The sequence below is a fragment of the Haliotis cracherodii genome, unplaced genomic scaffold, assembly GCF_022045235.1.
Source record: "Haliotis cracherodii isolate W230 unplaced genomic scaffold, xgHalCrac1.p SCAF_16, whole genome shotgun sequence".
NCBI lineage: Eukaryota > Metazoa > Mollusca > Gastropoda > Lepetellida > Haliotidae > Haliotis > Haliotis cracherodii.
In genome coordinates, this window is record NW_027266271.1 from 24,172,726 (window position 1) to 24,316,904 (window position 144,179).

At 39.5% G+C, this 144,179-nt stretch overlaps 8 protein-coding genes and 2 pseudogenes across 10 annotated transcripts in view; 5 read left to right on the forward strand and 5 right to left on the reverse strand.

Annotated features, from left to right (window-relative positions):
* Positions 1-15,463: 15,463 nt before the first annotated feature.
* LOC139463969 (uncharacterized) lies at positions 15,464-19,277 on the forward strand. The gene is made up of 5 exons (XM_071245440.1): positions 15,464-15,578; positions 16,624-16,819; positions 17,159-17,301; positions 18,162-18,249; positions 19,033-19,277. Exons 1-5 carry the CDS (start codon positions 15,464-15,466, stop codon positions 19,259-19,261), a joined length of 771 nt encoding a protein of 256 aa, XP_071101541.1. The 3' UTR covers positions 19,262-19,277.
* A 601-nt stretch (positions 19,278-19,878) lies between these two features.
* On the reverse strand, positions 19,879-28,501 carry LOC139463968 (uncharacterized). The gene is made up of 9 exons (XM_071245438.1): positions 28,371-28,501; positions 27,547-27,748; positions 26,521-26,654; positions 24,669-24,798; positions 24,083-24,201; positions 23,282-23,456; positions 21,916-22,055; positions 21,403-21,502; positions 19,879-20,263 (listed from the first exon to the last, which is right to left on the reverse strand). Exons 1-9 carry the CDS (start codon positions 28,417-28,419, stop codon positions 20,113-20,115), a joined length of 1,200 nt encoding a protein of 399 aa, XP_071101539.1. The 5' UTR covers positions 28,420-28,501; the 3' UTR covers positions 19,879-20,112.
* Positions 28,502-31,006: 2,505 nt separating this feature from the next.
* On the forward strand, positions 31,007-34,869 carry LOC139463970 (uncharacterized; annotated as a pseudogene).
* A 635-nt stretch (positions 34,870-35,504) lies between these two features.
* Positions 35,505-44,910, reverse strand: LOC139463973 (uncharacterized). Its single transcript, XM_071245443.1, has 9 exons — positions 44,832-44,910; positions 43,980-44,181; positions 42,954-43,087; positions 41,382-41,511; positions 39,419-39,546; positions 38,632-38,806; positions 37,448-37,587; positions 36,931-37,030; positions 35,505-35,682 (listed from the first exon to the last, which is right to left on the reverse strand). The coding sequence occupies exons 1-9, from the start codon at positions 44,878-44,880 to the stop codon at positions 35,544-35,546; spliced, it is 1,197 nt and encodes a 398-aa protein (XP_071101544.1). The 5' UTR covers positions 44,881-44,910; the 3' UTR covers positions 35,505-35,543.
* Positions 44,911-46,260: 1,350 nt separating this feature from the next.
* On the forward strand, positions 46,261-50,287 carry LOC139463634 (uncharacterized; annotated as a pseudogene).
* Positions 50,288-54,507: 4,220 nt separating this feature from the next.
* LOC139463972 (uncharacterized) lies at positions 54,508-65,923 on the reverse strand. The gene is made up of 9 exons (XM_071245442.1): positions 65,842-65,923; positions 61,983-62,202; positions 61,601-61,746; positions 60,561-60,690; positions 58,932-59,050; positions 58,309-58,498; positions 55,541-55,680; positions 55,205-55,298; positions 54,508-54,763 (listed from the first exon to the last, which is right to left on the reverse strand). Exons 1-9 carry the CDS (start codon positions 65,888-65,890, stop codon positions 54,613-54,615), a joined length of 1,239 nt encoding a protein of 412 aa, XP_071101543.1. The 5' UTR covers positions 65,891-65,923; the 3' UTR covers positions 54,508-54,612.
* On the forward strand, positions 65,019-110,654 carry LOC139463974 (uncharacterized). Of its 3 annotated transcripts, none has more exons than XM_071245444.1 (5): positions 65,019-65,212; positions 102,244-102,385; positions 104,715-104,861; positions 105,642-105,668; positions 109,883-110,654. In XM_071245444.1, the coding sequence occupies exons 1-5, from the start codon at positions 65,107-65,109 to the stop codon at positions 109,932-109,934; spliced, it is 474 nt and encodes a 157-aa protein (XP_071101545.1). In that variant the 5' UTR covers positions 65,019-65,106; the 3' UTR covers positions 109,935-110,654. The 3 variants fall into 3 exon arrangements, with proteins under 3 accessions (XP_071101545.1, XP_071101546.1, XP_071101547.1); XM_071245446.1 differs by lacking the exon at positions 65,019-65,212 and adding an exon at positions 92,013-92,279; XM_071245445.1 differs by lacking the exon at positions 105,642-105,668.
* Positions 68,927-92,201, reverse strand: LOC139463971 (uncharacterized). The gene is made up of 16 exons (XM_071245441.1): positions 92,164-92,201; positions 91,568-91,660; positions 88,692-89,349; positions 87,576-87,767; positions 86,803-86,905; positions 85,971-86,116; positions 85,527-85,679; positions 82,724-82,815; positions 82,390-82,554; positions 81,670-81,729; positions 81,177-81,247; positions 80,768-80,898; positions 76,817-77,171; positions 72,090-72,335; positions 70,014-70,200; positions 68,927-69,749 (listed from the first exon to the last, which is right to left on the reverse strand). The coding sequence occupies exons 2-16, from the start codon at positions 91,614-91,616 to the stop codon at positions 69,424-69,426; spliced, it is 2,934 nt and encodes a 977-aa protein (XP_071101542.1). The 5' UTR covers positions 91,617-91,660; positions 92,164-92,201; the 3' UTR covers positions 68,927-69,423.
* A 10,707-nt stretch (positions 110,655-121,361) lies between the features above and the next one.
* LOC139463501 (nuclear envelope integral membrane protein 1-like) lies at positions 121,362-137,897 on the reverse strand. The gene is made up of 8 exons (XM_071244772.1): positions 137,776-137,897; positions 133,827-133,957; positions 133,270-133,477; positions 131,180-131,252; positions 129,973-130,066; positions 128,757-129,103; positions 124,297-124,458; positions 121,362-121,844 (listed from the first exon to the last, which is right to left on the reverse strand). Exons 1-8 carry the CDS (start codon positions 137,855-137,857, stop codon positions 121,703-121,705), a joined length of 1,239 nt encoding a protein of 412 aa, XP_071100873.1. The 5' UTR covers positions 137,858-137,897; the 3' UTR covers positions 121,362-121,702.
* A 222-nt stretch (positions 137,898-138,119) lies between these two features.
* Positions 138,120-144,179, forward strand: part of LOC139463503 (GTP-binding protein Rheb-like) — a 15,686-nt gene continuing 9,626 nt past the window's right edge. The window contains exons 1-3 of the mRNA XM_071244773.1: positions 138,120-138,287; positions 140,685-140,756; positions 142,096-142,163. Of these exons, the coding sequence (XP_071100874.1) occupies positions 138,239-138,287; positions 140,685-140,756; positions 142,096-142,163 (189 nt within the window). The 5' untranslated portion in view covers positions 138,120-138,238. The remainder of the gene's footprint in view (positions 138,288-140,684; positions 140,757-142,095; positions 142,164-144,179) is intronic.

Here is a 144,179-nt window from a genome sequence, read left to right on the forward strand (position 1 = left end):
TTCACAATACATCTCAGTGCCTTAAGTCACAGTGCATGACAGTTAAATCAAGCTTTAGCGATGCTCTAACTAAAAGCGTCATAACACTTTCCATGATCAGAAGATATTTCTGCCAAAAGCAGAGACGATTGTACGAATCTGACTATATAATGGGTATATGTTTATAAATTACCATCAAATAGTGATCATACCAGGTGTTCTAGAAAACGTGAGAGTACCCTGCCCAAACTGTGAAAAACACATGCAATGGCAAGTCAATTGTTCACCTATTTAAACATGGAAACATAAGGTACAAGTCAAAATAGGGAATTGTCATCATTTTGTCATTGATGCGTGAAATATGGAAATGTCCTCAACATGTCTACCATAAAACGTTTTGAAACTTTTTCTGGGGTCTTGGATGCTGTAACCTTGATCAATCAATTTCTGCACAAGAGTTATATGACTTCGTAGAAAGAGCATGCTCGATTCCGCTGGAGGTGATGAATATTTACTATAATAATATTAACTATAACGATGATGTTCGACATTTACAGATCAGTGACAGTTATTAACTGCAACGATGATGTAGGACATTTACAGATAAATTATATAATTACAGTTATTAACCATAACGATGATGTAAGGCATTTACAGATCAGTTATAGGTATTAACTACAACGATGATGTAAGACATTTACAGATCAGTGACAGTTATTAACTACAGCGATGATGTAAGACATTTACAGATCAGTGACAGTTATTAACTGCAACGATGATGTAGGACATTTACAGATAAATTATATAATTACAGTTATTAACCATAACGATGATGTAAGGCATTTACAGATCAGTTATAGGTATTAACTACAACGATGATGTAAGACATTTACAGATCAGTGACAGTTATTAACTACAGCGATGATGTAAGACATTTACAGATCAGTTACAGTTATTAACTACAACGATGATGTAAGACATTTACAGATAAATTATATAATTACAGTTATTAACTATAACGATTATCTAAGACATTTACAGATCAGTGACAGTTATTAACTATAACGATTATGTTAGACATTTACAGATCAGTGACAGTTATTAACTACAACGATGATGTAAGACATTTAAAGATCAGTTACAGTTATTAACCATAACGATAATGAAAGACATTTACAGATCAGTGACAGTTATTAACAATAACGATGATGTAAGACATTTACAGATCAGTTACAGTTTTTAACAAAAACGATAATGAAAGACATTTAAAGATCAGTTACAGTTATTAACCATAACGATAATGAAAGACATTTACAGATCAGTGACAGTTATTAATTATAACGATGATGTAAGACATTTACAGATCAGTGACAGTTATTAACTATAACGATGACGTAGGACATTTACAGATCAGTGACAGTTATTAACTATAACGATGATGTGAGACATTTACAGATCAGTTACAGTTATTTACTATAACGATGATGTAAGACAAAGATCAGTTCACAACTGGCACTTATAAAATGTATAGACAGGACATGGGTATCTGCTTAGAGCACAGTCACGCTTCCTCGTACTATTACGTGTTACGTGATTAACTGGTCAAGACTTGATTGGTTACAGGTCCGCAGTCGTATGGCAGGAACACTGCTGTGCGGCGTTAGACAACAAACACACCTTTTTATGCAAACGGTGTGTGTGGCGGGTAGAGCAGGGCATGTTTACCTATCCACGAACACCTGGTGTCATCACTGATTTTCAGTGGCCCATTCATATCATTTCCATCCCTAATTTCCTTTTTATTTTTTTGATGTTTAACACCCCACTCAACAATATTCTGGCTATATAACGGCCTTTGCATTTTCGCCCTATGGAATCGAGATATTCATTTGTAAGTTTCAGGTTGAAAACACTGTGTGTGTATCTATTTATAATCCATGGACAGATAAATTATTGAGACATATCAAACAAAGATAGAAATGTGACTACTGAATGCCGTGTATTTGTATTTTAGGGATCACAGGCCAAGACAGCGTTGTTGTGGAGCTGCTGTCACAGGTAACATGTTCCAACACATCAGTCGAGACGGTGAACCAGGCGTGTCTGGACGTGTACAATATTCCAATACAAATACCGTCCCCTCCCACCCTTGCTGAAGCCACACCCGAAGATGCACTGCTGATCATCGATAACTTCATAGTAGATGAGAGTGACACTTTGTGCAGGTATGAAAGGATGTGCAATTTATGAAATTAATAAACAACAGGGATATATGCATATATCACGTTTTAGGCAATTATATAAAAATAAATATCTATATTTATAAAGTACAAATTGTGCAGTTTTATATAGAAATCATATTTCACATTGTCTATACTTTTATCATGACATGGTCTAAGGCTATTTTAATTTCAAAGCCTGGTTCATTACTATTTGGGCTACGCCCTAGAGCTTAATGGATTAGTAGATTGGTGCTTGAGAAAGGTGCGAAATTAGATCTTGTTTCAAACAGTAATCAGGAAAATTACACGAAAGCTGTGGCCTGCCTCTACTATGTCAACAAGAAATGCAACAGTGTGTCTGCTCAAGACAACGGTATCTATCCAGCAGAAAGCGACTTTCAGCAACAGATGACACAATCCTGTGACGCCATCGCAAGTGAGTATGCATCAGCAGCATATCGGTCTCATTGTATTTGAACATACGCTAGATCCCCGTGCCACGCATATATGTACGTCTTGATTTCTTTAGGCAATCATCCACATATTCCCTTGAATATGTACTTTTCATGTACCAATTCAAGTGACAATGTTTCATTGTGTATCTGTCTCAAATAATCAGTACGACATAATAATCTATCTACACCGGTAACCTTGGACTTGCTCCAATCCTTCTTTAGGTGGTCTTTCTTCATTACACGCTACTCAAAGATGTTAAAGAACACTATCATATTCCTATTCCCCTCAGCTGTTCTCTCAGCATATATGTATGTACAGAAAATGTCCTCCAAAAATGAGGCCATCAAGGTTCTCATCTCAATAGGACCTCTTCATCCTTCTTCGTCCTGCCCTGAGTCTGCTGCGAAATCCTCTTAATTGATCATATTAGTGTCGTATCTCAAATTATTGTGCATCCTCTGTTTCTTATTGTATAGACGCCTTCCTCTCAACTGGTCATCGTTGTTTTTTACGTTCCCCCAGCCAGCCTGTATTGGCCTTCCTCTCAACTGAGTCTATATACGTCCTTCTTTCAAATGGCCCTCTTAGTATATGTCCGTTCTCCTCTCAACTGGTCCTCTTGGCATATCTATATCTTCCTCCTAGCTGGTCCCCTCGTCCTCTTAGGCAATTTACGTCCCCTTCTCAACTCGTCCTCTTAGTCTATCTCAAATTATCCTCTTATTGTATCTATATGTTCATCTAAGCTGGTTCTCCTAGTCTATATCCGTTCTTCTATCGTGTACATTGGCTACGTCCTCCTCTCAGCTGGTCTTCTTAGTCTATCTACGTTTTCATCTCAACTCGTCCTCTCAATCTGTTTCGTCGTCCTCTCAACTTATCCTCTTTGTCTGTCTACGCTCTACTCTCTATTGGTCCTCTTTGCCTGTCGACACTCTACTCTCAACCGATCCTCTTTGCCTGTCTACACTCTCCTCACAATTGGTCCTCTTGGCCTGTCTACGCTCTACTCACAATTGGTCCTCTGTCTGTCTACACTCTCCCCACAAGTGGTCCTCTGTCTGTCTACACTCTCCGTTCAACTGGTCCTCTGTCTGTCTACACTCTCCCCTTAACCGGCCCCATCTGTCTGTCTACACTTTCCTCACAACCGGTCCCCTGTCTGTCTACACTCTCCTTACAACTGATCCTCTTTACCTGTCAACACTGTCTTTTCAACTGGTCTTCGCAGTCGATCGTTGTCCAAGTTTTCTTCTGCTAGCTGACACCGATGTTTCAGGTATCATCGGTGGGGACAATCACGCTGTGGAGGTCACAGCTACCTGTACACTAAACACAGTGGGAACGACAATCGCTCAGTTAAGCCAGCAGTGTATGAACCTCAACAGTGTACAGGAGCAGCTCTCTGACGCCGAGAGTCTTTATGATGCCGGTTCGGCTGATATCGTCATGGACTATGTTAACTTACTGATACAAAAGGACAGTAAAACAATGTGCAGGTTTGTAGAAAATGTTCAACCATCTTCTTGAGCAGATCACCAGCGGATGAGCCTTTGTATGTTATTTAACCTGGTCAACCGACATTTGACTCGTTAGGTTACGGGGTTGTGTAGGAAGGTCGAATTACAAGATGTCAAACTGGTTATTTCACCAGTATCTAGTCACCCCAAAACAACGCGTTTGTATTAATACATGCCCTCGTTATCTTGAATATAACGCCGCCATGGTCGTGTGGATAGAGTGTCCCCCCGGGGAGAGGAGGTGGAGGGTTCGATCCCCGGTCGCGTCGTACCAATAGACGTTAAACGATGGTATTTGTTGTAACCCTGTCAGGCGCTCGGCATTATGGGGTTAAAACAAGGACTCGGCTCGAGATCAGTATACTGTGTCTGAGTGGAGTATCCATGTTAAACCTGCCGCATTGTATCTCACTAGGGTAGCGATATAAAACTGGCATTAGTCCGGACTAGTACAAGCAGCCACACACACACGTGCATGCACGTCGCTATTTATCTATGCAACAGTCTTGAAAGCCCCATTTCACCTCACATTAACTTGAGACGGTTGCACTATATGTTCAATTTGATAACAACATTATTCTCTTCACCTTGAATATATCACGTACACAACTCTATTTTACTAATTTTAAATAATACAGTCAACTACGCTTTCCATGTACCATATTTTCAATAACTGATTCAATTATCGGTGATAGTAGCCAATAAAATAATAAGAACAACACTTTAATCCCTAGTTCATGTTCTGTTACAAATAAATATCACTTACTGGATTCTGTCGTTTCCGAATTTGTGTTAAAGCCGAAAAAGTAACAAAAACTTAGTTTAACTCCCTACATACCATCCTCAATACACATGAGCAATAAATTACAAGTGTTCTTTCCGAATATCACAAATACATCTTATGTTGTTTTTCACTTAAAGGCTGAAATTGTGTCCACCAGAGGCACTTAAAGTGCTATAATTTAGTAACTAAGATGTAAACATACCATACTGTCATAGGAAAGCTATCTCACTGAGTAATGTGAGTGAGTGAGTATACTTTTTATCGCTCCTCTGGGGATTCCTGGTTAGAACTGGTCCCCAACAGACTATGTTGGTCGAAAGAAGTGACTTAATGCATCACTGGTCAAGTTCTGTCACTTGATCTACCCTGACGGCCTGGCATCCAATCAGAGCCTTTCAATTCAGCCGTATCCAACGAGAAGAAGAGGTAACTGTCTTCCAAAACAAGTTGTAGTTCGAATGATAAACAGTAAATAAGAAAACGGGATAACAAATTCTTTTTTGCATTAAGGGATGTTACGATGAAGATTCTTACACCGTTATCAAACTGGAGTACACATACATAATGGTGTAAGTATCTACATGGACATTGTCTGGCACGATACCGCAGTGTCTACATCATGTTTATTTCTCAGTTCTACAGATGCTACTCTCAAGGCTACTACCTGCCTGTATGCCGTCATCTACAAGTGCCGTTTTGGTGGCTCCTTTATAAAGACTGTGCCAACGCAGAACGAGACACGTATGGGACTGGCAGCCACACGCTCCATTGTTGAAAGTAAGTATATGTTCATAGCTTTACTTCTTTATTTATTGTTTTAGTCGTAGTAAGCAATAATCACGACAGTCTGTCATAGACAAACCAGTGGCTGACATCATGAACAGATCCGTGGAGATTCCGGGGTAGAATAGGTCTTCAGCAACCCATACTTACCGTCAAAGGCGACTATGCTTGTCGGAAAAGGCGACAAACGGGATCGGGTGTCATCGATCCTAATTGTGTGGCCCGATGCTCATGATGTCAATCACTGGATTGTCTGGTCCAGACTCGATTATTTTACAGACCGCCGTCATATAGCTGGAATATTGCTGAATGCGGCGTTAAACAACAAACAAACAAACAACAAACATCATGAGCATGATGAGGAGCATTACCGAAGAATTTACATCATATATCCATGTCCATGTTTCCATATGAAAACGTACACTTCTGGTTATATTTGTATTGATACTGCAGATATCATTCAGTTAAAATTCATGTGAGCTGCATTAGAATTAGTGTCTGAATTAGCTTTGTAGCCGTAGTGAGTGAGTATGGCATTACGCCGCTTTTAGCAATAATCCAGCAATATCACTCCAGGGAACCCCAGAAATGGGCCTCACACATTGTACCCATGTCGGGAATCGAACCCGTGTCTTCAGCGTAACGAGCGCACGCTCTAACCCATAGGCTACCCGACCGCCCCTTGTAGCCGTAGGTACGGTAGAGCAGGACTTGTTTACGCTTTTCACAAACACCTGGTGTCATGGCTGTTTTTCAGTGATCCATTGATGTAAATTTTATCACTGCTTTGCTCTTTTCGATCTACGGAATGTTTCGGCAGATATTTCGAGACTGATATTTTCATTCATGTGAGAGCCATTATGATAGGTATTTGATCAGTCCATCCCATACATAGTGTAAAGACTTGACATTGCCACGTTACTGACGAGTCAGAGACTTGCTATTATCTATCCACATTGTATTGGTTTATTGATATCACTTGTTTGGTTTTTGACATCCTATTGACGTAACAATTGCTGATACGACAAAAACATAGATTTGGTCTTGTAGTGAAGCTGTTTTTTGTGTTATATACTCAGTAAAAGGTATCGATCGATCAACATTCCTGCATAAAACAAGCATAATACTACCACTGAATAAAGAAATGTCACATACATACTTAGAGAGACAATGACCGGGCGCTGGTATGTGCAATGTCATCTCTAAAATGTAACTGGAATCAACCAAAAACATTGATTTTTGCCTTATTTCATAGACTTTGCTTGTGTTTTGGCGTACGTACGGGTGGTGACCGATTAATTCTGAGCCTGCCTGTGATGGGCTGTGTTGATGGAGTTGACTCCAGTATTATAACTACATCATTATAACTCACATGTGCCAAGCTCCCTCGCGTATAGTATAGAGCCCTGTAGAAGGATACATACGTTCCTACTGTTTTAAGTCTTTCCAGTGAAAGGGTTATCTAAATAATTTAGCATGAATATCGCTATATATAACAAAATGTAGCATAAGTTTATACATATTATTTAATATTTTTTCAGGATTAGACAAATATTAAAAATATTTAATACGTTCATCCTATCCTATTTAACCTGTGTCAAATCATACGATGCCCGTCCGAACTTGCTAGCGACATTTGAAATCATTGACTTTATGTTTGTGTCAAAACAAAAGTTTCGTCAATTTCAAATGGTCGTAAATTGAAATGAGTTTTCAAGAAAATGAAGACATGACTAATTGACAAACAACTGTCTATTCCTGAAAGGTAATAGATCGTTTAAACAGTTATAGAATGGCGCCACATATATATGTCGATCACGCAGTTTAATATTACCTTAGTTGAACAAAGGATGTCTCTCGATGCTTTTTCACAACGCTAATTACAAGCGCATTGTTGTACCTATGTGTTCGGCGTACAACTCGTGCACCCTTCATCGGAAGTTTCTTTTAATGCTATTATCGTGTTCCCCCGATCGTAGTTACTCGTTTTAAATGCAGAGTTTACAGTCCTTTTCTAGAAACGGGAATACAAACATCCAAATCTGGCTGAAACAAAAGAAATCACAAAACCCATTTTTAACTATTTGCAATGATCAGCAAAAATGTAATGCATTCTGTTCCAATATTTCCTCGCTATAAGTCAATATTTGCAACAGAAAACATGATATATAAATTCAACACACACTCGCTTAACATTTTATGTGTTAAAGTCTCACTATAACACCTGTATTTATTATTACGATGTATGTATCACTGTACACTTCTTAAAATGTATGAATGTGGGTAGATAAGTATTTTAACACCTTTTATACGTTGAATAGGCATGAGCGCAAAACGGTTCAGTTCCGTGTATGAATGTGTGTATAAATGTGGAGAAATAATTGAGTCAAACGGCTTCTTACTGTGTAATATTGGGGACTGTAAAAGACTACTTAATAATACAACTTCCCTGTCGTATTCCCCTGTGTAAATGTAACTAATCAGGGTAGTGCCGCCATGGTCTCGGACGTTTGGATTGTAGCACTACATCCATGACATACATCAAACATCAGTTGATCCAACATACCATGGTATATGGATGTCGGCCCCGTGAAGATCCGGGTTTGAACAGGTCTTCAGCAACCCATGCCACTCGTAAGAGGCGACTAACATTTGGTGGTCAGGCTTGCTGACTTGGTTTGATGCATCGTATCCCAATTGCATGGTCGATGCTTATGATATCAATAGCTGTATTATCTGGTCCAGACTCGATTATTTACAGACTGACGTCATATAGTTTGAATTTTTCTGAGTGCGGCGTTAAACAACAAACAAACAAACATGTATGTCGAAAGTGTGTGCTTCGTCGACACTGCTTGGGTCTTCTTCTAGGACATTCAACAGCACTCGGTCAAACGGTTTATGACTGAATGGTCCCCAAGCGAAGACGACCCCGGTAAACTATCTCATAGTTCAGAATTTCAAATGCAACTTAAAGACTTTTGAGCACAGTTTGTACCTTCACCCGATCAAACCAAATAACTCAGATTCATTTGGTTGTGTGTCCTTGACATTGACCGATACTTTGGCGTAATTAATCTTGGGGAACCAGCCATTACATATACTTAGTTCACAATACTTAACGCATCGTTTCGAGATTGATGGCTTTATCATCTACAACGCCGAGTTTCTTCATAGCTGAGGTGTGAGGTGTAATGGGGTTTAACGTTGTCGACGTTCAGGATCATTGCACGTATATAGCGACGTAAACGCAGATGGAGTATACTGATTCCGAACCCACCAATACTCATTTTATGCTAGGCAGGGTGACGGCATGTACAATATGTTAACTTGTCTACTTGTACTGTGCGACCAAGGATCGAACCACTAACCAACCGTTCTCCGGTAAGACCCTCTATGCACTAGACCACACAAGCCTCTTGATTGCTTGAGGATCCGCTGGTTTTGTGTTCGAATTCTAGATTCATGCTGCCTTAATTGGACAACACAATATCCGTGCGCGACTTCAAAGTGGAAAACTACGAACGTTAAGCAAACCTCACTGATTGAACTGCAATACTGGGTCACTGAAAATCAGTGATGACACCAGGGAATCGCGAAAAGTGTATTCATATAAAAAAGTAACATTCCTGGCATACGACGACGGCATGTTAACCCAAATCACTCACCCATGTATCGGGTTCATAACGTCTAATATTCGGAATGATACGAAACAGAATCCTTTACAGTCGTTATTCCAAAACAAAACTAATTACGAGATCACCCTGCTGTGTTTTGTAATTGAAGGTAGTCTAACTGTAGATTAGATACCCCTTTTTGTCAATTTGGAGCGGAGCGCTTTAGAAACCTGCTGACACAACCTCATTGCCAACGGAACCACCCTGTAGATGATGAATGCGGCCTCTCATGAACTGAAGGCGACTGAGAAATGAGACACTGCTCTTTTTTTTAACTTAAATTCTACGGCTTTTATAAACGTTTGTCATTTGTAAGCTATGGGTATTAGTTGAGGTGGTACCATCTCATTTCAGTCAAGGTTAAGATCAAAGACGTCGCCAAAATTCTGATAATGTTCAGATAGCGATTGTAAGCAGTTCTAATAAGTTATTGGCAGTCATTGTTATATGCATCGATATGTGGGTTATCAATTGATCGATGTATTCATATGCAATGTTTTTGTGTTAAAGGTTTGTTAATTTTGAGGTATCTGATGGAATGAGATATCTGATTTGAATCTTATTTTATTATCTAGAATCACGCATGTTTCAGTGTTATGGTAGAATAACCATAAACATATCACCTGTTCATTCTCCTTACAGGTATTGTGACGGTTACTCCAGAAATAGAGGCTCTCACGACAAACCTGCTGTGTTCGAACCAAACTGCCGTGCTTGCAGCTCAACAACAATGCTTGAGTTTGCACAATCTTCCGCTCAGTATTCAGAACCCTCTGAGTCTGACCACTGGGGACCACAATGCTGTCATAGCGGCCAACACTCTTCTAATAAGCAACACTGTATTAGTGTGCCAGTGAGTATGCTGTGTCTGTCTGATTGTTTGTTTGTTCTTTAACGTCGTACTCAGTCATATTACAGCTATATGATGGTGGTCTGTAAATAATCGAGTCCGAAGCAGACATTCCAGTGATTGATGCCATGTGTTCGATCTGCCCAATTGGGATACGATGACATGCATCAACCAAGTTAGTGGGCCTGACCACCCGATCCCGTTAGTCGTCTGTCACGACAATTCTGGGGCACTGAAGATCAAGTGTAACCCGGATCTTCCCAGGGGCAGTATACTGTGCAGTGGCAGTAAGCTCTAAAGTAACTCAGATGGTCATGTGGACCAGGTAACATGTTTAAGTGATTAGACAAATGGAATGTGTACATGAACCGTAAACCCTCGCTTGAAATAACATTTGTTTGTTTGTTTATATATTTGTAACGCCTCACTCGGCAATACTCAAGCTATATATTATGGTGGCCTGTAAATAATCGATTCTGGACAATCCAGTGATTGATATATATTCAATCAATCAATCTTTATTCGAGCACTTGAAAGGCCACAGAGCCAAAGGCCCATAGTACATATGGCAGACGTGTTAGGCACAATGTGAACTATTATATATATATGGCCAAGTTTTGTCGGAATTGTCGGAATTTAACAATAGATTGATCTTTGATCATTAAAGTAGAATACAGGAAAATATTTTTTCTGGCAGTGGAGTACAATGGACATACAAGTACAAAACCCTTTACCTTGACTATTTCACATTTGAAGGTTTTGTATATCTTTCACTCTCGATGCAAAATCATGGGATAACATCGAAATATTACCAAGGAATGAGGAAAATTTACATAAAACAGATAGAGTTCAGTGTACATATGCATTTTCAAAATTCTTTTATATAAGAATTTGTTCGATAATGTCAAGGAAAATGACCATGATTGCAAATAAATGTCTATAACACTCTGTAGAAAAGAACTGATATATTCACTTTCAGATTGTACAATCAGAAATTTCCCAAACCACTATTGAATAACAATATTTGCACATCGGTTACCCAGTTATTCTTTCCATTCGTATTCTATAACATCATCATGTTGTAACATTTCACAGAGTACCTCGATGAATTCATTTTAAGGAGTTTCAGTCAGTACTTAATAACGTTTAGCTGTGAATATATAAATAGAGGAAATCTACCACATTCTCCATAAACCATTGCTCTAGATGTGTTGGTTTTTACACCAAGAAACCTTTCACATTTCACATTAAATTGTTTTAATTCCCATATTTCAGCACCATAAAGTAAAATTGGATTAAATTTAATATAAAAATTATATATAAAGAATGACTATGATATTGCGAATAACGACCCACGCCTTCGGGTGCAATGACACTCTCTTAACCAAGTCACCGATTCTAACCACTCGATCCATTTGGTCGCCTCTTACGGCCAGCATAGGTTGCTGGAAACGTACACCCTTCAAAAAAAGAAACGCACAGGTAGTATGTATTTCATTGAACCTGACTACACAAATGATCCGGTATATAAATTGGATATATGTTGGAAAATTTTGGTTGCCTGATATTCGACAAACGATACGTCAAAACGCAGCCATTGTCGATTTGCAATGTATTAAACGGCATTGTTTTCACACTTGTTCAAAAGTGTCATGGAGGAAAATAGTAAAGCAAAACGGAGGTGCAAGTTATGGCATTCGGGTGTCAACAGGACAACGCTCCACTGCAAACATCAACGGCTAGCCCTGGCCGTCGACATATCCATATCTCAACCCAATCGAACACCTCTAGGATGAACTCGATCGACGTGTGCGTCAACGTCAGAACACGCAGAAGACACTCCCACAAATGGCCAACACCTTACTAGCAGACTGGTGCAGAATTGTGCAGGACATAATACGTACAATTATCAAGTCAGTGCCGAGTAAATGCACAGCCGCGATTGCTGCCCGGGGCGGTCACACTGAGTTTAGCGTCACCTTGCGGCATTATGTGACATGACAATGAACAGTTTTCAATTCCTTTGTACAACGACAACATGTGACTATCGAGCTCAAACATTTCATATTTGTATCTATGATATTAAATTAGATATATCGATTTCATTAGGTACAATGAATTTACTAAAAATCTGTGCGTTTCTTTTTTCTATGGAGAACGTATTCTATTCCAAAATCGCAGGGCCCTGAAATATCAAAGATGTTGCACTTTTCATATTGTATTATTTTGTGTGAGTCAGGGCCAACGTGGACAAATAGATCTTAGTACAGCATTGTGGTACCATGTTAAAATATAGGAATGACAATAATGAAAGAAACCGTTCCAGAATCAAAAATATCGAAAAGAAACTGTCCAATGCAGCTGAGATAACACCGGCCTAGAGCTAATTTTTATAAGTTAATGTCATGACATTTTTCTCGTCCTTTTTTCCCACAAGAAATACTGAGGCTTACTCCAAAGTTGTTCGCTGCCTCCAGTACATCATATACAGCTGCGATGATAACAGGAGTATACCCATTGCGGCCTACAGTACATCGGATAACTCGCAGCAGCTGAATGCAACGTGTTCGTTTCTATCAAGTGAGATTTTAGTGTGGCGTGAAGACGATCAAATGATTCTTAATCCCTTTTAACCTGACGAATTAAAGTAAGAATTAAGAGAATATTTGGACATTCGCCTGATCAAAGTGTTATCATGACAAATTCATTGACACCTGGAGACATGAAACAGAGCGACACGCCCTTAAAGAGGCAATACATTAAGAATATCAATATCGGGTGTGACCACCATTTGCGTTGATACAGACGAGGAGGTGCATTGAATACACCAGATGAGTGAAAACAGCATGGGAGACTTTGTTCCAAATTTCAGTCAATAATTCTGACCAACTGAGCTAGCGTTATCGGCTGGTTCTGGTCCTGTCGTAGGTGTCTCACTATCTCATCCAAAACACGTTTATGGTCGAGAGGTCTGGAGAAACATCCGGCCATGGAAGTACAACAATTTATGTGCCAGGTTCTCCTTACCGCATGTAGTCCCATGCACGACCATCCAAGTTTTCCTGGAAACTTATCTGTGGAATAGTTTACTGTCACAGTCTTTTGAACCTCAGCTGTTCCAAGTTAGGCGTGCCGGACGGTGACAGGGAAGCAAAATTGGGCGTATCGATGGACGTCGGGGTCGGATGTTGAGCTCCCTCAACCGGTTGCGTACGGTTCTGCCATAAATTGATCTCAACCGAGATGTGGCAGTTTGGTATCAATTCCATAATGCACCAACAAAATATGGTTGTCTTGTTGACGTGACGTCACACGTAGATGAATGACACCTTGGCGAGTGTTGACCGCCTATAGATAACGCCACCAAAGAGATGATATTGTGTTGCGATGAACATTAAGATGTCTGGCAACTTCGTTTTGCGCCATTCCTGTATGGCCCAGCAGTTTAAGGCGCCGCGATTCGCTGTGCAGAGTTGCGCCGCGATATAACTGTAATACTGTTAAAAGCGGCGTCAAACCCAACTCACTCACTCACTCATACGTTGAGTTTCAGCAAGCCATGGTATTGCATAAAGGTTATCAATTTTAAAGAGAAGTATCTTGATGAGGATCTGATAGTTAAACAAACTTTACATGATATTCACGTTAAAAATACACGTGTAGCAGTATCATGCAAACAAACACACAAACATCCAAATTGTGCGCCGTACATTAATATGCACTTGCAAACTGTGTATCACGACCTTCAAGTCGAGGAGATATCTTAATGAATATGTATTGAAAGATTTTGAATAAATTAATTCTTTTGAACTTTATATGAAGCACAGTTACTTTTTCTGTTAGTATAGTATACCACTGAGAGACACAAATAATAAATGCAAAAAAAATGGAATATGATTATTTATGACTGATTATGTCTACGTTGTATCAGTAATCCCTGTCTCCCGTCTTAGATTTTTGCTTTCGTTGCAGGTAGTCCTGTCGCCTGTGTATACTCTATATTTACTCAACTTAATGAGTGTTCACGACAAGCCGTGCAAGAATTTGGTGGAAGTGAAACAGATACGTGTTTGTAAGTTGACAGTTGACAGTTGACTGTCAGGTGTTGCATTAACTATACATTATTAAGCACATAATGCTTCGAACATTGCATGTAATGGACCATATGACCACACTCCTTAGGCGTGTATTCCCGTTCAGACTGACCTGAACTGATCTAATCCCTAACACAGTCACTCCCATATAGTTGAAACACTCAAATCATTTACAGCTAACAAATAAACAAGTGTGCGTGTGCGTGCGTGTGTGTGTAAGTTTGTGCATGTGTGCGTGTGCGCGCGCGTGTGTGTGTGTCTGTGTGTGTGAACATCATCAATTGTTTTCGGGGATTCATTCATATTTTTATAACCGCTATTTTGTTTTTTTAAGCCCAATTCAATCTGTTTTGACGGATAATCAAGACTGATTACTTTCTGATTGTAACGTTTGATATTTCGCTACGTTACTAGCAATACTAGCAATAAAAAGGCCCGCAGTACCTTACCTTACGCCTTACTAAATTCGGAAAGGTGGTCATCTATGACTTGTCTTATTGCTTCATCGCAACCCGGAGTTGTAGATCTTTGGTCATGCTTTCACTCCTTTGTTAGCTTGGTCCGGGCTCAGTATTACTTGCAGGCCCTCGCGACATAGCTGTGACACTGACTGCGGAGTTAACTAAATTCACTTACTCAATCGCTGTATTTCACAAAAACGTTATCTTTATATTTTCAAGTATACTTCAAGTGTAAGTATAGAGTAGGCTCTGATAGGTTTCGATGCATATGTAATGTATCTATCAAAGGTAAACAATAAAAGGTTCACTCCCTACTCCCCTGTTGGTCTTCCAATACTGCAAGGGGCATAAGTAGCCCAGTGGTTTAAGGAGCGGCTCAATGTGCCACGCTGCGTCTCTCATCCGTGACAGCCAGATCCGCGGATCAAGGGTTCGAATCCCAGAATCTCCTGATCAAGAGCTGTGTTCTGTATCCGATTGTCTCAAAACTATATCCGCGATCATGGGTTTTACCAAAGTGCTAAACGTCTAAGATCTGCATCACTTTGTGCTTTCCTCACACATTAATGTAATATGCCATAAAATACTGTCCAAAGCTGCGTTGAAAAGTAACTCACTCAATTCACTTATTCCTAGGATGCAGGCTAAGACTGATGTTTGTTCATATCCACTGCTGCGGTTATGTGGCGATGCTGCAGTACGCATCTACGAAGATCAAACGAGGAATGATACCGGCTGCAAAAATGAACCAGGTATGTTGTTCTTTGTTAATATATATACATTGTTAATCTCATGGTATAAGGTAAGACATAGGTAAGACATAATGAGTTACATCTGTTTCACTGAGAATGTCATGAAAAGCGTTTGAATTTGCCCTCAAAATATTTATTTAATATGCTTATCAGTAAGCTACGGCTCAGAATAGTTACCTTAAAATGCGTGGACGTAACATGTGTGCGCGTCATACGTAACTCCAGAGCAAGACATCATTCGTTGAAAGCATATAATCAAACGGGGCTGTGGAACCAGCATTTCTCTTTGCGAAAGGAAGGTGAGGTTACAATTGTCATATTGTTTCTACTGATTGCACATTGTATCATTAGTATTTTACTTATGTGTTCCTTACATAATGTACCTGTTGGTTCCGAACTTAGGTCCTGTATTAAAATACGGAATATAAAGCAAATGTTGGAACCAAAACCAAATTCTTAATTCTTAACCTTGCAGCACTGACAAGGTTGCGGTAGAACTGTCAGAACTGACAGATGGTAATCCTTGCGTGTGGGCTCTGTTTCCTTATCACTTATCGTGAAGTAAGAATTACCGGCAGCTTGATGTGTCGTAGTCTGAAACAACACCCCACAATTCACAAGATAGGCATATGTAATTAAGTACATACACACGAAAACAAAGATAAGTAAGGACTGTCGTTATCATCGAAATATCTCATCGCTCCTGGAAGTTGTGCAAAGGTGTTGGACCACTTTGATTAGAGAGTTCAAGAAATGTTACACAGCCAGCGCGTACGATTTCAATATTTTGTGGTAAAGTCAAGATAATGTCCAGACATGCATGTTCTTTTCTTTGTGTGCGTCACAAATAATCTGCATCATTTATGAGTGTTTTCAAACAATTATGAGCTGTTTCACAAATTAAATCAAAAGAAATCTGAAGTTTAGACACTTAGGCATCCCCTTCTCGGGATAGATGAAGCAAAATCGCGGCCTTTTGTCGGTATTTGTGAATGTTACACTTGTAAGCATTTGAATAATTATTCCTTGCGATCTATGACCACAGATACAACAGTCGAACTCTCAAATGGACATACGCACCGCGTTGACTGTTCAACGACTAAAGGGATACAGGACGGAGCTCTTGACTGCTTATTGTACCATGGTATTTACCTTGAAGTGCCTCAGTTGTCATCACCGGAAGAAACGACGGATTACATACTGAAACGTCTCACAGTGTCCCAATATAGAGACATGTGCAGGTAAAAGTCACATTGTCATGTTGAAAATACAAAATAATAATACTCAAAGAACACAGTGGGTTCGTTATGAACGACATTTTCTTAATCCGATTTTTATATATCTTTTATATAATAGGGTTTGAAAGCATTTAATGAAACTGGTATTGCATGCTTGCACTACGGGGTGCCTTTAATGGTTTCTGGTTTCTTTCTTATGATAATTTTATAGTTTCTACCGACCGATTAGTGAAATGTGTGCGTGTGTGTGCTTGAGTGTGTGGGTGCGTGCGTGCGTGTGAGTGCGTGTGGGGGCATTCTGTTCACGTTTGCTCCTGTAACATTGTTTATTCGCCTTCTCAGCAACATTTCGGCCTTCCATAACGCTGTCAGATGTACCCTTGCTGTCCTGACCCGGTGCAGTCCGTCCAAGCGACACCTGTTTGCTGACCCCCATTCTGCCACTCTCGGAATGACCTCCTTCTGCGAACACAAGGATTTTAATAGTAGGTGTAATACAAACGCTAAAACACAAATGTTCATTGTTTTAGCATGAAGATTTAGATATGCCTCGGTAGATATTCGAGACTGGTTATTCTCTGGCGTTGACCTTTTGAATTATGTTTTCTTTCAACTTTGGCTTTGGTTGCACACCAGCAATATATGACATTTCTGAGACATGTTTTTCCTGAAAATGCAAAGCTTTTCTCCTTTCTCTTGTGTTGCTGATTGTCTTTTTCAGAATTAGTATTTTAAACACATGTATCATTGACATGAGAAAATGATAATACTGCACATTCTTTTGCAAATCGTGTCAGTGGCGGCTGCTACCGGTAAAGCAGGGCAAAGCAACCATATTGAAAAATCTATTCACGGCCATTACTCGGTCCTTTTTGTACTAAATGTAATTAAATGTTGTAATTGTCTAGTCTGTGGCGACCTGCAATAGTTCATATGTTGACCTTGTTTTTACCATGCTCTTAAAATCTCTCAAAATGCACATCTGGTTCCGTAAACTCCGTCTCTTCTAAAATCGCCAGGCAGGTAGCTTATCTTTGACATACACTTTTTTCCATAGGATTCTGTTTAAAACAATATTTATGCAGAGTTTAGAATTTAAGCAGAAAATGTATAAATATTAATTTTTAGTGGCTGTCCTTGTTGGCATCATAAATTACATATCCAGGTGAGCTACAGTGCAGTGGCACTTTTCATTTGGTAGCTCAATTATCAGTTGTTCAGATTTTAGTTTGTATATTTCTTTAAGAAAGACATCAATCAAGGAAAAAAAACTTTAAATTGATTGTACAATAATTACAATGATTTGGACCTCGAGTTAAGAGTTTATCGTATGTTGTTTTTCTAGAGTTTGCCTCCAGTTGTGTGATGAACGCCGACCAGAGCACCTGTGAGAAAAGGATGTTTAATTCCAGCACGCCCGAGCAAATATGCAGGTAGATAGATAAAATGTTGATTGAGGATATGTCTGACCATTGCATTATTAAAACATGTGCTGCTTTGTAGCTGTTTGATTGGCATTCTAGAAGTTGGTGTGTAAGAAAGTAAACGAACAACTCTATGTATAACATTTTTAAGTTGTACGTTTTCTTACTGCGTTGTAGTTATGTGAATATGGGTAATAATTTACTGTTAGTGCTTCGATAAAACAGACCCGTGGTTATTCCATTGCAAGATTGGTCCTCTAGTGTCCTAAAGGATGGCCAGACTCTATGACTTGAATATGAGTGTGTAACAGTGCTCCGTGTCCCGTTCCTAATGCTTTCAAACCCGGGATTCGAACACACAACGACCGGTTTCTGGCAGCTATAGTGTGTCGTCGTAAAGCACCGAGCTGCTGTAATACCTGTTCTTGGATCTATCCCCTGACAAGTGATATACCAAAAGTTGTCAAGAATCAGGCAGAACTCGGGGTATTTGTACATGTATATTGATTTACAACTGATTTCGGAGTAACATAAATATGTATATTTCTGATGTACGTACAATCTCCTTTAACCTCACGACAGTGACAAGCCAGTGATTGACATCATGAGAATCGATTTACGCAGGATAGGATACGATGGCATGCGACAACCAAGGCAGCGAGCCTAACAACCAGATCCCGATAGTCCTACGAAAAGCCCAAATTCTAACCATGAACTTCACGGGGACCCGAGATTGGAATAAGGTGTTGAAAGTTTATGAACCTAATTTACTTTTTTTGTACCCCCCAACAGTATCATCCAAACCTTCACCGACTGCATGAAAGCCTCTGTGGAATCCTGTGGTCCAAGCACTGCTGAACTGTACACGCACCTGCTGTCATCCCAGGTCCCCGCCCCCTGTGCGCAGGGGGGAAGGACGACCACACCCATCCCCAAGAGCCGGGCTGGCAAACGTGTGGCTTCAATGTTAATGACAGTACTCGCATTTATATATTCGAGAGTTGGAGTATCTCAGGGGTAAAACCCGAACAACCTGAATGTGGACTTTCTTTTGTACTATTTTCTTTTAGTTTCTTAAAATACGTTACAAACTCCACACATACAAATTTCACAACGGGTCAAGGGGCTTTCATGGCATTTTCGAGCTGTGACGTAATAATATATTTTGATCGAACTTACACATTGAGTTGCTTTTGCATGTGTTTGTGACAGGTGCCACCGGTTGGGCAGGATATGCTCACCTTTTCGCGAACACCTGGTATCATTACTATTTAATTGTGATTCATCAACACATGCTCATGATATGATCGGAATTGTATAATCGACTCTGCTTTAAGCAGAAAGTTCTATTGGATTTGGAAAGGGTTCTGTCGCCCTTATTTACAAACCTCATATTAATATTTGTTTGTGTTATCAGCTAGCACAGAACCCGATCAGAGACTGAATTCTTGTTCTGTGGTTATCTTAAGTCAAACTACAGCCAATAATTATTTATAATATATAACTCTCGGGTATTTTTATTGATTTTTATCCTCAGAAGGTCATGTTTGAAAAATATTACACTTCTAAACATGGGTTAGCATTGCAAAATACCTGGACAAACCAGGAAAACACAGGAATAACAAACCTTAAATCAACTTTGATGTAAATATTTGAACATATTTAATCTCCCTTTAAGCTACGTGAAGCTGTAACTGACAATCTTCATCAGCCAATTACGACTGATCCAGCGGTCAGACACATAGACGGCGATTGGCTACGCAGGAGGTCTTGCGCATGTAATTTATATATTTATATATGCATATATGTATGGTTGAATCATTGGTTAACTGCAGTACAATCGCGTATTTATACTGTCATGTAGGATTTTTGTCAGCCAATCAGCGCCGACGTTGATCCAATCTTTGTCTTCAGACACATAGACGGGGATTGGCTGAGCAGGACATCTTTGTACATGCTGACAGTCGTCTTGCTGCAGCCGCTCACTGCAGACACCAGACACTTCTGGGTGGCATTAGTGTCACTGAAAACAAGCAAAAACACTTCCAGAGTTACCATGTACAATTCTGAGTAGCTTGGTGATTAAGAAAACGTTAATACCAGGTAATAACCAGTCTGGATTACGGACATATTCCATAAAGCGCAAAAGGCAAAAAGTGAAACTTATTTGAAATCATCATACTGAGTCAGAGATGACACAATGTGTTCGCGTAAAGGGAACACAAGGTGTTCCCGTAAAGGGAACACATGTCCTGTGTTACCGGTAGTACACGTTTTACAGAAGCTGGTCCATCTCCTTCGTTTGAAGATTGAATAAAGGTTCATACACCTACACATCAGGGTAACAACATTCAAGGCATAAGTAAAGCTTTTAAAAAGTGTATGCTAACGCTTTCGTTCGAAAATTCAATAAATCTTCATACGACTCATGCATATAAGTTGTTCCATCAGGGTTGCAACATTAAAGACCTTAGTAAAGCTATTAAAATGTGTTTGATAGACTTGTGGAAGACATTTCCGAAACAATTCAGCTCAACCATTGACTTTCCATTGCACGTGTTTGTGACGGGTGTCATTGGTGGAACAGATACGATCACATCGGGAACAACTGTCATCATCACTAGTTATTCATAACCATATCACAATGGACATTACTTTTAAAAGAGAATTCGTATGGTTATCCATAGGGTCGCTTTTATTTGTTTTGCTACAATATATACTATGGGTGTCAGAAACTTAATGAACATCTGGTGGTTCTAGTGTGTCACCTGGGTGATTGTGCTTCATCATGCACTCCAGGCGTGGATCTTTATTCATGCTATCAACCACTGGTCTGACTGACCACCACTATTTATAGGTCCCCGGTTAATGCATCTAGATGGAATATTACTGAGTTAGCTTGATTAAAGTTGCGTTCAGTCATACTGTGATATCCTTTTGGACTACCAGTGACACTTTAGGACAAGTCCATTGTTTGTGGGTTGTAAACAGGGTAGAGCCTGTTATATTGTTTGCAGCTTAACACGTGCATGTAACTACTTTACCTATTATCCACGTGCATACACCATTGATCTAACATAGAAATATTTAATAAAGTAGTGAGCATTCTTCAGACCGTCACGGTGTCTTTGAACCGAAAGATCTTTGATGTAATTTACTTACGCGCACAGGTGTCCTGGGCTAGTTGAATCCAAAGCGTGGAGTCCATGGCCACTGCCGCATGCTGCTTTAGGTGCATTCTGTACACACTGAGAGTCGAAATCTAAGAACAGACAATTATAAGAAAGATTCACTATGTCATTCTTAAATAAAAAACATACAACTTTGAATTAAATAAAAATGAATGCCTTTTCTAAAATATACATAGTTCTTCATTTTTAAATTTAAACGTCGCCGTTTTAAAAATTCCACCTTCAAGACGTCTAAATATCGAAGACATGTATGACTTTATATCCCGGATTTAAATTAATATATACAAGTTTGAAATAAAATAAATATACAGTATCCATGCGCTGTATACTTTCAAAATGACTTTCAAATCTCACCGGGTTTTAAAAAAAATGAAAATGCCAACCTCTACACAAGTATAATAATGGAACTTGAATGTTGCGTCTCGAGTCTCAACAAAGACATACACGTATAAATAAAGGATGGACATTTTGCCGTATATCTCACCCCCAATGTGGCCGCAGAGTTTAGCCAAGCCGTTCTGCACTGTCTGGGAGTCGGCCACCGCGGACTTCATCACGTGGTCACTGCACTGCTCCTGTACCCACAGAGTACAATTCACTGCCAGCTGGTAGTTCTTCAGATTACTGTATGATATAGAACGTAACTTATGGAGCTCGCTGTATGTTTATGTATATTCTGTGTATGTAACACGTACTATTTAGTCATTTATAATTCATGCTGGGATAGTTGCTTCTGAAATAAGTTCACGTTCCCTTTAATGTGCCCTTTTTGAAAATCATTTCATATCGGTCAACTGTGCCTGGTGTAAAAATGTTCAATAGTATCGTCTCATAAAAACGTAGCCTGCTTGTTTGGTCATACATTTTCTAAAATGTCTAAAATGCTTGCATCAGTTCTACATAAGAAAATTCGGAAGATAGTAAATGGAAGCAAAATGATTTTAAAAGTTCTCAAAATAAGTATTTCCGAAGCATGAATTAGATGTACATTCGAATAATACAATTCTTAAAGTTTTGTAATTACATACAATTGACAAATAATGTTACTGGTTGATAAAAGATTAAGATATTTATTTTTCTATATAGGTAAATTTAAAAGGAACCCTGAAAATGGAGAAATATATTTTGGAGACTATAAGGTCTATGCCGCGCTATTTTCATCTTCCCGAGGCAAGAGGGTTAACTGGCTTTAAAAGTGGAAACTGGACTTTTATAGTCAGTTAACTCTCTTGCCTCGGGAGGATGCGCTATTTTCTGTGCGCATATGAAATTCCGCTTCTTTACGGATGGATAACCATGCCCTAAATTCTTGGTACACTTTCAGGCAACAATTGAAGCAACATCAAGAAAATGTTTATGGATAATGTCGAAGACGGCGACAGATAACAGACGCCAGAGAGCAGATTGCACATAAGTAAACAGAACTTTACTTTTCTCACGTCTACTGTCTAAATTTGTAAAACTGTTAATATTGATCAATCCCTTACCCGCGATGTCTGATTTTCCGTGATCCATTCATATAATTTCAACTGCTATCTGGGGCGGTCGGGTAGCTCAGTGGTTAAAGCGTTCGCTCGTCACGCCGAAGGCCCGGGTTCGATTCCAGACATGGGTACAATGTGTGAAGCCCATTTCTGGTGTCCCCCGCCGTGATATTGCTGGAATATTGCTAAAAGCGGCGTAAAACCATACTCACTCACTCACTCAACTGCTATCTTGCCTTTTTTGTCCAATGGATACTCGAGACTGGTTATTCTTTGGCTTTGATGTTTTATATTAATATTCAAACAGACACTTGTAACTACAGGAGTTCGAGGTGGTAGTAAGCGATATCTTAAAAATACATATACCTGCACATCGTCTTGCTTTCACTCATTGCCATAGCGTTCATAATGTAATGGCTTGTGCCTTCACTTGTTAGTTGCTTTGGGACATCTAGCAATACACTGTTGTACATTAAGCATTGATAGTAGCTGCCTCGGATGTTTTCAGTGGTGGAACAGTCCACGCTGGTGATGTCTGGGCCTGACGGAAGTCAATGAATTAATATCAAGTCTCAGGAATATGCCATGGTACATGGTACATGTATTTATAAATGATTCCCAAACGTACTCGATGAAACGACCAGAAAATGTGTATGCACATTGCAAATACCAGTGATCTGACTTACTTAATTTGTTTATTTCAGAATATATTGCTTGTTTGTTTGTTTGTTTATTGTTGTTTAACGCCGCACTCAGAATATTCCAGCTTTACGATGGCGGTCTGTAACAAATCGATTCTCGAACAGATAATCCACCGACTGACATCATGATCATCGATCTAAAAGCTCTTGCAACAATAAATGAATAAGAATGTTTTACAGTCAAACAACACCAAAATGATATGACAGTTAGGTTTTGAGAAATGTTGAATATATAATGGTCCGTCGCCAGCATCCCTATGAGTATGACAGGTACAGTTTAACGTTCGGGCTGTAGATCGTATATACTAGTAACTATATTTAATTATTTACACCTTTACTCAACTCACAACAGAGTTAATATAATGTTCATTAATAGCCTTTTCACACAACTACATTTCCTTAATCCATCTGCTGTTTTACTGTTCATATATGTGTGATGATGTCTGTCAGTCCTGTTGTGACGAACCTGTAGCAATTGACGAGCAGTCTGTGTTGTTTGGCACGTTTGCTTCATAGATATGGAGTGCGGCCTCGCCACAGGCTGGTATGTACTTTCGGGCACATAGCGACGACATCTGTGCTGACCTGACATAGATAATTCAAATGAAATCAACCAATTAAGATTTTGATTAGATTGTGAGGGGTTATAGCTCTGTTTCATGTATAAGACACATCAAATTAATTTTCAACGGATTTGTTATTAATGTAATGTATTTCATGTAAAGACTAAATGAGGTTGATATCTTCTAGTTGCTAATGATGGAATGTCAAAGATTCGATGTTTTATAGTTTTTGGAAAAAGTAAATATCGGAAGAACCTGTTCATGGATATCAATCAGCCTTTCTATGATACCATGTACGACTATTGGGGAAAAAAGGAAAGCAAGAATCTAATAATCTTTTAATCAGGCCTGATGTGAATTACACAATTCCTGCCTGTGAACTTCCATAAAAAACTAAGAATGGTGGTCATGAGACAAATACACGCACTCACACACACGGTTTGTATCATTTTAAAGAAGGATACAAGTATTTGACGACAAGTTACTCACAAACAATCTATCTTGTGCATCAACTCAGTAAAGTTGAGGTGAAGGTAATCGTTGGTGGTCATGTAACTGTTGACATCGGGACAGTCCCCCATTTTAGACGTCACTTCGACCATGCAGGTCATGTTGAGCTCTTGAGGAACAATGACGTACTTAATAGTTAAACAACTTGATAGCCGGTGATTATAAAAACAGTACTGTTTTATTAATGAACTGGTGTAAGTTCTTACGGATGCTTATGCTAAAGTTAAAAATGATAGCAAGTTTCTTAACATCTAAGGTGGAAACCAAATTGACTTCAATAAAATGAATTAGTGCACCGAGAAACCTCATTTCTCGAAGTACTATATATAGCTGGTTGTAGTTTCGAGTGATTTGATTTCACAGATTTCACAGAGCCAGAGCCAAAAGGACTTGTACATCCCCTTGAACAATTTATTCAGTTTATGAAGGCCGAGTTATCGAGGTTTATCAATAAACAATATATTTCAGCCAAGTATGTCGAACATTTTTCTTTCGAACACATCTTACGTGGTTCAAAAATTAAAAAACTAATCCTGAATTCAATCCAACTGTACATCTAATACATCCTGCACAAAACGTTTTGAAGACTTGACATTTCGAACTAAAAACGCATCTGTGGCTTTCAATGTCCCTTTAATGGCTAGAAATATGTTGGAGAGATACAACAGTAACTTTCGACACGAGTTACTCAGCTTACAACAGAATTTTGTATGGTAACCAGCAAGGAAAGAGGACGGCTTTGGAAAGCTTGAATGTTATATGTGGCCTTGAATGTTGTAGCCTTGATCAAACAATTTTGCACAAGGGTCGCAGAACGTTCCTTGAAGGAAAGAGTATGCTCGATTGTACAACTAAAGTTGTGAAATGTAGACACCAAAGGCTGGAGCTGCTGGAATATTGCTCAACAAAAGGTGACTATTGAAAGGTTGAAGTCATCCCTCATATCATAAAAGGGAATTGACTCTTTAAACTTGAGTAACATTCTCAGTCAAACATATATTTCCCTAAAAATTCCAGAATATTACACATTTCAGGAACCACAAACAGTTTCATTTTCCAAGTTGTTATTGGACTTTAATTTTGTTGTCCTTACATATATATATATATACATAAGGAAAATAATATATATATTCTTTTCCTTATGTGTATCACATAAAAATGCCTTTCAGAGACATAGAGTTACCCCTTGGTTGTTTACAAACATGACAGTCTTGAGCATTCGAGAAGTTTCAGGATTGGACAGTTTCTAAAAGGGTGGTTGTACCTATATAAGAGCGACAAGAGTGCGATTCGATGTCTTTTACAACTTGTCTTGCATTTCATCTACCTATCAAGTACAGACGGGATACCTATCTGAAATTACCGAATTCCAAAACCATTTTGAATTCTAAAATAGAGGCAGCATTGTTTAACGACATTCGACTGAAATTTTCTGGACATTCGTGAGTCCTCGGAAATATATTGTGAGGCTTGATACTTACTGCTATTGCCATTTGTTTGACTATTGTACTGCCTGTTTTGATTGTAAACATAAAACTGTATTTTTGAATAAAATACATTAATCATGTTTGGTCATTTACTTATTTCACAATTTTAACTTGTACAAATCCATTTCTAGGATTAGCTTTGCGTTTCAAGTTTGAAATTCGTAACACTGATACATGTCACATTATCAGAGGTGATTTAAGACCAATTGAATTTGTTTGAGCAGATAATCAAGACTGTTTATTCTCTGGCGTTTACTATTGTCTATTACTGACATAACGGATAGGATCCGGTGACAATTGTGTCCAATTCCTTTGTCAGTGGTTAAAAATTATGCTATACTCACTGTCCTTGTTGGCGCAGGCATATTCTTGCCACTTCTTTATCTTGTCTGACGTCGTATACGTATCGGTCTGTTTTAAACACTTCTTGTTTATGTTACCAACACAATCAGCGGCCTTCCCATAACCGTCAAGATTCCTGAACGTTTCGTCAAATGACAATGTTTTTACATGGACAACGTGAACGAGAATCATTTCGTATGTTTTGCAACAATGTTATAAAAAGGTTGAATGTATCATATATTCTGTTTCATATAATCAAGAGATACGCAATTGCAGAAACATAGCCCCAACACAACCATACTGTTGTTCGAGCAGGGTTAATGTCAAATACTACTCTGTTTCTTTGTTTGTTGATTAGCACCACACTTAGCATTATAGCAACCGCTAAACAGAGCCCTCAGGTCATCCCATTAATTGTCAAGTACTTCCTACGGGCTATAGTCAATTCTCTTCTGTTAAAGTCACTTTCAAATGTTTATTATCCTTTAAAGCGAGACGAAGACGATCCTTTATGGTATCAGTCGTACAGCCCTTTACTGTCGTTCGGAATACCTCGTATTAACCATTTCGAGTTTGCATGATCAGAAAACACTTTCCAACTGTCACTTTCCCGATCTGGTTAACTGATTGATGGGATGAAAGGTCGTTCTGACATGAACCTATTGGGATGTCTGATTTTATTGAGATTTGCAATATTCCAGCTTTAGGGTGGCAGTCTTCAAATAATCGAGTCTAAACCATCAAGCCGATTTACAGCATGAGCAATTGGGATTCGATGACATGCATCAAAAACGCCAGTCACCAGATTGCCCGATCAATATTCGACTTCATACATTGATAATAAGGCATCCTTGACTGCGGCGTAAAACATCAGTCACTGCACTAAAATCATAATGGTAGTATTTCAATTATCATTATCATTTGATCTTGTTTTTCTTTATTCCAATGCCACAAGCATCATTAATAGTAGCATGAAGTATGAATGTTGATGTTATTAAAGTGTTATTAAAGGAATTGTTCATACTAACCTACACATGTCATCTAAATAACCTGGGGTTATCGAAGACAATACTGCAGCTCCGGACGAGTTGGTGATTTCGCTTAAGGATGGTATTTTGAAGGTGACGCCGTATTCGTCAAAACACTTCTGTTCAATTAACAACATAGATTGTAGATCGCTGCAGTTTACTTGCTGGGAGAAATCGATCACATCTGAGGTTCCATTCTTCCCTGGAAAATTATTCAATGAGTTCTTCTAATTTGTTCTCGCTTATTGCTAAATCAACATCCTCGCATTGAAAATTTAGCTTTCACAGGAAGAAACAGATATATTAGTGCTCAAGAGATTTGCAAATTTGTATCACGTTTTGCGATGGTACAGGGTGTGCTGGGTTACGCAAGAAATTGGTAGGGTTCGAGTTTCAGTCGCCATAACACCAAAGATGTTTTCAGTATAACACGAATAAGATGAGTGGGTGAATACGTTTGGTTTTACGCTACTTTTAGCAATATTCCAGCAATATCATGGCGAGGGACACCAGAAATGGGCTTCACATATTGTACCCATGTGATGAATCAGACCCGGATCTTCGGCTAATCCACCGCCCCAAATAAAACGAGAAATATATGTTACAATTACACTCATAAATCATAGTGTTCGTGTTTGCATGATCCATTATTTCAGCAGAATCAAAATCCTATAGGCTCTCCAAGCACCCCCAGGACCCAGTATCTAGCGAATAGTAACAACAGATTAATGATACTTGATGACACCACGTCGTCCCGGTTTATGGAGTGAATAGCCCATTTAACCATTCTACTATTCAAAAGGCAGAGACGTAAATAAACTTACCGGAAACCATCGAAAACAGCAGGAACACGAATAGGAACAAGAGCCTCATGGTTGCCAGCGCTTATAATGAGCATACACGTTTCCCTGCACATATATTATATGCAGGGCTTGATACACACCCACGTGGGAATCCGTGTCGCCTGTAACATCTGCCTGAATACAATCATGGCATACTCTCAAAATAGATAAAAGGTATTGTGCAAGACAGTGTGCGTTGAACTAGAAACATTTGTTTCCGTACAAAGAGAGATATATCTCTGGGTATAGCAAATGTACCACCAAATTTCTGTCTTGAAGATTAACCACTATCCTTAAAACAATAAGGAAGTGGAATTATTAATGTGGATTCTCTAAAACGCAGAGGATTTGCTTGACTTTTTACAATCTCAGATAAGAATCAAGTTTAATTCTGTCAAAACTTAGGAAAACTTCATTCCTTGATCCATAGGGGTTTTGTTACAAAACATGTTGACCATTGATAGAATTGCATATCTATCTTTTGAGGTGAGCACAATTTGTCAAAAATGACAGCAAATGTCATCTGAAATTTCCTGAGAAAACAATATGGGAAAAGGTGGACATCATCATTATTGAAATCTATGTAAAATGTGGGGGTAAGACATTTTAGGCAAGAAGTAGGCATCTCCCCTTCTTGCGGATCTGTTTCTTTATGCACATCAATAGGGATTTCTCCTCCGAATTCATCTTAAGCTTCAGGTATATCAATGATCAACGAAGTATATATGAATTTTCTCCGACTTTGCATTTCAATGTACACTAAACGGATGATCCGAAAAAGTTTCAAATGACAAAAATAACAAAATTTCACTTCCCCAAATACAAACTTGACTGATGACTATACTGTCGGAATTGTACGACTCCTTAAAGCAAGGAAACAGTTGAAAGAAAACATGTCAATAGGCTTAGCAGATGACGACATTAAAGCAAAGGCTATTCTAATTAATCGTCTCAAGACCCATCCCCTGATCGAGAACGTTTGATATTTCAATGGCAGGGTTTACGGACACACAACAAAGAAATACAAATTCTATCGAATCTGCTGAATCTGTCATTACTAATGACTATAAAATACCCCTAACTTTTTGTGGCTGAATGTGTATATCTCTCTCTACAGCCAAAACAGTGAAATACAAGAAACAGCTCAAGTTGACAACGGGTCAGGAATGTGAAACTTCAGACTTTGAAAAGCTTCTATCCGAGATAAAGAATGTATCTGCCAAAGTCGATTAACTCTCTTACTAGCAACGTTAACGTCCTGTCTGTGAGATGTGACAAATTCGAGGAAGAAAACGTCACCCTAAAATCAACACTGTCTTCAGTCACAGACAAACTGGACTATATAGAAAACAAAAGCCGTAGAAATAATCTGCTATTCCACGGTGTTGTGAAAGAGAAACAATCAAAGACATGGACAGATATGTGAAGATATAGTACGTAAAATCATTAAGGACAATCTGGAAATGGATGATTCAGATATGGCAATTGAACTTTGTCATAGATTGAATAACAGTAAAACTCCCAATATCAAATTTAGAGACTTAGGTACGAAAGAGTCTATCCTTAGAAATGCTAAACGACTCAAAGGTACTTCATACAGTATTTCGGAGTATTTCATAAAACGTTAGAAATAAGCATAAAATGTTAAAAACAATAATGGATGATTCAAAGGCAGTTAGATTTGATTAACTGATTTATGAAAAAGGAAAGGTTCACACATAAGACCTTGAAAATGAGATTAATAGAAAGGTATTCAGCGCAGGTGGCGACCGTCCCGCGTTTCGTTCACGTGAAGGTCATGGTGGGGGCGGATCCGCACGTGGCGCTTACAGCTAGGATCTCTGCTGGGCCTTGGATTGTAACGGTAAATGAAGAATCTTTTCGTTTATGTCATGGAGCGTTAACGGTTTGAATCGCAAGTTGAAGGACAATTCCTTCGTTGGGTTTTGCTCTTCATTTGAATTGTCTTGTTTAACAGAAATTTGGAGCAACTGTTCTGAAGAAGATATGAAACAAAGCTTCCCCAATCACAATATTATGATAAATTTTCGTGAATACAATACCAGAGGTGGTGTCGCTCTTTTCGTCAAATATGAACTTCTTAAAGACGTTAAACATGTTGATTTAACTTGTACCGACTGTATATTTATATTTCTTGATCACTTATTTTTTGGTTTACCACGTGATACTTTACTTTTGTTTTCTTACGTACATCCTGAAACTACGTCAACAAAGTCTGATATCCATGATGTTAGAGGTATTGATTATCTTGAGCAATGTTTACTTAAGAAACTTTGTAAATTTGAAGATCTTTCTATTATACATGCAGGAGATTTAAATGCAAGAACTGGTATTTTGCAAGATTTTATTATATCTGACGATGATGAGAGTGAAACAGATATCTTAACATTAAATGAAATGGATCATGGGTTCGAATCCAAGAATCTCCTGATCAAGAGCTGTGTTCTGTATCTGATTGTCTCAAAACTATATCCGGTTTTACCAAAATGGTAAACGTCTAGGATCTGCATCACTTTGTGCTTTCCTCACAAATTTATGTGATATGCCATAAAACACTGTCCAATTCTGCATTGAAAGTTAACTCACTTAACCCTAGGATGCAGGCTAAGACTGATGCTTGATCATATCCACTGCTGCGGTTATGTGGCGATGCTGCAGTACGCATCTACGAAGATCAAACGAGGAATGATACCGGCTGCAAAAATGAACCAGGTATGTTGTTCTTTGTTAATATATATATATATATAATCTCATGGCATAAGGTAAGACATAATGAGTTACATCTGTTTAACTGAAAATGTCTCGAAAAGCGTTTGAATTTTCGCACAAAATATTTATTTATGATAATCAGTTAGCTACGGCTCAGAATAGTTACCTTAAAATGCGTGGACGTTACATGTGTGCGCGTCATACGTAACTCCAGAGCAAGACATCATTCGTTGAAAGCATATAATCAAACGGGGCTGTGGAACCAGCATTTCGCTTTGCGAAAGGAAGGTGAGGTTACAATTGTCATATTGTTTCTACTGATTGCACATTGTATCATTAGTATTTAACTTATGTGTTCCTTACATAATGTACCTGTTGGTTCCGAACTTAGGTCCAGTATTAAAATACGGAATATAAAGCAAATGTTGGATGTTCGGAAACCAAATTCTGAACCTTGTAGCACTGACGCGGTTGCGAGTAGAACTGTTAGAACTGACAGATAGTAATCCTTGCGTGTGTGCTCTGTTTCCTATTCACTTATCGTGAAGTAAGAATTACCGGCAGGGTGATGTGTCGTAGTCTGAAACAACACCCCGCAATTCACAAGATAGGCATATGTAATTAAGTACATACACACGAAAACAAAGATAAATACGGACTGTTTCTTCGTTATCATCGAAATACCTCATTGCTCCTGGAAGTTGTGCAAAGGTGTTGGACCACTTTGATAAGAGAGTTCAAGAAATGTTACACAGCCAGCGCGTACGATTTCAACATTTTGTAGTAAAGTCAAGATAATGTCCAGACATGCATGTTCTTTTCTTGGTGTGCGTCACAAATAATCTGCATCATTTATGAGTCTTTTCAAACAATTATGAGCCGTTTCACAAATTAAATCAAAAGAAATCTGAGGTTTACAGAGAAAATAATATGAAATGCATCAATCGCCTTATATAAAACATCATAGTGATATTTAGGGATAGGACACTTAGGCATCCCCTTCTCGGGATAGATGAAGCAAAATCGCGTCGTTTTGTCGGTATTTGTGAAGGTTAAACTTGTAAGCATTTGAATAATTATTCCTTGCGATCTATGACCACAGATACAACAGTTGAACTCTCAAATGGACATACGCACCGTGTTGACTGTTCAACGACTAAAGGGATACAGGACGGAGCTCTTGACTGCTTATTGTACCATGGTATTTACCTTGAAGTGCCTCAGTTGTCATCACCGGAAGAAACGACGGATTACATACTGAAACGTCTCACAGTGTCCCAATATAGAGACATGTGCAGGTAAAAGTCACTTTGTCATGTTGAAAATACAAAATATAATAATACTCAAAGAACACAGTGGGTTCGTAATGAACGACATTTTCTTAATCCGATTTTTATATATCTTTTATATAATAGGGTTTGAAAACATTTAATGCAACTGGTATTGCATGCTTGCACTACGAGGTGCTTTTCATGGTTTCTGGTTTCTTTCTTATGACAATTTTATAGTTTCTACCTACCGATTAGTGTAGTGTGTGTGTGTGCTTGAGTGCGTGCGTGTGAGTGCGTGTGGGGGCATTCTGTTCACGGTTTCTCATGTAACATTGTTTATTCGCCTTCTCAGCAACATTTCGGCCTTCCATAACGCTGTCAGCTGTATCCTTGCTGTCCTGACACAGTGCAGTCCGTCCAAGCGACACCTGTTTGCTGACCCCCATTCTACCTCTCTCGGAATGACCTCATTTTGCCAACACAAGGATTTTGATAGTAGGTGTAATACAAACGCTAAAACACAAATGTTCATTGTTTTGGCATGAAGATTTAGATATGCTTCGCTAGATATTCGAGACTGGTTATTCTCTGGCGTTGACCTTTTGAATTACATTTTCTTTCAACTTTGGCATTGGTTGCACACCAGCAATATATGACATTTCTGAGACATTTTTTGCTGACGATGCACAACTTTTCTCCTTTCTCTTGTGTCACTGATTGTCTTTTTCAGAATTAGTATTTTGAACACATGTATCATTGACATGAAAAAATGATAATACGGCAAGTGTGAGACACATTCTTTTGCAAATCGTGTCAGTGGCGGCTGCTACCGGTAGAGCAGGGCAAAGCAACCATATTGAAAAATCTATTCACGGCCATTACTCGGTCATTTGTGTACAAAATGTAATGAAATGTTGTAATTGTTTAGTTTGTGGCGTCCTGCAATTGTTCATATGTTGACCTTTCTTTTACCATGCTCTTAAAATCTCTCAAAATTCATATCTGGTTCCGTAAACTTCGTCTCTTCTAAAATCGCCAGGCAGGTATCTTATCTTTGACATACACCTTTTTCCTTAGGATTCTGTTTAAATCAGTATTTATGCAGAGTTTAGAATTTAAGCAGAAAATATTTAAAACTAATTTTTGTTAAGTGTCTGTCTTTGTTGGCATCATAAATTACATATCCAGGTGAGCTACAGTGCAGTGGCACTTTTCATATGGTAGCTCAATTTTCAGTTGTTCAGATTTTAGTTTGTATATTACTTTAAGAAAGACATTTCAATCAAGGTAATAAACCTTTAAAAATGATTGAACAATAATGACATAGATTTGGACCTCGAGTTAGTGTTTATCGTATGTTGTTTTTCTAGATTTTGCCTCCAGTTGTGTGATGAACGCCGACCAGAGCACCTGTGGGAAAAGGATGTTTAATTCCAGCACGCCCGAGCAAATATGCGGGTAGATAGATAAAATGTTGATTGAGGATATGTCTGACCATTGCATTATTAAAACATGTGCTGCTTTGTAGCTGTTTGATTGGTATTCTAGAAGTTGGTGTGTAAGAAAGTAAACGAACAACTCTAAGGATAACATTTTTAAGTTGTACGTTTTCTTACTGCGTTGTAGTTATGTGAATATGGGTATTAATTTACTGTAAGTGCTTCGATAAAACAGACCCGTGGTGATTCCATTGCAAGATTGGTCCTCTATTGTCCTAAAGGGTGGCCAGACTCTATGACTTGAATATGAGTGTGTAACAGTGCTCCGTGTCCCGTTCCTAATGCTTTCAAACCCGGGATTCGAACACACAACGACCGGATTCTGGCAGCTATAGTGTGTCGACGTAAACCACCGAGCTGCCGTAATACCTGTTCTTGGATCTATCCCCTGGCATGTGATATACCAAAAGTTGTCAACAATTAGACAGAACTCGGGGTATTTAGCAAGAGAATGTACATTGATTTACAACTGATTTCGGAGTAACATGAATATGTATATTTCTGATGTACGTACAATCTCCTTTAACGTCACGACAGTGACAAGCCAGTGATTGACATCATGAGAATCGACTTACGCAGGATAGGATACGATGGCATGCGACAACCAAGGCAGCAAGCCTAACAACCAGATCCCGATAGTCCTACGAAAAGCCCAAATTCTAACCATGAACTTCACGGGGACCCGAGATTGGAACATGGAGCAAGGTGTTGAAAGTGTATGAACTTAATTTACTTTTTTTTGTACCCAACAGTATCATCCAAACCTTCACCGACTGCATGAAAGCCTCTGTTGAATCCTGTGGTCCAAGCACTGCTGAACTGTACACGCACCTGCTGTCATCCCAGGTCCCCGCCCCCTGTGTGCAGGGGGGAAGGACGACCACACCCATCCCCAAGAGCCCGGCTGGCAAACGTGTGGCTTCAATGTTAATGACATTACTGGCATTTATATATTCGAGAGTTGGAATATCTCAGGGGTAAAACCCGAACAACATGAATGTGGACTTTTTTTTGTACTATTTTCTTTTAGTTTCTTAAAATACGTTACAAACTCCACACATACAAATTTCACAACGGGTCAAGGGGCTTTCACGGCATTTTCGAGCTGTGACGTCATAATACATTTTGATCGAACTTACAAATTGAGTTGCCTTTGCATGTGTTTGTGACGGGTGCCACCGGTGGGGCAAGATATGCTCACCTTTTCGCGAATACCTGGTATCATAACTTTTTTATAGTGATTCATAAATACATGCTCATGATATGATCGGATTTGTATAATCGACTCTGCTTTAAGCAGAAAGTTCTATTGGATATGGAAAGGGTTCTGTCGCTTTATTTACAAACCTCATATTAATATTTGTTTGTGTTATCAGCTAGCACAGAACCCGATCAGAGATTTAATTCTTGTTCTGTGGTTATCTTAAGTCAAACTACAGCCAATAATTATTTATAATATATAACTCTCGGGTATGTTCTTTGATTTCTATCCTCAGAAATATTACACTTCTAAATACACTGTCAATAACATAGGTTTTCATTGCAAAATACCTGGACAAACCAGGAATAACAAACCATAAAACAACTTTGATGTACATATTTGAACATATTTAATCTCCCTTTAAGCTACGTGAAGCTGTAACTGATAATCTACATCAGCCAATTACGACTGACCCAGCGGTCAGACACATAGACGGCGATTGGCTACGAAGGAAGTCTTCGTACATACTGACAGTCTTCTTGCTGCAGCCGCTCACTGCCGACACCAGACACTTCTGGGTGGAACTAGTGGCACTGGAAACAAGCAAAAACACTTCCAGAGTTACCATATCATTTCTGAGTAGAAATATCATATATAAAAAAGTGCAAGGAATCTGAAAACTCTTGACACTTATTCAAAGCTTGGTGAATAAGAAAACGTTAATACCAGGTAATAACCAGTCTGGATTACGGACATATTCCATAAAGCGCAAAAGGCAAAAAGTGAAACTTTTTTGAAATTATCATACTGAGTCAGGGATGACAAAAGGTGTTCGCGTAAAGGAAACACATGTCCTGTTTTACCGTTAGTACACGTTTTACAGAAGCTGGTCCATCTCCTTCGTTTGAAGATTGAATAAAGATTCATACTCCTACACATCAGGGTGACAACATTCAAGGCCTAAGTAAAGATTTTAGAATGTTTATGATAGACTTGTGGAAGACATTTCCAAAACAATTCAGCTCAACCATTGATAGAGAGATGACACAAGGTGTTCGCCTTGTTTTACCCTTAGTACACGTTTCACAAAAGCTGGTCTAACGCTTTCGTTCGAAGATTCAATAAATCTTCATACGACTCATGCACATAAGTTGTTTCATCAGGGTTGCAACATTGAAGACCTTAGTAAAACTATTAAAATGTGTTTGATAGACTTGTGGAAGACATTTCCGAAACAATTCAGCTCAACCATTGACTTTCCATTGCACGTGTTTGAGACGGGTGTCATTGGTGGAACAGATACGATCACATCGGGAACAACTGTCATCATCACTAGTTATTCATAACCATATCACAATGGACATTACTTTTAATAGAGAATTCGTATGGTTATCCATAGGGTTTTGTCGCTTTTATTTGTTTTGCTACAATATATACTATGGGTGTCAGAAACTTAATGAACATCTGGTGGTTACAGTGTGTCACCTCATCTTTATTCATGCTATCAACCACTGGTCTGACTGACCACGGCTATTGATACGTCCCCGGTTAATGCATCTAGATGGAATATTACTGAGTTCAGTCTGATTAAAGTTGCGCTCAGTCATACTGTGATATCCTTTTGGACTACCAGTGACACTTTAGGACAAGTCCATTGTTTGTGGGTTGTAAACAGGGTAGAGCCTGCTATATTGTTTGCAGCTTAACACGTGCATGTAACTACTTTACCCATTATCCACGTGAATACACCATTGATCTAACATAGAAATATTTAATAAAGTAGTGAGCATTCTTCAGACCGGTGTCTTTGAACCGAAAGATCTCTGATGAAGTTTACTTACGCGCACAGGTGTCCTGGGCTAGTTGAATCCAAAGCGTGGAGTCCATGGCCACTGCCGCATGCTGCTTTAGGTGCATTCTGTACACACTGAGTGTCGAAATCTAAGAACAGACAATTATAAGAAAGATTCACTATATCATTCTTAAATAAAAAACATACAACTTTGAATTAAATAAAAATGAATGCCTTTTCTAAAATATACATAGTTCTTCATTTTTAAATTTAGATATCGCCGTTTCAAAAATTACACCTTCAACACTTCTAAATATCAAAGACATGTATGACTCTATGTCCCGGATTAAGATTCATATGTACAAGTTTGAAATAAAATAAATATACAGTATCCATGCGCTGTATACTTTCAAAATGACTTTCAAATTTCACCGGGTTTAAAAAAAAATGAAAATACCAACCTCTACACAAGTATAATTATGGAACTTAAATGTTGTGTGCGTCTCGAGTCTCAAAAAAGACATACACGTATGAATAAAGGATGGACATTTTGCCGTATATCTCACCCTGCATGTGGCCGCAGAGGTTAGCCAATCCGTCCTGCACTGTCTGGGAGTCGGCCACCATCGGCTTTGTCACGTGGTCACTGCACTGCTCCTGTACCCACAGAGTACAGTTCACTGCCAGCTGGTAGTTCTTCAGATTACTGTATGATATAGGACGTAACTTATGAAGCACGCTGTATGTTTATGTATATTCTGTGTATGTTACACACAGTTCACTGTCAGCTGGTAGTGCTTCAGATTACTGTATGATATAGAACGTAACTTATGAAGCACGCTGTATGTTTATGTATATTCTGTGTATGTAACATGTACTATTTAGTCATTCTATAATTCATCCTGGGATAGTTGCTTCTGAAATAAGTTCATTGTCCCTTTAATGTGCCCAGTTCTACATAAGAAAATTCGGAAGATAGTAAATGGAAGCAAAGTGATTTTAAAAGTTCTCAAAATAAGTATTTCCGAAGCATGAATTAGATGTGCATTCCAATAATACAATTCTTAAAGTTTTGTAATTACATACAATTGACAAATAATGTTACTGGTTGATAAAAGATTAAGATATATGTTTTTCTATATACGTAAATTTAAAAGGAACCCTGAAAATGGAGAAATATATTTTGGAGACTTTAAGATCTATGCCGCGCTATTTTCATCTTCCCGAGGCAAGAGGGTTAACTGGCTTTAAAAGTGGAAACTGGACTTTTATAGTCAGTTAACTCTCTTGCCTCGGGAAGATGAAAATAGCGCGGCATAGATCTTGAATTTTCTGTACGCATAAGAAATTCCGCTTCTTTACGGATGGATAACCATGCCCTAAATTCTTGGTACACTTTCAGGCAACAATTGAAGCAACATCAAGAAAATGTTTATGGATAATGTCGAAGACGGCGACAGATAACAGACGCCAGAGAGCAGATTGCACATTAGTAAACAGAACTCTACTTTTTTCACGTCTACTGTCTAAATTTGTAAAACTGTTAATATTGATCAATCCCTTACCCGCGATGTCTGATTTTCCATGGTCCATTCATATAATTTCAACTGCTATCTTGCCTTTTTGGTCCAATGGATACTCGAGACTGGTTATTTTTTAGCTTTGATGTTTTATATTAATATTGAAAACAGACACTTGTAACTACAGGAGTTCGAGGTGGTAATAAGCGATTATTTAAAATTGCATATACCTGCACATCGTCTTGCTTTCACTCATTGCCATAGCGTTCATAATGTAATGGCTAGTGGCTTCACTTGTTAGTTGCTTCGGGACATCTAGCAATACACTGTTGTACATTAAGCATTGATAGTAGCTGCTTCGGATGTTTTCAGTGGTGGAACAGTCCACGCTGGTGATGTCTGGGCCTGACGGAAGTGAATGAATTAATATCAAGTCGTAGGAATGTGCCATGGTACATGGTACATGTATTTACAGGAAGGCTTGTTTATAAATGATTCCCAAACCTACTCGATGAAACGACCAGAAAATGTGTATGCACATGGCAAATACCAGAAATTGCTTGTGTGTCTGTCTGTTTGTTTATTGTTGTTTAACGCCGCACTCAGAATATTCCAGCTATACTATGGCGGTCTGTAAATAATCGATTCTCGAACAGATAATCCATCGATTGACATCATGAGCATCGATCTAAAAGCTCTTGCAACAATAAATGAATAAGAATGTTTTACAGTCAAATAACACCAAAATGATATGACAGTTAGGTTTTGAGAAATGTTGAATATATAATGGTCCGTCACCAGCATCCCTATAAGTATGACAGGTACAGTTCAACGTTTGGGCTGTAGATCGTATATACTAGTAACTATGTTTAATTATTTACAACTTTACTCAACACACAACAGAGTTAATATAATGTTCATTAATAGCCTTTGCACACAACTACATTTCCTTAATCCATCTGCTGTTTTACTGATCATATATGTGTGAAGATGTCTGTCAGTCCTGTTGTGACGAACCTGTAGCAATTGACGAGCAGTCTGTGTTGTTTGGTACGTTTGGCACGTTTGCTTCATACATATGGAGTGCGGCCTCGCCACAGGCTGGTATGTACTTTCGGGCACATAGCGATGACATCTGTGCTGACCTGACATAGATAATTCAAATGAAATCAACTTTTAATATAATTAAGAAATTAGATTGTGAGGGGGTATAGCTCTGTTTCATGTACAAGACACTTTCAACGGATTTGGTATTGTAATGTAATGTATTTCATGTAAAGACTTAATGAGGTTGATATCTTCTAGTTGCTAATGATGGAATGTCAAAGATTCGATGTTTTATAGTTTTGGGGAAAAGTAAATATCGGAAGAACCTGTTCATGGATATCAATCAGCCTTTCCATGATACCATGTACGACTATTGGGGAAAAATGGATAGCAAGAATCTAATAATCTTTTAATCAGGCCTGATGTGAATTACACAAATGTTTTCCTGCCTGTGAACTTCCATAAAGACTAAGAATGGTGGTCATGAGACAAATACACGCACTCACGCACACGGGTTGTATCATTTTAACTCTTTCAACACCGTCGGCCGGTTATCCGGCCAAGAAGCATCGAGTCCCCAGTCATCCGGCCAAGCCCTAGTCACGTCAAAATAGTATATATTTTTATGGACCTACCTGTAATATCATTCATTTATTAAATCTATCACATTTCACAATGTCTGAAATACATATTCCATTTCAATTTATCATTTTTTATCGATAAATTAAAAAATTATTCACTATTTCCCGCAATGTTATTGAAAATAGAATTCTCGGACACACATTTCGACAACGGGTCCACATCGAACATGTCAAAGAGGAAAATAAAGACGTTTTAAAAAAATCTTTAAATATATATACAAAGTAATAAGTAAAACCAACAAAAATATATCTAAAAGTAATCAAACTTACATCTAAGTTATTATTTCCATCTTTTCGTGCGATCGCGTGTAATGTAAGTCAAATGACATCTCGGCTTTCGTCGCCTTGAATTCTCGGCTCGGACACGATGTTTAATGCAAAAATATATGCATGAATTTTTTTTGTCACAGGTCGTAACCTAGCACGATACATTCACGAAGTTCCATATTTTGAATATATATCCTGCTCAAAACGTTCAGAATAACACAATTTAACAAAATTCTTTCCTCACCTTTTGTAATTTATCGAACACGAGCTTGGTATCACAGCTGTAATGTGATTGGCTGCCTTAGGTCAAGTGCTCAAAATTGACCAATCACGAAACTTGTAGCAGATTTCGGCAAGAAAGCGTCGTTAGAAACCAATTTTAAATCCAATGAAATCGCTTGTTATAACTACGAATAAAAACGATGGCGAGCGTGTAGATGAAGGAATAAGCTTTCCAGCGATGTGTCATATGCCATTCATCGACGAACGTGTTATTCATACGAAACCTCGAAAACGGGGGTATTTCTTCATTTTACTGAGCGAACAGTCGCTGTTATCGGGAAATGGGTGATGACAGAAAGTATTTATAATTCTTTTTAAAATGATTTTCCAATTACGTAAACAATGAAAATAAAACAGAAATAGGTACGTGGATATTATGAAATCATATATTTGCCGAAAATCGTCAAGTTTTCGCTTCCTTGGTCCTTACTCTGGATGTTAACAACGTGTTTGCGTACATTTCTTATTTACAACGAATTTAATTAAGTTGTAAATGCATTATTTTAAATAATGTGAAAAACATAATTTTCATATTTATAAACCATATGATCAGACCTTTCAAATGGTGTATAACATGTAGTAGCAAATATATCTTACAAGCAGGTATTTTCTTTGATAAATGTTGGCTTCATCTATCACACAAGAGTCTCTGGGAACTCTGTGTCCCAGCAGTAAACACTTCTGATTGACTGGTGTTGAAAGAGTTAAAGAAGGATACTAGTATTTGACGACAAGTTACTCACAAACAATCTCTCTTGTGCATCAACTCAGTAAAGTTGAGGTGAAGGTAATCGTTGGTGGTTATGTAACTGCTGACATCGGCACAGTCCCCCATTTTAGACGTCACTTCGACCATGCAGGTCATGTTGATCTCTTGAGGAACAATGACGTACTTAATAGTTAAACAAGATAGCCGGGGATTATAAAAACAGTACTGTTTTATTTATGTACTGGTATCAGTTCTTACGGATGCCTATGGTTAAGTGAAAGAAGATAGCAAGTTTCTTAACATCTAAGGTGGAAACCAAATTGACATCAATAAAATGAATTAGTGCACCGAGAAACCTCATTTCTCGAAGTACTGGAGTAAATCAACAATATATAGAGCTGGTTATAGTTTCGAGTGATTTGATTTCACAGAGCCAAAAGGACTTGTACATCCCCTTTAACAATTTATTCAGTTTATGAAGGTCGAGTTATCGAGGTTTATCAATAAACAATATATTTCAGACAAGCATGTCGAACATTTTTCTTTCGAACACATCTTACGTGGTTCAAAAATTTAAAAACATATCCTGTTTTGATAACTAGTCCTGAATTCAGCTTACAACAGAATCTTTTATGGTAACCAGAAAGGAAAGAGGACGGCTTTGGAAAGCTTTAATGAGGCCTTGAATGTTGTAACCTTGATCAAACAATTTTGCACAAGGGTCGCAGAACGTTCTTTGAAGGAAATAGTATGTTTGTACATACTATGTACAACAAGTTGTGAAATGTAGACACCAAAGGCTGGAGCTGCTGGAATATTGCTCAACAAAAGGAGACTATTGAAAGGTTGAAGTCATCCCTCATATCATAAAAGGGAATTGACTCTTTAAACTTGAGTAACATTCTCAGACAAACATATATTTCCCTAAAAAATCCAGAATATTACGCATTTCAGGAACAACAAACAGTTTCATTTTCCAAGTTGTTATTGGACTTTAATTTTGTTGTCCTTACACATATACATACATACACACACACACACACACACACACACACACACACACACACACACACACACACACACACACACACACACACACACACACATCAAGTACAGACGGGATACCTATCTGAAATTACCGAATTCCAAAACCATTTTGAATTCTAAAATAGAGGCAGCATTGTTTAACGACATTCGACTGAAATTTTCTGGACATTCGTGAGTGCTCGGAAATATATTGTGAGGCCTGATACTTACTGCTATTGCCATTTGTTTGACCATTGAACTGCCTGTTTTGATTGTAAACATAAAACTGTATTTTTGAATAAAATATATTAATCATGTTTGGTCATTTACTTATTTCACAATTTTAGCTTGTAGAAATCCATTTCTAGGATTAGCTTTGCGTTTCATGTTGGAAACTTCGTAACACTGATACATGTCACATTATCAGAGGTGATTTAAGACCAGTTGAATCTGTTTGAGCAGATAATCAAGACTGTTTATTCTCTGGCGTTTACTATTGTCTATTACTGACATAACGGATAGGATCCGGTGACAATTGTCCAATTCCTTTGTCAGTGGTTAACAATTACGCTATACTCACTGTCCTTGTTGGCGCAGGCATATTCTTGCCACTTCTTTATCTTGTCTGCCGTCGTATACGTATCGGTCTGTTTTAAACACTTCTTGTTTATGTTACCAACACAATCAGCGGCCTTCCCATAACCGTCAAGATTCCTGAACGTTTCGTCAAATGACAATGTTATTACATGGACAACGTGAACGAATATCATTTCGTATGTTTTGCAACAATGTTATAAAAAAGTTGAATGTATCATATAGTCTGTATCATATAATCAAGAGATACGCAATTGCAGAAACATAGCCCCAACACAACCATACTGTTGTTCGAGCAGGGTTAATGTCAAATACTACTCTGTTTCTTTGTTTGTTGTTTAGCACCACACTTAGCAATATACCAACCGCTAAACAGAGCTCTCAGGTCATCCCATTAATTGTCAAGTACTTCCTACGGGCTATAGTCAATTCTCTTCTGTTAGAGTCACTTTCAAATGTTTATTATCCTTTAAAGCGAGACGAAGACGATCTTTTTATGGAATCAGTCGTACAGCCCTTTACTGTCGTTCAGAATACCTCGTATTAACCATTTCGAGTTTGCATGATCAGAAAACACTTTCCAACTGTCACTTTCCCGATCTGGTTAACTGATTGATGGGATGAAAGGTCGTTCTGACATGAACCTATTGGGATGTCTGATTTTATTGAGATTTGCAATATTCCAGCTTTAGGGTGGCAGACTTCAAATAATCGAGTCTAAACCATCAAGCTGATTTACAGCATTATCAATTGGGATTCGATGACATGCATCAAAAACGCCAGTCACCAGATTGCCCGGTCAATATTCGACTTCATACATTGATAATAAAGCATCCTTGACTGCGGCGTAAAACATCAGTCACTGCACTAAAATCATAATGGTAGTATTTCAATTATCATTATCATTTGATCTTGTTTTTCGCTATTCCAATGCCACAAGCATCATTAATAGTACCATGAAGTATGATTGTTGATGTTATTAAGTGTTATTGAAGGAATTGTTCATACTAACCTACACATGTCATCTAAATAACCTGGGGTTATCGAAGACAATACTGCACCTCCGGACGAGTTGGTGATTTCGCTTAAGGATGGCATTTTGAAAGTGACGCCGTATTCTTCAAGACACTTTTGTCCAAATAACAACACAGATTGTAGATCGCTGCAGTTTACTTGATGGGAGAAATCGATCACATCTGAGGTTCCATTCTTCCCTGGAAAATTATTCAATGAGTTCTTCTAATTTGTTCTCGCTAATTGCTAAATCAACATCCTCGCATTTAAAATTTAGCTTTCACAGGAAGAAACAGATATATTAGTGCTCAAGAGATTTGCAAATTTGTATCACGTTTTGCGATGGTACAGGGTGTGCTGGGTTACGCAAGAAATTGGTAGGGTTCGAGTTTCAGTCGCCATAACACCAAAGATGTTTTCAGTATAACACGAATAAGATGAGTGGGTGAGTACGTTTGGTTTTACGCTGCTTTTAGCAATATTCCAGCAATATCATGGCGAGGGACACCAGAAATGGGCTTCACATATTGTACCCATGTGATGAATCAGACCCGGGTCTTCGGCGTGACGAGCGAACGCTTCAATCACTAGGCTACTCCACCGCCCCAAATTAGATGAGAAAGATATGTTACAATTACCCTCATAAATCATAGTGTTCATGTTTGCATGATCCATTATTTCAGCAGAATCAAAATTCTATAGGCTCTCCAAGCACCCCAGGACCCAGTATCTAGCGAATAGTAACAACAGATTAATGATACTTGATGACACCACGTCGTCCCAGTTTATGGAGTGAATATCCCATTTAACAATTTTACTATTCAAAAGGCAGAGACGTAAATAAACTTACCGGAAACCATCGAAAACAGCAGGAACACGAATAGGAACAAGAGCCTCATGGTTGCCAGCGCTTATAATGAACATACACGTTTCCCTGTACATATATTATATACAGGGCTTGATACACACCCACGTGGGAATTTGTGTCGCCTGTAACATCTGCCTGAATACAATCATGGCATACTCTCAAAATAGATATAAGGTATTGTGCAAAAACAGTGTGTGTTGAACTAGAAACATTTGTTTCCGTACAAAGAGAGATATATCTCTGGGTATAGCAAATGTACCACCAAATTCCTGTCTTGAAGATTAACCATTATCCATAATCAGTCATTACTAAATGACAACAAAATATCCCTAACTTTTTGTGGCTGAATGTGTATATCTCTCCACAGCCAAAACAGTGAAATACAAGAACTGTTTCTGTAAGTCAAAGATGGATTTCTGAAGAGAAAGGAAAGGTTCTGACCACTTTTAGTTTCTGTATTTTCCCTCTTTCAAGACAAGTCTTTGTCACCAAGAGGGAAAAAACAGAAAAGTAAACTCCTTCCCTATGACCCCAATTCAAAGTGGACGCCATTTGCAGACCTGGCTTACCGAGTGACGCTCACGACGGTGTTACTCACTTCATTATGGGTCATATCAACAACACTTTCAACCGCAATACTATCACTTGTCGACTCGTTCCCATTCCACACAGAACCACATCACCAGACCCCATATCCATTCCCCAAAACGGATACCTCGACTTTGTTTACATGTCACGAATTTAGGATACACTTCTCCCAATTTTTTTCTCTCTGTTCCGGATACGTCGTATTATCTGGTCCAGAGAGCATCAGGATTACTACCTCAACACCCTGCAGATTTATCAAAAGCTACAATAAGTACACTAGAGATGATGTTTCGACTTCATATAAAGTGTTGAGTATCATATCGATGTTACTGCTGCGTTCTGGCGTCGAACTTAACCCAGGACCTGAAACACCTAACAGTACAACAAACACGAAACAGCTCAAGTTGACAACGGGTCAGGAATGTGAAACTTCAGACTTTGAAAAGCTTCTATCCGAGATAAAGAATGTATCTGCCAAAGTCGATTAACTCTTTTACTAGCAACGTTAACGTCCTGTCTGTGAGATGTGACAAACTCGAGGAAGAAAACCTCACCCTAAAATCAACACTGTCTTCAGTCACAGACAAACTGGACTACATAGAAAACCAAAGCCGTAGAAATAATCTGCTATTCCACGGTGTTGTGAAAGAGAAACAATCAAAGACATGGACAGATTGTGAAGATATAGTACATAAAATCATTAAGGACAATCTGGAAATGGGTGATTCAGATATGGCAATTGAACGTTGTCATAGATTGAATAACAGTAAATCTCTCAATATCAAATTTAGAGACTTAGGTACGAAAGAGTCTATCCTTAGAAATGCTAAACGACTCAAAGGTACTTCATACAGTATTTGGGAAGACTCTTCATAAAACGTTAGAAATAAGCATAAAATGTTAAAAACAATAATGGATGATTCAAAGGCAGTTAGATTTGATAAACTGATTTATGAAAATGGAAAGGTTCACACATAAGACCTTGAAAATGAAATACCAGTTGAGATTAATAGAACGGTATTCAGCGCTGGTCGCGACCGCCCCGCGTTTCGTTCACGTGGAGGTCATGGTGGGGGCGGATCCGCACGTGGCGCTTACAGCTAGGATCTCTACTGGGCCTTGGATTGTAACGGTAAATGAAGAATCTTTTCGTTCATGTCATGGAGCGTTAACGGTTTGAATCGCAAGTTGAAGGACAATTCCTTCGTTGGGTTTTGCTCTTCATTTGAATTGTTTTGTTTAACAGAAATTTGGAGCAACTGTTCTGAAGAAGATATGAAACAAAGCTTCCCCAATCAAAATATTATGATAAACTTTCGTGAATACAATACCAGAGATGGTGTCGCTCTTTTCGTCAAATATGAACTTCTTAAAGACGTTAAACATGTTGATTTAACTTGTACCGACTGTATATTTATAACACTTGATCACTTATTTTTTGGTTTACCACGTGATACTTTAATTTTGTTTTCTTACGTACATCCTGAAACTACGTCAACAAAGACTGATATCCATGATGTTAGAGGTATTGATTATCTTGAGCAATGTTTACTTAAGAAACTTTGTAAAATTTGAAGATCTTTCTATTATACATACAGGAGATTTAAATGCAAGAACTGGCATTTTGCAAGATTTTATTATATCTGACGATGATGAGAGTGAAACATATATGTTAACATTAAATGAAATGGATCATGGGTTCGAATCCAAGAATCTCCTGATCAAGAGCTGTGTTCTGTATCTGATTGTCTCAAAACCATATCCGGTTTTACCAAAATGGTAAACGTCTAGGATCTGCATCACTTTGTGCTTTCCTCACAAATTTATGTGATATGCCATAAAACACTGTCCAATTCTGCATTGAAAGTTAACTCACTTAACCCTAGGATGCAGGCTAAGACTGATGCTTGATCATATCCACTGCTGCGGTTATTATTATTTATATAATTTAGTACATACACACGAAAACGAAGATAAATACTGACTGTTTCTTCGTTATCATCGAAATATCTCATCGCTCCTGGAAGTTGTGCAAAGGTGTTGGACCACTTTGATAAGAGAGTTCAAGAAATGTTACACAGCCACCGCGTACGACATCAAAATTTTGTGGTAAAGTCAAGATAATGTCCAGACATGCATGTTCTTTTCTTTGTGGGCGTCACAAATCTGCATCATTCATGAGTCTTTTCAAACAATTATGAGCCGTTTCACAAATTAAATCAAAAGAAATCTGAGGTTTACGGAGAAAATAATATGAAATGCATCAATCGCCTTATATAAAACATCAGAGTTATATTTAGGGATAGAACACTTAGGCATCCCCTTCTCGGGATAGATGAAGCAAAATCGCGGCGTTTTGTCGGTATTTGTGAAGGTTAAATTTGTAAGCATTTGAATAATTATTCCTTGCGATCTATGACCACAGATACAAACAGTTGAACTCTCAAATGGACATACGCACCGCGTTGACTGTTCAACGACTAAAGGTATACAGGACGGAGCTCTTGACTGCTTATTGTACCATGGTATTTACCTTGAAGTGCCTCAGTTGTCATCACCGGAAGAAACGACGGATTACATACTAAAACGTCTCACAGTGTCCCAATATAGAGACATGTGCAGGTAAAAGTCACATTGTCATGTTGAAAATACAAAATAATAATACTCAAAGAACACAGTGGGTTCGTAATGAACGACATTTTCTTAATCCGATTTGTATATATATTTTATATAATAGGGTTTGAAAGCATTTAATGCAACTGGTATTGCATGCTTGCACTACGAGGTGCTTTTAATGGTTTCTGGTTTCTTCCTTATGACAATTTTATAGTTTCTACCTACCGATTAGTGTAGTGTGTGTGTGTGTGCTTGAGTGCGTGCGTGCGTGCGTGTGAGTGCGTGTGGGGGCATTCTGTTCACGGTTTCTCATGTAACATTGTTTATTCGCCTTCTCAGCAACATGTCGGCCTTCCATAACGCTGTCAGATGTACCCTTGCTGTCCTGACCCGGTGCAGTCCGTCCAAGCGACACCTGTTTGCTGACCCCTATTCTACCTCTCTCGGAATGACCTCATTGTGCGAACACAAGGATTTTTATAGTAGGTGTAATACAAACGCTAAAACACAAATGTTCATTGTTTTGGCATGAAGATTTAGATATGCTTCGCTAGATATTCGAGACTGGTTATTCTCTGGCGTTGACCTTTTGAATTACATTTTCTTTCAACTTTGGCATTGGTTGCACACCAGCAATATATGACATTTCTGAGACATTTTTTGCTGACGATGCACAACTTTTCTCCTTTCTCTTGAGTCGCTGATTGTCTTTTTCAGAATTAGTATTTTGAACACATGTATCATTGACATGAAAAAATGATAATACGGCAAGTGTGAGACACCATAAGGAAGCACATTCTTTTGCGAATCGTGTCAGTGGCGGCTGCTACCGGTAGAGCAGCCATATTGAAAAATCTATTCACGGCCATTACTCGGTCATTTTTGTACAAAATGTAATGAAATGTTGTAATTGTTTAGTTTGTGGCGTCCTGCAATTGTTCATATGTTGACCTTTCTTTTACCATGCTCTTAAAATCTCTCAAAATTCATATCTGGTTCCGTAAACTTCGTCTCTTCTAAAATCGCCAGGCAGGTAGCTTATCTTTGACATACACTTTTTTCCGTAGGATTCTGTTTAAATCAGTATTTATGCAGGGTTTAGAATTTAAGCAGAAAATATTTCAAACTAATTTTTGTTAAGTGGCTGTCTTTAATGGCATCATAAATTACATATCCAGGTGAGCTACAGTACAGTGGCACTTTTCATATGGTCAATTTTCAGTTGTTCAGATTTTAGTTTGTATATTTCTTTAAGAAAGACATTTCAATCAAGGTAATAAACCTTTAAAATTAATTGAACAATAATGACATAGATTTGGACCTCGAGTTAGAGTTTATCGTATGTTGTTTTTCTAGATTTTGCCTCCGGTTTTGTGATGAACGCCGACCAGAGCACCTGTGGGAAAAGGATGGTTAATTCCAGCACGCCCGAGCAAATATGCAGGCAGATTGCATTATTAATACATGTGCTGCTTTGAAGCTGTTTGATTGTATTCTAGAAGTTGGTGTGTAAGAAAGTAAACGAACAACTCTATGGATAACATATAAAGTGTACGTTTTCTTAGTGCGTTGTAGTTATGTGAATATGGGTAATAATTTACAGTTAGTGCTTCGATAAAACAGACCCATGGTGATTCCATTGTAAGATTGGTCCACCATTGTCCTAAAGGGTGGCCAGACTATTTCAAGTGAATATGAATGTGTAACAGTGCTCCGTGTCCCGTTCCTAATGCTTTCAAACCCGGGATTCGAACACACAACGACCGGATTCTGGCAGCTATAGTGTGTCGTCGTAAACCACTGAGCTGCCGTAAGAGAATCGATTTCAGCAATTAGGATACGATGGCATGCGACAACCAAGGCAGCGAGCCTAACAACCAGATCCCGATAGTCCTACGAAAAGCCCAAATTCAAACCTGGAACTTCATGGGGACCCGAGATTGGAACATGGAGCAAGAAGGTGAAAGTGTATGAACTTAATTTACTTTTTTTGTACCCCCCAACAGTAGCATCCAAACCTTCACCGACTGCATGAAAGCCTCTGTGGAATCCTGTGGTCCAAGCACTGCTGAACTGTACACGCACCTGCTGTCAACCCAGGTCCCCGCCCCCTGTGTGCAGGGGGGAAGGACGGCCACACCCATCCCAAGAGCCGGGCTGGCAAACGTGTGGCTTCAATGTTAATGACAGTACTCGCATTTATATATTCGAAAGTTGGAGTAAATCAGGGGTAAAACCCGAACAACATGAATGTGGACTTTCTTTTGTACTATTTTCTTTTAGTTTCTTGAAATACGTTACAATCTCCACACATACAAATTTCACAACGGGTCAAGGGGCTTTCACGGCATTTTCGAGCTGTGACGTCATAATACATTTTGATCGAACTTACAAATTGAGTTGCCTTTGCATGTGTTTGTGACAGGTGCCACCGGTGGGGCAAGATATGCTCACCTTTTCGCGAACACCTGGTATCATAACTTTTTTATAGTGATTCATAAACACATGCTCATGATATGATCGGATTTGTATAATCGACTCTGCTTTAAGCAGAAAGTTCTATTGGATATGGAAAGGGTTCTGTCCTTTTATTTACAAACCTCATATTAATATTTGTTTGTGTTATCAGCTAGCACAGAACCCGATCAGAGATTGAATTCTTGTTCTGTGGTTATCTTAAGTCAAACTACAGCCATTAATTATTTATAATATATAACTCTCGGGTATGTTCTTTGATTTCTATCCTCAGAAATATTACACTTCTAAATACACTGTCAATAACATAGGTTTTCATTGCAAAATACTGGGTGGCACTAGTGGCACTGAAAACAAGCAAAAACACTTCCGTCTTCAGTCACAGACAAACTGGACTATATAGAAAGCCAAAGCCGTAGAAATAATCTGCTATTCCACGGTGTTTTGAAAGAGAAACAATCCAAGATATGGACAGATTGTGAAGATATAGTACGTAAAATCATTAAGGACAATCTGGAAATGGGTGATTCAGATATGGCAATTGAACGTTGTCATAGATTGAATAACAGTAAATCTCTTATTATCAAATTTAGAGACTTAGGTACGAAAGAGTCTATCCTTAGAAATGCTAAACGACTCAAAGGTACTTCATACAGTATTTGGGAAGACTCTTCATAAAACGTTAGAAATAAGCATAAAATGTTAAAAACAATAATGGATGATTCAAAGGCAGTTAGATTTGATAAACTGATTTATGAAAATGGAAAGGTTCTCACATAAGACCTTGAAAATGAAAGACCAGTTGAGATTAATAGAACGGTATTCAGCGCAGGTCGCTGCGTTCACGTGGAGGTCATGGTGGGAGCAGATCCGCACGTGGCGCTTACAGCTAGGATCTCTGCTGGGCCTTGGATTGTAACGGTAAATGAAGAATCTTTTCGTTCATGTCATGGAGCGTTAACGGTTTGAATCGCAAGTTGACGGACAATTCCTTCGTTGGGTTTTGCTCTTCATTTGAATTGTTTTGTTTAACAGAATTTGGAGCAACTGTTCTGAAGAAGATATGAAACAAAGCTTCCCCAATCACAATATTATGATAAACTTTCGTGAATAAAATACCAGAGATGGTGTCGCTCTTTTCGTCAAATATGAACTTCTTAAAGACGTTAAACATGTTGATTTAACTTGTACCGACTGTATATTTATATTATTTGATCACGTAATTTTTGGTTTACCACGTGATACTTTACTTTTGTTTTCTTACGTACATCCTGAAACTACGTCAACAAAGTCTGATATCCATGATGTTAGAGGTATTGATTATCTTGAGCAATGTTTACTTAAGAAACTTTGTAAATTTGAAGATCTTTCTATTATACATGCAGGAGATTTAAATGCAAGAACTGGCATTTTGCAAGATTTTATTATAGCTGACGATGATGAGAGTGAAACATATATGTTAACATTAAATGAAATGGAGTATTCAGGTGATACATTCAATACTCCGAGGTTCTCTCAAGACACTGTTATTAATGAATATGGTAAAGATCATATCGGTCTATGCTGTACATTTGATATGCATATTCTTAACGGTCGTTTTCCAGGAGATATAAATGGCTCTAAATTACCTGTTTTGCCAATAACGGTGCCAGTTTAGTTGATTATATTGTCTGTTCAACGACATTGTTCGGTTCTATTGAGGATTTTTGTGTTCATACACGTGCAGAGTCTGATCATTTTCCTATATCATGTTCCTTAGTTGGTGATTCTCCATCGCTTCAACATTCAGAATCAGAGACTATACCAAGCAAGTTTGATAAATATGTCTGGAAGGAATCTCGGGCAGCAGATTGTATTGATACATTGAATGTGAATATTCAAAAAGTAGATGTAGACTATTTTAGTTCTCTTTGTAATCATGACACTTCAGAGGCAGCAGAACTGTTATCTACTACCATTCAGCAGTGTGCAGGTTAAAATAATATGAAAGTAAAATGTCGAACTTCGAATATGTGCACAAATGAAGCTAGGTATGATGACGAATGTCACTCATTAAAAACTGAGAAGTATATGTACCTTGATAAGTTTAGATCGTCAGGAAATCTTAATTTTTGGCATAGTTTTAGACGTACAAGAAATAAGTATAGAGAGGTTTGTCGTTCTAAATCATCCGTCTATGCAAATACACTTGCTGTAGATATTGTCAACTCTAGTAAACAAAATCCCAAAGCTTTTTGGTCTTATGTAAAGTCCATTATTAGAAATCCTAGTAATAAAATTAAATATCAAAAAGATATTGATCAATAGGTATCAGCTATAAATCTGATCTTTCATATATTTCACTTGAAATGTCATTACAACCTATTGCGAGAGGTCCTTGCTGCTGGAAATTCAATACCTCACCATTACACATTACGTTACACTTTCATAGAGATACTATTCATGATACTATAAATGAGTGAATCGTATCCAGCGATGCAAAACCCTTTCCATATTCATTAGAAATCTCTGCCAAAAGCAGAGTCGATTGTATTATTCTGACTATATTATGAGCATGTGTTTATGAATCCCTATCAAATAGTGATGACACAAGGGGTTCACGAAATGTTTTGCGTAATTGTATCGAACATCATGCTTGTCACTGTTGCGTCAAATTTGGAAATGTCCTCCAAATGTCTGCCGTTAAGCATTTTGAAAGCTTCTCTGATGCCTTGAATATTATAAACTTGATCAAATAGTTTTTGAGCAAGAGTCCTATTACGCTCTTTGAAATCTTTGTAGAAAGAGCATGCTGTTGACTGTTGGGAAGTTGAAGTAATTCCTTTTGTCACTCAGTCTTGTGGGCAGCGTTTTGTCACTCTGAATCTTTAGTTGCAGACCTAAATATGAAACAGATGAGGCGGTCTCACTGGTCTCCTTTATTTCTAGTTCAGGTGGGTAAAGCAGTGGAATGATATTGGCTATTTGATGGTTATTAAACGATATAAGATCATCGATATACCTAAAGCTTAAGTTAACCTTCTTGGACAAATTACATTCTTTTGACTTTGCCAATCCGAGCAGAAATTTCGATTCCTATGAATAAAGAAACAGATCTTCAAGAAGGGGAGAACAATTGGTGCCCATGGGGATGCCTACGTCTTGCCTAAATGTCTTACCCTCAAATTTTACATAGATGTTATCAATGAGGAAGTCCAACATGTCCCATATTTTTCTCAGTAACCTTCAGATGACATTTGCTTTCATTTTTAACAAATTGTCCTGAATGTCTTTCCCCAACATTTAACGTGTAGGTTAGAGCACGAGGACCAGGTGTCTAATCGTTGAAATGGTTTGTTTGAGTCCGAGGCGTGATACATTTGAATGCAATTAATTTTCCGTTTATTACAGATCAATTGCACGTTTTGAGTTATTTCTTGAAACAATCTCATAATCACAATTCTTTCTTTCATTGAATAAAGAATAAACCTGGCCCTGCACATCAATAGCTTCATGGTCGGACTTGTGTCGGGTATACGAGCCTAAATACAACAACGTCAACTAGGATACGAATGTCCATGCACGCATAAATACACACACACACCTCGCACGCACGCACGCACGCACGCACGCACGCACGCACGCGAGCACACAGGCAGGCACACTCACTCACTGGAGTTTTTATTGTTATACTCAAAATTAGACAAACCTTTCACAGTCCTTGGGAACCCAGCTCCCTAATGCTTGACGTGAGAGGTAATTACATTGATTGAATGCTAAGGTTCAGTCAGAAGGGTTGGTAGGGTGTCACCGTACCCCGACTGCATATGAAGTTACTCATGATATCAACCACATGTTTGTCTGGCCCTACCTTGATTATTTACTGACATATATATTTACTGTCATATGAGGAATAACATTGCTGATTGCAGCGTTGCACAACCACAAAATATTCACTGCAATTAGACTGGGCAAATGCAAAAGAAAACGAAACAGCATATGTTTGCGCATGTAATTTATATATTCATATATGCATATAGGTATGGTTGAATCATTGGTTAACTGCAGTACAATCGCGTATTTAAACTGTCATGTAGGATTTTTGTTAGCCAATCAGCGCCGACGTTGATCCAATCTTTGTCTTCAGACACATAGACGGGGATTGGCTGAGCAGGACATCTTTGTACATGCTGACGGTCGTCTTGCTGCAGCCGCTCACTGCCGACACCAGACACTTCTGGGTGGCATTAGTGTCACTGAAAACAAGCAAACGCACTTCCAGAGTTACCATATACAATCCTGAGTAGAAATATCATATGAAAACATTTGCATAAAAAACTCTTAAAATAGTTCCCGTTTTACAGAAGCGTGTCTCTCTCCGTCGGTATATTCCTTGTAGCTTGTCGGTACGTTTAATTAACACCTGGCAGTTCCAATGTCTGACTGGAAATAGTGTCACCACGTCACCGTGGTATGGATCGTTCCTAATGCCTGACCACGTGGAGATTATTATTAAGTTGTCTAAATATTTTTGTAATATTTGTAACACATTATGAAGAGTACATCGTTATATTCTATGCTGCTTCACACGAGCATTGACTCCTTTACCTATTATCTACGTGAATACAACTTTGAGATGACAAAACATGATTTAGCAACTGCAGTGGGAATTCATCCGAATGGTGAAGTTTACTTACTCGCACAGATGTCTCAGGATAATTGAAGCCAAAGAGCGTCGTTTACTGCCGCACGCTGCTTTAGGTGCATTTTGAACACACTTGGTGTCGAAATCTAAGAACAGATCATCGTAAGGATGGTTCAGTGTATTATTCCGAAATTAAAGCAAGTTCCAATTAATTGCAGGTAACCCCTCTCCTCAAATATACATGGCTTCTGTTTCTGTTTTGATGCTTAATTCATTTTAAAAATGTCAAATTTTACCGTCTAAATATCAACAGGTAAGCCATATACGTTTCCTTTTCCGAAAAGATACACATATAAATAACAGATCGACATCATGTCGCATATCTCACCCCCAATGTGGCCGCAGAGTTTAGCCAAGCCGTCCTGCACTGTCTGGGAGTCGGCCACCGTGGGCTGCATCACGTGGTCACTGCACTGCTTCTGTACCCACAGAGTACAGTTCACAGCCAGCTGGTAGTTCTTCAGATTACTGTACGATATAGAACGTAAATCTATGTTTACTTTTTAGATCTATGCATAAAAATTCAGAGTGACAAAACACTCTCAGGAATACTGTATGACAAGAGGGATGACTTCAACTTTTCATCAGTCAACTTTCCATTCATGTCGAGCAATATTCCAGCAGCTTTCTACCTAGATTTCAAAGAGAGTTATACGACTCTTTCTCAGAAGTTGTTTGATCAAGGTTACAACATTCAAGGCCTCAGTAAAGCATTCAAACAGTTATATGGCAGACGTGATGAGGCCATTCCAAATTTGACGCATCAGTGACAAAAATGATGTCCGATGCAATTCACTATTTTGACTTGTGCCATATGTTCCCGTGTTTTGGCAGATGAACATGTGACTTGCTTTTGCATTTGTTTGTGACGGGTGCCACCGGTGGGACAGGATACGCTCACTGTTTCGCAAACACCTGGTATCATCAATATTCCATAGTGATTCATAAACGCATGCTGATGATATATTAAGAATCGAGGAAGCGCTGCCTAGTCGAACCCATCGAGAACTTTTCGGAGAATGTGAAGACTCTCCAACACTGCATTACCCAGTTTGTCAGAAGGGCTGTATTCCTGGCAGTAAACCCGGGTACTCTCCCAATGTCAGTCAACAGATTGGAGGGTACCAAACCTAAGGCACGGAGAACAATGGAGAGTCGGACAACTTGGTACTTGGGATGCAAGCGTGACATTTCGAAAGCGAGGTCTGCATATTTGCCATGTTATTTCTGAATCTTGTCAATCATATTAGTGCCAAAAAGGACAGAAAATTCAATGATATAAATGATTTCATTGGATTTATCAAAAAGGACAAGATCAGGTTTGTTGGCCTGGGTATGTCTGAGGCTGTATACGGGCCTACTCCAAAGAATTTTGTATTTATCATTTTCCATGATGCCCTCTACATATTCAGGGTCTTACCATGGATGGATCTCTGTGTCAAAACAAAAGTATTGCAAAGACGGTAATAAAATGATCGGGCCATTCCATTATGTCGCTTAAGACACTGTGTTTTTTCCAAAGCTGGGCATCCACTGACAATGTGTTGGACAGTCTCATTAAATTCATTGCACATTCTACATTTCATATCTAAATTTTGAGTCCAAATCACACAGTGGCGGTTTCAAGTGGGAAGTGACTGGTCCTGAGCAGCAAACAGAAAGGCTGCTGTTTCTGTTTCACTTTTCAGGCCAGTCGACCTCATCCAGGCGAAGGACTCTGCAGGGTTGCTGATCATAAACTGCACATAAACTCGATGCAGTGGTCGTTCAGATAGCCTTTCCTTGAAAACCTGATTTGATATGGCACTTCGCTTAATTGACACTCATTTCTGTACCGTCCGGCAGTACAGAACTATCAACAAAATCAACACTGACATTGAGATTATGTCCCGCATCCTTAGCTCGTTTACGTAAACTGTTGAATGCCTTGTTTTCATCATGAGTCTTGACATGCTTCACGAGAGGATCATCATCAGACAAATATATGTGTGCAAAAGTGCACAAAACAATTCTATTATGAAGAGCCTCCACGTTGATCAAACCACGTCCTCAAATTGTGATTGGTAAATATAACCGATTGAGAGAAGAGCGAGGTTGGTGGGATCTATTGTCTGTAGTCCGGATCATCCAAACCCTCTTTGCTGCATTTTCGGCGACAGTGTTAGCAAGGAAGTATGTACCTGCACAGCTGTAAGCTGTTGAATCGGTGACAGGTTTAGCAAGGAAACCTGTTCCTGCACAGCTGTAAGCTGTTGAATCGGTGACAGTGTTAGCAAGGAAACATGTTCCTGCAGAGCTGTAAGCTGTTGAATCGGTGACGGGGTTAGCAAGGAAGTATGTACCTGCACAGCTGTAAGCTGTTGAATCGGTGACAGGGTTAGCAAGGAAACATGTTCCTGCACAGCTGTAAGGTGTTGAATCGGTGACAGGGATAGCAAGGAAACTTGTTCCTGCACAGCTGTAAGCTATTGAGTCGATGACAGGGTTAGCAAGGAAACTTGTTCCTGCAGAGCTGTAAGCTGTTGAATCGGTGACGGGGTTAGCAAGGAAACTTGTCCCTGCACAGCTGTAAGCTGTTGAATCGGTGACAGGGTTAGCAAGGAAACATGTTCCTGCACAGCTGTAAGCTGTTGAATCGGTGACAGGGTTAGCAAGGAAACATGTTCCTGCACAGCTGTAAGCTGTTGAATGAATAACAGGGTTAGCAAGGAAACTTGTACCTGCACAGCTGTAAGCTGTTGAATCGGTGATAGGGATAGCAAGGAAGTATGTACCTGCACAGCTGTAAGCTGTTGAATCGGTGACAGGGTTAGCAAGGTAGTATGTACCTGCATAGCTGTAAGCTGTTGAATCGGTGACAGGGTTCGCAAGGAAACTTGTACCTGCACAGCTGTAAGCTGTTGAATCGGTGACAGGGTCAGCAAGGAAACCTGTTCCTGCACAGCTGTAAGCTGTTGAATCGGTGATAGGGATAGCAAGGAAGTATGTACCGGCTTAACTGTAAGCTGTTGAATCAATAAGTGTCAGCAAGGAAACATGTACCTGCACAGCTGTAAGCTGTTGAATCGATGACAGGGTTAGCAAGGAAACTTGTACCTGCACAGCTTCTTGTTTTCGTCCAATGTCATTGCGTTCAAGATATATTGACTTGTGGCATCACTGGATGGTTGTTCTGGGACAAGGAGCGTTATCCCGTTGTTCATTAAGCATTGAAGGTAGCCCTTTCGGATGGTTTGATCGCTGGAACAGTCCACCTGGACTGTATCTACACCGGTAGCGTTGACATCTGATGAAGGTAATATATAACATCAATATGGAGATCACAGGCTTACATTACGTAACTTCGCAAACAGGCAGAGATGGGTTGAAAGGGTTCCCAATTAATTAAGAAAGTTAATGAAAATGTAAATCTCTTGTCTTATGTTTCTTTAATAGTATTTTGTGAATTAAGTGAAGTAAAAGGGACAATTTATAACGGGCAATATATTTATGATATGACGTGGTTGAGTAGATCAAGGGTGCCAAAACATTTCGAATCCCGGTTGGCCCTGATTATGTTTCTAAGCATGTCTAAACCCGTCTCGTGGCTTTCACCACGGTGGTAAACGTCTATGACCTGCATCTCCCACATTCAGCTAATACGCCGAGATACAACGGGAATACTATTAAAAGCGGCGCTAAACCAAACTTACTCACTCACTCACTCTTATCTTACGAACGTGTAGAGATTGAAGTGCAGCTGCTTGTGTCTGGCTGTGATGCTTCGAACATCTGCATGCTGAGTTGACCACAAGCAGGCATGAATCTTCGGCCACATACCATCATCAACTGTGTTGACCTGCCATGCATATAGCAATACATCATTTAAATGATGACTCAAGAACACTTCCAAAATTGAAATCACGTAAAGTTAATGATTTCCTTGACGCAATGGCATCAGAATTGAGCAGCTATTTCCTGCAATTTGTCAATGTCCTTTGCTCTACCAATGAATATTAAAAGTGAAGGAAATTTAAGTCCACTTTGTGGTAGATTGGTTTATGTGAAAGAAATTCTACTTGAATTCAACACGTCCTGCAAGGGAGATCACCTATTTTCATATCCACCCGAACACAAATTAACATTAAATAACCAAAAACGAGGGTAATTTAAGGATATATTTCATTTTCGGTTGTAACTTAAATGACAACCTTCTTGCTCTCAAAGACTAAAACATTTCCACATTTTCGTCAGTAAGTGTGTCATCAAGTGATGGAATTCAAAGAATATACATTAACCTGTTTCGATGTTATGACGTTTGCCTCCTTATCATGGTCCTTAACCTTTGATATCATTAATCTGTTTGCAAAGTTAGCAGCATGTTTGTTCTGTAACCTGTTCATGGATAGAATATCGCTAACAAAATACTATGAGGAAATACGATGAAGAGAAACCGAACAGGTAGCATGTGCTTGTCATGCACTAAGGGAATTGTCGTTGACGTGGACGTGGACGTGGATGTGGATGCGGATGTGGATGTGGATGTTAACGTGGCGTGGAGGTGGACGTGGACGTGCGTGGAGGTGGACGTGGACATCGGTGTGTGGACGTGGGTGTTTGGATGTGGATGTGGACGTGGATGTGGACGTGGGTGTGTAGACGTTGGTGTGGACGTGGATGTGTGGACGATAACGTGCGCGTGGACATGGACGTGAATGTGGAAGTGGACGAGAACGTGTAAAGTGGGCGGCGTGTTTATGGATGTGGACGTGGTTATGGACGTGGACATGGTTATGGATGTGGACGTGGCTATGGACGTGGACGTGGTTATGGACGTGGATGTGGTTATGGACGTAGACATGGACGTGGACTTGGTTATGGACGTGGACTTGGTTATGGACGTGGACGTTGTTATGGACGTGGACTTGGTTATGGACGTGGACGTGGTTATGGGCGTGGACTTGGTTGTGGACGTGGACGTGGACATGGTTATTGACGTGGACGTGGTTAATGACGTGGACTTGGTTATGGACGTGGACTTGGTTATGGACGTGGACTTGGTTATGGACGTAGCCGGGGATGTGGGCGTGGTTATGGACGTGGTCGTGGTTATGGACCTGGGCGCGTGGGTGCATTAGTAAAAGAAATGAATTTGTCCTTCTGGCAAAGAAGAATTTGAATGCCGAAGTTGGATTTTATATTTGTTGTTATTCCTAATGACCGTTTAATCTGACCTTTGGTACAGTAATGTTTTCAACGTATGCTCGTTCCTCAACGACAGAGCAACACTAAGAATGCCGCAATCATAACGCACACACATACCTGTGTTATCTGAAGGATTAATATCTGATAGAAGTATCGTAACTTACGCACAAAACGTCCTCTGCATTAAATCGGTTATGTTAATACTGAGTGGATCGCTGATGCTGATGGCGCCGGTGATGTTGGCACAATCAACGATTTTCGGCAAAACTTCCTTCAGGCAGGTTTGGTTGACCTCTTTAGAATCAATCACACGCATAAGGTTATGCAACGAAACCACAACACTAATCAGTTGAACAGACATCTAGTCTGGCGTTTATGTGTTGTACATATGAGAACTAAATTGTGTATGTGCGAGTGAGTCTGTTTCTACGCCGCAATATCACGGCTGGGGAGACCAGAAGTAGACGTCACACGTTGTATCCAAGAGGGAAACCGAACCCAAGCCTTCGGTGCGACGAGCGAACGTTGTCGTCAGTTGTCTTCCCAATCGCCCTGTTGCTCTTTAGACAACGAAAGGGATGATATGACTGGAATCGAGAGTACTTAATGATGGTGAAGGAAGGTCTGGCTCGATACTCTTTTTGAAACACAAGACAGAAATCAACTGGAGCAAATGGTTCTGCTATGTCGAATATAACATCCTCTGGCTAAAAAACGTATCCCGTAAGGTGACATTTGTACTTCGTTCTGCCAATCAAGGCACGTTTTGATACATACTACAATAAAAGGATAAAGCGTCACATTGGATGGAGATATATTTCTATGCGGTTCAGTAAATGATAAATATTGTTCTTGTAACTACTTATTTTTAAAAAAAAACATACAACATTTCTTAGTTGAATGTTCAATCAAAATTCAAATTATATTAACTAATTTATGAATATAAATACTTCAAAGACTCGGTTCCTATAGACATTTCTGGATGACGTTTGTATTGTTTTGGTCAAATCCAGTTTTAAAGTGGATACTTAATTTTGCCCGGAATTTCTAAAAGTTATTTTTAACTTAAACCCTGTGTATCATGTTTGATCCTACACTTCTATCAAGGTACATAATAAAACAAGAAGACAGCATAGGCTTTTCACAACATATGTCCAGTCCATTTGTCTTTTAGACAAAGAAATGTATTAAAAACCATACATACTGCCCACGTTTGCGCAGGAATACTCTTCTGTCTTCCGTATTTTGTCTGCCGATGGAAACATATCCTTCAAGAAGGGTACATCCAGTAAACACTTTCTGGATACCCGACTGCTACACACGCTCGCTTTCACATAACTGTCAATATCACTGAAAATACACAATTGTATACGACACCGTTATTGCATGAACAATTTGCAAAATCTTAAACTGAATTCTACCAAAAGTTTTGAAAATACTGAGTGAAAATATTTAGACTCATAGTTAAAATTAAAAGGAAATATCTGGTTGTGATCTGTACCTGAAACATTATCTACTCCACAAACAAAATCTTGACCCAGCTTCCTGAGAGACGTGGTCATGTTCCACGCATTGTTCATACACACCTACAAACTTTAGCTGCTGAAGTGGGGTCAAACGTGCTCAACAGGTTTTTCACTAATTCAGTTGGTGATTGTGACAGGTTGCGAAGCATGCTCGCGGCTGGCAGTTTGAGGGGTACACCGTACACATCAAAACACTTCTGATTCACTGTCATTATACTTGATGAATCGTTGCAGTTTACGAGGTCGGTGAGATCGATGACATCGATGGTTCCATTATTCCCTGAAATTGTATGTAATGAGATCAATAAAGACTGCATGCAGTACGGAGAGCTACAAGCTTTCGTTCAATCGGTTTTACAGAAAATTAGTTAGCACAACATATGATTTTAGCGATAATTGTTCAGCAAGTAGAATGTACCCTTGGTTTAAACAATTTGGTCGACATGGTAAGACAAAAAGAAGAAACAATATAAGCTTATCTAGTGATTTGCGTATTGTCTTCACATTTCGAAGTGATGATGATGATGAGTGAGTGAGTGAGTTGGGTTTAACACCACTTTGTACAGTATTCCAGTTATATCCCGGCGTGTCAGCTTAATGTGGGAGGAAAGCCCGAAGTGATGCAGGCCTCAGACGTTTACCACTTCCGTCAGACCGACGAGCACGGGTATGGTGCTGACAAACCTAGAAACATAATTGGGGCGAACCGGGATTCGAACCCCCAATCATAGGTTTCTGGTGTGGCCAAGGGATGCAACTCTGCACTGCGACTTGCGGCGACTTAGGCGACTGGGCCACCCTTGCCCCCTGACATTATGACCCCGATCAGTAGGTCCAAGTGTGCCCTCCAGCTCAAACATCTGCTCATATCCATAGTTCGTAGATTGTGTTATCTATTGAGAATTGCCCAGGAGCGCGGAAAGATTCAATATATTATCGTCAGAAAATTCAACTGTTTACAAGAAAATTCAGCTCGTGGTAAGATTGTTGTCATATGCTTGTCTGCAAAGACGACTTCCGAATTCATAATAGTTTTTCACTTGTCAGTCACATACACGTGCGCGCACTCACATGGTCAGTAATTCGAGAATACACTGTCACACACACACACACACACACACACACACACACACACACACACACACACACACACACACACACACACACACACACACACACACAAACACACACACACACACACACACACACACACACACACACACACACACACACACACAGAGGACAGGTGGTCGGGTACCTAAGAGTACAATGTCACACTGTTGGTCACACACATATATGGTCGGTTATTCATAAATACACTGTCACACACAGAGACGCGCACACACGTGGTCGGTTTATCAAGAATAAAATGAAATGTCACACACTCGGCAACACACACGCACGCGCGAGCGCGTACTCATGTGGTCTGTTATTCAAAATACACAGTCCACTAGTTGGATGTGTCCAGTAGTGCATAACGTTCCACGTTGGCTGACATCATTTCTGCTATTGTAATATAATTGTTATTAAATACAATTATCGTAAATACGATATGACGGCTGTTTCTTCCTTTACCTTGGAAGACAATATTTACATAACTATGGTTAGTAATTATTATCAGGACATTTATGCCATTAACTCTTTTGTTGAACTAAAATTGTCTCAATCGGACGTTCATTATTGCGTGAATCAGACTGTTTCTTGATTATGAACAGTGTATGGACAATAGACTCGTTTTAGCATATCGGGCTTAAGAAGACAGTTATATGAAATTCGTTAAGTTCAAACTGTTAGTTTGTAGGAGCATGTTCAATGTGAAAAGTTACAGTCGGAATTTGTTTTCTCATCATGCAACCTGGAAAAGGTTAACTCGGGGTATTCAGAACGACATTTCCGACTGTACGACTGATTCCGTAAAAATCCTCGTCTATCTCTCGCTTCGATGGGATAAACATTTGAACGGAAAAGACATTACATAACCCGTGGGAAGTACTGCCATACAAGCCATCTATTAGACATTCCAGAATGTTCCTTTGTTCAGTTTTCATTTTTTTAATTGAAAATTTCAAAATATTTTTTAAAGCGTAGTTTGGAATGGACGTCCCCAGTTGAGAACAGTGCTGCATAACACGAGAAAGCTGCTTTCTGATTGGCCAATGTCGTCTTTTTGTTAGTTATTTCATTGGTCGGTCAAAGTTTGCGAAAGGTCGCTCTGACGTGACCCGTAATGGGATGTCCTCAGATCTTTTGCCTAGCGGTAGGAAGAACTAAGAGCCGCGTTTAATGAAATTGTTAAACGCCACCTACAACATTATTTCACCTTCATCACGGCGGACAGTAAAACATCGAGCTCTGTCAAGTGAAACCAGCGGTTGGGCAATGATCGACGATGTCGATGTACAGTGACATACAATCAACAATCACAAGTCGAACTCTGTAACCGCCCGGTCCTCATAATCGGCTGCTAACGAACCTAATCTTGCGTTGGTGTTCACTAAAGGTTGGGCGGGGGTGAGAATATGTCCCCAGTACACCATTGCTAGGCTTACGAGGCAACTTAATTGGGAACATGTGAATAATGCGCGTGGGAAATGGTCTTAAGAGGTTATTAAATGTGTTGGGTGGTCAGGTTTTAATGGCTTCGTTGATGGCGTGTCAACGTACCACGACGAATCGGATCGTTTCTCATAATATCTATCACTGGTCTGTCTGGTCCAGACTCGATTAGGTACAGGCCGCCGTCATATAGACTGAATATTGCCGATTGAGGCGTTAAATACACAGACGCACGCACGCACACGCAGCAAATTCTGCCTGAGGACGTTCAGTGAACAGCAACGCAAAATTAGTTTTAATACTTATAGAAACCAAACCGGTTTCCACAATATTTGAGAAATTAAATCATACTTATAGACTATACTTGTAAGTTAAGTTTGATCGATATTTGCAAAGGAACCTGGCAACGCAGTAAAGTCACGTGAAACTATCCTGGAGAGTTCGCAGTGTCAAGAGATACTAACTCAAGATAGCTTAAGCTGACACTTACTGCGACGGGTATATAAACCAGTGTTGATGACACAATGCACCTGTTGACAATGTGGGTCTATGCAGAGAGTAATGGGAGTTCCCGGCTTTTAACCGACAGGGATGTTTGCAAGTTTTTCATACATTAGCAACAGAACAGATGTTTGGGCACACGAATGACTTCTACAGTACCAATGAATCGTCTTTTACATGTTTTGGTGCTGCTTGTGTCTGCTACCTTCTGAAACCGCCAGTTATTCAACGTGGTAAGTAACATCTGATCATACTGTTTTTCCTTCATTGGATTAAATCTATTTAATGAATCTGTGGTTAAGTCTTGTGAGTGCACGTGACATGGTGCTTTAGGAGAACTGAGTCATTCAACTGTACTTACTTGTATGCGAAGGACCCGTGAGGATCCGGGGTAGAATAGGTCTTCAGCAACCCATGCTTGCTGTAAAAAGCGACCATGCTTGTCGTAAGAGACGACTAACGGGATCGGGTAGTCAGGCTCGCTGACTTGGTTGATGCATGTCATCGTATCCAAATCGCGTGGATCGATGCTCATGATGTCAATCACTGGATTGTCTGGTCCAAACTCGATTATTTACAGACCGCCGTCATATAGCTGGAATATTGCTGAGTTCGGCGTTAAACAACAAACAAACAAATGTAAGCGAAGTTTTATCGAGATTCTCGAAGGCATCATAGAACAATTCAGGTCACGTGTTTCACCACCCCTATTATTTGATTTAGACCCTCTATCCTATTAAATGGATAATTCCTCAATACCATTGCCGTGAAGAGTTTGTGCAGCGTTAAGCAGTAATCACTCACTCGCTTTCACCACACGCGAGACATTTTTAGTGACAGTTTGACAGACATAAAAACGTACCTGAAACCGTCGAAAACAACATAAAAACGAATAGGCACAAAAGCTCCATGGTTCCATATGTCCACAACCAAGAAAGTTCCTCTATATTTATATTGTGCTTGAAATAGACATTGTTATCATCGAGAGAGTAACATCTGGTAGACTACAAGGACACCTTTGTGTACGCGACACACGCCGTTACATTTTTTAACTTCTATGACAAAAGATAACGGTATTGTGAAATAGTGTCCATGGGAACAACAGGGTTTGTTTCTAGAAGCGTTTTTTTCCACGAATATATGTTACAGGCCAGGTGTAAAATCCCTCATTGTGTAAAGTAACTTTTCACTTGGGCAATTTTCAAAAAGCCTCAACGTTTCAGTTCTTGTTCAAATAGACTGAAAATGTATATTGGGTTTTTTCTAGCTTCTGATCCAAGCATAATTAGTCTGTGGTGATGTTTTTACGTCCTTTTGACCTTCTTAATGTTTGTAGGCAATCTGTCAACTAAATGAGCAAATAGTTCAGTCAATTTGTCAATCAGATTCTACACATCGACTGTAACATATATACTATGTATAAATAAAAACTATTTCTGATAATTCGTTTTTAATGATACTAGTAACTGAATGAAAGGTTTGATGATAATGAAGCCCCTGAAGATTCGGTGTAGAATAGGTCTTCAGTAACCCATGCTTGCCGTAAAAGGCGACTATGCTTGTGGTGAGAGGCGACTAACGGGATCGGGTGGTCAGACTCGCTAACTTGGTTGATGAATGTCATCGATCCCAATTGTGTGGATCGATGCTCATGTTGGCAATCACTGAATTGTCCGGTCCAGATCCGTTTATTTACAGACCGCCGTCATATTGCTGAGTGCGGCGGTAAACAACAAACAAACAAACAAACGTGATGATAATGACTATATTGTGGTCACGATTTGTAAGCCAGCATATTCTGTACATAATAAAACAGTTGCCAGGATTGGACAATGTCCCTTGTAGTTTCCTTCGCTTTGTTTCTGTAAATAAAATGGACATTTCATTTGAAATATCTACTTAAGGGAGAACCCATTTTACGATTGTTTTTACGCATGTGTTTACGAGTCTCTATTAGCTAGTGTTGACACGGGTGCTCGCAAAAAGAGAGCGTATCCTGCCGGATCAGTGGCACCAGTGCACTAATCGTGAACGAAGTTAAACGTTAAACCCTGATTCCCCTCACCTCACCTCACGTTGACGGGGTTTCATTGTGTGTTTTATTTGATAACAACAATATTTGCGTTCACAATTTTATTTAGAAGGAAATAAATCAAACAACTACATTGTTCATTGTCCAACTAAACAATGGATGTAATGCCCCGAAAGTAATTCTTCATCAAGACACGATGGGATACATAAATAACTGCGATCCCCGACCTCGTTTAAAGATGGTACTTAAGTGGAGTGCGTCTGAGTGGAGTATTCATGTTAATCTGCGGCATATAAATCGGTATTTGTCCGGACTAGTACAAGCAGCCACACACACTCACTCACACACACACGCTATATAATTGCAATAATCTTGGACGCGACGTTTAAACCCCATTTCACCTCACTTCACCTTGAATAACTGACCCTTATCTCTGTGTGTGCGTGTGCGTGTGCGTGTGCGTGCAAGCCAGAGAATCGGTTGTGCACGTAACATATAGTTACAAATATAACTGAAGATGTCTAGACCCTTCAATTTACATTGTCATACGATCATTTTCTTACTGTCAAATATGACGAGACATATATCCCCCATAGCGCTTTTGTTACACATTAATTCTGCACAACTACTCTAGAGTATTAGATCGGAGGCATACCACACTGGTCCGGACTCGATTATTAACAGACCGCCGTCATATAGCTGGAGTATGGCGGAATATAGCTGGAGTGCCGCGTTAAACAAGAAACAAACAACACAGCCTCCTTTCGTTGACTTCTATAATTTTATGATACAAAATGTCATGTATCAATCGCGTCAAGATATGTTGTGGAGACGTTATGGTACTGTAAAGGTCAAAATGTACACCAAAAGCTCAGAAAATGTTAACAAATTCATGAAGGCTACCGTCGCGATTACATCGATGCTGTGATTGCTTTGTGATACTGAAGTGAGACACAATGAAGGGAATCGATAGCGTGTGACAAAACGGTCACTATTTCTCTGTAATTTTCCGATTATGACACCTTCGGGAGTTCATGGCCTGGGTTATTCTCACATCGCCTACACATCAATTCGCCTACGCTTCAATGTGCCTACAAGTACTATGTAGGCGATTTTAACCAATCAAAATGATGTCTCAAGGCAAGTCCGGCTCGAACACTTTAAAATATTTTCTCATGTTTAAGTGAGCAGTGTGAGTTTTAACAGTGAAGTTGATCGAGTCGAACCGCGGCCGCTTCAGGTAATGTGAGGGAAGCCTCAAAGTGAAGCAGGTCGTACACGTTTATCACTTCAAACCCACGAGCACAGGTTTGGTGCAGAAAAACCCAGATACATGATCAGGGCGAACCTGGATTCTGGCCTGCATAGGAGACGCAAATCTGCACAGTGAACTGCATCGCCTGAGACGACTGGACCACCCGTGACGTTTCTTCCGTAACATACAGATTCATAAATGAGACATAAATTCTTGAGTAGTGAAAAGATATACAAGGAAAAAGTATACAAATAATTACTTTTGACGAGATCAATACGCGAAAACAAGGACCCGAGGACCCGACCCCTGAGGTAGTCTGACTTGTACGAGGCAGCCAGGGGGTGTCCGGTCAGACCGCCTAAGGGATGGGGTCCGATGGTCCTTGTTTTCACATATTTACCTTGTCAAGAATAATCATTCGTTTCGTTACACCGAAATTTACTGTAAAGTTCATGAAGTCTTTAGGCAGTCCTCTTTCATTACAGTAGCTGGGGGGCACGGGTGGCCCAGTTGTCTAAGGCGGCGCGATTCGCTGTGCAGAGTTGTGTCCCATGGGCATGCCAAAAACCTATGATTGTGGGTACGAATCCCGGTTCGCCCCGATTATGTTTCTAGGTTTGTCAGCACCATACCCGTGCTCGTGGGTTTCAACGAAGTGGTAAACGTCTGAGGCCTGCATCACTTCGGGCTTTCCTCTCACATTAAGCTGACACGCCGCGATATAACTGTAATACTGTTAAAAGTAGTGTTAAACCCAACTCACTCACTCATTACAGTAAGTCAGATGCAAACCATGAAGTGTTCGTACGAGACGCCATCTTGTTTTCTAGCAGACGAGTCAATATTCACCACGTGACATGTCAATACTGATCATGTGACGAGTCAATACTCGAGATCAATGCCAGTCACATGATTTCGGGGTCTACATTGAAACGTATTATTTCGTCACGTGGTACGGATTTACCAATGGAATTGCAAGATTCTTAATAGAGGTTTTAAAATCTGAAATACTTGTTAAGAACAGCGTGAAACATCTTCACAGAAAGATAATTGTTACATGGTGGCATCTACACACATCGTCATTCCACGCATTACCAAACCATTCGTGACACAACTTCATGCTCATGTGTAACAGCGTTTGAAGAAGGATGTGAAGTTTATTTCTTGCAATCCTTCTTGTGACCTGGCCAATCCTTTCGCTGGCATTCCCTGTTGCAGTAAGCCACCTTCAAACATCCTACGCATCTTTTGCACTGACTGGACACCTTGCCACAGCTGCTGCAGCTATTATCCGAAGCTTCCTGCCTGGACGTGCCGCTCTGACAGGGGGCTGCTCCCCCTTGTCTAGGGGTTACTGTCTTTGGATATCCGCTGTAGCCAGGGAAGTGTTTCCTCATTTCTTCGTACAACTCGTCCACTGTTTCCTTTGAGACTTCTCTATCGTGCATATCAGTCAGCATCCTATGAATTTGTTCTTTTGCATCTGAACAATATTTAAAGATAGTAATAATGGTTAGCATGTTTATCATCATAATTATACTGATGGAAGGAATTAAGGAACACTCAAATTAATGCCTTCATAGAAGTGCGATGACTGGATGTCATTACGGCATCAACTGTGTTCACTATTTGGCCGAATAATGTGACTTGTGACTTATCGAAGGCAGACAAAGCAAGAAGTAGATATACGTCATCGGGTCCGACACACAATTCTCATATGTACTGGCTGCAGGTTTTAAATACTTACTGTCTTGGTCTGCAGGAAAATCCCCATATTTCGCACTCAGATTCACTTCATTCACTAATAACCGGAATGCGAGATAGTTGTAGCGAGGTCGTACGTAGGTTCTGAACATCCAGCGGACCTCGTCGCGGCCTTCCTGTTGAAGACGTGAGCTGTTCAGTCTCAGTATCCTGGACAATATCTCATAACCCTGGAGAACAAATATCTAACATACAGTGGAACTCAGAAGCAGGACAGTACCCTTCACAAAGAAATCGTCATTCAACAAGTTTCTAAAAAATAGAAAGAAAGAAATATATTGTGGTTTCACCGATTTCAAAAAAACAACTTTTGGCAATGTTTGGCTTATAGGTTTATAAGCACAAGGTATTGATGGGAAACGTATTCGTATTATTGTTAGTATGTACGATGGCATTAAATCATGTGTGTGTGTGTGTGTGTGTGTGTGTACAAAAGGTGTATGTTCTGAACAATTCCCTTGTCTTGGTGGTGTTCGACAAGGGGAAAATGTGTCTCCAATGTTGTTTTCATTGTTTCTATACGATCTGGAAGCATTATTTTATTCTCAAAACTGTCGTAGTTTTTTATATAATCTTAGTCACTTAATTGTCTGTTAGATCCCTCCGTTGTGTTTTTCGCATTGCTATATGCAGATGATACTGTTTTGTCAGCTTTTAATCATCAAAATTTGGATTTACTGTAAAATATGGAGGTTGCATATATCAATACTAGTAAAAGATAAATAGGAGTTTTTGGTGGTACAAAAAGAGACAAGACTAAACATATATTAATAAATGTCTCACCAATCGAATGTGTTAACGATTATAAATATCTTGGTATTCATTTCACAAACAATAAATCTATTCAAACCTTTACAAATGCAAATTGTGAATCTGCCACTAAGGTCATGTACTTTGTATTACATACATGAAGAAACTTAATCTATCAATAAAGCTATATCTCTTCGGTTCTATGGTAAAACCAATTCTATAATTTGGTTGTGAATATTGAATCTGTTTATGTTAATGTTTGACGTAAATTACTTCCCATAAACAAAACTACACCTTTATACATGTTAAAAGGAGAACTTTGAAGAGTACCTTTAATAAACTCTAGTAAATGTCGAATCGTATGTTTTGAGGCCGAGCTCCTATCTAGCAAGGAATAAAAATTAACAAGAATCCGATATCAAATGTTATATAATGAATAGGTACAAACAATAGCTGTCATAAATGGATAGAATGTTTGGAAAGTATTTTAAAGAGACGGATTATAGTTTATAATGGTTAACCCAGTAGTTCTTCCATAAACTTGTCCATAAATCTAACATTTCTTTAAGATTATCTGATAAAGCAACTTTAAATGTAAAAAAATGTATGTCACTAAAAAAACATGTACGTTCTGCAAGGTCATTAAGAAAACTGAAAAATCTTCCACGTAAACCATACCGTCATCTAAAGTATATATTGTTTATAAATTTGTACCTCATATGCCGAGTTTCCAGGCCTGAGTGTAAATAAAGTTCTGTTCTGTTTACTCAGAAAAACTAAACCTACAATGACTATACGTGAATGTGCCTGCGTGTGGTCTTTTTCCAAGGCTGTCTTTTGTCAGAGAAAGTAAACAATTTCGGACATAGCTGCAAGGCAGCCAATTTTTGTGACAACACATGGTAATATAACTCAGGACATCCAAGCAGGACCTGGGAACAATGTATCTTTTGTAATTATTCAATTCTGTCACTAAGGACTAGGGGGCCCAGTCGTCTAAGGCGCCGCGATTCGCTGTGCAGAGTTGCGTCCCTTAGGCACGCCAGAAACCTATGATTATGGGTTCGAATCCCGGTTCGCCCCGATTATGTTTCTAGGTTTGTCAGCACCATACCTGTGCTCGTAGGTTTCACCGAAGTGGTAAACGTCTGAGACCTGCATCACTTCGGGCTTTCCTCCCACATTAAGCTGACACGTGATATAACTGGAATACTGTCAAAAGCGGCGTTAAACCCAACTCACTCACTCACTCACTAAGGACTAACATGTCACTAGTTCTGTTGTATAGTATTTCAGCATGTACACTCACCGGCAGATACTTGTCCACGCGAGGGAGCAGTTCGTCCGGTACGACATCCACCACAATCTTCATTATGTCTTCACGAGTTATTTTCCCCGTTTTCAATAACATCCATGCCGTTTCGAAGTCATACCAGGTGACAAACATAGCCAGCCTCTCCTCCCACACCTTCACCCCCTCCACGTGGAAAACCCCTGCCCACTTGTATATTTGATCAGGACTCTGGAGATACATGGGTACACACAGGACCTTGGTCTGGGGAGAGAAAGGTACATATCCAGATTTATTATATGCTTCAGTGTGACAGACCGGGTTTTCTGAAGTTGAGAAAAGTGGTATTTTCCTTGCAGTGAAAATAACACTTGATATTTCACAGCAGTGAACATAACACTTGACTGAACTTTTGTCTTGCAAGAGTTACCTCGCCGCAAAGTATCTCCCCTTTATCGTAAGTGTCTAGCCCGTACACAAACTGTTGTTTTCCTATTTACGTTAGTTTCACATTGACAAGGCAAAATAATGACATTATTTATGGAGTTAAGATGGCTGATTTTCGGTCTGATTTGGTGGTAGATGATTTATGTTCTTTCACTCTGACGTTTCGCAGACCACATTATAAACTGCCCTTATCACATATCATGTGGGGCAAAGGACAAATCCTATCAAACAATTTTCATGACTTCACCAAACGAAAACTAGCAGAAGCAGTTCAAATCCGCCGACACAAGCCCCCAATCAACAGAGATAAGGATATCTCATCCAATCTGCCATCTGCCTACAATGAATTGGAAAAAACAACAGAACACCCCAGCTTTCATCATCTATATCTGTACCCCGTCACGTACAGCTGGCTACTTTCTGTTGTCACGATGTAAACCATCCATTATCCCGTGTTGATTCTGATACTACCTATCATGTACAACCTCATGCTGTTTTTGTTCATCGGGGGCGTCACGCCGAAGACCCGGGTTCGATTCCCAACATGGGTACAATGTGTGAATCCCATTTCTGGTGTCCCCCGCCGTGACATTGCTGAAATATTGCTAAAAGCGGCGTAAAACCATACTCACTGTTTTTGTTAATCCTTATGAGATGTATATAATCCTGCACTGTACTGTCTTACTTCACTCTTGCTTGGCAATGGTATAAGAATCTATACCGAAACGTCAAAATAAAATAGGTAGTTGTCATCCATAAAATATCTACCTGGTATCTACCTGCATAGAGATTATTAGCCGAGTGTGTTTCCGCAGCATACATATCACATATTAGGAATTAAACATGGATTATGCGCGTCCTTAGTGTAAATAACGCAAATTTTGTATTTGTAATTTAAATATTTACGGAAACACACGAGGGTTATACTCTTGTTATCATATAATGTCAGTTTTAAAAGAATCGGGGTACAAGACGTAGTGTCGCTCAAAGAAATAACTGCGTATGAATAAAGTGTTCGACATAGATCCACATACTTTGCATCCACGTAAGCCCACAGAATTTTAGTAGTTTAAGAATCACATCACATGAATGTGCGTGTGTTTTCCTATCGTTAGTATCGTTAATTAGGAATATATGTATTGTGCTTTATAAAATTTGAATTTCTAATATATGATATTTTAGGTACGAAAACACACTAGGCCACTAATCTCTGTATACTACCTCGTCTGTTAAGTCAATTATAATTATGTGTACCAATCAACGAGTTAACGATTACCTTAATTACACAATGTCTCAGAAATTGAACAGTGACTCACTTATTATTCAACAGTTGTGAGCCAAAATTTGCATTGGAATTGGTTACAAAGTGAACACTTACCCTGCTCGGGTTCTTGGTTACTGGGGGCGGTCAGGTAGCCTAGTGGTTAAAGCGTTCGCTCGTCACGCCGAAGACCCGGGTTTGATTCCTGACATGGGTACAATGTGTGAAGCCCATTTCTGATGTCCCCCGCCATATAATATTGCTGGAATATTGTTAAAAGCGGTGTAAAACCATACTCACTCACTCACTCACTCTTGGTTACTATGTTAAGGCTTACCCTGCTCGTGTGCTTGGTTACTATGTTAAGGTTTACCCTACTCGGGGTCTTGGTTACTATGTTAAGGTTTACCCTGCTCGTGTGCTTGGTTACAATGTTAAGGTTTACCCTGCTCGTCTGCTTGGTTACTATGTTAAGGTTTACCCTACTCGGGGCCTTGGTTACTATGTTAGGGTTTACTCTGCTTGTGTGCTTGGTTACTATGGAAAGGCTTACCCTGCTCGTCTGCTTTATTACTATGTTAAGGCTTACCCTGCTCGTGTGCTTTGTTACTACCTCAACACTTACTCTGCTTGTGTGCTTGGTTACTATGGAAAGGCTTACCCTGCTCGTGTGCTTTGTTACTATGTTAAGGCTTACCCTGCTCATGTGCTTTGTTACTACCTCAACACTTACTCTGCTTGTGTGCTTGGTTACTATGTTAAGGTTCTCCCTGCTCGGGGTCTTGGTTACTATGTTAAGGCTTACCCTGCTCGTGTGCTTGGTTACTATGTTAAGGCTTACCCTGCTCGTGTGCATTGTTACTATGTTAAGGCTTACCCTGCTCGGGTTCTTGGTTACTATGTTAAGGCTTACCCTGCTCGGGTTCTTGGTTACTATGTTAAGGCTTACCCTGCTCGGGTTCTTGGTTACTATGTTAAGGCTTACCCTGCTCGGGTTCTTGGTTACTATGTTAAGGCTTACCCTGCTCATGTGCTTTGTTACTACCTCAACACTTACTCTGCTTGTGTGCTTGGTTACTATGTTAAGGTTCTCCCTGCTCGTGTGCTTGGTTACTATGTTAAGGCTTACCCTGCTCGTGTGCATTGTTACTATGTTAAGGCTTACCCTGCTTGTGTGCTTGGTTACTATGTTAAGGCTTACCCTGCTCGATTACTTGGTTACTATGTTAAGGCTTACCCTGCTCGATTACTTGGTTACTATGTTAAGGCTTACCCTGCTCAGGTTCTTGGTTACTATGTTAAGGCTTACCCTGCTCGTGTGCATTGTTACTATGTTAAGGCTTACCCTGCTCGGGTTCTTGGTTACTATGTTAAGGCTTACCCTGCTCGTGTGCTTTGTTACTACCTCAACATTTACCCTGCTCGTGTGCTTCGTTACTATGTTAAGGCTTACTCTGCTTGTGTGCTTGGTTACTATGTTAAGGCTTACCCTGCTCATGTGCATTGTTACTATGTTAAGGCTTACCCTGCTTGGGTTCTTGGTTACTATGTTAAGGCTTACCCTGCTCGTGTGCTTTGTTACTACCTCAACATTTACCCTGCTCGTGTGCTTTGTTACTATGTTAAGGCTTACTCTGCTTGTGTGCTTGGTTACTATGTTAAGGCTTACCCTGCTCAGGTTCTTGGTTACTATGGTAAAGTTTACCCTGCTTGTGTGCTTGGTTACTATGGAAAGGCTTTCCCTGCTCGTGTGCATTGTTACTATGTTAAGGCTTACCCTGCTCGGGTTCTTGGTTACTATGTTAAGGCTTACCCGGTTCGGGGCCTTGGTTACTATGTTAAGGCTTACCCGGTTCGGGGCCTTGGTTACTATGTTAAGGTTTACCCCGCTTGTGTGCTTTGTTACTATGTTAAGGCTTACCCTGCTCGTGTGCATTGTTACTATGTTAAGGCTTACCCTGCTTGTGTGATTGGTTACTATGTTAAGGCTTACCCTGCTTGTGTGCTTGGTTACTATGTTAAGGCTTACCCTGCTCGTGTGCTTGGTTACTATGTTAAGGCTTACCCTGCTCGTGTGCATTGTTACTATGTTAAGGCTTACCCTGCTCGGGTTCTTGGTTACTATGTTAAGGCTTACCCTGCTCGTGTGCTTTGTTACTATGTTAAGGCTTACTCTGCTTGTGTGCTTTGTTACTATGTTAAGGCTTACCCTGCTCGTGTGCATTGTTACTATGTTAAGGCTTACCCTGCTCGTGTGCATTGTTACTATGTTAAGGCTTACCCTGCTCGTGTGCATTGTTACTATGTTAAGGCTTACCCTGCTCGTGTGCTTGGTTACTATGTTAAGGCTTACCCTGCTTGTGTGCTTGGTTACTATGTTAAGGCTTACCCTGCTTGTGTGCTTGGTTACTATGTTAAGGCTTACCCTGCTCGTGTGCTTGGTTACTATGTTAAGGCTTACCCTGCTCGTGTGCATTGTTACTATGTTAAGGCTTACCCTGCTCGTGTGCATTGTTACTATGTTAAGGCTTACCCTGCTCGTGTGCTTGGTTACTATGTTAAGGCTTACCCTGCTTGTGTGCTTGGTTACTATGTTAAGGCTTACCCTGCTTGTGTGCTTGGTTACTATGTTAAGGCTTACCCTGCTCGTGTGCTTGGTTACTATGTTAAGGCTTACCCTGCTCGTGTGCATTGTTACTATGTTAAGGCTTACCCTGCTCGGGTTCTTGGTTACTATGTTAAAGCTTACCCTGCTCAGGTACTTGGTTACTATGTTAAAGTTTACCCTGCCCGGGTGCTTTGTTACTATGTCAACACTTACCCTGCTCGGGTTCTTGGCCACTATGTCAACACTTACCCCGCTTGGGTTCTTGGCCACTATGTCAACACTTACCTTGCTCGGGTTCTTGGTTACTATGTTAAGGCTTACACTGCTCCTGTACTTAGTGTCAAAATCAACCCTTTCCCTGATCCTGTTTTGGTAGTTAACATTAACGATTGCCCAGCTCATGTTCTGAGCCACAAATCCAAATCGTACCCTGCTCCTGTTCTCGGCGACCCTTTGGAGGAGGAACTGAATGACGCCTTGCAGTTGATGTGCGAGTTTGGGATTATCCAGCTCCAAGATAGACTTGTCCGTGTTAATAGGGTAGATACGGTAAAGGAGTGTGTGAATCAGTTGTTTACCAAAGGTGGAATCTGGGAATTCCGGCAGCCCAGCTACATCAGTGATGGAGAGCTTCTGTTTCGGGAGTATCCGGTCTCCAAAAGTCAGCTCCTCATTTTTAAAGAAGGTGCTAGTTATGAAACCACGTTTTCGTGAGAACTGTGTCTTGCTTGTGGTCAAGGAAACTGCGCACGAAAAGTTGATTACAGTTTTAAACACGACAGTGCTGAAAGAAAACATTAATACGTTGCGTAAGTAAAGTATTTGAGAAATGTCTCGAGTAATGTCCTGTTAATGTTGGAGGTAGCATCCATTTCAGGGGGAGATTTTTTAAATTAATAGTTTCTTCAGTAATATGCCAAAAATGAAGCGTTTGTTGGCAGTAGGAAAAACTGGAAATTTTAGTATAAATTGCATATTTATAAATACTCAACAACAAAAGTTCCTGTGACGTCGATTTTAAGTGTATTTTTCAAACAAGTAAAGTTCGGTCTTCAATATTGTAGTACATGTATGGAATCAAGTCATAAAAACGCACCTGCTACAGAAAAGCATGCATTCCATGCAAAAGTTGGCTTTTATACAAGCCCCATGCATTTCACTACCCTAGAATGGGTATAAAAACATGTGCGTTAATGGGATTCCATATGCATTGTTTAGCATCGTGTTGACAACAACCACTCAGAAAAACAACAAAATTACACAATTATTCAACATTACGAAATGCCACGCCTGTCCGAAAATGAGCGTCTACGAGCCATTGGTATGTTTGAAGCAGGATCGAGTCAACGGTAGTTTGATTATAGGTTCACAGGTAGTTTATGGCAACGTTGGCAACGTTGCAGTCAGAGACCATCTTCGGAGTGGCAGGCCACGCGTAACCAATAATCGACAAGACAACTGGATGCGAACAACACACCTACGAAATCGATTCCAGCCAGCAACAGTGACTGCAAGAAGCATCCCTGGCCTTCGACGAATATCTTCTCAAACCGTACGTCGTTGCCTCAGATGTGCAGGGATTGTCGCCAGAAGACCCGCTAGACGTCCCATTTTGACAGGAAACCACTGTCAAACACATCACAGTCGTGCAGACGGTGTCTATGCTGGACGGCCATGCAGTGGGGACAAGTTCTATTCACTGACGAGTCTCGTTTTCACCTCAGCCACAGCGATGGACGGATTCGAGTGTACCGACGTCGAGGTGAACGTTACGTCAATCATTGAAGAAGATCGGTTTGGGGGCGGCAGCGTTATGGTATGACAGAGGACCCGTTTGATAGTGGTAAAGGGAAATTATCTTTTATCTTTTGCAAACCGAAATTGTTTCAGATTTGGTAAAACACATAACTTTGCATTAAATCTTATTCAATGTCACAGGAACTTTTGTTGTTCAGTATACTTATCCTATCTCGCACTATGCATTTCTTCTACTTCGATCTTAAGTGGAAAATTTGCTTGAACGAAGTTTCCGGCATCTAAAACAACAAACATTCACCCGAACAAACCTAAGCATCATTATGGTTACTGACCAACAACTGAGTCGAGTATGTACTCCCGTTTAGGAGAGATATCACACGCAGAGGTCCGCGCGCTGTATATTTATACATTTTGTAGGACCTTGTGTCTATACCCTCCAGGTTTCGTTAAATTCACGATTGTCCCGCTACTGGAGTGGTCACGGTCTTAGTCTGGTTGTACTGAACTAAACTGGGTGACAAGGGTTTGTAATACTATGGATAACCAACCTTCCCGTGATTGCCTAGCTATTTAGGAATTTTAGTATATCCTTGTTCAGTCCAATCTTTTGTGGATTTCAATATTCCTATGTACCCTGTCGATTTTGTAGTCTAAGTGACTTTTTTAGGGATAAGCTCTCCGTTTATATCCCGTTATTTAACCCAGCTGAGGTTATTCACTTATTTACAGTGTTGAATTTATTGACTCACTTAACTGGCAGTCTACCCACCGTTATCTTATCAAAGTGTTGTTTTACCCACTCATTCTATTTTAAGAATTTATTGTGTATTTTTTTCAGTTCATTGAGGTTAGAATCGAAAAACCGATGTGCAAACTGTATGAATCCGCGTATGAATGCTTGTAATTAAATTCGACAATGAACACATGTTTTATCTTTAATAGTTTAACCAAAAACAGTTGTATATATCAAAGCAGACAAAAAATACGAGATTGATAAATATTCCGTGTGTAGGAATACAAACTGTAGCGCTACATGAATCAGGTGATTGTTTAATTCATGCATATAACTTGACACGCCTACAAAGTCAGTAGCCAATCAACGGAGATGATGATAAAAAGAAAGTTCAGAGGACCTGTCAATCAAGGCAAGAGGCGAGAAGAACAGGAACAAATAAGTTCGGGAGAAGGCGGCTGTTTCAAATGACATGGTCAGTTACCGCCAGATTCAAACATTAGTTCCCTAACACTGGGAAGACACAGTTGGAAAAATGCTAGTCAGAAATGAAACTGGAAGACATGAAAGTTGTGAAACCGAGGCGAGCCGTAAAAAAAACAGGCGAGCGAGCCTGCGGGTTTGCTGTTTTAATCCTTCTCGGCCTTCGGTCTCAAAGAGTTGTTTGGACAACGAATATGCATGAATTTCGCGTAATGTTCTGTGCATGACGAAACACGTGAGCAGAAAGGGAATTCCCACGATTGTAATATTGGATTCCCAGACATTCGGTAGTACTAAAAGTAGTCCGCTTTGGTGGGCGTGGCTTCACCTGTTACATTCATTGGGAAATGGATGCAATGACACGTGACCAATTCAGCTAATCAGAATGTAGGAGTTTCAATGAACACAAAAAAAATGTAATTATCTCGCTTGATGAGGCCGCTTGAATATCTGTGCTGATGAAATTAATCAATGACCTTTGTCAGCGCAGATTGGGTTTATCTGATATTTTATTGTCATCTATTAGTACAATTAGGCGTTATCAATAAACCTGTGAACCTATAATCACGTTTTCTTTATTACTTTATTCTTATTTTGTGATACCCCTGATCATTGGAACACAGCCCCGTTATACTAATAAAACAGGCACCAGGGAGTCTGAGGGAGCGAAGAGGTGAGGTGAGGTGAAATGAGTCCTAACGTCGCGTTCAAGATTATTTCACTTAAATAGAGATGCGCATGCACGTGTGTGTGTGGCTGTGTGGCTGCTTCTACTAGTCCCGACTAATGTCGATTTTATAGTGTTAGCCACTGAGATACCATGCCGCTTTTCAACATGAATACCCCACTCAGACACAGTATACGAGCCGACCAGTCCTTGTCTTAGCCCCATAATGCCGAGCGCCAGACATGGTAACAATAAGAACCATCTTTTATCGTCTTTTGGCATGACGCGACCTTGGATGGAACACCGGACCTTCCACTTTCCGGGCGGACGCTCTTCCACTTGACCACGGAGTCGGTCCCGAGGGAGCGGTAAGAGGACTGGATGCGACAGTAGGTTTCTTCAGAATCTCTGGACTTAGACCGGCGGTACATCACTCTCCGGTGACACGTCCGACAAAGTCTCCCAAAGTATCACACTCAACACACCTCGAAATTAGGGAACACTGGCCACGACAAGTGTGTCGGCACTTTATTAGTGTGTCGGCACCTTGCACATGCCGGAGGTAGCTTATCTGTCCACAAACCCCCTCTGGGAGATACACACGTGATTAGGTCGTCTAAGGGTACCGTGAACGGGAGCACGTAGTTTGTCTGGATGTTGGCCAGTAACCATGGAGATCATAGGGTGTGTGTGGAGTTTGGGGGTGTTCGTGTTCGAACACCTTACTATTTACGCTTACCCGCAATCTTCGAATGTGTACATGATGGTGAAGTGGTTGTCGCTGCTGTAGTCACAGGTGAATTGTCCTTTCATTTGGTCAAGGCTGACACTGACCGTTACTTCATAACGATCGATGTACTCTGTGATGCTCTAGGTCCATGTTGCAAGGAAATAATACATCAATCAACAGGTGTGCAGCAAATTCACATTATATATATATTTAGTGCCTTTCGAAAACAATGAATAACTTTTCCTTGCGATTTCAAGAGCATCGCTACCGTCTGTTTCATCAGGGTTTTATTGTTTAAAGGACTAGGAACCGCAAATAGATCCTCGGGAAAGAAGTGTGCTTCATGAAATATGAACTATATGGATGGCGTGTGCCTTGAGTAGTTGAAAAGTGTTAAAACTAAAGTTTGAAACAACACCTTTTGATTTGACAAACTCAACGTATCCATCCCTGCGTCCAGAGCTGTGTCAGCAGGGACCTTCAAGAACCCTAACAACAAAAATTCACTTCTTTGAGTGGCATTTAGAAGTTGGAATGGTAACTAAGACAAAATTGTTATGGATGAACAACTTCTTTATTACAATTGGGCGACATTTCGGTGTAGGTTCTCACACCGTTATCAAGCAAATTTTCTGCTCAGGTGTGTGCTAAACTGGCCTAATGTGTTCAGACCATCAATACGTAACTTCGTTCTTTTCAAAGATTAGACTGATTCAAGGACATGCGCTTCAATACGGGCATGCATACTAAGTCTCAACGTAGGAGCCGAGCAATTACATTTGGGTATTTTATATTTCAAAGCAAATTCAATGGGGTTTTATAGAACCAGAGGACAAATGATTACTAATTTCCCTTGCGAGTTACGAGTAAATAAATTTTCGTTACAAACTGTAACAAACGGATATACATACCAAATGAAGCAGGAAGTGGTCCCATCAGAAAGCCTTCAATTATCTTCGCTATCTGTTCTCCTGTCAAATAAGGTAAACACGTATCAATCAGATAGCGTAATTCCAGAAAATGATATTTAATGACATTTTACTTTCCAATATAGAGAAGAGATTCAAACTTAACTAATTTGTTCCTTCAACTGAACCGGAAAGAAAACTGTTATCATAAAATGGATAGTGTTGTGGATGCAATAAAGCAGCCAGACACACTTTTTATAACATTCAGCCAGAAGGTTAGTAAACTATCCGGCCTGGCATGCGGCAGCGTTAGAGAGAATCATATTTCAGTTGCGGCGCACGACCATGTGACATTGGTCACTTCCGACTTGCTCAGTGTCAAGCTCGACATTTTGAAATAAGGAGAGTCATGAGTGTTAGGTAAATAGAGGCCTTGTTACCTTGTTATTGTCATTTTTTCATGACTGACGAAATAATGAATATTCCGAAGGTGGTTATAGATGAAATCTAGAAACGTTAGCAGTAAATTTGATTATGGGTAAGCGAGAGAATAACCGACTCGAAACTCGGAATTCGCTCACTCAGGACCTATGACAAAAGATACACCGCAATTCCTCGTAGCTCATCAGTTATGAAGAAACCTTTCAATAAGGACTATGAGCCTAATAATAATTTACAATATGATTTTGCAGCAAATTTCTTAATACAAATACAAATACAAACCTCCTCCCTCCACGTACTGCACAAGTCGTTTTACAAGCTTTACCACTGAAGTAGTATCGACCATTGTAAAGTCTGCACCCTTGAATTTCAATGGGCCCATGGTCGCCTTGCTGTCAGTATTGGGGCGAACTATTGCCCGGAGACACTTGGACACTTCGTCAGATCCTGAAAAAAGAAATATATTCAATAGTTTCGTTTATTATTAGTTTCCTCTAGCTAATATTAAGACAAAATAAATCATTTAAACAATAAACACACTTGATCCAGAATATACTCACACCAGATTATACTCACTGAAAGATTGACAATGGTCATGTTACTTCTGAATATTTACCTGTGAGTGTCAACTTTGATGGTTCTGGGGCCACTTTCCAGTTGAGAATCAAACGTCCACAACCCACAAAGAATCCACTCTCCAATGGGCGCCTAAGCAACAGCATGAATAAAGTTTTGCCACAAGTTTTATAATAACAAAATGTTCGTTGGACAAGCTTGGTGTTCTTAAAAAAGGTGTAAATATTTTGTTGTTCGTATCCTTTCCGAGAAAATATCTTTGGAGCAGTGATCAATAAAATATAATATCCAACAAAAGGCCCACACAATATTAAATGGTTATCTAATGGCGACCAACATCTTACATCCATAACATATTCCGATTTCTTAATTGTTGTAAATATAAATTGTCAATCATAAGAATAACCAGCCTAGGCTTTCTGCTGAAACAGATTTCACTTGGCGCTTTGTAATGCGGTGGGTTACAAATGAAATTTTCGGGTATCAAAATTTCAATTTCACCAGCAAATCTGGACATGTATAATAATATTAAAAATAATTAACAAAAGCAACAAATCCTTTGCATAATCGTAAGAAAGTGTCAGTGTCAGGTGTCTGCTCTTTTTAATAACTAAGGTCCTGGGCCCGCTTGCACAAAACGATCTGCGTGCTAAGACTATTGTAAGCCTATGTTAAAGTATGGGAGTTAAGATCGTCTTAGCACTAAGATCGCTTAGTGCAAGCAAGTCCACTGTCATCTGTAAATCAGATGCATCATAACGAGCAAAACAATAAACCGAGATGTCCGCACTCACTCGTGACCAAGGTTCAAGTCCTCTGCCAATTGTAGATCTTATTTAAATACTTGGTAAATCAACAAAGCCAGGTGTCCGCATTTACTCGTGACCAAGATGCAAGTCCTCTGCCAATTGTAGATCTTATTATAATACTTGGTAAATCAACATAGCCAGGTGTCCGCACTTACTCGTGACCAAGATTCAAGTCCTCTGCCAATTGTAGATCTTACTATAATACATGGTAAATCAACATAGCCAGGTGTCCGCACTTACTCGTGACCAAGATTCAAGTCCTCTGCCAATTGTAGATCTTACTATAATACTTGGTAAATCAACATAGCCAGGTGTCCGCACTTACTCGTGACCAAGATGCAAGTCCTCTGCCAATTGTAGATCTTACTATAATACATGGTAAATCAACATAGCCAGGTGTCCGCACTTACTCGTGACCAAGATTCAAGTCCTCTGCCAATTGTAGTTCATTACATAATATACTACTCAAAATTTGATAAGGATCGGAGATATTTTTCTTAATAAAAAAACAAAATAACTGCATAACTGGCAATATTGTGTTCAAGTGAAATCAAAAACGTCTCCAACACACTTGCACGTGCATTTCATGCCATGGGAAATGCGTTTCACATCACAGTTCATGCTTTTACTACCATTGCACGATTTCCAATCAGGCAACGGTGTCTGATTCATTCTGAAACTTTAAACTCAGTTGAGTGTTTACACTTCGTTTATCTACGCAGTGCCCCCTCAACGTGTAAGGCGTCGCCTGACGACAGAACAACTGGGCAGATGTATTGGAATGCTTGATGCTGGCTATTCACAACGTGACGTTGCCAATGCACTAAACGTCAGCCAGAGCGTTGTAAGCAGGGCCTGGTCCCGACAGCAAAATTTTGGTACAGCAACACACCGACATGGGGGTGGTCGTCAGAGGTCGACAACCCAACGCCAAGATCATTTTGTGGCTCTTCAGGCACGACGTCATCCCTTCTGGACAGCAACCAGCCTACGTAACGACCTCCTGAACGCCTCGGGGGTGAATGTGTCCACTCAGACGATACGGAATCGTCTTCACAATGCAGGTCTCTACTCGAGAAGGGCATGTGTCCGAATCCCCCTGACTGTTCGACACGGGCGGGAGCGATTGGAAGGGGCTGAAGATCATGTCACTTGGACACGGAACGATTGGGTTCCAGTTCTGTTCACCGATGAGTCCAGGTATTGTTTGGACTTTACAGACAGGAGGCAGCGGGTGTGGCGACGACAACGTGAACGTTTCCATGATGCCAACATCAGTGAACATGACCGTTATGGTGGTGGTTCCATCATGGTCTGGGGTGGAATCAACAGAGATGGAAGGACAGATCTTCATGTCCTGGAGAAAGGAACAATGACGGGGGTGAGGTACCGGGATGAGATCCTCGATGTGTACGTCAGACCCTACGCTGGTGCTGTTGGCCCTGAGTTCATCCTGATGGATGATAACGCCCGTCCTCATCGCGCCAGGGTGGTTGAGCAGTACCTTGAGCAGGAGACAATTGTCCGCATGGACTTGAACCCGATTGAGCATGTCTGGAACATGCTGCAGGCTGCCCTTTCACGCCGTAGAGCACAACCCACGACTTTGGCAGAGCTCGGACATGCCCTCGTGGAAGAGTGGAACAACCTTCCCATTGGGAACATCCGGGTGCTTATTGACAGCATATCTCGACGTTGTCCGGCCGTCATTGATGCAAGGGGAGGTCATACTCGATATTGACACTTCATCGACTAAGTGTAATGATGGACTATCCCTCAATACTGTGTAATTCTTTCTCTTGTTTGCTGTTAACATTTTTTAATGAAATGCCTTTTGGTGTTTGCAGATTTCAAACATTCCATATTGATACAAGTTCATGAATTTTCATTCATAACATAATTAAACACGTTTCTGAGTCAGAGTCATGTCTTTTGTTATGTTTGTGGTAACTTACACACATATCACCTAGTGATCCTTATCAAATTTTGAGTAGTATACTTGGTAAATCAACACAGCCAGGTGTCTGCACTCACTCGTGACCAAGATGCAAGTCCTCTGCCAGCTGTAGTCCGAGGACGGTGGGATACATCGTGAGCGCAAGGTCCACACACATGTTCAGTGTGGCAGGTACGATGGTATGGGACTGGCTGCAGTGGTAGCTTTCAATGTTAACTACACCATTGTCTCTGCAACCAAAACGACACATTCATTTACTGTAATAAGCTGGAATATGACTACCTTATCCACAAAACGCTCAACCATCTTTTAATGAAACAGTATGTATGTGTATTGTAAGTGGTGGGGTAGCATAGTGGTTAAAGACCCGGTTCGATTCCCCACCATTCCTGTGTGAGGCCCATATCTGTCCTGTCGTGATATTCCTGGACAATTGCTGAAAGCGGCGTAAAACCATACTCACTCACTCACTCGGCATGTATGTGCCACAGACATGCACAACGTGACGGACTCATGCGTACCTCTTCAGTCGGCCTTCACTCGTCACAAGCAGGGGGATAATCCCTACATTGTCGGCCGTGTTGCTTGTGTGGATGAAGTCAAATTTCAGATCCTCGGGTAAGTCATCACTACACACATGCGCACAATGACCGAGCCACAGAGTGATCTGAAACGGAGGGGGTGAGAGAATGTTACTTAGCGTTCACGTCGTGTCTCGGCGGTCTGTAAATATTTGAATCTCGACCAGGCAAACGAGTGATTGAACACGAGCAACAATCCACGGCCTGGGGGTTCGATAACACACAGTGAAGTCACATATTGTGATCAAATAGGTCACAGAGCCTGACATAATTATAATTAAATTAACAACTTTACACAAGACCAGCAGCAGAATGTGATTGCCTTGGTATGAAACTTAATCAGGATCAACGATCTATACATTTATCAGTAGAGCATTACATATTAAATGTTTGACGGGGATATGGAGATATTTTATTGCTGTTACAATACTTAAATTGCAGCTTAATGCTATATTTATGATTTATTATCTATGATGATGATGAAAATGATTCAGTTCCAAGGCAAATATTGAAAGCTATTCGTATGACCTCTCCCAGCGATCAATCACATTCAGTCCTGGGTGCCGTTGTACAAATCGATCTTAGCGCTGAGGTGATTGTCTCCCACACCTAAACATGGACTTAAGACACTCGTAGCGATAGGGTTGATTTGTACAACGGCACCCTGGATACTATATGCCTATCAAACGCTGAGTAGTGTACAGTGTTCGATTAGGACATTGACTTCCATGTTACAGGAATCAAATGGTGTGTACAGCACAATGACATTTACTCTGAGATCCCACCCGTCACGCCTGATGTGTTGATATGTCTGCACCCACTTCTTCAGCGTTTCCAGGAACAACGTCGACATCGTGATTGTAGTGCTGGCATATCTGGCACACACACAACAGGAGTGGAAATGATGATAGGAGAGCTATATGATACGGGAACCAGATTTGTCAGCTATTTTGTAGAACATCGCATGCAATATGTTTAATAACGTGTTTACAGCTTTATATGTACAGTAAACTACCCGCAAGTAAACTATAGTTATATCGAACTCATAGGGATAACTATTTTTAGTTCGTTATAACCGTAGTTCGTTATAAGCATATATACAGCATGTTTACAGCAAATGTCCGGGACCAAAAAGCAGTTCGTTATATCCGCCAGTTCGTTATAAGCGTGTTCGTTATAAACGTAGTTTAGAAACCAACACTTGTCTTCATGATTCAGGATGTAAGTCATATGATTATGTAATCGACCGTTAGGTATATGTCATTGTAACATAATAGTAGGTATGTTCCCTGATCTGATTGGTTAAAAAGTGTTGTCGAATGAGCATAACATCACTGAATGTTTTTGGTCTCATCACCCTGTATGTATACATTAATTAATGGAACTATTTTTGAAATCATCAACATTACCCTTAGTTGATGAGCTTTGGTAAGAAAAATTGATATTTTATATACGGTCTTTATATATATATAAAGAAATAAAGTTGGCTCTACCCCACCCCTATATGTAGTGTAATAAAGTGCAAATAGAAGTGAAGCCACGAACCTTTCCAGTTGGTAGTCAACATTGTAACACATGAAGGGACTGCAGTTGTCCTGCACCTTCCATACCGTCTCCTGTGGGCGATAGAACGTTGGGTTGGCGTGGAAAGATTTGAGGATTTCCTGCATCGTCTTTAACCCTGAGTTGACTCTGGTCACACCACACAGTACGTATTCGCAGATTTCTTCGTGCAGTCTGCGACATATGATGCGGTCAGTGGAAGCAGGTGACAATAAATTGCATTATTAACAAGGAAAATCGCCTGTGTATGAAGATTTGATGTAAATAATAGACATTAAAACTCTTCTTGTTTCTTAAAGCTGTTTAACGTCGCGCTCAGCATATTACGGCCATATTACGACGACAGTGATTGATATCATGAGCAACGTCCAACACTGAGTCTTATCATCTTATTAATACAGTCGCTACGTACATTTCTTATGTCCTTTGGAAGCACGGGCAACCCGGTCGTCTGAGGCGGCGCGATTCGCTTTGCAGAGTTGCGTCCCTTGGGCATGCCAGAAACATATGATTTTGGGTTCGATCCCGGTTCGCCCCGATTATGTTTCTAGGTTTGTTAGCACTATACCCGTGCTCGTGGGTTTCACCGAAGTAGTAAACGTCTGAGACCTACATAACTTTGGGCTTTCCTCCCACATGACACGCCTCTGACACAGCGTGATATAACTGGAATACTGTTAAAAACGGCGTTTAACACAACTCACTCATTCACTTATATGTCCTCTGAACCGTGGCGTAAAACAAACTTCCCTCATTCATTTCTTCCCCATTTTTGATGACCCAAAGTAAAGCCTACCATCAGTGACCTCGGGGCGGTGAGGCCGCCACTGTGGTCTAGTGGACAGAGCGTCCGCCCGGGGAGCGCAAGGTCGGGGGTTCGATCCCGGCCGCGTCATATCAAAAGACGTTAAAAGATGGTACTTTTTGTTGCCGTGCCTGGTGATCGTCATTACGGGGATAAAACAAGGACTGGTCGGCTCGGAGTCTGTACTCTATCTTGAGTGGGGTATCCATGTTAAACTTAGATACCCCACCTCCAGCGGTGAGAATGTTCAGATAGACAAACACTATTCACAGAGAAAAAAAGGAGAAAATTACCTGTTACTTAGACTCTTAGTGTCAACGAACATCTGGTGCTGTTCCGTGAATCTGGATCCTACACGCCGGGTAGGTGTCTGTGGGTATTGTTCTGAACTGTAGTTACGAAAAGAGAAGTCCTTCCTGTCACTAATGACTGTTTCGGGTCGTAAATTCTTTTTCCCCCAACATTTCAGTGCATGGACGACCTTCTCCTGTGTTTTGGGCGAGCCAAATATAATCCCATGGTCTCCGGAACTGACCATCACAAGGTCTTTCATAATCCCTTTCAGTCTTGTCAGATGAGCCTTGCTTAGCAGCACATCGTACCACACAGCCCACAGAAACTTCAGGTCATTCCCATTGTTCACATCGATCGTGTCAACCAGATACAGAATAACGAGTGCCCTGGCCAGTATCCCGTCCTCGATGTCATTCAAGTGGAAGTTGAGGGTAGGTCTGGGCCCCGTGACAAGTAGGCGATCGCGCAGTGCATCCAGGGTGTGAAGGAGGAACCTTACGTCCCCACACCCCAGCAGGAGGACATTACAAGGGGTTGGGATGCAGCATCCTTGGGTCACATCCCCTGGGGGACAGTTCCCAACTGGGTAGTAATATTTGTACATGTCGGGGACGGGGGGCGGTTCAGCCTTTCCAACAGTGACCTGTATTGGACATCCTGTGGACAATATTGCACTGTTACGTTGTAGCTCACCTTATACATGTACATTTGTCTCGTTGTTTTATGGAGATTTGGCTCGAATTTGTATCTAGTCTGAATTTTTTTAAGAAAAACACCTTGCAACAAAGTAATCTTTGTGGCAGGTTATACCTTTTTTTCAACAGTCTGAAGCATAATTATTTTTTTCAAGGCTTTTCGGGACAATTATTATTTTTTGACAAAATTCTAGCCCCCATTCCAGAATATCAAATGGTCGGTCTCTTAATACTAATCGTTCACATAAAGGTTGCAATTAAGAGTGAAGTCATTGAGGCCTGTCAAAATAGTGCAATTGGCGTTATGTATTTAGATATTTGTCTTGCTCGGCGTTAAGAGAATAAAATAAGGACTGGCCGGCTTGGGGTCAGCATACTGTGCCTGAGTGGGGTATTCTTTGTTTGTTTATTTGTTTGTTTGTTGATTAACACCGCACACAGCTATATGACAGCGGTCTGTAAATAACCGAGTCTGGAACAGACAATCCAGTGATTGACATCATGAGCAATAATCCACGCAATTGGGATACGATGACATGCATCAACCAAGACAGCGAGCCTGACCACCCGATCCGATTAGTTGCCTCTACAAGCATAGTCACCTTTTACGGCAAGCATGGGTTGATGAAGAGCTATTCTCTACCCGGATATTCACGGAGCTATACATGTTAAAATGCGGCCTGGTATCTCAGTATATAGCCGGCATTATATCCCTCGCCACTTGGAATAGAATCACGAACTATGATTAAAAAATGATTATGATTAAATAATAGAGATCTGTATTCATAAAGTGACAACAAACCATTCCTGCGAAAAGGAATATTATTACAGTAATGAAAACTGTAAAGTGCGCTTTTCAAGAAATATCCATTTTGCTAGCGATAAACATCAGTCAGATTTGATCACGTAGTTACAATCAAGGTAAGAATCGGCAGTCATGAGACTGCGAAACGTTATATTTCGCAGTGCATTTGGTCATGAGCGCTTTAAATACTACATCGTCACGACTTTTTTCTTTCCGTTCGTGCTGATGATGCAAGAACGAACACCGATTGTAACCATGTGATCAAAAATCAGTGATGATGCAAGAACGAGCACCGATTGTAACCATGTGTTCAAAAATTAGTGATGATGCAAGAACGAACACCGATTCTAACCATGTGTTCAAAAATTAGTGATGATGCAAGAACGAACACCGATTGTAACCATGTGATCAAAAATCAGTGATGATGCAAGAACGAACACTGATTGTAACCATGTGATCAAAAATCAGTGATGATGCAAGAACGAACACCGATTGTAACCATGTGATCAAAAATCAGTGATGATGCTTATCGATTCCCAGTTATATGACCTGTGAGGAATAACTGAAAAATGGAGCTGACATCAGATTGTTGGGATCCAGAGAAATTCCGCATGACCATGACCATTGAATTCAGAGTTAGAAGATACCTATAGCCAAAAGACTGCACTCTAAAAACCACCCATGACCAATAAACAAGTTGCCGTAGAGCTTTAAAGACGGGTGTGGCGGTCGGGTAGCCTAGTGGTTAAAGCGTTTGCTCGTCACGCCGAAGACCCGGGTTCGATTCCAGACATGGGTACAATGTGTGAAGCCCATTTCTGGTGTCCCCCTCCGTGATATTGCTGGAATATTGCTAAAGGCGGCGTAAAACCATACTCACTCACTCACTCACTTAAAGACGGGTATCATTATCTGTAACGAGTGTCCTTCGTGTGCGTTATCTGACTTATAATACTGCACAAAAATAACAAAATACATAATCAGATTAAATGCACTATGACGTCACTCTGTAGTGTTTCAGGGGTAGATTATCCGTAACGAGCTGACAGTGTATTGATGTACAGTCAGCAATGCCAAATCTAAGCTCATGCATTAATTATAAGCCCGTCCATTACGAATGTACTGGATACAACGATCAAACCTCACATATTGTACGTGCATTACGATTACATACCGGCTTGTTCAAGTGCAGTGTTTTTCGCTTTAACTGATTTTAACTGGTACCCAAATGGGCTTTCGCTGACACACAGGACCATGTTACTAATAATAATAACCAACAGACTCGGGCTCGTCTGCGGGTTTGTTTGTTGGTATTATTACATGGTCCTGTGGCTGACGGTAAAAGCTGTTTGTCCGGTATATTTAGTACACTTACCGATCATAGATTCCACATCCACGGCTATGTTTGACGATAAAGGTTCCATGATGTATACGTGCAGGTGGAAAGACTGCACGGGTTGCACCAGTTCTGAGAAACCCAAACCGAAAGTACACCTGTCAAACCAATGGTCTAGGGGAAGTAACTCTTTATGACTCCTTCTAATCCAAGCTCCTTGCAGCGATAGTCCGTTCGCGGAGCTCTCTATATTCTGTGACATCATCCGCTTACAAAACATAAAGTTATCATGTCCATGTGATCGCTCAAACGGGAATGGTGAATTTAGTTTGTCACATAAACATATGACAGTTTGACATAGACGTAAAGTTGTTGATGGGTCTTATCTAACAGTTTATCCTTACTGTAGGGCCCTCGGTAGATGTATACAACGGTTTAGACATTAAGCCAATTTAGCAGAAATGACTAATTGTAGACAAAAGCTCTCACAAGCTTGTGTCGCCAGGGCGTCAATTCTCTACAAAGGGATGAACCCACAGAGAAGAGGGCAAGCCGTTGCATGTGATATGATATTGATTTTTTAAATGATCAGTCGCTATTAACTAACATCTTCCGGTGATAGCCTCCATACTTACCACATACACATCAGAGGGCAGCCTACATAGGATATTCCCCTTCAGATCCGCCATGGTTCATTGGTCGCTGCGCTACCTGCCTGTTGGCATGGTTCTCGCTGTTCTTGTGGCAACAGGTAAGGCATTCCATGTTATATATTTCCGTGTGGTAGGTTTCTGATGGCATGGTGATGCACATTTTCATTCGACCTGGTTTCGCGAGTGTTGAGACGCTCGGTCCGCGAACTGGCACTCTCACATACCGATTAGATCGCCTAATCCATGCCTTTTACGCTGTGCAGTTATACTGTCTCTGTTGATATTGTAGTGGATGACAATCATGTTACAAACCTAACATTGCGATATCTGTGTAAATAAAACTAACATCATCTTGGGAATAGACTCTCATATTGTTTCCGTCGCATTGCTATCAACAGGTTCTATCCTGTATGTTGCGTGGGTCTTCACATGTTGTACTCAATTAATCTGAAGAGTATGTGTTAATAGTTACCGAAATCAAAGGACTATGGTAAGTGCCCTTTGTGGCCACGCGTAATGGCAACTTTTAAAGTTCAGGAAAACTTTAAAATATTGTAATGAAAGTTATCGGACATGTTTATAAATGACTCATAAGTGTCATTTTGGTAGTGTCATAGAAACTGCTGGGTACAAATAGTGATGTTATTACTGGTAGTTACCCCATGTCCTGATACAACGCGTGGTAGACTTCCCTCTACATTGGGTACAGCTGTGAACCTATGTACACACATATAACGACATCCAAACTAGTATAATTCTCATTCTAATGAACACACTTATAACGACATCCAAACGATTATAATTCGCATTCTCATGTACACATTTAAAACGACATCCAAACGATTATAATTCGCATTCGTATGTAAACACTTATAACGACATCCAAACGATTATAATTCTCATTTGTATGTACACATCTTAACGAAATCCAAACGATTATAATTCTCATTCGCATGTACACACTTAACGACATCCAAACGATTATAATTCGCATTCTAATGAACACACTTATAACGACATCCAAACGATTATAATTCGCATTCTAATGAACACACTTATAACGACATCTAAACGATTATAATTCGCATTCTTATGTACACACTTATAACGACATCCAAACGATTATAATTCTAATTCGCATGTACACACTAATAACGACATCCAAACGATTATAATTCTCATTCGCATGTACACACTTATAACGACATCCAAACTAGTATAATTCTCATTCTAATGAACACACTTATGACGACATCCAAACGATTATAATTCGCATTCTTTTGTACACACTTATAACGACATCCAAACTAGTATAATTCTCATTCTAATGAACACACTTATGACGACATCCAAACGATTATAATTCGCATTCTTATGAACACACTTATAACGACATCCAAACGATTATAATTCGCATTCTAATGAACACACTTATAACGACATCCAAACTAGTATAATTCGCATTCTTATGTACACACTTATAACGACATCCAAACGATTATAATTCGCATTCTTTTGTACACACTTATAACGACATCCAAACTATTATAATTCTCATTCTAATGAACACACTTATAACGACATCCAAACGATTATAATTCGCATTCTTATGAACACACTTATAACGACATCTAAACGATTATAATTCGCATTCGCATGTACACACTTATAACGACATCCAAACTAGTATAATTCGCATTCGCATGTACACACTTATAACGACATCCAAACTAGTATAATTCTCATTCTAATGAACACACTTATGACGACATCCAAACGATTATAATTCGCATTCTTTTGTACACACTTATAACGACATCCAAACGATTATAATTCGCATTCGTATGTAAACACTTATAACGACATCCAAACGATTATAATTCTCATTTGTATGTACACATCTTAACGAAATCCAAACGATTATAATTCTCATTCGCATGTACACACTTAACGACATCCAAACGATTATAATTCGCATTCTAATGAACACACTTATAACGACATCCAAACGATTATAATTCGCATTCTAATGAACACACTTATAACGACATCTAAACGATTATAATTCGCATTCTTATGTACACACTTATAACGACATCCAAACGATTATAATTCTAATTCGCATGTACACACTAATAACGACATCCAAACGATTATAATTCTCATTCGCATGTACACACTTATAACGACATCCAAACTAGTATAATTCTCATTCTAATGAACACACTTATGACGACATCCAAACGATTATAATTCGCATTCTTTTGTACACACTTATAACGACATCCAAACTAGTATAATTCTCATTCTAATGAACACACTTATGACGACATCCAAACGATTATAATTCGCATTCTTATGAACACACTTATAACGACATCCAAACGATTATAATTCGCATTCTAATGAACACACTTATAACGACATCCAAACTAGTATAATTCGCATTCTTATGTACACACTTATAACGACACCCAAACGATTATGATTCGCATTCTTTTGTACACACTTATAACGACATCCAAACTATTATAATTCTCATTCTAATGAACACACTTATAACGACATCCAAACGATTATAATTCGCATTCTTATGAACACACTTATAACGACATCTAAACGATTATAATTCGCATTCTTTTGTACACACTTATAACGACATCCAAACTAGTATAATTCGCATTCGCATGTACACACTTATAACGACATCCAAACTAGTATAATTCTCATTCTAATGAACACACTTATGACGACATCCAAACGATTATAATTCGCATTCTTTTGTACACACTTATAACGACATCCAAACGATTATAATTCGCATTCGTATGTAAACACTTATAACGACATCCAAACGATTATAATTCTCATTTGTATGTACACATCTTAACGAAATCCAAACGATTATAATTCTCTTTCGCATGTACACACTTAACGACATCCAAACGATTATAATTCGCATTCTAATGAACACACTTATAACGACATCTAAACGATTATAATTCGCATTCTTATGTACACACTTATAACGACATCCAAACGATTATAATTCTAATTCGCATGTACACACTTATAACGACATCCAAACGATTATAATTCTCATTCGCATGTACACACTTATAACGACATCCAAACTAGTATAATTCTCATTCTAATGAACACACTTATGACGACATCCAAACGATTATAATTCGCATTCTTTTGTACACACTTATAACGACATCCAAACGATTATAATTCTCATTCTAATGAACACACTTATGACGACATCCAAACGATTATAATTCGCATTCTTATGAACACACTTATAACGACATCCAAACGATTATAATTCGCATTCTAATGAACACACTTATAACGACATCCAAACTAGTATAATTCGCATTCTTATGTACACACTTATAACGACATCCAAACGATTATAATTCGCATTCTTTTGTACACACTTATAACGACATCCAAACTATTATAATTCTCATTCTAATGAACACACTTATAACGACATCCAAACGATTATAATTCGCATTCTTATGAACACACTTATAACGACATCTAAACGATTATAATTCGCATTCTTATGTACACACTTATGACGACATCCAAACGATTATAATTCGCATTCGCATGTACACACTTATAACGACATCCAAACTAGTATTATTCTCATTCTAATGAACACACTTATGACGACATCCAAACGATTATATTTCGCATTCTTTTGTACACACTTATAACGACATCCAAACTAGTATAATTCTCATTCTAATGAACACACTTATGACGACATCCAAACGATTATAATTCGCATTCTTTTGTACACACTTGTAACGACATCCAAACGATTATAATTCGCATTCGCATGTACACACTTATAATGACATCCAAACTAGTATAATTCTCATTCTAATGAACACACTTATGACGACATCCAAACGATTATAATTCGCATTCTTTTGTACACACTTATAACGACATCCAAACTATTATAATTCGCATTCGCATGTACACACTTATAACGACATCCAAACTAGTATAATTCTCATTCTAATGAACACACTTATGACGACATCCAAACGATTATAATTCGCATTCTTTTGTACACACTTATAACGACATCCAAACGATTATAATTCGCATTCGCATGTACACACTTATAACGACATCAAAACGATTATAATTCTCATTCGCATGTACACACTTATGACGACATCCAAACGATTATAATTCGCATTCGCATGTACACACTTATAACGACATCCAAACGATTATAATTCTCATTCGTATATACACACTTATAACGACATCCAAACTAGTATAATTCTCATTCTAATGAACACACTTATGACGACATCCAAACGATTATAATTCGCATTCTTTTGTACACACTTATAACGACATCCAAATGATTATAATTCGCATTCGCATGTACACACTAATAACGACATCCAAACGATTATAATTCTCATTCGCATGTACACACTTATAACGACATCCAAACGATTATAATTCGCATTCGCATGTACACACTTATAACGACATCCAAACGATTATAATTCTCATTCGCATGTACACACTTATAACGACATCCAAACGATTATAATTCGCATTCGTATGTACACATCTTAACGATTTCCAAACGATTATAATTCTCATTCGCATGTACACATTTATAACGACATCCAAACGATTATAATTCGCATTCGTATGTACACACTTATAACGACATCCAAACGATTGTAATTCGCTTTCGTATGTACACACTTAACGACATTCCAAACGATTATAATTCTCATTCGTATGTACACACTAATAACGACATCCAAACGATTATAATTCGCTTTCTTATGTTCACATCTTTCCAAACAAGTCTTAATTTCCTAAACCACGCAAATCTAAGGGACCAGGCTCTTCCTTTTCAAACCCAGCCCTATACATTTCAGAAGGTTTGTAGAATACCCCATGAAAAAACATCGTTTGTGGACTTTGACTGTAAGTAACGGAGAAGGAAAAATAAAACGATTCTTAATTTCACTGAGCAAAGTAAGCTCTATGTTTTTGCCTGGACATGTGAAAAGATATACCTAGTGTACATCCCCTGTGTTGATAGGAAAGGTTATACTCATACATGATTGTGTTTGTGTCCAAATGCCTGTAGGATGACAAAGTAATTGATATTCACTTTCTGTATGGGGTTGTTTTTATACTTCGAAATAGCATTACCTGTAACTGAGAGTGGATGCATGCATGTATGTTAACGCCGTAGTTAGCAGCATCCCATAGTTATATGACGGCGGTCTGTCAATAATAGAGTCTAGGCCAGACAACCCAGTGGCTGAACGCATGAGCAGCGATCTACATACATCATCGGGTGAAGGTGACACGCAGTCAGTCAAGTCATAAAGTATGATATTCTTCAGTCGGACCTTATGATAAGCGTGGGATTCACCCCTACCGAGCAACTGTTCCTCTTTCCTCCATGCAGTTTTTTCCTGTAAAAGCTACTTCTGCTATAAGAAATATTATTACGTGACGGAAAAACATTGGAGAAAACCCTGCTGTTTTATTTGGTGAGGTAGATATGATGCCTTTTAATTTATTATAGATATGTTATCATGAATTTAAACCGAAATTGTTACCATGACGTTTCACGTGTATTATGAAGAAGTATAAAAAAATTAAAAATACTTGCCTATGATATTTAGTTTTACCAATAGGTGAAAAACACCAGCACGGGTATGATGATGATTAACTGAGAATCATAATGAGGGCGAATCTGGTATTCGAACCCAGGACTATAATATTCCCGTTCCACGCAGCGATCTCAGGGCTAAGGTGATCGTAACCCCATACCTTAACATAGACCTTTAGGCAAGAAGTAGGCATCCCCATGGGCACCAATTGCTCTCCCCTTCTTGATGATCTGTTTCTTTATGCATATGAATCAGAATTTCTGCTCGGATCGACATAGTCAAAACAAAATAATTTTGCCAAGAAGTTCAACCTAAGCTTCAGATAGATCGATAATCTGATATCGTTCGATGACTTCAACTTTCCAAAAGTCAACTTTCCCTTTATGTCGAGCAATATTGCTGCAGCTTCAATGCTTGGTGTCTACATTTCGCAACGTTTGAGATACAATCGAGCATGCTCTTTTAAACAAGATTTCAAAGAGTGTCAGAGGTCTCCTGATCAGAAGTTGTTTGATCATCTGAGGCCTCAGTAAAGCTTTCAAAAGGTTCCTTATTTTGACTTGTACCATATGTTCCCGTGATTTTTTTCCGGCGAACAATTGACTTACCTTTGCATGTGTTTGTGGCGGGTGCCACCGGTGGGGCAGGATATGCTCACCTTTTCGCGAACACCTGGTATCATCACTATTTGATAGTGATTCATATATAGATGTTCCTGATATAATCAGAATTGTACAATCGACCCTGCTTTTTGGTAGAGATTTTTTAGGAGAGTTTTGTCGCTTTTATTTACGATCGTCTTCGCTCTATGTTCGCTTTGTGGAACGAGGACCAGGCCACTCGCGTAGCAAGGCGAATTTACACAAATTGTGCACATCGGTTTTAAACAATAAAAAGTATATAACTCTATTAACACAAAAACAAATTGAAATGAATTCTAAATAAAGATGTCAACAATAATAACTTCACAGACTGCTTATTTCATTATTGACACACGCAAATTGACAAAAGTGCAAAATCAGGGGCATCATTCAGCGCCATAATGCAATAAGAGCATCGCCTATTATTTTATCAGCCAATCATGAAGCAATAATCCGTTAGTGGGCGTGGTTTATTTAACTTGGTTAGCCATTTAGAAATCACTTGCGTCAATTTTTAGATAGAAAAAAAACGAAGTGAAAACAATTATGTGTCATAGTCAGTTGGCCAGGGGTGAAAAACAAGATTTTCGTTCCCACATTTTCCTGTATACCTTAAACCTTTTCTATTGCATAAGGTATCTGTACACAATTTGCATTGGGTAGTAAGCTTGCAAGTGTGTGCAGGAATTTTCAGGGGGTCAAAATTGCATAAATTGAAGGAAAAATGCATAATTTGACAAAATTGGCTGTAACATTTTTATTAAGTCATTAAACTATCAAAATTATGTCTTTGATTACAGGTAATATGTTCGGTTATATGAATTTGGCACACATTTTGTTTCATTTTACTGTTATTCTAATTCTCAGTGGAAACATTGGCAAAAATCATGTTTTTTACTTCATTTTCAAATCTTGTGAGTAGGTAAAACACTAATTCCATTGAATTGTGACAATAAAACCACTATAACTGGGTATTAAAATCTGCCTTAACCATTGTACTATCCTATACAAAAGAAACGAAATGAAAATATATTACATATCATCTTTAATTAAATGCCATATACTTTCTAGTATGTCAAAAACACGCACGAACACACGATCGCACGCACGCACTCGCACAAATCCGTGTAGAGAACATTAATCCTTTGTTGATATGTACTATTGAACAAACTGAACTGACAGAACTGGCCCTCAATCGGATCTGGCAGTAAAAATGTACAAATTATACTCCCGTAAGTATATTCTGTCGGTCATTGTATTCCTGCGTGTGGGAGGGCAGGTTGGGGCCTGTTTGAGTCTATGCAGCAAGCCCTATTCTCATCAACATTGATTTTGAAGCATGCGTCCACGTCTTTATATGCCATATGTTACGTAGCGATGTCAATAAAATCAGTCAAATCATTGATCCATAACGGTACTTAAATGAGGCTCGATTCTTGGTTTGATGTGCTTAGTTTTGCATATACGGGGAACAAATGGACATGATAGCAAGAAGCAAACATCTGTTACAGACATATTGGAAAGAAATTATTTTTATTGAGGTATGTCCGCTTATTTCAAACGTGTAAATGACGTGAGCTGTTTCTGTGCCATATAAGATGTCTCTTTTTAACTGTAGCGGAATAAGACCAAGCCTGCTTTAACGTGGATGTATTGGACATTGCATGATACGACGCCCCCTGTCGTCTATATACTACAATAGCGGGTTGTGGTTTAGTTATTCAAAACTCGTGAATAAGTAAACAGTTGTAGGGAGATAGACTTTCTTATATATATTATACAATGGGGTATGTAACAAGATGCCGCCAGAGGGCGCTTTCCGGTTTCCGGATCTTACCGAGAGATTGGATGAATCGGAGCAAATAGCGTAAAAGGAAAGGTAGATAGAGGTGCACTTTGTGGTGCATCTTATCTTCACAACGAGTGAGTGAGATTAAATGCCCATTTGGTGGTAATTAACGGCGTATTGGCTCAATAAGAGGAACAGCCCGTGGTGTCATACACATTGGCCGCTACAGACAACGATACTGATCGAGTGAATATTGACTCGAACATACGACCAGCCGATCCCGGTTTGTTTGTTTGTTTGTTTAACGCTGCACTCAGCAATATTCCAGCTATATGACGGCGGTTTGTAAATACTCCAGTCTGGACCAGACAACCAAGTGGTTGATATCGTGAGCATCGATCCACGAAATTGGGATACGATGACATGCATCAACCAAGTCATCGAGCCTGACCACCCGATCCCTTTAGTCGCCTCTTACGAGGGTTGCTGACGACCAATTCTACCCGGATCTTCACGCGTCGCCGATCCTGGTACACCCAATGGGTGGCATTCTCCAGAGCACCCTGTCACTGAGTCACCTGTGCCCTTTGACCTTTACGTAAACGTAGTCCGTTACAGGAGGACAACATGTAACCATGGTAACGGAGGTTATTCATGATTATCTCGTAAAAAACGGATCTTTTATCATTCTGTGTTGTCTATTCAAAATATAATAACATTTGGACCATGTTTTGGATAGCAGTCGTTGTTAGTAGTTTCAATACGGTAACAATACCTGGGGAGTATTGTACTGATTAGGCAAGACTTATCGACTGAATTAATAAAGGTCAGAGAGTCCATAGCAGACAAACATATTTTTTACAGAAATAGTTGTTTCAAATACATCATTGGGTGCATCCATATCTCGCCGATAGCTTGTTGTGATTGTTATGGAGGTGTTGTACATATGTGTGTTATTCGACATAGTCCAGGTTTCCTTCAACAAACAATATTTATGTGACCGGCACTGAAATGTCAGACTGTAGCGTAACGACATTCCATCCCATCTACTACACTGAGTATAAGTGTGTCCGGGTTATGAGTTTAACGAGCTGCATAACGATAATTAGACGTGCTGCTTCTGTTGGGGCAAACATACCACTGTAGGGTAACAAACACTAATAAAAAAATGTCGTCAGAAATAATAATAGTGCAAGCCCACTGAGGTACCATACCACAGTTTAACATGTATACCCAACTTAGTCAGTATACAGACTCCAAGCTGAACAGTCCTTAATGAAAACCCTTAATGCCGAGCGTCAGGCAAGGTAACAAGTACCATCTTTCAATGTCGTTTGTGTGACGCGACCGGGGATCGAACCATCGTCCGAGATGAAAACAAAAAACGTTGCCTGAAAATGAAATAATCAATCCACTGAAACTATTTCGATATTTCGCAAATGTGTCACAATGTAATCGATAAAGCCCTTAAGTTCGGAAACCCCACAATCTAGGCCACAACTACCGAGATGTGGAATATATTCAGATGGGCAGTCACCCCTCACCATGATTCCTTATAGGACGTTAAATTCATACCATAGTTTGTCATACAGACCCTGAAACAAATATATCCAATGCAGCCGACGCAAGTCTATAATACTTTGCAAGTCCAGATTACAGCAGTATCGGTCTGAAAATGAAGAACGTTTCTGGGCTTATATATTTTCAGAGACAAGATGTTAGTCTATTCATACTTCTTCTGGGTCCTGTTTCACAAAGCGAGCTTAGTGCTACGATTGTTATGTTTATGTTACAGTATGGTAGTTACGATCGTCTCAGCTCAAGATCGCTTTGTGAGACAAGGCACTGGTCATAAATTCCGCGATTTGTAGGGATCTCTGATCAACTGTATATCAAGAATGTTCCCCGATTCCCTGTTTATGCCTGGCTTTGTTTACTTCAGTTGTTTACGTTGAGGTGAACAGGAGCAAGGCTGACAATGGGTCACCCCACGTGGCTCGGTTCAAGAGGCGGACCACTGCGCATGGCAGTTCCAATACCAACAAGATACCACTGACTGGATACACAGGCGGCATCAGCGGCGGGTAGGTGCACACACACACACACACACACGCACGCACGCACGCACGCACGCACGCACGCACACACATATCCTTCAGCGCAAACATTCTGTAACTAGTAACTGTTGAAACAAGACAATGGTTCCTAGTAACTGATGCCTTAGGACAAAGGTTCCTAGTAACTGATGCCCTAGGACAAAGGTTGCTAGTAACTGATGCCCTAGGACAATGGTTGCTAGTAAATGATGCCCTAGGACAATGGTTGCTAGTAACTGATGCCCTAGGACAAAAGTTGCTAGTAACTGATGTCCCATGACAATGGTTGCTAGTAACTGATGCCCTTGGACAATGGTTGCTAGTAACTGATGTCCCATGACAATGGTTCCTAGTAACTGATACCCTAGGACAATAGCTGCTAGTAACTGATACCCTAGGACAATGGTTCCTAGTAGCTGATATCCCAGGACAATGATTCCTAGTAACTGATACCCTAGGACAATGGTTCCTAGTAACTGATACCCTAGGACAATAGCTGCTGGTAACTGATGCCCTAGGACAATGGTTGCTAGTAAATGATGCCCATGGACAATGGTTGCTAGTAACTGATGCCCTAGGACAATGGTTGCTAGTAAATGATGCCCTTGGACAATGGTTGCTAGTAACTGATGTCCCATGACAATGGTTCCTAGTAACTGATACCCTAGGACAATAGCTGCTAGTAACTGATACCCTAGGACAATAGCTGCTAGTAACTGATACCCTAGGACAATGGTTCCTAGTAACTGATACCCTAGGACAATAGCTGCTAGTAACTGATACCCTAGGACAATGGTTCCTAGTAACTGATACCCTAGGACAATGGTTCCTAGTAACTGATACCCTAGGACAATAGCTGCTGGTAACTGATGCCCTAGGACAATGGTTGCTAGTAAATGATGCCCATGGACAATGGTTGATAGTAACTGATGCCCTAGGACATAGGTTGCTAGTAACTGATGCCCTAGGACAATGGTTGCTAGTACATGATGCCCTTGGACAATGGTTGCTAGTAACTGATACCCTAGGACAATAGCTGCTAGTAACTGATACCCTGGGACAATAGCTGCTAGTAACTGATGCCCTAGGACAATGGTTCCTAGTAACTGATACCCTAGGACAATAGCTGCTGGTAACTGATACCCTAGAACAATGGTTCCTAGTAACTGATACCCTAGGACAATGGTTCCTAGAAAGACATATACTATTAAAATTGTGGTTCCTAGATTAAGAACAACAGACCATTTCTGACACTGTTTCCTAGACTCATCCGGCGGAAACTGATATGGCAGGGCGTAGGTTTTGCTACCTTTAAACAGAATTGACAGGTGAATAAATGAAGCATGTTTATATCACGAATTCGATTATAGAGATTATGTCAAGAAATATTACCGATGTATTCAATGTATTCTAATCACCAATTATATGGTATGACATCACCATTCTGTATATCTAGAAATCGATATCGTGATATTAAAGATAATTTAGTGATATCATAAATTCAGTTACTGGCATATTGGAATTCAGGATAAATATAATGCGGCTCCTCATACCTAAACTGCGTGGTAAGTGATGGTAGTCACGAATATGATGGGTGTCCAGTACATGCAACCAGCGTAACCGACATAAACAGCATGTGGTATGTCCACCAATCGCCATCGTTCATGTAGTTCCTGGGGCACTGGTTGCCCAGTCGTTAAATGCGCAGAGTTGCGTCCCTTAGACGAGCCACAATCCTGTGATCGTGGGATCGTGGGTTCTACTTCCGTCCGCCCTGATTATGTTTCTACGTTTGTCAGCACCATACCTGTACTCGTGAGTTTCTCCCACGTCTGCATCACTTCGAGGTCCCCCCCCCCCCCCCCCCCCCCCCCCCCCCCCCCCCCCCACCCACCCCCGCTCATCACGCTGCAGTCTGTGAAATTTGAAATACTGTTCAAAGACAAAGACCGAACGCACTGCCTCTTACAGTTACAATACAATTATGAATTCTTTCGTGTTTGTTTGTTGTTTAACGCCACACTCAGCAATATTCCAGCTATTAGACGGCGGTCTGTAAATGATCGAGTGAGGACCAGACAATCCAGTGATTGACATCATGAGCATCGATCTACGCATTTGGGATACGATGACATGCATCAACCAAGTCAGCGAGCCTGATCACCCGATCCCGTTAGTCGCCTCTTAAGACAAGCATAGTCGCCTTTTACGGCAAGCATGGGTTGCTGAAGACGTATTCTAACTCAGATCTTCACGGGTCGAATTCTGTCAAGATCAGTGAAACATAACTTATTTGACAAATAAAGTTTTGTTTCAGAGGAGCTCAACTATGGGCAACCCTCGGCGTCGTGTTTGCCTGCGTCGGTTTCATCATCTTCATCGTGTGCTGCATCAAGGCATGCACGCCGAGCGACAACATCTCACACTCGGTGTCAGACAAGAAAGAACCGGACAGTGAAGAAAGGTACGTACATTCGCTTATCTAAAAATAGTGTTCTGTTTGTTTGCTGTATTCCAGCTATATGATGGTAAATAATCGAACCTGGACCGTCCAAACCAGTGATTGATATTATGAGCACGATCCACGCCGTCGAGTTAAGATGACACGCAATCAACCAAGTCGCCGAGCCTTACCATCACATCCATTAAGACCATAGTATGCTAGGACGTATTCTAACCTAGAAATTGAGAAGGTGAACCGTAATAAATATGTCCACTTATTTACCAATCAAAGTTATTAGTTAGCGGTGAGGGAGTTAAGGATTATGTTTTAGCCTGTGTATGGCGCGGGAGGCCTTTCGGGTAGTCGCCGGGGGTGGGGGAGGGGGTGGGGGAGGGGGTGGGGGAGAGGGGGGGAGGGTGGGGAGGCTGGTGATGACAGAGATGTCGGTTGGTGGTGGAGAAAAAGAATATTCCAAAAACTCCTGAAATGAAATGTTCTTTTATATTAATGTCATTAATCTTGGTAAAAGTCCTAAAATTATTCGGTTTGTCATTAAAAGATGTAGCTCTTCAATCAAAACATGTCTGTAAAAAAACATCTAGGTAATGTTTGGCTTTCGATGGCTGATCAACATCAGATAGAAATGCCAACTGATTTTCCACATTGCTTGGTTGTCGGATTCGGGTCACCAATCAGGCATTGTATGGAAAGCAAATGTCAATCATAATTTACAAATTTGCCAGATGAGCTAAGGAGGAACCATGCTGATAATTACATGTGGCATTTACATTACATTTTCAGATCCACAACCTTTGTTACTGCTGTCAGGTTTGGGCCGCATTCCTTCACTTGGCATGCTTGCACTCGACTGAGATGCTCTTACTTATTCTCAGCTGATCGGTCATGATAACTCCAATATGCACATCATCAGCTCACTCTACCACAACGTATTAAGACTGCCTGTAATAGTAGTATGACAGACACATCTGTTTAGAATGCTACTGATGAAAATGACAATGGCAAATTGACCTGTCATTTTTAGATTCTGAATTTTCACAAGTATTTATATATGATTATAATGTCTACCGGTGGATTAATTAATGACCTATTGACATTATGAAAATCAAACATACTCTTAAAAGGGATCTTTGAAAATTTAGCCAGTATATACTTTCTATCATTGTAATTCAAGCGTTGTTATGTATGAAATCATATTCAGAAAGAAATACAGTAACTTAAGAAAGTTTAAATTTTACGTATCAGTCTAGTAAGCAGGACAGTTAGGTCAGGGTACGGGTACGTAAATCACCTTTAAGACTGGGTGTGTGGGTTTTGTGCCGCTTTGGACAGTGTTTCAGTTATATCACGGCGTTTCAAAAGCGACATATATGTTTTACGTGTTACCACATTGGTGAAACCAACAAGTACGTATATTCTGCTGACATTCAAGAATAATAGGGAGAGCGAAGCGAGGAAGTGTGCACAGGGAATTACGGTATATTGGACGAGTGAGACACTCGTGCCCCGTATATTTCTCAAAGAAGATCAGTTATCTTTAAGATCAGTTAAGAAGACGTTATCAGCTGCGACTTTGCAAAGGAGCTGCCACAGCCTTTAGCTACTTCTTGTATTGAATCTATTAGGGATACAGCCAGGATCAACGTCATTCTCGTCATTCTCATCAGCCTCTTGTAATATCTCCGTGTCTTGCATCAGCACACAGATCAATGCACTAACTCGTGTGTTGACATACAGAACGGGGCACTAACTCGTGTGTTAACATACAGAACAATTCACTAAATTGTGTATTAACATACAGAACAATGAACTAAAGCTTGTATTTACAGACAGAACAATGCACTCAATTATGTATTAACATACAGGACAATGCAGTAAATTGTGTATTAACATACAGAACAATGCACTAGCTTGTATGTACAGAAAGAACAATGCACTAAATTGTGCATTAACGTACAGAACAATGCACTAAATTGTGTATTAACATACAGAACAATAAACTAACTCGTGTGTTAACATACAGAACAATGCACTAAAGCTTGTATTTACAGACAGAACAATGCACTAATATTTGTATTAACATACAGAACAGTGCACAAACTCGTGTGTTAACATTCAGAACAATGCACTAAAGCTTGTTTTTACAGACAGAACAATGCACCAAATTATGTATTAACATACAGAACAATGCACTAAATTATGCATTAACACATAGAACAATGAACTAAATTGTGTGATAACATACAGAACACTGCACTTAAGCTTGTATTTACAGACAGAACAATGCACTAAATCATGTATTAACATACAGAACAATGCACTGTATATTAACATACAATACAATGAACTAAATTGTGTATTGACATACAGAACAATGCACTAAATCGTGTGTTAACACACACACTATAATGCACGAAATCTTGTACTAACATGCACAATAATGCACGAAATCTTGTATAATCAAACAGAACAATGCACTAAGTCATGTGTGAACTTACAGAACAGTGCACTATATCGTGTGTTAACAAGCAGAACAATGCATTAAATCGTGTATAAACATACGGAACAATTCACTAAATCGTGTTATAACATACAGAACAATGCACTAGACGGTGTATTAATATACAAAACAATGCACTAAATCTTGTATTAACATACAAAACGATGCACTAGGTCGTGTATTAATATACAAAACAATGCACTAAATCGTGTGTTAATATGCAGAACAATGCACTAAATCGTGTATTAACATGCAGAACAATGCACTAGGTCGTGTATTAATATACAGAACAATGCACTAAATCGTGTGTTAATATACAAAACAATGCACTAAATTTTGTATTGACATACAGAACAATGCACTAAATTGTGTATTAGAATACAAAACAATGCGCTAAATCATGTGTTAATATACAGAACAATGCACTAAATCGTGTATTAACATGCAGAACAATGCACTAGGTCGTGTATTAATATACAGAACAATGCACTAAATCTTGTATTAACATACAGAACAATGCACTAGGTCATGTATTAATATACAGAACAATGCACTAAATCGTGTGTTAATATACAAAACAATGCACTAAATCTTGTATTGACATACAGAATAATGCACTAAATCGTGTATTAACATACAGAACAATGCACTAAATTCTACCCCATCAGCTGTTCGCGACATATACCAGAAGCATACATAAATAGGAAGTTGAAACTGAAATTTGATGTTTCAAGGGCGATGGGGTAAATTCAGAGAATGACCTACTAGATATAAAGAATTACGATTTATCTGTCGCGAGTGAATTGTGTAGTTACCGAGCCTTGGCGAGGACTTCATTATTTCACGAGGAACAGATTATCCTCGTTATCGAGTTGCGTATATACGTTATCCTACATATTACACAAAGTTATTTTTCTGAGAAAACGTAGATAATGTACGTTTCCAGATTACCAGTCGAGAGATTAGCTCAGACATGGTATTGTTGCAATGACGTCACATATGACGTCTGCGGCATCATAAACAGTGAACGCCAGCATTTTGAATTCTTTGCGACAATGTGGTGATTTGTATGCCGCTTCACAAACAATGAAAAAGATGGAACAATAGGGGTTAACGAGCCAGTCAACATGAACAAATAAAAATAACTACAAAATAATTACGATAGCCTGGGTGTTATAGTGCATATGATATGTGATGCCTATTCTTAGTATCCGAGATGGGACTGAAACAATGCCAAAAGCGACATAAGCCCATTCTCAATGTAAACACAGTGTTTCTATATACATTCATCTGAACACGCCCATTGCATTAAATGCACGGGTGGATATTGATTTACACCCAATCCCGCAATAGTTCATCTTTTGACCACGGAATTACATTTTTTTTTTCCCCCGGCATTACATTAAGTGAGTGAGTGGGTATTGCTTAACGCTGAATCAATAATTTTGCAGATATTCACGGCGAGAATGTTATCTAACAACAATACATGAAACTAATAACAATGTCTCATGTTATTTAGTCATATACTACTGATTCTAGATGCATACACTGCATATGACTGTATGGGGTCACACGGTAGTCAACAGGCTGCCTTATGTTGCTGACAGTGACATGATGCGTGAACATCCCTTCACAACAACTGTCTGGTCGCAGCCCCGTCCTATAGTCCATGTCACAGCAGTCAGTGCGATCTATACACTAAGGCAATCGTCCAATAAGCTGTCTACAATGTCAAATAATGTCGTGACCTGTCACAATAGTCACACATGTTCACTATGCTATCGCTAACAATACCTAAACATAGCATGTCATTAACGTGCACACACATTGTATTTCATTAAAAGGAGTGAGTGGGTGAATTGGTTTCAGCCGCTTTCAGTGGTATTTCCGTTACATCAGGGGTGTCAGCTGAATGCTAGAAAGATTGGAGACTGGTTTTAACGCCGCTTTGAACAGTGTTGCAGTTATGTCACGGCGTGTCAGCTTAATGTGGGACTGAGTGAATTGAGTTTGATGCCGCTTCGAACAGACAGTTTCCAGTTATGTCAGGACGTGGGATCTTGATGTGGTAGGAAAGCCCTAAGTGATATAGGTCTTGGACGTGTACCTGTTTTGTGAAACCCATGTGTTCGTGTGGGGACTTGGCTAACCTAGAAACATAAAAAGACGAATCAAGGAGTCAAATGGGCGGTCTGGTAGCCAAGTGGTTAAACCGTTGGCGCGTCACGCCGAAGACCCGGGTTCGATTCCCGAAATGTGTACAATGTGTGAAGCCCATTTCTGGCGTAATGCCATACTCACTCACTAGGAGTCAAACTCAAGATCACGCGCCAAAGGGACGCAATTCTGCATTAGGTCTGGACCTAGCGTGCCACGGCTTTTCCTTCACCAGTTATAAAACACGTCGCTCGGTAGAAAGTGAGCCCCCCTTTAATATAATTATACATGTACGGCAGGAGATGACATATTTGTGAATGTTTTCATGTAACATATCTGTGATCGTAAATCATATTGCTTGTTTCAGGCACATCATTGTATCTGGTCCAGCAGACGGTCGAAAAGAATACACACAATGAACTTTGTCTTTGTAGACACTTAGCTGTGTACCTGATGAAATGTTTATATAGTATTTTGTATAGTTACTTGTTTTTTCACCAATTTTTCAGATCCAACGTTTGATTCTTGCAAATGCAGAAATGACGAGGTCCTTGTGTACATATAATTGTTGACGCTATACTTCTATGCACAAAACGTCTGTATACTGTATATTGTTGACTTATTGTAGTGTTCTGCAGAGAATACATTCCCGTGTTCTATGTGTGGTTGGGTGATGAGTAGGTTCTTGTGGGTAGGAGGGGCTGGGATTTTGGATCGAGATTAGATATTTTTTCAGCTACAGCTGCAAAAGCAGCTATTCTTTTTGTTTAAACCTGAGCCTGATTGTTTAGCCTTCCTTAACACCTTTCAACAAAGTAATTTTTGTGGCAGACAATTTGTTTTTTTTTCAACAGGCAGAAGCATAGTTATTTTCGTCAAGAATTTTCGGGAACAAGATGTAATCCCCCCTCCCGAATATCAAATGATCGGTTCCTTAATACTAGACTATAGTTCACATAATGGTTACAATTAAGAATGGAGTCATTGAGACCTGTCAAAATAGTGCAATTGGCGTTATGTATTTAGATATTTTTATTGTTACCCTACTGGCGCTCGGCGTTAAGGGAATAAAACCTAAATGTGCCTATTTGCTGTACCAGCTTGTAATTAGCTTATTCAATAAACTATTCCAATTTGTAGGTTTGTCTTGTATCTGCGTTTGTGATAGTAACGAGCCAGTCATATTTTAACGTTTTACGGTATAACGTGGCTGGGGATCAAACCCCCACCGTTCCGCAGACGCTCTACCCACTAGACCACAGAGGCGGTGTTTGTCGTCAAGGAACCAAAGGCCACACACGTAGCAGTTGCCACTGTTCTTGTATCGTGGTGTTATTCTAATTGTAACTAACAAACGATCAGCGTAATGGCACTTATAATCAGAGTTTAATAAGTCCACGGCGTAAATGGTATAAAGGGGAGTGTTGTGATTGCTGGCTCGTTACTCGCTGGCGAAGACCCAGCCCCAACTGTTGATAAATGAGTGATACAGGCACCATAGACCGACACACGCAGTATGCCATCAATCACAACTGAAACACATCTGTGACGTCATTCTGTTGTTTCAACGCTCCATTTTTATTTATTTTTAGGAATGGAGAGTTGTATGTCAATGATACATTATGTTGAACCGTAATTTGAAGTAATTTCCACTTGGAATAGACGGAACTATTTTTTACATTTATAGACAAGTGAATATTTTCTTTTTTTCCCCCGAAAACATGTGTCGCCAGCGGGGTTCGAAACCCTCAACGTTTGATTTGAGGACGTGTAATTGTCAGCCTCAGCTACGGTGGCACATGAAGGTATGGTGTAAAAGGTAAGGAATGGAGAGTTACTTGGACATTCCCCTCTACGTATAACACGGTTTAGTCTACAGTTTATTTAAGCCATAAGCCGTTAATTACCATGTTACGATCAACAACGTTATTCAGGAAACGGCCCCTGCTGCATGTTGTCAATGTAAAAAACCTTATGTATTTTTCTTATATGGGAGTGAGAGAAGTATTGCACGATATCCCACCAAAATGTCCAAGGACGATTTGAATGCCATGTATGAAGTATGTTATAATCGCTATACTACTGGGTTTCCCTTAGGGCTGGAACGGGTAACTCGGGTACTCGGGTCGAGTGGGTCCTGAGTAGGACCCAGGTACCCACAGGACTACCCGGACAAGTGGTTAGTCACGTAATATATTGTTTAATGACAAAAATGATCGAAAACTATGGCTACACTACGAGTCACTAATTTTCCCATTTCTTTCTGACAATGCACCGATTCCTTCTGACTTTTATATACTAGTATTTGAATTAAGATAAAACTTCATGCAGTAAACTTCAGTGTAGGCATGACCTGATGACTTAAGACGTGTATCTGAATACATTTTTCCATGGCTACGGTCATACTTTTCCAAATCGGACAGTTTGTACCTATCTCTAAGTATCTATCCGAGGAGGGTCGGGTAATAGGATGATGGGTACCCGGGGAGTAAATTTGGACTCGTCCCAGCCCTAGTTTCCCTGCAACGTCAATGTTTACGTGCGATTAGTCCAAGGACTGAGAAATCAATTTCGAGACCATGACATCCGACCACGACCTTAAATTTTGAGGGCCTGGGTGGCAAAGTCGTCTGAGGCGCCTCAATTCGCTTTGAAGAGTTGCGCCCCTTGGAAACCACTGATCGTAAGTTCGAATCCTGGTTCGTCCCGATTGTGTTTCTAGGTTTTCGTGTTCGTGGGTTTCATCAAAGTGGTAAACGTTAAAAACCTGCACCACTTCGGGATTTCCTCCCACACCAAGCAGACACATCCTGATATAGATGGAATAGTTTTCAAAGCAGCGTTAACCAAATTCCTGCCACATCATCGAACTGCACGCCTGGCATGCCAGAGGTTGAGGATACAGGACAGGCCACGTTGCACAAAGCTAATCTTCGTAAGCCAAGAATAAGGGTGTGGGATTTACGATCAACTTAGAGCTAAGATCGCTTTGTGCAATGAGGCCCTGGGGGCCCCAGTTAGTAATCTTCATCGATGAGTACAGGTTTCATCTTGCCCGTCAGTGGTCATCCAGGGGCGGTCGGTTAGCCTAGTGGTTAAAGCGTTCGCTCGTCACGCCGAAGACCCGGGTTCGATTCCCGACATAGGTACATGTGTGAAGCCCATTTCTGGTGTCCCCGTCGTGGTATTGCTGGAATATTGCTAAGAGCAGCGTAAAACCATACTCAATCACTCCCAGTGATCATACATGACAATTTGTCAGGTGAACCGCCTTCAAGCCCTCCCTTGCCTTCAGACCCAAGGACGTCACGTCACTTCCCAGCAGGACAATGCGTGTTGTACATGACGTCACGTACTTCATGGGACAACAGATCATCCCCACACTCCGTTGGTCTGCTGTTTCATTCGATCTGTCGATCATCAAACATGAGTAGGATGAAATGAAACGTCGTTTACGCAACAACAGGTGACGTTGGTCCAGCTGCAAAAGGCCTTGTTCCAGATTTGGAATGACATCCCACAAGCTCCCTCGACAAATGGTGTGTTGTCAAGCCACTTTCAGCCTGATATGACGTTTACAGAGGACATGGTAACTCTGTCGTGATGAATTCATGTTTTTACAGACATCAAAATATTGTCCTGTTACAAAATCGTTCGTTGTTTGCGTTTATGTATTATTTCCCATGATAGAAATGCACAGGGACTTCTTTCCGCTTGTAGACAGTATAAACAATTCCTGTTCACCTATTAACTCAACATCTATTGCCTCTGCATCTTCTCAAGTTTCAAAAACTCGGTGCATCCAGAGATTAAAATGCAGCTTTACTATATTATTGGGGTACACGAAAATATAAAGTACAAAGGCCCAAAATTCTGAATTAATAACATGAAGGCTTCTTAGATATATGGATATATAACACAAGAACTTTCTTTAAACTTGTACAGAAATGAATACTGCAGTGAATAGGACTGGAGGCTTTGCGGATTTGTCCCATTTAGTCAGTTAAAAGATTCTGTGCTCATCTACCTTGAGCGATAAAGCCATCAAGTTTGAAAGGTTGTAGTACACAAAATACTACATATTCAAAGAGCAGTTGCTTAGTGACACCCCAGTATGTACATTCCCTGCATATTTGCATATGTATGAATACCAGAATGTGAACAGAATTCAGACGCTGACTCCAATGGATTCACAACGTATTTCTCATGTGACTGATCTGCACCAGTTTGTTGCAGACATCATATATACTGGTTTATCAGCGGCACTTCCTCTCAGGCACCACAATTTGCTATGCAGAGTTACCTCCCTTTAGTAAGCTAGCAACATAACTGTGGGTTCGAAACCCAGATTCACTCGGATGATGTTTCTAGGTCTGTCAGCAACACACCTGTGTTTATGGGTTTTCAACCTGATCACACAGGGCTTCCTCCGGCATCCTGATAGAAACTGAAAAACAATTCTAAAGCGACCTTAGAAAAATCCCAATACTCACTCACCAAGCAGTTGACGGATCTGGTAATTGTCTGAAGTGACAATACCAACTAAAGATTAGTTTCTGGTTTCCCTGCTGCAAACTGCAGCACACTTTGGAGACAGTTTTTTGAACCACACACCAATACTACAATGGACAATAACACAAGGTTTGTAAAAAAATATTTATTGACAAAGGTATGTCTTCATGATATTTTCCACACTGATATTAAAAACAGGATCTGTTCCAAGAAACGTTTATCCCTGAACATGATTCAAATACAAATACAAACTAATTGTTATTCAAGGTACTTTGATCATAAAGCGACATTGGGAGTTAAAATTTAACAGCATTATTTCAGCCATACAGCAACTAAAGTGACATAATGTTCTTCGGATCTAATTGTGTAAATACAGACAAGCATAATGAAGATGGCGGGTAAGTGAAGGGGGTTTAATTATTTTCCATAACATTGTATCAATTAACACGGGTCATGTAGCTTTTGCCCTTTATACACAAGTGAGTGAGTGAGTGAGTGAGTTTGGTTTTACCCCGCTTTTAGCAATATTCCAGCAATATCACGGCAGGGGACACCAGAAATGGGCTTCACACATTGTACCCATATACACAAGTAATCAATAAACACCTATTTTTTCAAAAGTAATAAAAAAGAAAGAGAATTTCCCATCCTATAATGGGTAGGTTTCTTGGTAGTATAAAGCTAATAGATACAAACTGTATCCACTGGAATCAATTACGTATAAACATGCAGTTTAGATATTTAAGATGAGAAGATACTACTTTAAGTCTTTACAAACAGCTACCTGTACATGAAGACCTTTGCAGTTGGGGTCTTTACCTGATTTACAAATAGTTGGCTTTTGCTTTTGTTTCAGTTGAAACTATATTACCAGCTGTCACTGTCCGATTCACTAATCACAGAACTTGTGACGTAACATATAAATCTGCACATTCCAGGAAAACTTGCAATGTACAGTTATGAGCGAGAGAGATATTTCCACTTAAGAATGTAAGAATGACATGTGACAAAGAGGACAGTGTTTCCATTATATACTCATGTGTAGAAAACAGGAGGCTAACAAAATACATTTGTTCCTAATACCAGATATCTACCATCCCAAAATGCACTCACAGGATAACCTCTATTGATTCAGAATATTTTTAACCTCTCTTTGTTATATTTCTGTTTTAGGGGATTTTATGAGGGATTTCTTAAATATTTAAGGAACAAAATCAACCCAAACTACACTTTGTAACATGTCCATTTTGTCTCCTTGCATACTGAACAAGAAAAGCTATAAAACTAGAAATCAGACTACATGTAGTCTGGCAATAGTATGATATACAGAAGGTGCCTGTAGTAACTGGACTTAGGGTTAAGCTACATGCCACTACTGAAACGTTACCCAGCCTTTTCATATACAAAAATTAAAGGAGAAAAGTATCTGAAATGCTGGATGGAAATAACAACTCATTGCACAAATGAAACTTTTCAACATTGAACAGCAAGCAATTAATATTATATACCACTGAAAAATATAAAGAACATCCAATTTGTTCACATGACTATAGCTATTCTTTCATGGTTGATCACCATGGCAACACAGCCATGCAAGCATGAGTGTTCTTTAGCTTGTTTTGAGTGTATATAAAACTTACAGTAACATGAAACATGTAATAATAAAGAAAACTACTTCTAAAGTAGGCACACAGGTTTTGCATAAGTACCCTTGGAGTATTTTAGCATGCGATACAGTTAGCCTAGTAACAGCAGCAAGATGGTTCAAGGTGGCCTTCTGGGTAGTGTGGTTGCTTGTCACGCATGACCTGGGTTGGATGTCCCCATTGGTTCAATCTGTCAACCCACTGTGTCCAACATGACATGGCTGCTGGGGTGTTAAAGCTTAACACCCAAAATTGCAGGCCCAGAATTCAAAACACTGAAATAATCCTGGTTCACTGCATGCCAGTATGGTACATACCAAGTCAATGTATAAACCACCCCAGGCTCTCAGAAAACTCACAAATGGGGCGCTTATTAAAACCATGATCAAATCAACTCAAATTTGTTTTCAGAAATTGAGCGATAGTGGACAATTGGTGTTCAAATATCAATCAAATCATAGTTACAAGGCAATCATATACCCCTTCTGTGTGGCTGTTCTCTTAAGAAAATGGGCCCGTGAAGATTCTGGGGTAGAATGGGTCTTCAAAAACCCATGCTTGTCGTAAAAGGCGACTAATAATAATGATATTAATCACTGGATTGTCTGGTCCAGACTCGATTATTGCTGGAATATTGCTCAGTGTGGCATTAAACAACCAACCAACTTATGAAAATGTTATATAAACAAGGATATTTGGATTGTCATTTAAAGTTTCTGTGTTTTAGTAGGGCATAAAGATTATTGGAGCATGGTGCTTAACATGGCAAATACAGTCAGTATGTTGAAATCCACACCCACTTGCCATGTACAATCTAACTCTAATGTCTGCTGAAACTGTGAACAATGACTAACAAATGACAGACCCTTTCAAAACTGGCAGCAGGACCCAAAATTGAGATACACAATATACGTCATGAGCTTACAAACTTACTTACACTAAGATAGTCCAAATGACATTATAATATCTGCAGGGGATGAGAAGTGTATGCATAAACTGTCTTGTCACCACTGCTAAAATAATAAATACAATAATAAATACAACACTCCAACTGATGTAAACACTAAGTTGCTCATCAAATGCATTCAAATCCATGCAGATTGTTATATCTTTGTTTCAGCTTCACTGGCTTTACTGGCCTTGTGACTTCAGACTTCAGATTTCAGTTGTTGAAAATATTTACATCAGACAATGAACAAAAGTAACACCGTGCCATGAATTCAGGTCAGAAAAGCCTTTCACATCAAGTGACATTCCAAAATAGAAATTAGATCAGTTGTCTAAACTAAAACACTGTTGCTGGCTTTACCAGTGTGACTGACCTATACAGACCTCACTTGCCAACGGTATAAGGATCTATACCTAAATGTCGCCTTTATAGTAAATAAAGAAGTTGTCATACATAAATTGTGTCTACTTTGTCATCCGTCAAGTTACAAGTAATGCCTATCAATCAATTCATTACAGTTGTAGGCTGTTGAAGTACCAGGACATAGCCGAAAACACATCAAGCTCAATGCAAAACTGTTACAAAAATCTCACAACTCACAGATTGTCTTACTCAAAGTAGTGTAAATACTACTCAAAAGCAGTTGAACACCACCCAATGTTTTCCCATTACTACAGTTGATCTGTCCTGCCATGACAGGTAAACCACAGTCTGTGTAATATGACAGAATCAGGGTTCTTTAACTTCTTTTGAGTAGTTTATCACACACAATGGTATTTTCACCGGTGTCTGTGGGCTTGGTCAATATGATTTTTGTCAGTAGAATATACCATTGAAAAATTGCAATATCATAAACTGATCCACCAAGGCATGAACTGCTAATAACTCAATCTGAGAATCACAGGCAATACAAAACCAATCTAGTCCATGACTAACACAATTAAAACACTGATGATAGATGTGTCATATTCGCATGGTAATAGTTTCCGTATTAGGGACTGGACATCATTTATTATAGAGAGGGTTGGGGGTGTGACAATACAAAATTTGCCCCCCCACACACACACACACACTATACATTTTTTTCAGGATACCCACCCACCCCTCCCAATATCACTGGCACAGCACAGCACAGCACAGCACAGCACAGCACAGAAAATGACCAGTCCCTAAATAATGTTCAAATGTACCTGCCCACCCGTCCACACGTCAGTCATATTGGCCCTCGACAAGAATATAAATAGTATGAAATATGCAAAAACCCACATCATCACTCAGCATAAACCAGAGACAAACTGTTTCAAATAATAAGACTCTGTATCAGACCATTATTTTTTACACACCAAAGTGTCACTGAAATATGCTGTATGATCATATCTTGTTTTGTTATTTCAGTCATGAACTAAATGTGACTCAAGTGGAAAATCTGTTTAAGCATCAATCTCCCACTTCCTGATTCCTGAATCAATAAGGCAGCCTGTATGAGGACTGGTGAATATGGAATATCCGAAATTATGATTCAATAAAGACATATCTGACAACAAGTAATAAATAAAGTCCTGGGGGGCCTCAAGTCCACTAGTTTGTTGCCAACTCTAATATATTGCAGGTTAACACAAACCATTTGGCAACTACGACTGTATTACAGTGCATCCTCACACACAGGAGCTGAGAAATATGTACAGACATACTTTGGGAATGAATAAAACATTTGATCTTACTACATAACATATAACTGTATTTCTCAATAAGGATTTCAGTATGTACGGTGTGAAGCATCTTCCCAAGGCAAAAGTGTCCACTAGCCTATAATAAAGCCCAATGAGGAAACTTTAATATAGGCTACTGGACATGACCGCCACGTGAAGATGGGTGTGTTGGCCTCTCCCTGACATGACAACTGTCAAGCTTCCCCAACCAATAGATGAGAGCATTTACAACCCACATCAAAGCACAAACAGCTAACATCCTCACAAATGAGGGTCCACTTTACACGGACTGAAAAGCATACAATCGTGTTATAACAAACATTCCTGCATGACAGACAAATATTTCTGCTTTCAGGTGAAAAGGATATTTTGGCACAAGGGTAGCACATAAAAAAAGACCAGACCACTATTTTCTAGTCTTGATGAGAAAACATTTCTTTTTACCTTACCATGTTCACCACTTTCTTTGATTTACCACTCACAAAAATCACATGAAAATATGAAAACAAATAATTTTTATGATCTTTTTCTTAAAAATAAGATATACATTGTCCAAATGATGTGAGGGGGTTCTGCCAAATCAAGGAACACATGCCTCTGATGATACAGAAACCGATTTCTATCGCCATCATTATCAATATGTGCAGGTTGACTTCATTCAAACCATTAATTATTTCTTCTCCTGATACCAAAAACTCCAAATTCCCGCCCTCTTCAATACCATAAGACCAAGCCCAAAACATGCCTCTGACACAGGATGCTCTTCACCAGCTTACTGATCAGAGTTGCCTCCCCTCGAACCCTCACTTTCCTTCTCCTTGATCTTTATCGCATGTTTCCAAGGCTGAATTATTTATTTTTAACAAGAGAGATTTGTTGTTATTGTGTAATATCTGGACAATTCTTTCTTGGAATATTTGATGATAATGCCTACAGATTTTATTCTTTGTGTGTATTTTTGCATATGCTGTATCTGACTGTCTCTGAAAACAACAGTTGGTTAACCATTACAGAAAGGGGTGAGTTAGGTCGATTGACCATATATGTCTGATATTATCAAAAATATTATGAGGGATTGTTGGGCTTTTCTTGTGATTTGCTAAAATTTAAAGTCCTAATTCTCTGGGTGTCATGTATCATGTACCATACAGGTATTCAATCACTGAGCCTAGCATTGCATGTTAGAGTAAGGATGTGACAGTACAGGTGGTATGGGATAAGTGTAGATCAGATGCACGAGAAGACAAAGTCTAGTCCATGTAACGATAAAGCCATTTCTGTGATACGTTTGCAATATTTTGTATGAGGAGATATAATTTGAATTAATTAGAATATTTATCCAGATACAACAGCTCTAAGACCCGCCCGTCCTTCCACTGTCAGACGATGTTTAGTGGACTTCAGGTTTGAGGAGGTTCAAGGGAGGTAACCTGATGGAGAGCGCCCCCTGTTGGAGAAACACGTTTTGGATTCTGTGTTATGGGATTGAAGACGAGGGTCTTTGCAAAATATTTGTATCAGGATAAGTATATTCATATCATGATAAATATTCTAATTTATGTAAAACAGTTCATGGCATATGAAGATAAACTTGAAGATACATTCTACTTACAATGGACATGCAGAAACACACTTAAATATTATTGCTGAAGCACATGACTGTGGGGGATGATTCCTAAAAGGATTTCAGCCATAAATTAGTTGAAAACTCTCATCACATTTTACAAACAACTACCCTGAGACAAAAATGTCAGTCAAATCAATGAGTTTTAGGTCACTGCAAATATCATGAATATAGAGGTTGATAAATGTTATGAAAGCTAATTTGTTGTAGTCGATGGTGAAATATACATAACAATAGCTTTAAAAAATAACACAGTTTCTCATTACAGGGCTGCATCATTCAGCCCACTGTAACTGATAGTGTCCAAGATTCCTTCAGTGGTCATATGGCAACATACAGCACTATCCATTTCATGATGATGAAAAGAAAACATGTTCACGGCTACATCAACTGTGACAAGATTGACACTGATTGTCATTTCACTGGCAAGATCATTTAATCTGAGGCCATACTTTGTTTTAAACTGCTTTACAGATCCATTGATACCCCATAATGAAACATGGGGGAAAAACATCTAAAGATATAATATTTCAAAGAAAATGAAGACAAAATATGTTAAACTGCAAGAGTGAGTGAGTGAGTTGGGTTTAACGCCGCTTTTAACAGTATTCCAGTTAAATCACGGCGTGTCAGCTTAATGTGGGAGGAAAGCCCGAAGTGATGCAGCTATCAGACGTTTACCACTTCGGTGAAACCCACGAGCACGGGTATGGTGCTGACAAACCTAGAAACATAATCGGGGCGAACCGGGATTCGAACCCACAATCATAGGTTTCTGGCATGCCCAAGGGACGCAACTCTGCAAGGCGAATCGCGGCGCCTTAGATGACTGGGCCACCCATGCCCCCTTAAACTGCAAGAAGTATGACAATGGTTTGACAAACAAGGTAACATATTCAGAAAACCTTTCAAGAAGATGAAAAGTCCTCAAATGTTATTATTTGTAATTTTCACCTTCCAATCAGGATTTTTCAAAATGAAATCTATAAATCAAGACATATGACAAGTCTGACTAGACATGATAACAAAGAGATCAGATTCATCTGTGTTTTTTGGTTGATCGTAAGCACCAGGCATATCATAGCTTGTGTCTCACTTACTCCCAGTCACTCATTGTCATCGGAGTTGAAAATGTGATGATGATGATGATGATGATGATGATACAAACAAACTCTCTAACTTTTTGTTCTTTAAAGTAAAAGATAAATAACCAACCTTTCAGAAAGATACAGTAAGAAGTAAGATGCCAGGGACTTATCTAGGATCTATAAACAGGACCTTTGGCAGATATAAATTTATTAAAGACCTCATTTTCTTACTTTAACACTGCATCAAATGATATAACGTACATCAACAATGATACAATGAAGTTATTTCATTCTTTTCTCTTTGTTGTTGTTGTTGTTATTCATTGAAATAAAAAAGGTCACATTTGCAAGGCTGAAATATTAGTTATCATACCGGTAATGCTCTGATTTAATATTGATTGGGAAATATTTCCTGATGTTTGCTGTAGACCTGGGGTCAAATATCGGCCTCTAAGAACACCTATTGACCTAGATTAATCCCTTTTTTGCAAGCATGACTACACAAGGTTGTATACACACTTCTTCGGGAATATTATACACCATAACTCAAATATACTGTAGCAGAATGACCTCTACATGACTGAAGGTGCTCAGACCCTAAATGATAGATCACACTGTTTGATACAGAAAATATTACACATTTCTAATGATGGCAGTCGTTAAGGAGTGCTGAGACGGAAGTCTGTCTCGGATTCAGCGTCGGAGATATCGTCAGATGGAGGGGAGAAGTAATCCACGGAATCATGATCCAACAGTTCCGAGTCAGATATGTGAGAATCTCCTTCCACAAACTTGGCAAATCTAGAAACACAAGCCACAAATATATATTTGATGTACATGTATTCTCGGAGTATACATGTCTTCAACACAATTAACAGACTGTATCAGGAATCTTGATTCAAGAAAATTAAAATGAGGAATTCATAGGTAATTCCTTTTTATATGTTATATTGAAGACAATATCAGTGAGTTTTTTCTCAATCAGTGGCCAAACCATTTATCATACTCCTCAGAAGTAAAACGACAAAACCATTTAGTTAGGGATTCCTGGAACAGCCATGCTCGGACCCAAGAGCATCTGCTCTCCTTACAGTCTCAGACATAAAAACAAGAAAAAGTGGTCTATTAATGCCAATATGAAGCTTATGTCAATCAATGCCAAAACTGCTTGGATTTTGTGCACCTGTATTGGGGAGTACCGATCTTATCAGCTATATCCAGTTATATCACAACCTGTAAAGATTGACCAAACTAGCCACCAGGATATGGACACACATGCCTAGTTCCTTCCTCACCGCAGTGTATGAAATGAAGAGCCTACACTCCTGCTGTCCGTCCATTTCAAATACCAAGTAATGGCACGAACAGGAACAAAACATCTATCCTAGTCTGTCAACTGGTCAAACTCAAAGTGTGTGACAGTGACAGAACTACAATTGATGTCTCAGCTTCTGTAATAATCCCCTACCTCCTTGTTGACACAAGTGACAACAGCCATATTGTCCATACACAATAAGATGAGATGCAAATCATCTACTGCCTGACAAACAGCTTCCATCTTCAACAAATTGACATGGAGGTTATGCAGTGTGTCTTCAACCAACCCACTGTTTCCCCACCCTATCTCATGCATCCATGGACAGCAAATGAGATGGTAGAATTCGTGGAAAGGAACATTACTGCTCCATAAATCCAGCATGGAGCCACTGAACCATCACGGATCCAAACTCAGGTTCCCAAGAGGATTGATCGATCCCTCACCTTTGAGCTAGCACTAGCTGAAACTCTGATTTCCATGGTGTGGACCATGGCAGTATCCTTGAAAAAAATCTCCATCTGACCCGATAAACAATATGTTGGATGTTGGTCGCGGATCGAGAATGAGTGAGGCTGGAGTGAGATTGGCAAATACGCAAGCAAATCTCCAGGGGATACAGATCCAAACAGGAAAACCGCCCTACCACATAATTGTTATGCATCTCCTCCACTGATGACTGAGGCTAGGGACTGTGGGAAACGACGGGCAAACTATTGCAGGACAGGCAGGGTCTCAGCTGAAAGGGGCAGGGCACCAGGCTGGATAAGAACGAGGGCTGAAAATCTTGGGTGATTTCCTCTGGGGAGATTTGCCGGAAACATCTTCCAAAATATGTTTTAGGTAAATTTTAGGCTTTGCTGTTTTACCTGAGGTTGGTTGGTTTGTTGTTTTATGCTGCACACAGCAATATTCCAGCTATATGACGATGGTCTGTAAATCGAGTCTGGACCAGACAATCCACTGATTGACATCATGAGCATCGATCCACGCAATTGGGATCGATGACATGCATCAACCAAGTCAGTGAGCCTGACCACCCGATCCCGTTAGTCGCCTCTTACGACAAGCATAATCTCCTTTTACGACAAGCATGGGTTGGTGGAGACATATTCTACCCCAGAATCTTCACGGGTCTTTTACCTCTGAGGAGTAAGAGTTTGGCTTTTGATTGAGCGACTTCAGCTATCTCAGTGGTATTGGGAGATAGGATAAGTAACATAGTACTGTGACATCAGTCTTAAAGAAAGTAACTAACACATGTAACTTTTCCTCCAATGACAGTGGACATGTTAGATGTGAGAAAGTGAAAATGGCACTACTTTCAGACACTTCCAAAATTTTCAGATATTTGAAGAATATAATTCAAATATTATGCTATACAAATTTTGTTAGCAGTGAGTGAGTATGGTTTTACACTGCTTTTATCAATATTCCAGCAATGTCATGGCGAGAGACACCAGAAATGGGCTTCACAGATTGTACCCATGTTGGGAATCAAACCCGGGTCTTCGGAGTGATTAGCAAACACTTTAACCGCTACCTGATCGCCCCTAGCAACCAAGAAACTCAGAAGAAAGTTCTTGGGCTTAACATGTCCAGATCAAACAAAGATACATGGGATAAGCAACATGTCTGAGCAATCACAGGCTGGTCTCAAATGTCTTTCTGTGGACAAAAAACTGGAAATGTCCACAGGAAGATGCCCTTCAGTGGCGCCACTTATCATGGTTACAGTTGTATGGTTACTTGACATTTAACTTAGATAAAAGACCTTCCATGTCTAGCATACACTGGCACAGTTACTAAAACCTTATTCTGGTCTGGTACATTCTATTTAGTTAAATGTGAAACACATAACCTGCAAGCCTGTTAGATTCTATGTCACTTGGCGTTAAAACTGCTTTCCATGTCAGTCAGCACTGTTACCATGGTTACCTGGACGGGTGTTTCAAGCGACTGATGACTCTCCAGGAATCACACTCCGGGCTCTGACAGAAGGACCGTAGTTCCTCCAGGGCTTTCTCTGTTTCCACCTGACCCTGCATAATAAACTCATCCTCTGTCAGCAGGCGAACCTTCGGCCGGAAAAACCTGTACCTGCACAACAAACATCACATTTACATGTCAAAGAGTTAGGGCTGGGATGAGTCCAAATTTACTACCCAGGTACCCACCCCTCTATTACCCGACCCTACCCGGGTACCCAATGTAGGTCTGAGGAGATGTCTCAAAATGTCTGATTGGGAACATTTTTAGGATAGACCTGGCAAAACGTATTTAGATACATGTATTAAACAATCTGGTCATTCATACACTGAAGTTGAATATAAAAAATCAGAAGGAATGGGTGCACAGTCAGAAAGAAATGCAAACATTAGTGACTTGTAGTGTAACCATAGAGTACTAGATAATTTTTGCCATTAAATAATATATCACGTGACTAACCACGGGTCCGGGTAGTCCTGTGGGTACCCGGGTCCTACTCAGCACCCACCCGACCCAGGTACCTGAGTTACCCATCCCAGCCCTACAAGGAGGATTCTCTGGAAACTCAACTGGGAGATGATGACATGCATCAACCCAGGCATGGAGCCTGACAACCCAATCCGTTAGTCACATCAACAAGCATGGGTAGCTGAACACCTATTCTACCCTGGATCTTCACGGGGAAACGCATGAAAATGCTTAACTAACTTAAGAGATACATAAATATACAACAACGGAATGTTTTATAGTTAAGTATGTATTTGAATCCCCCTATGTGAATGAGCACAAAAGAAGACAACATAACGTCATAAGGGAAAAACAAATGTTTGCACATGAATGTACAAGATTGCAATCCTGTGATTCTAAATTCACCAAATACATTCCTTCAAGGGCCAAAATAAATTAATTATTAGATTCTCATCCCTGCCAGCCTCACTAGAAAACACAACGCCTCAGTAAACATTGTCACTTGTATCACTTGTTATGAGTTCTGTTTTATGAAGTAAGTTACGTTACTATCTACCATATATACATGTAGCATTATGGATACAGATAAATATCAACCCATGAAGCTAATATAATCTGTACAGGGTATTTGTGATGCTGTAATTGTCAGGCTCCGTTGTATATGATCAAGACCTCCAGTTTTAACATTCCTGGAATTGTATTGAAGTTAATACGTCTCTAAGACTGTAACTGTCAAAAGAATAGCTGTTTGGCTTTTGCTCATGGGAAGTTGATGGACAGTGATTTCTGAGGCATGAGTGAATTTAGTATTTCTGTTTCACTGTTTTGAGAGTGAAGTTTGAAAAAATCATCCTTGGAAAAAACCCAACCAAAAACGAATTGATTTCAATTTGACAGGGAAAGATAAGGCTGCAAATTTGTTGTTGTACTGATGGCCCGAACCTAAATATTTCCCCTCCCAGAAATAACACATATTCTTAATGTTCTTGTAAATATCTACCACATAGTTTAAACTCGGCCTTCAGTATCATGATAAATGGATTAAGACAAAATATATTAAGTATTAATTTGAAAAACAGCGACAAAACCCTTCAGATATGCATGAGAAATCCCTGCTAAAAGCTGAGTCGATTGTCCAATTCCATTTATATCATGAACATGTGCCAATGAACTACTATAAAACGGTGATGATACCAGATGATACCCGGTGGTGGTGAGGTGAACGTGGGTTTAACATTGCGTTCAAGATTATTGCATAGCGGAGTGGTGTGGTGTGGTGTGGTTCTGGTGTGGTGTGGTGTGGTGTGGTGTGTCCTTTTCCTAGTATGTACTAATGCCCCTTCTATAGTGCTAGCTGAGATACCATGCCACATTTTAAAATGAATACCCCACTCAGACAAAGTATACTGACTCCAAGCCAATCAGTCCTTGTTTTAGCACCTTGATGCCAAGCACCAGGCAAGGTAATAAGTAGTACCATCTCTAAATGTCTTTTGGTATAACGCATCCGGGGATTGAACCCCACACCTTCCACTCTCCAGGCAAACATTCTACCACTAGACCACTGAGGCATTTGATGATACCAGGTGATTGCGAAAAGGTAAGCATATCCTGCCCCATCAGTGGCCCCCATCACAATCACAAACAAAGGTAAGGGAATTGAATCAGACATAATTTATGTCACTGGTGCGTCAAATTTGGAAATGTCCTCTACATGTCAACCTTAACTCTTTTAGGGGGCTTTGGGGGTGGTAACCTAACAACTTTTGCGCAACAGTCATAAGATGATAAACATGATAAAGGGAGAGCTGACTATTTCAAAGTTGAAGTCTTCCCTATTGTCATACAGTATGGGTTGGTTGGTTTGTTGTTTAATGCCGCACTCAGCAATATTACAGCTATATGACGGCAGTCTGTAAATAATCGAGTCTGGACCAGACAATCCAGTGATTAATATCATGAGCATCGATCCACGCAATTGGGACCGATGACATGCATCAACCAAGTCATCAAGCCTGACCACCTGATCCCGTTAGTCACCTTTTATGACAAGCATAGTCGCCTTTTACGGCAAGCATGGGTTGCTGAAGATCTATTCTACCCCGGAATCTTCACGGGTCTCATACAGTATTGAGGTAACATATGTCATGGATATATCTGATCATGACACAGATGAGGTGGTTTCACTGATCTCCTTTATTTCTAGTTCAGGCAGGTAAATGAGTGGAATGGAATTGGTTAATTAATGGTTCTTGTTTAAGGATACAATTCAGTGTGGGCGAACACCAAAACATGCTGAAGGTAATCTCTAACTTATCAGACACTAGCTTCAAGCTTGGTGCTTTCATCAGACTGATGTGGTTAAGTTAGCATGCTCCTTTTCTACATGTTGATTACCAGTGGTAATAACTTAACTGGTGAGGCAGAGGACTGTTGAGCAGACCCCAGTACTGGTGGGCAGTGGCCCAGTGGACAGACTCCAGGGTCGCTTGGGCGCATGTACCCATGGACCAGCTGTGGACCAGTGGTGGGAACCCAGCGTATCAGCAGTGAAGTGATGACATGTACCGTTTGGAATAATGCTGGTTTAGAATGAAGTTTTGTGGTTGTACAAATACTTTAGTGAATAAAGATGCGTCTTGAGTTTAATTTGGTGTTCTGTCTTTTGTTTACAGCCACATAGATCGATTGTCATTGGAACGAGTGGTGTGTTTGCTATCAATAGTGCTTTACTGTGGTTGGCTAGGGTGTGAGTGAGTGTCGGGACAGTATGTGTCTCGACTGTGATTGAAGGAGAGAACCTGTGGTCTGAGGTGACCCAATAAAACAACAAACCTTGATAATGCACTGATGAATATTTAGTGGTGGTCCCGTGAGGTTGGTCTACTATGGGGCAGACATTCCTCTTGGGATTTCATGGCTGGTAATGCTGGGATTATCCTGTCACATGAGGGCATCAATTTCCACAAGGGCAGGGAAAATTGAGACCAAAAAACTTTTTGGATGTGAGAATGAAAATTCCATCTTCCCGAGGTAAGGGAGTTAACTGTCTGTAAAAGTCCAGTTTCCCCCCTTGCCGAACAAAGATGGAATAATGGAGTTATATTTTGCCGGGGGAAAACGAGTTTATGCATAGTCCAATCAAAATCACGTAAAGAAATTGACATCCAGTTCGTAAAAAACATGGATTTCAACGTGAAGATTTAGTTCGACTGCAGGAGTTGCAAAGAAATATACCGTCAACTGGGCGTTGACAGATATCAGCGTAAAAATTGGCCCTAGTCCTGTAGTCCTTGCCAAACTGCCCAACAGTTTGGGTATCATAAGCATGATAAGGACTTGGAGAAATGTGCCATTTTTAAGGGTTTTGCTATACATTATAATTATAAGGACTAGTGGACTAAAACAGTTTGTTTCTATCGCTTCAGATATTTTAAAAACTTTTCATGTGTTAATGAAGATGCTCACATGATTTGATGCACTTCACGAGGTAAGACCCTTTATTACAATTTTGATCTTGATCATCTTGACTGGACGTGCCATTTTGTTCGAAGCAAATGCAAATGATATAAGGGGTGGAATCTGATTGGTCAATAAAGAGGGACATAAAAGGGCATAACTCGTAATTGCAGCGGGTGGCACTGGATATTCCAGCCTAGTTCGGCGCGGGTGGAAGCTGGAATTTTGGAGTCGGTTGACTCCCTTGCCTCAGGAAGATGGAAAATTCAGGGCAGGAGGGATTTTGGAAACACAAAATAATACAGACTGCATTAGACGATCCCCAGGACGTAATAGTTATAGAGTTTTCTTCTAACACATAAGAACAAAAGGTCCTCCATATCACACAAAATATCAACCATCAACAAAAGAAAAAAAATCAACAAGAACAAGTTTACTTTGTCAGGAAACAGGGACATATGTGAAGCTACTGCAAGACTTACCTAAATAATGTGAATCCTGTGACAATTCTCCTGGGGAAGTTATACACAGACAGCACAATGATGATGATTGCAATTGATGCTTCTGGAATCTGTGTCCCAATGTATATAAAAAACAGTCCAACAAGCTGCAATGTCCACGTCACCAAGTTGAGAGACCTTGGATCTTTGATAGGGCCGTATCTGTACACGACTGCAAAGCTTACAAACCCTGTGACTAAGACATACCCCAGGGCAATGTGCCAGTGATTCTGTAGGATATCATTGAATTTGTTGCACACTGTCTGAAGGATGAACATAGAGGCTGATCCACTCACTAGCATGACTGCATACCCAAAGGTCTTTAATTTCTGAAACAAATACAAAGCATTTTAGCTGAATCGTTCAAATAGTTCTGGAGAAATGAACATATTTTTAAGTCCCAAATTGGTTGCCGATCATGATGCCATAGAGAAATCTGAAATTACATGAGGTCATCATCATGATCACATGTTCAAAATTCCTCCTTTCTGGTCCTCTTGGTTTTTGCGAAAATATAGAAGAAAATTGAAATGTCATAGATTTGAAGACTGGGACATTATATTCAATAAATGAATGCCTGTTTCTCCATATAGACTTCTATGACAATAGTTCTTCACTCTTCCATCTTCCTGAGGCAAGAGAGTTAACTGACTTTAAAAGTCCAGTTTCCACCCTTGCCTTACCAAGCCTGTCTCGCCTGTATTGTTTTTACTACCAAGCCTGTCTAGCCAGTACTGTTTTTACTACCAAGCCTGTCCAGCCAGTCCTGTTTTGACTACCAAGCCTGTCCAGGCAGTACTGTTTTGACTACCAAGCCTGTCTAGCCAGTACTGTTTTGACTACCAAGCCTATCTGGCCTGTACTATTTTGACTGCCAAGCCTGTCTAGCCAGTACTGTTTTGACTACCAAGCCTATCTAGCCAGTACTATCTTGACTGCCAAGCCTATCTGGCCTGTACTATTTTGACTACCAAGTCTGTCTAGCCTGTACCAACATGACTACCAACCCTGTCTATATATCCAGCACTATTGTGACTACCAAGTCTGTCAAGTCTGTATTGTCTAGCTAGTACTTTTATGACTACTAAGCCTGTCTGGCCTGTACTATTTTGACTACCAAGCCTGTCTAGCCAGTACTGTTTTGACTACCAAGCTTGTCTGGCCAGTATTGAGACTGACTATCATCTGGTACACATACCTGTGGCATAAATCTGTTAAGGATGAAGACAACGATGAGAAGTGAGGCAAACACGCCCACTGATATACCAGTACCATAGTGAAGGGCCACATTTCTGAAAATTACAAAAAGAATTACATTTACATTCCTCAAACAAGTATGACACCACAACAGTGCACAATGACTACTCTGTACATTACTTAATGAACAAGACTCATTAACAGCTTGAACAAAACCAATAGCATAATATTATGGAAGGTAAGGCATTGAAAAGAACAATTATTATTTTTGTACAACTAATGGTGTTGGGGTAATGCAGAATCAAGCATGGGTTTAACGTCGCATCCCAAATTATTGCACTTATAGCGAGGTGCATGCACATGTGTGTGTGTGTGTGTGTGTGTGTGTGTGTGTGTGTGGCTGCTTGTACTAGTCCGGACTAATGCCGATTTATAGTGCTAGCTCACTGAGATACCATGCTGCAGTTTAACATGAATACCCCACTCAGACACAGTATACTGACTCTTAGTCAACCGGTCCTGGTTTTAGCCCCTTTATGCCGAGCACCAGACAGGGTAACAACAAGTACCATCTTTTAATGTATTTTGGTATGACGCCGCCGGGGAGTGAGTGAGTGAGTGAGTTGGGTTTAACGCTGCTTTGAACAGTATTCAAGTCAAATCAGGGCATGTCAGCTTAATGTCGGAGAAAAACCGAAGTGATGCAAGTCTCCAACATTCAAAACTCTGATATTATACCTATATTACAATGCGCATATTTACGTCAAATCACATGGAAACTTCTTGATAAATATTTCAGAGTAGGTTCCAAAGGAAAAGCTAGCTAGACATGTTTGTAGCAGCCATCTTTAATAGTGAACTTGAAAAGCCAATTACAACACATTTTACCATATTTTACTTACATAAATGCTGGACTGGGAGATGGGGGTCATTAAACAAGTAGTAAGTAATATATTTAAGCAAGTGTATCTTCTTGTATCGATACAGAAAAAAATATATCCTGCATAGTATCATCGCATGAAAATTCATGATGCACCAGAGCATTGTTTCACCCCTAGTGCCCAAGGATGCAACTCTGCACAGCGAATGGCAGCGCCTTAGACGACTAGGCCACCCATGCCCCCGATGTGATGTAATGGAAAATATTCATTGCAACATGTTACAAGTTTTATCAAGTTCATCATGATGTTGATAACACTGCACATTACCTGCTCCAGGATTTGGCATAGAAGAAGATGACAATGCCAAGGCCAACAAAGAAGACAAACCATAATTCAGGATCTGCATTGTAGAAAAAGAAAAATTAGACCCAAAACCTTTGTTAACATCATTTAGATGACTCAAGGTCACTGCATAGTGAGTGAGTGATTTGGGTCTAACACAGCGTCGAACAGTATTTCAGTCAGAATTCATCACATCATAAGGTACATGTTAAAACCCACAAGCACGGTTTGGTGCTAACAAACTCAGGATCATTACTGGGATATAAATGGGAATTGAACCCGCAAACTGGATCCTGGCTTACAAGATGATCTTCACAGTAACAGACCCCCTATTATTTGACCCTACCCGGGTACTGCTGTAGGTCAACAGAGTTGTGTACAAATTGTCTGATTGGGAATTGTCTTATTAGACCCTTGGCAAAACCTGTTCAGATACATGTATAAAATGATCTGATCATGCATACACTGAAGTTGACTGAAGTGTTATATTTACTCAAACCTGAAAGTCAGAAGGAATGTGTGCTAAGTGTAGGGGCGATTGCGTAGCCTAGTGGGTAAATGGTTCGCTTGTAACACGGAAGACCTAGGTTTGATTCCCCACATGAGTAAAAGCCCATTTCTGGTGTACCCCGCTGTAACATTGCTGGAATATTGCTAAACGCAGCGTAAAACAACACTCACTCACTCACTCAAAGTTTAACCATGGAGTTCCATTGTTAATGTCATTGTACAAGATATCACGTGACAAGCCACGGGTCTGGGTAGTCCTGTGGGTACCCGGGTCCTTCTCAGTACCCACCCGACCCTTGTACCGAGTTATCCATCCCAGGCCTACTATCATGGTTATGTTTACAAACAAGCAATGATTATTGTGATGCTGAAGCCACTTCACTCAGCTAAATTGTTTGGTTTGTCAATTTGAAGTTCTATTTCATTTCAACTATCATGTAAATAATATAGTGAGAATGAATGGTAGAAGTTAAGTGATTTTCCATTAGTCTACAATCTTAATCCAATCTGATTAAATGAAGTGAAATTCATCTGTGAAATATAAAATTAGTCTTAAAAAGCCTTTCCCAATTAACAATAACAGCATTCCCAAAGACATACACACACACATAAATGTCACTACATTAGGGGTTTGGGGATAAATTTCAAGATTCTTGTAATGGCCTTTTGCACAATGGAGGCAGTGATCACAATGGGAGGGTAACAAAGAGTCAGGCTCTGGGAAGGAGCCTGGGCCTAAAGCAAGCTCCTCACAGCGATAGTACATTCCCAGAGCTCTCTATACTATCGCTGCCACCAGTCAAAACTCCCCACTGTGAATAGATGGCCACAACCATGCTTGGAGTTGAACTCGAAACCGAATGACCGTTATGTTTACAAAAAAGTGACGACTGTCGTGACGCCGAATACACTTATCGATGCTAAATTACTTTCTTCGTTTGTCAATTTGAATTTATCTTTCATTAAAACTATCGTGTTATTGATATAGTAAGAATGTATGGGAGAAGTTGGTTGATTTTCCGTTAGTCTGCAATCTCAAACCAATCTGATTATCAAAACAACAAAGTCTGGAAAACATGGTCAGTCCTAAACCTTTTCAAATTGAAATATGATGGCATTCCCAAAGACATAAACAAAAGTATAAACGTTACTACATATGGGGTTGAGGGCAAATATCAAGATTCTTGTAATGGCCGCACCCACACTGGTGGCAGCGATGTTACCGAGAGTGTAACAAAGGTGTCACGCGCTGGGAAGGAGCTTGGGCCTAAAGTAGATAAGGGAGGCAACTCTGTATAAGCTAGACATGGCTCCTCACAGGTCTCTCAGCCATCTGTGGCTTCAGAGTTAAACCTGCTAACTGAAGCATGAAAATAACTTTAAAAAATAGCATGCTCTGACAACTTGCTAAACATAACTCATAAGACAGTGAGTGAATAAATAAATAATCACCTCAGGCAGTTGGAAAACCTTCTATTATTCACCATGTTCACATTCACTAGGACAAAATAGCTGGTGATTAGGAAGACATTTAAAAATACTTTTTTCAAAAAAAACATACTTACTCTTTATTTTGAACTCAACTGTGTAATTCTTGTCAGAGGCAATGCCAAGACAGCTTACATTGAAAGGTAAGAAAGAGAACTCTTCCTTAATTCTCCACCAGTTCCACAGACTGATGTAGCTGGACTTGTAGCGCTCCTTCACATCGGTAAAGTTGTCACCATACACAAAATGAAACTCCTGGTGCAGCTCAGACTCCAGGACTCGGATCTGGAATCACCACAGCTGTTATGAACAAATCTACTTTTTCAAACTTGTAACTTATAACAAACATAACTTTGAGACAAAGTTCTTATTTAAATTCTGCTAATATATAGATGAATGCAATGAAATACAAGTTTTGAAGTGATAATAGTTCAACATGCTCGTGTTAGTAGGTAAGCAATAACTCATTATCTCTGCTCCAAAACCATCTAAAGAATTGACATGGTTGAAGGCCTCCTATTCGTTGAGCACCATGTTTCACTCCATATATTCAACAGTATACAGGAAAATCATGTATCTCGTCAACCATCATACTAAGACATGATCATGTGATGTGGTCCCTGATTCGGTTTACCTTAGGATTCAGCCAGAGTCTGTACCACTCCTTTTTGTAACCTTGATGACAGAAGACAAACAGTCGTTGTTCCAATACATTCTTACTCTTCTCCACATTAAGTTTAGCATCTTTCTCTCCCAACACGTAACCTGGAATATATCATGCCATTTCATAAGCATCAGGATCTCATAAGTATTTCATAAGTATTTTAAAAAAAATATTTATTTGAACTTCTAAATTTCGACTGATGATAAAAAGTATAACAGATTTATGATGATGAGTAGAGTTTGAACTAATATTTCTTTATCATTGTTCATAATGCTGTAAGTGTTCTATTTGAAGTACTGTGCTAAACCAATCTGGAAAAGGATTCAGTTTGAGTTTCCAACAAAGTTTTTTTAATGGAGAATAACACTGATAGTAGACTTGCACACTATCCAAACCAATTTACATTAAGAATAATAAATTCCCTCGTACTGCCTCTGCCATAGGAACATTTTGGACGGATGCATAAAGAGATTCTGTGAGACAGCACGATAAAGGTTCCTTAACTTGAGAAACTCGCATTCATAATTCATTATTTTTTGTTTTGAGATGATAGCTTCGCAAATCCATTTATCTTACATGTAGTATTAGAAGCTTAGGACACATAAGGACAGTCTGTACTGTGCATTCATCTAATGATCTATCCATATGACTGTCAATTTATCACACGTACATCTCCTCTAAATACGGCAAAGGTGCTCTTGACATTCCTTTCTTCCCTGAGAGATGATTTTGCACAGAAAATAAGATTAAGTTCATTAAGAAATAAATATTAAATTCCTTGTTTTCTGAATTATGCATGCTTGTTAATGAGGTGCTAATGACCCATTAAACGAGCATTGATTACATGTAGAGTGCTCGTGGTCCAGTGGTAGAGCGTCAGCTAATTAACGCATTAATTAGCCAAGCCGGTGAGCCCCCACAGTGCGAATTGGATCTGAAAAATAGCGCCTGGTAAAGTGCACTACTCCCAATTAAATTTATACTAATGATGATTTGTTGTTTAACTACAATAACACATTTCTGATATATAATATAGCATGTATGATGTACATATTCCAAAATATTGCTAATCAATGGAAAAAGACTACGAAAACAACTCCCTGAACAAACAATCAAACAACAAATAATATAGTCCTTCTCAAAACGTTGTTTATGTTTCTAGGTTTGTCAGCACCATATCCGTGCCCATGGGTTTCATTGAAGTGGTTAATATCTGAAATCTGCATCATTTCGGGCTTTCCTCCTACATTAAGCTGACATGCCGCAATATAACTGGAATACTGTTAAAAGCGGTTTTAAACCCAACTCACTCACTCAACAGGGGTAGAAACTAACAGTTGTAGTCAACTAGTCCTTACAATGATAACATATAGAAAAACCCTTAAAATTGGCAAATTTCTACTCGTCCTTGTGATACCTTAACTATTGGACAGATTGGCATGGACTATAGGAGTAGTGCCAATTTCTAACTCTGCTCAAAAGGTAGACACAAAACAAGATTTTTTATGAAGTATCCCATACGCATATTCGTTTAGGCCTACACTTGTACACCATAGTCAACACAAAGAGTCTGCATGGATTATAATGGACGTTTTCATCACGATTGATTTCGCTCTCCAACTGAAGTTCTTGGGAGACGTCAGGTTTGATACATGGTTTGCTGAATAGAGCCTGACCAAGACTTTAAAGGGGCACTGATCTAACGCAATTCCCCGGGACTGGTTGTTGCCTTTGTTATTGTTTTTTCCCAGCGAGTACCCGGATGTAGAGCAGAAATCTAGACTAGCTCGCGACCTCTGTTGCGCCATTCGTAAGCGCATTAGTCACTTTTATGGATACCGGTAGTAATAAGAGCGTATGGTCACATTGATCAACAAAATGAAATACAGTTTTCGAGATAATAAGGAAATGTAGGCATCTTTGTGGGTAGCATCGGTAATGGTGACGAAGTTTTGATAAATCACTGGCTTGGTAATTTTGCGATTTTCGTTTACATTATTTTGACTTGCAACACAAAGTAAATATTTCACCTGAGCATTGCTTTTTTTATAGTGTGTATATTTTTTTACTGTCAAAATGTGTAACATAGTTATTAAACGTCTAAATATTCAGTTATTTTACAAAGTGACTGAAAAACATTTCCATCTGTATTATTATGATAACGAATTCCAAACATTTTGATGTTTAATGTCATCACCAAGAGACTGAAAATGTTACGTTGAAAAGTACATTTCTATGTTGTTTGGCTTCTAATCCTACATAATAATCTGTCGTGATGTTTGTAGGCCCTTTTGATCGTCTTAATCAATCTGGACAGATTTTTTAGTCAAAATGACTGAAATATTTACACATTTTAAAAATTGCCTGAGAGAATCACATTTTACAAATTGACGGTAATCTATACACGCTTACAAAGGAAATGACCTGTGAAAACAACGTCTATCGCGCATTGAAGAATTTCCCAACCAAGACGTAGAAAAACAAGAACGAATCGGTTCAAATGAAGGAAAACAAAATGCAAATACCATAATTACAACTTACCAAATTTATGTGTATAAATAGGCAGCTTCCTTATTCGAGGAATGTATCCGTGAATATCCACACAAAGGAATAATATCCCACTCGTCTGCAGCTATACAAAATAACTTATTCGATGTCACGTGTCTCTGTAACTATCAAATATTCTAAAAGATATATATCGTTTCGGGTGTCAAGTCTCAAGGGTCGGCTGAGAAATGCCACGTGACAACTATTTTCATTACGTCGACGGTTCCTAAAAAATCCATTGAGTTTGATAACAATGAGCAACCAATCAACGTATTATCAGTTAACCCTTTGAACAAATTGTATGTTGTTTTTACATCGGCACTTCACGCCATGATATGAGTGTATTCCCTTTGTTTTAGTAAACCTAGACATGTAAACACACACTTTTGACATATCCACTGTGCAAGATAACAGTGGTTAATCAATCAACGTATTTTCTGTTAATCCTTTGATGACTAGGAACGATCCGTTGATTTACAAAAAAGAGTAAATCAACTGATCATTCATCTCTTGCTGGGCTGCCACGTGCATATTACATAACCTCACTTCAAACCTGGATTTAGATTGAATAATTACCCCAGACACAATAAATGCCAAATGAGAACCTTTGTCAGGTAATCTAAGTGGTGCTACCACTAATTGTACCTGTAATAAATTCATTAACTGAGCATCAAGTGAATGACGACAAATACACAAGTGTAGGGTTATACGAGAAAACGTGTATGACAACAAGGGAGTAGTAATCGTATTACACAATCCGAAATCCGAAAATGCTTTCACTGCATGGATACTTTTTTTAGTATTAAACTATAACCATCTGGGGTATTTCCAAATGACGACTTCCGATGAGCTCCGCCGTTCTTTTTGTCTGTTTGTTTAGGCTGAAGAAATTATTTAACATGCGCCCTTTGTCGATTCTTTATAGATCACAGTTAACCAATCAGTGTTTATGCAAAAATTCGTAAAACAAATATTGCCTCCAGCCTCCAAGTTTATTTAGCTGTCCTTGCAGACGGTAGCCCAGTCTCTGGTCACGCTCAGTTGCCTTGCGTATAATCCGGGTACTCACGGGGGAAAAAACAATAACAAAGGCAACAACCAGTCCGGGGAATGGCGTTAGATCAGTGCCCCTTTAAGTTTCAGTGTGGATAAATAACACATCGACATTGTATGAGTACTATATACATTATGCACTAGCTAACATGGCCTATTAGACACGTAATTGACATTTAGACGGCAAGTATAAAATTGCTACAACAATTTCACATGATTTGGACACTGGGCGTCGACTAAAATCTCGGGTTCTAACCTAATCTGTAAACACAACAACTTTCTTTTAAAACACTGTTACGGAAAGAACGGTTATTCTTACATTCTTTTTGACTGTTATGCATCGCTGTTTGACACTCATTTAACCAGTCCTGACGTTGCATGCTAACTTTAAAAGTTAGCATGCAAAATATAAATAAGAGAAGAAATTTCACTGCTCCTACACTCGAGTTGAGCGCCATTATTGATAATCTCTAAACCCCCAAATCGTGAGTTTTTCAATCAAACAGCCGCCAGTGTAAAAATACGGAATTGGCATAGAAAGCTTATCCATATGGAACAGTAAATGGTATTTATGTTTAAATCATCATAGTTTATTCGTACAACCGTGCGTTATAAAACAAGAACATGTTCAGACATTATTTTAGAGGTTAATGATAATTTGTCTTCCTCCAACGGAAGAGTTCGACTTCCGGCATCAAAAATCCAGTCACAGACAATATTGAGTTATTTTTTATTGTTTTCTTGACTTTGAACGGATGGTTTAGTGGAAAGGGTCTACCAAAATGCCCCCCAAGCAAAGACGAATAGCCATTATGGGCTACAGATCTGTTGGTAATTGTCATTTTTTAAGATTTATTAATGTTGGCCACCTTGTTTACAAGTGCAGTAAGATCATGCTGTTTTCCTGACCTGGATTCTGTAGTAAATCTATACATCAAACTTCACAGATCTACCTAGGAAATGATCGGAATGGACAATGGGAAAAAATGCGTTGGCAACATGTATGCAATACTTTTAGACATGCATGGACAATGACAGGAACCAGAAAACATCTTCACCGTCATGATATTGTGTGAGGTATTTGGGACATGTAAGTGGGGACGAGGTGGCAGTGTTGGCATTCATCCAAAAACATGATCTACATGCCAAAAAATATGAATGAGCAGTGTGTTATTGTTATTACTTACAACATGAAACTTATTGTTGATCATATTTAATGATAAGAAAAGTCAAGGTCATATTTCAAAATATGTACTATTAGAAACACATACAACTTTACGGATAACAAATTCTGGTTCTGACGTTTCAATGTATATTCTTACACTGTTATCACGCTGGAGTGACTACAACCAAGTAATGAGAGGTGCATATACATCACATTACATGACATATATATATACACAGAAACATAAAGAGAGCAGGATGAAATGGTTTAGTATCAAATAATTTGGCAACACGAAATTGTCATAGAACTTCACTTTTACTTACTCCATTTAGTCAGAAATGAAATATCTTAGAAGTTGTTATGCTGAATTCTTAATGTGCTCCAATTATTGATGTACAAAATAAGGTTATTACAAATTTGCCAAAGGACAGTCAGTTTTGCCTACCTTTTACATCTACTTTTACAGTGAGAGTGAGTTCGTTGGGTTTAATGCAGCTTTAATTTTAAACAGTATTCCAGTTATGTCACAGTGTGTCAGCTTGATGTGGGAGGAAAGCCTCAAATGATGCAGGTCTTGGACGTTTACCACTTTTGTAAAACCCCACTGCATCAGTATAGTCCTGACACACTTAGAAACCTGATAATCAGGGCTATTCCACGATTGTAATCATAGGTGTCTGGTGTGCCCAAGGGACGCAACTCTGCACAGCGAATTGCGGTACCTCAGACAACTAGGCCACCCGTGACCCCTTTACAGTATAAAATTTACTACGCATTAACCTAGCAATGACTAGATACTGTAATGATATGTATTGTTTTGATGCCATTAATATTCATGGTGTCTCAACAATAAGCATGATATAGTCATAACATAATGCACAATGCATTGTGTGTAATTGGACTGATGTAATGTAAGCAATGTTATACAGTGATCCCTCGCTACAACGCTACCTTCAGGGTCGAAATAAGTGATGAGCGTTATAGATGATCAGTGGTTTAACGGAGGTCTAGTCGAAGGTGGTAGATGACCAACAAAACAGTATATGCTGTGCCTACCTAACACGATCTACGTTGCACGTTTCAGAGTTTAAAAAAAGATTAGAATAGAAGTTGTTTATGATTCATTGTGTAAAAAAAGATTTATTGAGTATTAATATGCGCTTTCAAAAAAACACATCATATCCCTTCAGCGAATTCAGGTGCATAAACAGGTATATAACAAACTTGGTCAATAAAAGTATGAAATTTATATAAAACATCGCTGGACATGATCATTTACCATTCAAAATATATTTTCTGCTCTCCAAGGCATTGTTTTATATACAGAGATTAAGATTACTGTGTGTGTTTTCTCATAAACTAAGCTCGAAATAGCACTCGGCTATTGAATGAAATTTTGAATATAATTGACAAAATATATTGCAAACATTAGTCCAGATAAACATGATAAATAATAAACAAGATATTATAATAATAGGATTAAATTGCGTACTTCAGTTCGGATTTGTTGACTTCGGATTTGTTGACTGGTATTTCCGGTGTTATGTGATCGCGGTGATCAGCTGATAATGTATTCTGAGATGGGGGAAACATTGTGTCATTGGAATACTTGAGTCTGTTAAAAACGTTGGTAAATTTTGGGAGCCATACTTTACCGCATGCTATAACCGAGTTAGCGCTTTATTGAAGCGTGCAATAACGAGGGAACACTGTATTGCCATATTCCATCATCAACATCATCAAAATTACTAGAGGATTCTAACCAAGACACACTTCATAGACATTTGACATTTTAAAGACCAGTGACATGAGAAGTATACTCCACCTTGTTATATAAGCATTTTACTTTTGAAAGATTTCCTAATTATATCATGTATTATTTGTTTAAAGATCTTTTTATGATAAGATTCATGAATCATGAAACAAAGTGTCTTGATGGACCAATACCTCGTTGAATTGTTGCGATCTACCTATGACCCAGTTAGGGTAATTGTCTCCAGCAAGTCAGAGCAACTTGAAAATATCACATGAAATATGTATTTATCACTGATGGTTTATTTCAGGTAAATCGTCATTAACAATCCAGTTTGTGGAGAACCATTTTGTCGACTCATATGACCCAACTATTGAAAACAGTAAGTAAAATTAGAAACACAAATATTCTATTAACCATTGTTAACCATATTAATTACATTTCTCATTATTCATTTCATTTAGGGGCGTTCAGGTAGCCCAGTGGTTAAAGAATTCGCTCGTCACGCCGAAGACCTGGGTTCGATTCCCGGCATGGGTACAATGTGTGAAGCCCATTTCTGGTGTCCCCCGCCCTGATTTAGCTGGAATATTGCTAAAAGCGGCGTAAAACCATACTCACTCCCTACTCATTTCAGTTGCTGTGCAAACATTACATTTATAGAGATTATTATGTGAGCATGTGTGTCAATCTGATGTTACAAAATCTTTTTATTTCCTGAGCGAAAGCGATGGTTATACGTGAATTCTTACACAAGTTTTGTAAAATCAGTGTAACACACATCCAAGTATAATAATTTCTTTATTACCCATTATTTCTTAATTCTTTTGCATTTCCCTTTAGAAAAATGCACTGATCATGACTGCCATCTTAGAAAACCACAATTGTCGAATGATGTCAATAATCTCCAGGTATGACGTCGTTTCTAGTGTGACGTCATTCTGACCTTACGTCACAATAAGAGTCAAAGGACGTCAACAATGCAGTCCACATGGCGCAAACAATACACTGGTGCTCATGAAGTGATATTTGCACTTACTATTTTTTTAACTTGGTTATTTCTAACCTTATGGGTAGTACAATAGGGAATATGGTGTTTGACAGCCAGGGGTCCTTCTTCATTGGTCGTCAAAAACTATGGGCCCCATGGTCCTGCATGTCATAGTATGTTAAATCTGCATAGATTTATCTACAATTCCAAACTGAGTGCCCTTGGCTGGCAAATTAGGAAATTCAGTATTTTTGTCAAATTTGGATTTATTTTAAAGTTTCCTATTTTCCTAAATTCAGAGGTATTTTAACATTGAATTTAACATTGAATATAACATTGCATGGAATGCTAATCCTTAAAGCCCCTTCCTCTGTATTGGTCCTGCTGTCAGTGAAATACAAGCCAACTTACAAAGCCTTAACATTAGTTACAACTATAACAGCATGATTTGGGAAATGTTTACTTCCAGTTTGGGAAGTTTTACTGACATTTGCTGCAGATTTGGGGCATGGTTTTGGCCTCTATGTAGATCAAGATAAATCCCTTATCTGGGTAATCATTTCAAGGTTATGAGATCTAGAATCAAAGGCAATTTGCAGCTCAGGAAACTGCTCTTCGAAACACTGTCACGATCAGGATGACTATGATTATTACAAATCTTACAATGATTATTACAAATCTTACAATGATTATGTGTTCACTGACATTTATCGCACACATTTTGTTGCAGCTTTTCAGAAAATGATAACGATTCGAGGCCAGGAGTTTGCCCTTCAGCTTGTGGACACTGCTGGTCAGGTAAGTTTGCTGGTGACAAATGGCATTTCTTTATTATTAGGATATTTTCGTGATGTTATCAATATTTGATACATTTTGATCAACAGTCTTCTGTTTTATTAACAAATTTGAATAAAACACTTTGGACATTTTGGATTACAAAAAGTCAGTGTCCTCGAACATGAACATCTTAAACTCAAGGTCTGTTTCAGAGGGGAAATACTGAAATTTCTTGATTGCTAGCAAAAACATCAATGTGAATTCTACAGCAGATGTGAAGCCAGTTTTTGAAACATGATTATGGGAAGGCTTCCAAACGGCAAGGTAACTGAAATGTTGTGCCAAGAAAGGAAGCTAGAAAACATAGTTACCTGTGAATGCTTAGGTCGTCCAGAAGGTCACATTCCTGTGTCAGTCAAGCTGAGGTGAGGTGAAATGGGTTTAACGTTGCGTCCAAGATTATTGCACTTATATAGCGACATACATGCACATGTGTCTGTGTGGTGTGTCTGTCTGTCTGTCTGTCTGTCTGTCTGTATGTATGTATGTATGTATGTATGTATGTATGTATGTATGTATGTATGTATGTATGTATGTATGTATGTATGTATGTATGTATGTATGTCTGTCTGTCTGTGTGTGTGTGGCTGCTTGTACTAGTCTGGACTGATTCCGATTTATAGTGCTAGCTCACTGAGATACCATGCCGCAGTTTAACATGAATACCCCTGTCAGACACAGTATACTGACTCTGGGCCGATCTGTCATTGTTTTATCCCCTTAATGCCTAGCGCCAGACAGGGTAACAACAAGTACCATCTTTTAACGTTTATTGGTATGGCGTGGCCAGGGATCGAACCCCAGACCTTCTGCTCTACGGGCGGACGAAGGACTAACAAGACCGCCTCTGTGGTCTTGTTGTAGACCATGCTTGGTAGTCAAGCGTGTTGAGAGTTAATAAATGAGTAAATGTGATGTTCAGGCTAAAATAGTACTGATAACATGAGTAAGTGTGATGCTTAGGCTAAAATAATACTGTTAGTAATGAGTAAGTGTGATGCTCAGGCTAAAATAATACTGATAGCATGAGTAAGTGTGATGTTCAGGCTAAAATAGTACTGATAGCAATGAGTAAGTGTGATGCTCAGGCTAAAATAGTACTGATATCAATGAGTAAGTGTGATGTTCAGGCTAAAATAGTACTGATAGCAATGAGTAAGTGTGATGCTCAGGCTAAGATAGTACTGATAGCAATGAGTAAGTTTGATGCTCAGGCTAAAATAGTACTGATAGCAATGAGTAAGTGTGATGCTCAGGCTAAAATAATACTGATAGCATGAGTAAGTGTGATGTTCAGGCTAAAATAGTACTGATAGCAATGAGTAAGTGTGATGCTCAGGCTAAAATAGTACTGATAGCAATGAGTAAGTGTGATGCTCAGGCTAAAATAGTACTGATAGCAATGAGTACGTGTGATACTCAGGCTAAAATAGTACTGATAGCAATGAGTAAGTGTGATGCTCAGGCTAAAATAGTACTGATAGCAATGAGTAAGTGTGATGCTCAGGCTAAAATAGTACTGATAGCAATGAGTAAGTGTGATGCTCAGGCTAAAATAGTACTGATAGCAATGAGTAAGTGTGATGCTCAGGCTAAAATAGTACTGATAGCAATGAGTAAGTGTGTTGTTCAGGCTAAAATAGTACTGATAGCAATGAGTAAGTGTGATGCTCAGGCTAAAATAGTACTGATAGCAATGAGTAAGTGTGATACTCAGGGTAAAATAGTACTGATAGCTATGAGTAAGTGTGATACTCAGGCTAAAATAGTACTGATAGCAATGAGTACGTGTGATACTCAGGCTAAAATAGTACTGATAGCAATGAGTACGTGTGATACTCAGGCTAAAATAGTACTGATAGCAATGAGTAAGTGTGATGCTCAGGCTAAAATAGTACTGATAGCAATGAGTACGTGTGATACTCAGGCTAAAATAGTACTGATAGCAATGAGTAAGTGTGATGCTCAGGCTAAAAT

Excerpts from the sequence above, each read along its gene's own strand:
- LOC139463969 (XM_071245440.1), top strand. The coding sequence starts at position 15,464 with ATGCAGGCTAAGACTGATGTTTGTTCATATCCACTGCTGCGGTTATGT. Across the intron at positions 17,302-18,161 it reads CGAACACAAGGATTTTAATA|AGTTTGCCTCCAGTTGTGTG; the intron begins GTAGGTGTAATA and ends TTGTTTTTCTAG. Across the intron at positions 18,250-19,032 it reads ACGCCCGAGCAAATATGCAG|TATCATCCAAACCTTCACCG; the intron begins GTAGATAGATAA and ends ACCCCCCAACAG.
- LOC139463972 (XM_071245442.1), bottom strand. The coding sequence starts at position 65,890 with ATGGAGCTTTTGTGCCTATTCGTTTTTATGTTGTTTTCGACGGTTTCA. Across the intron at positions 55,299-55,540 it reads ACTCTGCGGCCACATTGGGG|ATTTCGACACCAAGTGTGTT; the intron begins GTGAGATATGCG and ends ATCTGTTCTTAG. Across the intron at positions 54,764-55,204 it reads ATCCTGAGACATCTGTGCGA|TGACACTAATGCCACCCAGA; the intron begins GTAAGTAAACTT and ends GCTTGTTTTCAG.
- LOC139463501 (XM_071244772.1), bottom strand. The coding sequence starts at position 137,857 with ATGCTAACTTTTAAAGTTAGCATGCAACGTCAGGACTGGTTAAATGAG. Across the intron at positions 131,253-133,269 it reads AGTTGAGTTCAAAATAAAGA|ATCCTGAATTATGGTTTGTC; the intron begins GTAAGTATGTTT and ends TCTACAATGCAG. Across the intron at positions 129,104-129,972 it reads TTAACAGATTTATGCCACAG|AAATTAAAGACCTTTGGGTA; the intron begins GTATGTGTACCA and ends TATTTGTTTCAG.
- LOC139463973 (XM_071245443.1), bottom strand. The coding sequence starts at position 44,880 with ATGAGGCTCTTGTTCCTATTCGTGTTCCTGCTGTTTTCGATGGTTTCC. Across the intron at positions 39,547-41,381 it reads ATGCACAAGAGAGATTGTTT|GTCAGCACAGATGTCATCGC; the intron begins GTGAGTAACTTG and ends TATCTATGTCAG. Across the intron at positions 35,683-36,930 it reads AGCCCAGGACACCTGTGCGC|TGCCACTAGTTCCACCCAGA; the intron begins GTAAGTAAACTT and ends GCTTGTTTCCAG.
- LOC139463971 (XM_071245441.1), bottom strand. The coding sequence starts at position 91,616 with ATGGAACCTTTATCGTCAAACATAGCCGTGGATGTGGAATCTATGATC. Across the intron at positions 89,350-91,567 it reads GGATGTGGAATCTATGATCG|GATGTCCAATACAGGTCACT; the intron begins GTAAGTGTACTA and ends TATTGTCCACAG. Across the intron at positions 86,117-86,802 it reads GTGACGGGTGGGATCTCAGA|ATCACTCTGTGGCTCGGTCA; the intron begins GTAAATGTCATT and ends CCTCCGTTTCAG.
- LOC139463968 (XM_071245438.1), bottom strand. The coding sequence starts at position 28,419 with ATGAGGCTCTTGTTCCTATTCGTGTTCCTGCTGTTTTCGATGGTTTCC. Across the intron at positions 24,202-24,668 it reads ATGCACAAGATAGATTGTTT|GTCAGCACAGATGTCGTCGC; the intron begins GTGAGTAACTTG and ends TATCTATGTCAG. Across the intron at positions 21,503-21,915 it reads ACTCTGCGGCCACATTGGGG|ATTTCGACTCTCAGTGTGTA; the intron begins GTGAGATATACG and ends GTCTGTTCTTAG.
- LOC139463974 (XM_071245444.1), top strand. The coding sequence starts at position 65,107 with ATGTTTGGGCACACGAATGACTTCTACAGTACCAATGAATCGTCTTTT. Across the intron at positions 65,213-102,243 it reads ACCGCCAGTTATTCAACGTG|TTGTTTACGTTGAGGTGAAC; the intron begins GTAAGTAACATC and ends TGTTTACTTCAG. Across the intron at positions 105,669-109,882 it reads ACCTTTGTTACTGCTGTCAG|GCACATCATTGTATCTGGTC; the intron begins GTTTGGGCCGCA and ends TGCTTGTTTCAG.